Below are 117878 nucleotides of genomic sequence, written 5' to 3' on the forward strand. Positions count from 1 at the left end.
CATCTCCAGCCTTGACCCATTTTAAGACTCAAATTTAAAAATGGGGTAAAAACCAAAAAAATCTCTCTCAAATCTTTGACCCAAATCCTTCCCCATTTTGGATTTTACCCATTTTTTTGCCCGAATTTGAGACAACTTTTACCTTGACCCATTTCTCCAACGGCTAGTTAAAGAGAAAAAAAAAGAGATATGTATTAAATTTGGGTTTGATGGTTGGAGATGTGTCTACCCAAAATGAGTTTTTACCCAAAATTTGATTCAAATTTGAGGAAAAATATGGGCGAAGGCTGGAGATGCTCTAAATATAGAGGATGAAGGAAAAAATGGAGGATCTCCTCCAAATATGTGTTGGAGTTAAGAAATAGAATATTGAGTTGGAGTTGAGATAAATAATATAATCTTTTAAATTTACTTTTAAAATAAAATAGATTAATTTGATCTCTCAAATAGAGATTTAGAGGGTGTTGGATTGAAGATGCTCTCAGAACTTCTTTTTCTACACTTCACTGTCTCTGTAGGAGAACTCCAGTCACTCTCACTCTCTCTCTCTCTCTCTCTCTCCGTAACGGAAAGTGATAAATGAATCAGAATAAACAAGAGCGATTCACGTCCGACCCAGACAGAGCCAGTGGGGGATAGAAGCAAGACCACGACTCCACTCTACAGAAAAGCCGCTTAATCCGGCCCATATCCCGGCGCATTCCTCCTCTGACGTCACATTCCGGCGCCATTAACGTAGCCACGTCGCAAACCTCCGTCCTCCACCCGCATAAGGTCCTACTCTCTCTCTCTCTCTCTCTCTCTCTCTCTCTCACTAAAACTCTCCCATTCTCCCTCTAAAGTTATCCCGTGAAATCGTGTCAGAAATTTGCATCTTTTTTTGTCTGCAATCGCATAAGTCTTTGCAGTACTTTTTCCATCTCACCTTTTGCGCTCTTTTTCTCTGATCTCGCTTTTCGAAGGTAAAATCGAATCTGATTCTCTCTCTCTCTCTCTCTCTCTCTCTCTGGATTTGCTGCCCTGCTGCTGTAGTCTCAGGAATGCACCGCTCCCGCTCTCAATATTTGTACAGTGCTTGCGTTTTCAATTTTTGCTCCCGCGGATTTTAGTAACATGACATGTGATTCAAAGACACTTTCACGCTCGCGCTTCCGCTCACACGCTTGAATTATGTGACTTAGGTCTCAGCCTCTCAGCCTTCTGTAAAAAAAAAAATTAGAAAATTGAAGGTCGATTGTTCTTTTGTCTTAATCTCCAATGATTTACTTGGAATTAGCTTAGCTTAAAATTCTCTCTCTCGATTTCATTTACTTTAGTAGTAGTCATTTGTTCTTTAGTAATGTCTTGATTAACGTCTATTCAGCATTTTTCTCCTTTAGGTTTTGGGCTTCAATCTCATAGATTAGGGATTCGTGCGACCTGATTTCAACTCGCATTGATGTCAATTTGGTATTTTCTGTTCTGCTTTATTCAGGCATTTCTTTTTCTAAATCTGGAGCGTCGTGTGACCACTTGATGTGAACTTTCGAATGAATTTTCTGGATTTTCACTGCACAAAGTAGTCTTTTGCGTAAATCTAGGCATCCTCGCAAAGGCCTTTGGTTGGCCTGTTGAACAAATTTCCTCTCTCTCTCTCTCTCTCTCTCTCTCTCTCTCTCTCTCTCCATATATATGTATATATATACATATATACAGATATTTATATACCGCCTGGTAAATCCGTTGATTTGGTTTTTTTTTTTCATCTTTGTTGATTAGTCCTGTATTTGATGTTGAAGCCCGAAGCTTTTAGGTTGGTGAGCTGTAATCAATGGTATAATAAGGGATGAATCCTGAATTAATATTGTCCGTCTCTTGCCTGAGGGTGAATGCGGAGCACTTAATTAAAGAACTTACAGTTCAAAGATTCACGTTTGTTTCATTATGGTATCAGTGGAATCTTTTTCCCAGGGTATGTTAATCCCAATCCTTCCAGTTGTGTGTGCAGCAATTTTGTCTGAATCTACCATTCTTGTCTTGTTCTTCTTATCCCTAATTCGTCGTCGAACCATTATTTTTTGTTGCTTTACTTGAAATAAGATCACGTTTCCTCCACACGCGCAGAGAGAGAGAGAGAGAGAGAGAGAGAGAGAGAGAGAGAGAGAGAGAGAGAGAGAGAGAGAGAGAGAGAGAGAGAGAGAGAGAGAGAGTTTATGAACTGCTGGTGCTTTCAGTTGTTGATATTGAGTTTCCATATGAAGGAGAAAACGGGGCCTAATATTTGAAACATGTCATGACAGGTGCGGAAATGAGTGGGATTCAGAACAACAAAACTCGCAATCTTGAGAAACCTTTTCCAGGATGCTTGGGAAGGATGGTGAACCTCTTTGATTTGGGTACTGGTGTAGCAGCAAACAGGCTGCTCATGGACAAACCACATCGTGATGGTAACTTCCTTTGCTAGTTTTCTTCAAGCTCAATGTATTTCTTTCTTTGCATCTTACCGATTCAAGGATAAGTAACATATCAGTTATCATCTATCAAGCTAATCATCTGAAGATTGAGAGGACACTAGGGAACTATGAAGTCATTCATGTACTAGAAAGAATCTTTGCTTTGGCTATTTCCCCTGCTTGATGGTGAATTGATTGATAGCAATCTGGCTTTCACTACACACAGGACCATTCTTTGGCTGTTACAGCTGATCTTTTGAAGTTTGAGACTCCCAACAAGAAATTTATGGAAAATGTTGCTACAAGTTCCTTATTGTTTTTGATGTTGCGAGATCCTCCCTTTCCCTGAACATTGAAAAAGAAAAGAAAAAGAAAAGAAAAGATGCCCTGATATGGTGGGCAAATGGCGCACATGTTATGCACGCCAAGGTGCCATCAAGACAGCCTCAAAGGCAGGGGACCAGTCCTTACATTAAGAACAATGAAAGACATCAAATCCCAGTCATGAAGTTTTCTAGGCTTGTAAAAGTTAGGTCCAGTTTTGTTTTGGTGATCTCTGTTCTGCCATTTCGAGCTGATGTTGACCGCATTCTAGGCTAGGGAAAAAGTTCAGTTCAACTGTGGTGATTCGGGGTGTGCTTCGTCCATCTTGCAAGCTTCTCCTGACCTCCATTCCATCCCAAACTTCTTCAGGACCTTATCATTACTGATAGATCATTGGGAATGCAATCATTCCTTTTTCCTTTGAAAATGCCATTTATGTTTTCACGTGTTTTAACCTAGTTATAGTTCTTTTTCCACGACTGCTGCATTTGTAAATTGTAATGGCCCGTTTATTGACATGATAGATATGAACAGGTTCTCCAGTCCCAGGGAGCCAATCAGATGGAGCAAGGACGAGTTCTGTTGTTGATCCAGAAGAGGATAAAGTGGTAAGATTTGCTCATTGTAATCATGGTTCATAGCTGACCAAATTCCATGCAGAATGTATCGCCTATGCTGAGATCTTATCATGAAAGTATTGCATCATTTTAATGTGTGTTATGTATTTGGATTGCATGCAGATAGTGTCTGAGCTGAGGAGAAGTTTTTCGAAGAAAAAATCTAATGGAACACCTATGAAAATGCTCATAGACCAGGAAATGTCAAAAGAAGTGGAGTCCAAGCATAATTCCCCCAGTGTAGTTGCTAAGTTGATGGGGCTTGATGCCCTCCCACGACAACAGCTGAATATAGCTGCCCAAAGAAGTCATTCAAGAGACCATTCACGGTGTCATTCCGTCATCCCTTTGAGTTATTGGCAGCAAGAAGACGGATTGGATATGCAAATAAAACGTGAGATTCATCAGTGTCCAAGACAGAACGAGTGTAAAGATGTTTATGAAATATGGCAGCAGTCACAGAAAAGAAGTTGCGTAAGAGAAAAGTCACCACAGAAAGTAATACACAACGAGTATTCGAATGCGAAAAAGATGGCTCTTATTCGTCAAAAGTTCATCGAAGCAAAACGCCTATCAACAGATGAAAAACTTCGCCAGTCCAAACAATTCCACGATGCATTGGATGTTTTGAGTTCTAACAAGGATTTATTGGTCAAGTTTCTACAAGAACCAAATTCCATGTTCTCCCAACAGATGTGTGATTCGTATCCTGTTCCTCCTCCTCCTGAGAATAAGCGCATCACGGTTCTTAGACCTTCTAAAATGGTGGATAACGATAAATTTTCTGGACCGATGAAGAAGAATGAGAAACAGGTAAAGAAAGCATCCATCGTCGGTCAGGTTATTGGATTGGACAGAAGCAATACTGGATCTTCTCCTCCCAAATTGCGAGTTGATGATAATCCTACTCAGCCAACTCGAATTGTTGTATTAAAACCTAGCCCTGGCAAGCCACATGGCTTGAAGGCTGTTGTGCCTCCGTCTAATTTATATCCAAGAATATTACCCAGTGAAGATTTTCGTGGAGAACCAGAAGATGATGAAGCTCGAGAATCAAAAGAAGTTGCAGAGGAGATCACACGGCAGATGCGTGAAAACCTGGGTGTGCATCGGAGGAGCGAAACCTTTCTTTCTTCTGTGTTTTCTAATGGCTATATTGGTGATGAAAGTTCCTTTCACAAATCGGAAAATGATTATGAAATGGGGAACTGCAGCGACTCTGAAGTGATAACACCAACTTCTAGGCATTCGTGGGATTACATCAATAGGTACGATAGCCCTTTTTCTTCCTCCTTCAGCCGTGCTTCTTATTCTCCAGAGTCATCGGTATGTAGAGAAGCAAAGAAGCGACTTTCTGAAAGATGGACCATGATGGCTTCCAATGGAATTTGTCACGAACCAAGACATGTACGGAGGAGCTCTAGTACTTTGGGTGAGATGCTTGCCCTTTCTGATACTAAGAAGTCCTTAATATCTGAGGAAGAGGGACTTAATAAAGACCAAGAACCAAGTGTGTCAACTTCATGCTCCGCTAGCTATTTGAATAAGTATGACATTGGGGATGATTCTCCGAGGAATCTTTCGAGGTCAAAATCTCTTCCCGTCTCTTCTACTGCGTTTGGGGGCAGGCTACCTGTTGATGCTTCAGATCCGGTGGTTGGTAGAAGTGATATTTCCAAGGAGGTGGCAAAGGCAAAGAGTGGGAAATCATCGTTCAAGGGGAAAGTTTCAAGTTTATTTTTCCCAAAGAACAAAAATTCTAATAAAGAAAAATCTAGTGCTTCGCAAACGGAAGATACATTTCAAAAATGTGCTGTATCTGTAAAGTCTGCTGGAAAATTTATTGTTGGTCCTTCCCAATTTGCTGACGACTCTGGGATTAAAGAGTGTGCATTGCCTAAATTTCAAGGATCATCTAGCAAAACATTGTTGCCAGATTTCACAGAGCAGAGCATAATCTCCCGTGAGGTAAGTGAACATTCATCGAGCATGCAATGTCCTTTTGTTTCTGAATGGAAAAGGACGAGTATGGGTGATACGTGTTTAACTTGTTTCCTTTACCTGTGTTCCTTTCCTATATTCAGTGCAAGAAAATGTTAAGCATTTAACCTTCCTCCCATTTATGTGTTCAGTGGCTCCTTCGTTACCTATTCATCCTTTACGTTTACATTTTTGCAGTCTTGCTGAACTAAAAATACTGTTTTGCAACTAGATGGTAGAAAGATATGTAACTAATTTCTGGGACAGGGTTGGTTTGCATTTAATCGGTCAAAAGAATTTCTCAAAACTGAATTCATGGTGGACACGCATATAATGGCGAGCAAATAGTCCTGTTATTTTATCCTGTTGTATTTATCAATCAGATTATGGTCGGTACAATTTCTAGCATGATCTTATTCAAGTGACGTGTCTGTTGTTTCAAGCATGAAGGTATTTTTTAACCCTACCATGCAACTAGTAATGGAACACTGAAATGCTCACGCGATCATTTGTTTGTTAAATTTAGCTTCTATCTATCTATATCAACATTAGCACAAGAACAATTAGAAACTTATTGCTTATATAATAACTAGAATTATTACATTTTATGCAGGCAGGATTATCTGTTGCAAAACCTATGCTAACTGGAAACCCCAGTGAGAGCCAGGACCAGCCAAGCCCAATCTCAGTATTGGAACCACCATTTGAGGACGACAATCTATCAGCAGATTCCTTCAATGTAAAGCTAGACAGCCATGGTAAGTCCTACCAACATCGTTACAAAAATTTCTCGCTCCTTGTGACTTTTTCCACTAACGTTTTTCATTTGATTCTTTTCAAAACAGGAGCAAAGTTGTCTGCTCAGTCTTTTAAATCCAACCTCATTGACAAATCCCCTCCCATTGAATCAATTGCTCGGACTCTGTCGTGGGATGATTCCTATACTAAATATCGACAGAAACCTCACTCTGTCCCCCAAGGAATGGAGGTAGACGAAGGGGACTGGATCTTCTTTCTCCAATCCTTAATATCAGCCATTGACCTCGAGGGGGAGTTGCAGTCTGACTCTTTTCTTACAAGATGGCACTCACCAGAAAGCCCGTTGGACCCATTTTTAAGAGACAAATATATCGACTTGCACGGTAAGGAGATAATAATCCACGAGGCTAAGCGAAGGCTAAGGAGATCAACCCGGAAACTTGTATTCGACTGTGTCAATGCAGCGTTGGCTGACATCACGGGGTGCGGTGGGGTCCTCAACCGGAATTCAGAGGATGGACCACCTCCCGTATTGGCGGATGAGGTATGGTCCCGGATGAGGAAGTTGTTTTCCAACGAGGTGAGGTGTGTTACTGCGGGTGAGGACTGTGGGGACAGTAACAGCCTGGTGGTGGAGAGGGTGGTGAGGAAGGAGGTGGTGGGGAACAGTTGGGATGTGGATATGAGATCGGAAAGGGATAATGTGGGGAAAGAAATTCAAGGGAAGTTGCTGGATGAGCTCGTGCAAGAGGCTGTGGTTGAGTTGACAGGTAAGGTGTAATGGAGCATTTATTTTTATCTTGTAGTATAGTATGTTTCGATCTAAATATAACTCTATTATTTGTTGTACTCCATTAATATGTTTGCAACAATGATGGCCCTTTCCACCAAGGTTATTGATTTAGTGCTTTCAAAATTGTTGCAAAAAATGAGTATGTGTTTTATATGTATGAGTTTTTATAGTAGGATATTTATACGTTTTAGGTAAAAGTACATGGAGATTCCCTTAACTATTACTTTTTTTTCACGAAGACCCCTTAATCTTTAAAATCGCCCGAATAGACCTCCTCAACTATATGAAATAAAAAATTAGCCAACTCTGTTAACGGAATGAGAGGAAATGATGATTCTGCTCTTAAAAAATCGTCCACACGGAATTGGTTAACGATTATTATTGAGGGGGTATGTATGGGTGGTTTTAAACGTTAGGGGGTCTTCATGAGAAAAAGTGATAGTTGAGGGGGTCTTTGTGTACTTTCACCTACATTTTACTATAGAACAGTATGCACTAATACTTTTGTATATGCATCAATGTTTTAAAAGTCGCTAGGCGCTAGTCAGGCGGTCGGCCACCTTCGAGGTTCGAGGCCTAGTAATCGGCGCATAGCAATTAATCGGATAGATCTCGTTAGCTCGATTAATGGCCGATTAATTCCGATTTTTAGAACGCTGATATGCATAATATAATACTCGTATTATTAAGCACCGAACACTAAACTAAATTGACCTGTGGGTTAGTGGAGCCTTATTCTGCGGGGGTAGGTTTGGGCCCTTGTTTTCAACCTGTAGTTCTATGTCTTCTTTTGATCAGAAGTCAAGAAAATAGATTTGTAGTATCTAGTCTTTTGCCAGGATTTCATTGCTTTTTTGAAATTTCTTCATTGGAAAACTTAAGCTGTTTGTTCACATGTACTCTCCACTTTAATAATTGATCTACCGATTGCTCAGAATCCGTGCTTGCACGACCATGTGACCTATTATGAAGATGGGGGAAATAATTTACTTTTCCCTTGGGTGTCGCGTAGTTTTGACCCTATTATACGGTGGTTCTGAACCCCACCACGTAATGTCCTGACAACTTAGTCGGTCGTGGATTTTACATGAATGTATGATTATGGAGGCATTGCTTGACGGTGCCCCATAGGCATCCTATAATTTTCTTGGATGCATGCTTGTTGCCATCAACGGGTCTTGTTTATGAGTGAGGAATGCTACATTTCAATGTGGTTTGGATTTGTGTGGAGTTATTGGGTAGCAGGAAGAATTAGATTTAGAAAGGACAACTTTAATGGTAAAATAAGAGACATTAAAACAACGAAAATAGAGCTGCAACATAGCGATGAGAAACAAAAGCCGAAAACAAGGATATAACTAGGCCTAAACAAAAACAAACGACAATGCATAGCCCTAGGATATAACTAGGCCTAAACAAAAACAAACGACAATGCATAGCCCTTGCTCCGGTATTGTGCGCCTAGACGAAGACCGAGAAAAAGCCACTCAAAGGACGCTCAACGAACATCAAGCCGACGACCACTACGGCTCCCACTACAGCACGTTCACCACGATGAGAGGATAGGGAAAAAGCCGAAAATTTAGAAAAGAGTCGACGAACATTGTAATGGCTCTTGAGGTGGTATGTTTTATCATTTGCTTTGTGAAGAGAGAGGAGGAGGGAAATATTCTCCAGTCGCAAATCTGAAGTGAAACCTGATATCGTATGCCTTGAAAAATTACCCAGTTATTGCACAAGTCCGTGTGCAAAACTAAAGGTGATTTTTTTGGGGGGTGAACTATATGTAAGTGCAGGTTTGGTATCATGTCACCTCTGCCATAGAAGTATTATCAGAAAATTACCATTAAGGATAAAATGTGCAATGTAATTACCATTAAGGAGGAACACCTTTTTTATTTATGTGGAACTCTAGGTGGATAGGGCCTCAAGTTTTGAACCCAAAATGTTCGCCAGATCGGGCTAGACTTCTCCGTTTATAGCCCATGTTTTCTGGACCGGCCCATAATTTCCCACAATAACACTATTTGTGGGGATCTTATCGCACCTATGTCGGGCTAGAGCTAAAATCACTATCACTAATGGCGATGTCTCTTTGCTATAAGTTGTGATTTGTGAAACGACCCTAAAGAAAATGGTTGGCTGTATCATCTGTGGCCCATTTGTGAGTGTGTGGACCAATTGGAAAATTAGGGCATATGGGAACTCCACGGAATGGGAGGATAAATATGGCATGTGTGCGGCCCATCTGTGTAAATATGCCCCGGCCCCTTTGCCTGCCAAGGTTCATGCAAAATCATTTTTGCAAGTTTCGTGGATTTAGGAACATATCGTTTGTAAAACTATCGTCAATGAGAAACAAAAAAAAGAAAAGAAAAGAAAAGAAAAAGGAATTACGATAATTTTTGCTTGCTTTGCACAAGGGGGTATTTGCTGGATTTGTGTACTTTAATCTAGGGCCCTTTAATCTATGAGTCTTGCTATAGGGACCGACGGGTTCCTTATCAAAATCGTACCAACGGCTGCGCCGGGTCGTCTCCGGCCACCAGACGGCCGATTTGAGCCGTCCAAAAATTCTTAAAAAAAAAAACTTGGAGGCCGTCGCGGGAATCAACGACATCCGATGTATGTAAAGTGCTTGATCCAAACACCCTATTTTTCGTGTTTATCGGTCCCTATAGGTTTTCTGTTAATCTATGCATGCATGGATACCCGTTGTTTTTTAAAGAGTGATTCTATTTGAACTCCACATGACGAAAAGCTAATGAACAAATCAAACTGGAACAACATGAGAAAAAAAAGAGCTTTGGAGTTTCAGATTGAGCACGACTTTCTAGCCAATGAATATTTGTCGGTCTTCACCGCAAAAATTAATAACCGCGTTATTGATATTGTCAAGAGTTTTTATGAACTGTGATGCTGAGATATCTTGGGTACCTAGAGAGACTTGGACATGGTAGTTTCTTGATTTTTGTGGCAGCATAGACATGGCCTGTTGTAGGAGTTCATAAGATAGGTTGAAGATGGGGTATAAGATTAAGTATTTAAAATGAGTATAAAAAGAAAAAGAAATTGATACTATAAAGAAATTTTACTATGTTATTTAAATTAGTAGGAAAATTTTAAAATTACATGGCCTGTTGAACCTATATGAAAGTAATTGGTAAAATTACATATGGCGATGTAAAGTTATTTTAATTTTGACTATATTAATTCATAGGCTATTAAGATAATAATATTGTGATTAGATTTTATACTATGTTAGTATTAAAATTTAAAACTGTATATGTTGAGTGGATCCGAATCTCTGCTGGTAATTTTCTTGACAACTCATTTATGGCAAATAAAGGATGTTTTGCATTTAATGAATTATTCGAGTTTAATGGCGTATCAATCCTCAATTAATTAGAACAAAAACGATACAGATAGGAGTAATTACTGGTACTAGTAGTTGGCATCGACTGTGACTCTATTGTAGTATTTGAACATGAAGACCAGACAGTGGGTCATCTCATCTGAGAACATTTTTGTCTGAATGAAGTAAAGGTAGTTAATAACCCACGTTTTACAGCTTCTTCCGCACAGCAGAGAGAGATGAAAATCTCTAAAATTAGGGGTGCAAAAGAGCCGGCCCGAGTTTTAGCTTATTCGAGTTTGGCTTCTCGACTAGAGCTTGAACTGAGTAGTAAAAGAGCATTTACAAACGAGTCGAATGTATACATGACATGCATACGGCACGAGCTATGTCTATAACTCGAGCTCAACTTAGTGAGTTTACAAAATGAGTAAAAAAAAATTTATACGAACTCCGCTCAATTACGTACTAAACGAAGACAGCACTTAACAAGCCAAGCGTTGCTTGCGAACAGCTCACTTTGTTTGTCAAATGCACCAATTGATGTGAAAATTCACATGGGGTTTTGACTTTATCAAGAAACTTGCTCAGCCAGCCGTCATAAATATGCCTAACCTAATGCCTCCAACTATAAAATTTAAGTACTCCCAAATGGCAGAGGGAATGGTTGGAGGCCAGTCACCATCACAAGAAAATCCCTTATTAGTTCTTATGCAAATTAAGCAGTTTCGTTTATTGGTGGGCACTTTTTTTTTAATAATTGAATGACCGGGTCAGTATATGCGTACCTAGACTAATTTTGGATCCTGAAAGTTAACGACTGGACAAATCCTCCTGTAGCCCCAAGGTTCGAAATGTTTGACCTACGTGGGACCGGAACATGCAACATCTTGATATCCCCAAATGTCCAGTTTCAAACTTGGGAAAGAATTAGAATCCTCATATTTGGGGATATCAATGGACACTTTATAAACAAGCCCACATGTAAATCTCTCCTAACTTTTGTCCCCCTTTTCTTACTATATGCTAAATCATTCGTCCAGCTACAACTACTGTGCGCACAAGTTGACTTGAACATTCGATTATAAGAAAAACCTATTTGCTTTCTCTTGCAAAATTACGAAGCGGGATCCTAATGATCTTACTAGCAGAGTTTTATGGCTAAGGGTGAAAGAAAGTTAAAATCTCTTTGAAGTCTTGTTTGCATTTTTACTGCATCACTAGCATTTCTCAGGCCCCATTCTCCCTCTTCAACTTATTTTTCTGTATCGGTTTGCTTGTTTTCGTTTTTTCTGAATTTTTGTTTGATTCGCGTCATATTTTTTGGATTAATCACCCGTCACGATAAGTTGAGTCTAAAACGTAAAAAATTTATGATCAAAAGCAAAAAAAAAAAAAAAAATCACTGAAATCGAAAAAAATATCAAACAGTTTGTTTTTTTTATTATCTAAAGTGTCATCTTATATGAATTTTTTTCAACATTGGTTTTTTTTTTTATAATATTTTTCCGATTTCTCTCATTGAGATGAATGATTAATCCTAAAAATTACGACGAAAAGCTCAACAAAAAATTGTCAAAATTTTTTAAAAATACCAAAAAAAAAAATTTACACAAAAGATTTACAAGAACATAGCCTCAATTACTAGTTGCAACACAAGTGAAGATTTTGCATTAAAAAGCCGCCAGTGCTGGTGGAATGGCGATACCAAAGCAATTACTTCTTCGTTGCTGCTAAGTGGGGTTTGCCTCATTGTCCCTGTGTGCCGACTAATACAAGGGTTACTGCCATTGATATTTTTGGGACCTCAAAATTTTCACCCGTAGTCGTTTCTCTTGCTATTGCCATAATTAGGCATATATAGGACACAAATAATGGAATTGTTTTTTTCTCACACTTCATCTTGCTATTTGATTTGCATTGAAAAATGAGACGAGTGTTGAGCTTGTGAAGCCTGATTCGATTTGGGTCGTGTTTGGCTAACAGTTTGGGGTTCGGTTATAAATACTTGCTAAACACAACAACCGATGTATATTGCAGCCTCTTCAATCGGATTACATAGTGGAACTATTGTGAACCGTGGATATACTCAACTATACAGTTGGGGAGCCAAGTAAAAAACCTCTCCGTCTTGCTTTTTGTTTTTTGTTCTTGATTATCTTTGCTCGTTGTGTGTTTGTTGGTTTTGTTGCATGCAATGAGTTTAATCCAATGATGTGGATCATGTTAGATTGTGCCAAAATCGCACCGAATCAATGTTGTTTGACACCAACGAGTAGACTTACTCTCTTGAATATATCCCGTCTAACTCTATGCAGTTTTTTGTTTTTTTAGAATTCAGTCCCAGCTCCCGTTCACCTCGACTAATTCTTAAGGGACGACCAACCACCTTACCTTACGTAGTTCATATTGTTGTTTTTGAACCGGATTAATCAAGGGATTCTTGATTATTCCAAGAGAGTCATAATCCCATGACTAATACCGAGTTACGCTTGAGCTATGGAGTAATATTTAGACATGAGTTCCAATGCTAGTTGCTCAAGAAACTCGAACACGTTTTCTCCTCATCATTAACTGAAAGCAACCTGTTAAGTGTTAATTAATCACCAGAAATGCTGGTTGTTTAGGGCCAAATTAGTGATGGGAGATAAGATGGTTGGAACAGATACCAAATTAATAAGCTGAATCATTAATTACGCTTATTAATTAGGCATGCATTAATTACACCAAGCTGTTCATGGTTCTCATCATTAATTAAGTATTGATTTTGTTTACAAACTGATCATGTGGCTCTTTGCATTTAGTAGCTTCTAAGTGTCCCTATTTCAACTTTCCAGGATTCATTAGAACATCTCCAACTTTGGTTTCAAATTTGAGGATGCCAAATTTTTTTGAAGGCTTACGTGACAATTTGGCACGATAAAGTTAACATCTTCAAGATGTCCACTCCAACTATCATGTCAGATTTATTTTTTTAAGAAGTCTTGGAAAGTAAAGTAATGAAAAATAAATTTTGACATCAATATCGAATTTGACGTGAGGGAAGTGATGTCAAACGAGACATAAACATTTTTAAATTGTCTTTCATACTCATAGGCTGCTAACCAACCGAGCAACCTATACGTGAGCAACTTGAGTTTCGGGCCTTTCGGCTCGATAAGGGCTCGGCTTGACTCAACTCGTATAGTAATTGAGCCAAGTTTGAGCTCGAGTTTCCTCTCTGTACGTGTGGAAAACTGGAAAACCAAAATCCTTAAAACATAGACGCACCGACCAGACATAGATTTGTCCGGAGTTGATGCTTGTGCGTCTTAAGTGCACCAAGCGGGATCCACTTATATCGGACTGTTCTGGCGAATACATTTATATTTGTAAAAATCTTCTATTCGTAGAATTAATGCTGGAAGGGGAAATTGGAGTAGTGGACAATAAGCAAAAGGAATCATCCTTATCTACTGCTTTCTCAAACGTCTATACATCCAAAGTCCCAATCACAATATCCCACCAGCAGCAGAGGCCATTTATTAGGGCGCCCACTTTTTGAACAAATTTAATTATATTCGTAATCTGGGAGCACCGCTACGTGGTGCTCCGTCGACCATTTTAAAATCACATATTTTTATGTGGTTCATACACTTAATTCGTGAACCTCATGACGATGTGTCGTTGTGGAGTGGTCGGGAGTGCCGCTACAAAACTACTGAATAATTTCACCAAATTATGGGGCCTAGTGATGCTCTGATTCTGCAGTAAAAACATCTCATTAAGAGCAGAGTTTCTCGCTTATATAGACGTCCCATTCCTTCCTTCACATGCAACTCTAAAGTCTAGAGAGAGAGAGAGAGAGAGAGGTACTCAGCGTCTCAGCCACATTGGTCGCCATGTCTAGTCCAGCTTCTGTAATTATCTTGTTTTTTGCACTAGCAGTACTGGCAGCAATGAGCCCAAATACTGCACCACAAGCTGAGGCCGCTCGAGCATTCTTCGTGTTTGGCGACTCGCTCGTGGACAATGGCAACAACAACTACTTGGTCACCACCGCGCGAGCTGACTCTCCACCGTACGGCATCGACTATCCCACTCATCGCCCCACCGGCCGCTTCTCTAATGGCTTAAACATCGCTGATATCATCAGTACGTAATACATTGTCTCCCTCTCACACATTCTTCTTTTGAACTCTCTTTTTATATGTTCAAGTTCAACCCATACATTAGTCAACAAAATTTGTTTTGTTTGAATGCAACCCCGCCACGCCAATGTGTTCAAACTAGGCGAGCAGCTCGGATCCGAGTCTACATTGCCGTACTTGAGCACCGAGCTCACCGGACAAAAGCTGCTTGTGGGTGCAACCTTTGCTTCCGCCGGAATCGGAATCCTCAACGACACCGGAATTCAGTTTGTAAGTCCAAGTCAATGGTGAATTGTCAAATTTGTACTGGTATTCATTAGTTTTAAGGGGCTGTTTTTATCCTTCAGAGCAGCGCATTAAAGAGTTGCTCAAAATAGAAATACTATATCTCTGTCTCATGAAGTTTTGAAGAAGATGTGGGTCCAGGTGCTACGCCATGTCATAAAAATAAGGAGGTCCAATGTGATTTTGGAGAAGAGAGGGGCATACATCATGATTTGAGTGAAATCTAGGGGTGCTAGTGAAGTTTACCCTTAATTGGAGGGTTAATTACATACATATTTTTCCCTTAGACTATAATAACCCTTTCACATTACACCCTTCATATAAAACATCCTACACCTTGCCCCCTTAATCTACCATTTAGTATCACTTAGCCCCTTGTGATACTCTTCTGTCATAGTTGCGCGTTAGAGTCCAATATGGCATGCATATGTGAGTAATTTATAACCAAAATCTCTCTTTTTCAATGAGACATTGCTATCAATTTTTCTGGCTTATTCTTTGTATGTTTATAAATTTTCATTTACTTATTTTTTTTAAAATATACATCCTTTAATTCGAGAAATATGCTTCTCTCCGGCATTTATTTGATCTATGGGCCCCACTACGGCTCGAATAATTTTTATGTCAATTTGTAAACATGAGCCATAAAAATAATTTTAAACTTATATCTCGATAAAATGGAATATTTTTGTCACAAATTAGACACATATGAATGTTATATTGGAGTCTAACGCTCAATGAATGAAAGAGTAACAAAATGGGCTAAGTGATACTAAATGACAGATTAAGTGGAGAAAGGTATGGTTTTTTAGATAAGGGGTAAAATGAAAAATATTGATAGTCTAAGGGAATAATCTGTGATTAACCCTTAATCGGGACGTCTGGCCTTGAAACCCGCTTGAACTCGCGCTTTAAAACCTCCAGTTTAACGCTTTACCACGTCATTAGTCTTCTGGGATTCGTTTCAATGAAACATAACCCGTGATTATAAACACAAAAACTTGAATTTACTTCGAGATTAGATATCTATTCATATCTAATTAGCATGATTTTTATTAAGATTAGTGTTCTTGATGAGTTCTTCCATATGAACGATTACGATTTATGAGATAAACCTAATTTAAGTCCATATTCGATTATTATCATAAGATAGCATGAACTAGCTTACTTCTCATCTTGACCATGTGAAGTACAAACAGACCCATACTCGCAATTCTCAAACGCGAGTAACTTTGGACATATACGTACCTGTATCTCTGTATATATAGGATTGGTATATACGTATATATAATTCTCCAAAATTTCGAAATAACTTCATCCTCCGTACATCAACACCGATCGAAACCATGAATATCTTCGCTGAAAAGCCCAAAGCCAAAGGTTTGTGCCCTAATTTTGCTTTGTGATATTCACAAAATTTGGACTCTCCAAAATTAGTTATACTCCGTTCAATTGCTCATGTTTCTTGATTTTGTATTAAATTGATCATTTTAGTATCTTGAATTAACCTCATTGTAGTAGCATCTTGTTTCCTTCAAATAGCGATTGGACTTTTTTTCAGTTCTTAAATTGGAAGTGCACGAAAGTACAAGGAAGGGTTTATGGTAGAATGAGAGATCCTCCTCTTAGGGTTTATTCTTCCCCATATATATGGAAATTTATGTCATGCTCCCAAGTGGTATGGGAGCATAATGCTCCCACTGAATATGAACTCTTGGATTGAAAAATAAATAAATCACGGCCGTTATATCAAAATCACCCACCAAAAAGTGAGGTGATTTTTGCCAAAAAAGACATGGTTTCACTATTTTTCTGCCAAAAAAATTGCAATATTACTTACCACAAAAATAGGGTTTACATACAATTTACTAATTTACTAAGGTCACACATACTATGTTGTATGGTTACACTTATTACTGAGATGTTTTGATAATCAATGGTTGAGATGAACTTATACAATCCAATGGTTAGAAACAATTGGGAGCATAATGCTCCCAAACCGCTTGGAAGCATAATAGCCATTGCCTATACATTTCTCCAAACTTGTCCTCCAAGCATACGCGTGCTCGGGACGCACGATAACCGCTTTGGTTGACGTAACATATGAATACCGAGGGAGACGGTTATGTTCACGTGCACAAACTTCCATGAGTTACGCGGGTCATATCAGTCTGGTTTATCTGAAGCGCACAATTTGGACAAGGCAACAGAGCAGACCCAGGTGCTATAAGAGAATCCGGACCAGTGAGTTGGTCCGGCTCAATAGTTGGGCTAGGCCCAGTAGGTGTGCATCCCAGGCTCATCGGCACGCTGGGCCTATGTGGGTTATATCGTTCGGCTCATTAGGGAGGACATCTGTTCTGCCCACTACAGTGCACTTTTACATGCATCTATATTATGTAAGTAAACATTCAAATCAAATTAAGCCTCGTGTCCCAATTAACTTCTCTACATTCTTGGGTGAATACATATTTGCACATATACATGTATTCGTTTTGTGCATGGTCTCTTTGGGGGGTGTTTTGAGTATTATCAAGCTTTTAAAGTACACAACTCTGCCAAGGAAAATCGATTCAATAAGGTCGAAATGGATCGTGTTCAAAATACTATAACGAGGGACCATCTTTAGTATGAATCTTAAAAACTCCAACTTTTTCGACTCTTTCTGTTATTTTCGTTGTATCTAGCATTGCTCGAGCTTTGAGAGTATTTTATTTTGTGCCAACAAAGTATTGCTTGGTGCATTCAGAATCACCCCACTTTTATGGGGGTGTGAATTCTTGATAGCAGCTTTAACATGGATTATCCTGGAACTTTCAGACTCTTCACTTCTTTCAGTCTGATCTACGCATTTATATTTTCAAGTCAATTAACTTTCAAAAATTTTGGTATGTGTAGGCAAACATCATAAGAATCTCGCAGCAAATGGAGTTCTTCAAACAGTACCAGGATCGTGTTAGCGCTATGATTGGACCGGTGGAGACAAAGCGGCTTGTCAACGGAGCGCTTGTTCTGATAGTGCTAGGCGGCAACGACTTCGTTAACAACTACTTCTTCACTCCTTATTCTGCCAGAAGGCTCCAATACTCTCTGCCTGAATTCTCCAGCTTTCTCATCTCCGAGTACAGCAAAATTCTAATGGTAATTTGGATGTTCTCATTTTCTTGCCTTGAAAGCACGAAATTAATCCATCACGTGGACATAAATAATTTACTGCAAACAGTCATTTTCTTTGAGAGTTGGATTTTTAATATTTTGATAATCTGAAAACGATCCTGCCAACTGCAATCTTAGGTCGCATGGCTGCAGCTTAAATTGAAATATATCCTGCGCAGTTATTTTACTTAAGATTTTGCTTTCACGGTTAGACTATTTAAACAAGCATTGCAACATAATTCAGGCTTGGCTAGGGTAAAGTCATTATTTTCCTTGCAATTTTCGGTCTTCATTGAGTTTTCGAGAAAGGAAATTACTTTTCAAAATTGGAAATTACTTATTTTAGTTGTTAAAAATTGTAAAAACTTTCCTGTTGGAACTAAACATGCTAACTTGTAGATTTTTCTTCCTCATCTTTACTTTTTCTCTTCATAAAGCCTTTATTTTTGTTCGTCCTACTTGTGTATTAAACGCAGAGGCTATATGAACTGGGAGCCCGCAGGGTACTGGTGCCAGGAACTAGCCCATTGGGTTGTGTCCCGGCAGAACTAGCCACTCAAAGCACAGATGGTGAGTGCGCCGAGGAACCCCAACAGGCTGCCCAAATCTTCAACCCACAACTGATTCAGATGATCAAAGACCTCAATCAACAGCTGGGCTCAGACGTCTTCGTCGCTGCTAATTCGATGAGAATGCACAGTAACTTCATCAGCAACCCCCAATCTTTTGGTCAGTCTCTCTTCGGCCCTGCTGTCTGATTTTCAGATTCTAAATAATTTCCAAAATGTGTATGGATACAATCGACTGGGTAGACCGATAGTTGATTGTTTCGTGGCTCACTTGACACGGTTTAGATTGAGAATTACACTACTTATATGTAATGTGGACCTAAAAGATGTATGCGTAAATGAGTCGGGACTGAAAAGACAGACAACTTGTTAGTACTAGTATGTAACTAAGAAAAACATTTGAAGGTTTGCATGTATATTCACTTAATTTTGTGGTCCTGATTGCCAACAGGATCTTACGCACACCTAATCTCTAGGACTAATTTCACCGTTTACCAGCTTGCCGATAATGAACATGTATATACATAATCAGCAATGTTACACACAGAAAGTTGCCGTAAAAGTGAAATGTGTTTCGAGTGTGACTCCCGCCACAAGGAAGTTTGAGATTCTGACTATACAACAAATTTCACACGAACTTTTTGTACTACATTTTAACTTTTCCGTTCAGATTATCGAAAAATGTTACCCTTACCCTCTTGAGATATATGTGCTAAAAAAGTGATACGGTTTAGAAGTTAAAACTTAATCTGATCGGCTGGAAAACTAATCGGCAAAGAAAAGAGAGGCATTTTCGTGTGTTCCCGACCAAATCACACGAGCTTTAAAAAAAACACTGACACAGTATGACATTTTTGTTTGCCGGGTGCGACGCAACAGGTTTTGTTACATCGAAGATGGCTTGCTGCGGGCAAGGACCCTACAATGGTATTGGTGTTTGCAACCCTACATCAAATCTCTGTCCCAACAGGAAGCTCTATGCGTTTTGGGATCCATTCCATCCCACCGAAAAGGCAAATCGGATCATTGTCCAACAGATGATTACCGGGTCTAGCGAGTACATGCATCCCATGAACCTCAGCACCATCATGGCTATGGACTCCAGAAACTGAAGCTGAATTACTCCTAATTTTATGGAGAAGGACATACCAATATTTGTTTATCTGAGTAATCATTTTGCTTAATTATGTGCTGTTGTGTTTGAACTCTGTTCCGTTACGGGTAAAATGCACCTTTGTTGGTCCCTGGTTGAAATGTAAAGCGCCTGGAAGTATGCTTAGCAGCTTGATTTAATAATCGACATATTAGCTTAGAGAGATGTATGGAAATGCCATTCTATTGAATCATTGCTATTATTAATTCTTGCAATTTAGAACAAAATTACTTCGAGCTCACATGTGGGGTGCATACCTTATCCCGAATTTTTTTTCCGACTAAGATCTCGATAATTGATGTACTCTTATCTTATTCTCTTTTTTCTCAAGACATGCAGTCTTAACATGTAACTTATGCAGAAAATCAGGCATATAATAGAGTAAGAGAGGAGGCATGTATGGTCAATTCGTATGATATTTTCTCATCTAAATGGAAGGAGAGACTTTGTTGGAAACTAGTGAAATCACCTAGAGACACAATTTTGGAAAAAAAAACACAATAGAAATAGTAGTATGTTTTTGGTTCTCAGTTTTTTTCTTTAACAATAGTTTTTGTAATCGAAAAATAGAAAAGACAAACAATTCTTTTGTTAACACCTAGTTTTCCCCAAAAAAAAAAAAGACAAGTTGGTTTTTTTTTCCTTATTCGAAAAAAAAATTTCGCATTGGTATGCTTTGTGAAGTTTACCCTTAATTGGAGGGTTAATTGCATGTTTTCTTTTTCTTCTTTTCTTTTTTCCATATGACTCTCTCCAATCCTATGGAATTGGAGAGAAGCCGAACTCCTTAATGGATGCTTACCGCACATGTAAATCACAAGCTATATATGGCAACATACATTCCACCCCAACCGAGCGGAAACAAAGTCGAAAGCAAATAAAAATAAGTTACCAATTCACATAAAAACATATATTACGTGCTCAATTGCCAACTCGACATATTCCCTACTCAACGGTCGGTCATGTGTCAGCAAAATAGGGAAAATGGGTGGGCCACACGTAAGGACAATTTTTTTTTTCCTCCATACGTTTTTATGTGAGTTTTGCCCCGCGTCTTAAGTTACTAACCTAGAAATATGCCTATGCAATGGTTCGTGTGTGTGTTTACTAGATACGGGATAATGTAGTCAAGGCTAAGAACTTATCACTAGAATTTTTCAACACTAGCTGCATCCAGATCTCCTGGGCTTAATTACATATTTTCCCCTTAGACTATTACCCTTTCTCATTACACCCTTCATCTAAAACATCCTAGACCTTGCCCCCTTAATCTGCCATTTAGTACCACTTAACCCGTTGTGCTACTCTTCTGCCATAGATGCATGTTAGAGTCCAATATGGCATGCACATGTGACTATGTGGGTAATTTATAACCAATATCTCTATTTTTTAAGGAAAATTTGATATATTAATTTTGTGGCTTATTCTTTATATTTTTATAAATTTTCATTTACTTCTTTTTAAAAATGCATCCTTTAATTTGAGGAATATTCTTCTCTCTGTTATTTAGTTGCTCTATGGCCACCATTACAACTCAAATATTTATTTATCTTAACATTTGTAAACATTTTAGACATGAGTCATAAAAAAAATTTAAACGAATATCTTGGTAAAGAGAGATATTTTTGTCGCAAATTAGACACATATGAATGTTATATTGGAGCTCAAATCTGAACGGAAAGAGTAACTAAAGGGGCTAAGTGATACTAAATGATAGATTAAGTGGGGCAAGGTGTGATTTGTTAGATAAAGGGGGTAAAATGAAAAATAGTGATAGTCTAAGGGGATAATCCGTGATTAACCCTTAATTGAACGTCCGGCCTTGCTCCCCGTTTCGTGCTCCCTAGACGTCAGTCTTCTAGGATTTGTTTCAATGAAACATAACCCATGATTATAAACCTAAAAGCTTGATTTTACTTCGAGATTAGATATCTATTAGTATCTAATTAGTATGATATTTGTTAAGATTAGTGTTCTTGATAAGTTCTTCCATATGAACGTTTAAGATTTATGAGATAAATCTAATATAAGTACATATTCGATGATTAGCATAATATAGCATGGACTAACTTACTTCTCATCTTAAACCTGAGAAGTACAAATATACAAACTCGCAGTTCACAAGCGCGAGTATGGCAGTGTTTCGGAGTAAAAGCGTAGTCTGGTAGTGTTTGGCGGTTTGTCGCGGGGGTTTAGAGGTTTTGACGACTTCTTGCGGGTACCAATCTAGGGTTTGCGGATAAAAAAAATCTAGGGCTTTCTTGCCAAGCGACCTAAAACCGATTCATGGCTTGAAAGGTAACCCTAATTTGCACTTCAAACGTTCATTTTTTTTGTTAGTGTTCTCGATTGCTCAAAATTCAGACTGCTACGACTTGTTCTCTGCTTTGTTCAACTTTAGAAATTTGAGTTCAAATCCAAATTGTGGAAGAAAATTGATATGGTCCTTGTTTCTGGAAACTTCTGCAGCCACGCAGTTTCCTCTGTTCCCACTTCTCAAAGAATGGGTGAAGTTCCATCTCTTTTCACTCTATGTCTGAATGCAGTTAGGAACGAAATTCTACGCGGTAATGCGTTAGATGCTTTGTGTTTTTTATTTTTATTTTTATGTATCTGGAAGCGACACTGATGCTATAAGCAAAGAGACTTACATGTCATATTTGGTGAAATCTGGTTACAGGGGATGATTTTCCACGAGATGTTTACGAACTTCCGTCGGATTTGTTCGATAGCTTGCTGACATGCTTGCCTCCATTGGCATTGCACAAGTTGCAAGAGCAGATGTGAGCTCAACAATCTTAGACTTACTTGTTTACATAATGTAACTACATATGCATACCCTTTACGTAATTGCGTATGAAACAAAGAAAGCTATCACCTTTTTTTTTTGCTAAGTGAAGCTATCACTTCTTATGGAAATGAAAGTTGACTAGTTGCTCAATGGGTGTTCGTGCTGCGTCAATATTGGTATATGGGCTTTAGCTCTTGTATTTGGAAGTTTGTGAGGAGTTTTAGAGATGGCATCGATTATGTTTACTATGGTGTTACGACTTTGCACTGCTGACAATTAGTAGCTAAAGCTAGTGGGTTCTAGGAATTAATTTTCCGAGATGTTTGAACTATTAACTTCATATAGCTTTCTTAAGGAGACTCTAAGCTGTGGTGCCCATGACTATGTGTTCACTAAATCATCTGGATGACAATTTAGAAGTTGAATCGTGGGGTTGTTAGCGCTGGTGAGGTTGTTCGCATAGGGTATACTTATTGTGCTATGTGACAAATGATAATCTCTAACATTTGAACATGTTTTACTGTTTGAGCAAGTTGTTCATAAGTGGTGACTTGGTTAGTCTTGGATATAGAGAACGTGCATACGTATTTTAATGTACACGTAGTTCATTGTTAATACTTCTCTCTTTACTCTTAGAACTTGTGCTAGTTCAGAGTCTATGTGTTTTTCTAAATCATTTTTACTCTCTTGGTCTTTCTGGCTTAATGCATTCATCCTTTCATGCTCCAAAAGATCTAGGAAAAGGAAATTACGTGACTCGTTCTTATAGTTCTACCTAAATCTTCTTTCAGGCCATTTGAGAATTGGGATGATGGCATATCTGCAGATGGTTGCTTCAGAAATCAAAGGAAACGCAAAAGGTTTGAAAACAATAGAGTGTATCCAATCTCCAAAAGCACATTTGATTGGTCTAATTTTAAACTACCAAGTTAAGGTACTAGAAGGACTAGTACATTACGAGATGAATGTCTTTGCAGATATTCGAACTTCGATACCTTGTGGAGAACGTTTTATAAGTCACGTTGGCCTGGCCGTGTCAGTAAAAAACCACCAGTAAATTGGTTGGAAGGACAAAATGCAGATGGCCATAAATCAACAAATGACTGGCAACAGATCTACTGGGAGGCACACTTACAGAAGTATGCCTGCTTAATTTCTTCTTTTTTTGTTGGTAATCCAAAATTTTATTAGAAAGACTGCACAAATACAGAAACTAAGGTAGGCATACATACCTCCCTGCATGATAGAAAACTCCCAAACAGAGGTAGTACTAAACTGATACAGACATATAACCAAACATTCTAGGAGTTAGATGCCAAGAATGGCATAGGGCTAGATTAAGGGGGGTAGGCTTACCAGAGGAGAATTGGGATCCCCCTAATTCGAAGATCAAACTTATCTGCTGAAGGATTGAGGATGAAGGTTTTCCCACTAAGCAATTCTCCTCATGATACTAGAAGGTTTTCCCACTAAGCTTCCCAATGAGCCAGGAGATCTCATTGTTCCATAACGGTGGAACTTTTAAGATTCCACAATTTGAGCAAACTTGCTTTGAAATATTCTTAGAGAAGGTGCTGATGAAAAATTGGTGATTCGTGTCTTCATCTTGGAGATTGCACCAAGAGGGGATACTTGCATCTCCCAACTAATCAACCTGTTTTTGGTTCTGGGACAGTATGTAAGTGCCATCCATAGCATGAAACAATGCCTTGCAATGGAAATTGGATACCATATGCGATTATGCCAATGAATAATAGTGTAACGGCCTCTTAGAGTTTCTGTTTAATTTGGTTTGAAGTTATAGAGAATATTAGTACTTTCTACTATTCCCTCCTTGCTCAGCACATTTATTACTTTCACTTGAAAAACAGTTGCCTCGATGAAGCAGCAGAGATAGCTTTGCTCCCGTCTTTTGATGGATGTATTGGCGAAGTAAGAATTCCAGGTATCTATAGGAATATGATTATGTAGGATATTTCATATTGGTGAAGCAGAATCATATGAGTGATAACTATATTTGGCCAAGGGGGAAATTTTACAAGAGCTTTCCCCGCACGACACTTTTTTCTTTTTCGAAGGATACCTAGCAGTAAAAAAATGATTTTTCTCCTCTTCTATCTGAAAAACACATTAACAAAAAAAAAGGGTAGTGTCAAGCATTTCTTTGTATGTGCAGATGCCGTACTAAAAGCCATTGGTTATGAGGGGCACATGAATTGTTCAAGACCTGACTATGCAAAGTTGTCTCATCATTGCCAACACTTTTGTTACTTGGCCAGGTAACACCATTTCAGTTTTGTGGGTATTGACTTAGTGGCTATTTTAAATTACTGTAGTGAACCTAGTCATGGCTTCATGTACCAGCCATTTACCCTTGTTCACCTGCAAACCTTTTCTCTCCACACATTCTATGTAGTTGACCTCTCTTACAGTTGCAACAAGCATCTTAGCTCATACATTTTACCTTTCTTCCTGATCGTTCTATGTTCCAACTTCCTGATCTACCTGTTTTGTGTTTGACCACTTCTTGAGTTTCTGGGAGGGTTAGGTTATTGCATCATGTTTGTCTGTTGTGCAGATATCTGAGACTTCAAAATGTTCTTTGCGTTGCAGAAACTTGTGTAAGTTTTAAATCCTATGGATGGGAGATAATCTTGGTTAAATACTGTTTTCTTAGTTGGATCCCTTGTTTTTGTCCTTATAAATCATCTTGAAGTGCCATACAGTAGCAGAAAATGGTTTTTATGAGTCTGATGTTAACAATATGTTCTGGAGTAGTAGTTGTATCCAACGTAATTTAAGGCAGTCTGTAATTTCGTTTTTCCATATAGAGGGTCTTTTTTGACTTTTTTTTTTCCAGTTCATCTTTCTATAACTCAACTTTGATCAGCTCCCCTTTAGTTCCGTTGTGTTTACACATGCATCTTCTTTCTCTTATTGGCCAAAGGGTGACGACGAGAACATTAAACTAAGTTAAATGGGCAAACGTTTATCAGTACATGTAAATTCAAGGTTAGATTCCAATAGATGCTTCCAAAACGGCAATTGTTTGAAGGTGGTCAATTTGCTGCCGGATAATATGCGGCATATCATATATAACAATAGCGCACTTACCTTATGTTAGTGCGGTACTGCCTTTAGCTTACCACGAATTGTCTACAAAAGTTTTGTTATCTGGGAACGTTAACATTCAATTTTCTACCATCCCTTTATTTTCCAACTTGTTCAAAGTAACAATACTTATATACACTCACCAGCTTTGTAGCACGGATACGGGAGCGATAATTCTCAACAAGGGATACAAATTTTTTTTAAGAATATATTTGTAGTTATTTGTACCTACATGGTAACCTCTAATTATTTTGGTTAAAGCTTTTACTGAATGCATTATGACCGATGTCCGATGGTGTTTGCCTATATGCATGTTTTAACATATTACACTTTTGGCCCAATAGTTTTGAATTTATGAGCATATAGCCCAGGAAAAGCTTTTAAAATTTACCAATGTCAATCCGCTGTGTCGCCCCTTGTCCCCCATGTCTCAGGCATGTTCCACCATAAAATGTTATAACTTCTATGGAGAAATCATGTGGGGATCCCACACATATTTTTTGATGTCCCCAGCTTGCCTGACACGGGTACGGCTACCTCCTAGGTGTTGGTGCTTCATAGCTTACCAGAACATTGGGAGGGATCAGCTCTGAATATGTTTCTGTTATTAGCAAATAGGGTGGGCACTTCTCTAGTGCTTATTAACGAACTAAATTTCAATGTTGTATGCCTGAAGCACTTTGTTTTGGCATAACCATAGTGTACCCAGACCCAATTGTTTTGCTGCTTCTGATTCTCACTTTTGAATTTTCCTAATCTTTAAGTGGAGATGAAACTTGGTTAATTTCTGAAAATTAGCAAAATTTAAGAGCAAATGAATTTTTTGTTGGCTCAGGGTATGAATTGTCTTCAGGAGAGTCTCTTACAGGGTTTATATATAAATTTTCAGATAAGATGTGGAAAAGTGATATTTTCAATGACACTGAGTATGTCCCTGTTTCCAAATTACTATCGTTTTTGCAGAATTTATTAAGGACCAGTAAATTGCAATGCTTGGAACTACGGTGGATTAAGTCGCAAGAACACGTAAGCCTAATTCTTTTCTGTATGTGCATATATTTATTTTGCAGATATAAGAACTTCTTGCATTAATAAATAAATATCAACTGAAACAAGCACAAGTATACAGCTTCCACTCTGCTATGCTAACGCAAATAAAAAGAGCCATCCCATGCATGCTTGTGGCTAGTGGTCTCCAGAATTTGGCAAATTTTAAACTATCTCTAGGGTTTTCCATTTGGCAATTCCTCCACAAGTATAAGCATGTATGTCTCTTTGTTTTACCACCCCGCGTGGCAATAAATTGGGGGGCTTTTCAAATGGTGTGACGAATCACTCCATATCTTTTTTCTCTCCTTATACTTGTCAATTTAAAACACTGGTGGAATAAAGGGATTGTATGCGAGGATGAGTTTTTGGCATCCTTTTGTAATCTTTGCAGCTCGTAGTTGATTGTATCTGTATATGATGAAAGGAAAGAATCACCATTTTGTGATATTTTATAATTTATTGGCATGGTTATGTATATGTCTGATATGGCTGCTGAATAAATCTATATATTACGTTGTATAGAAAATGTAATTTACTAATTTACATGGACTTGAGCATGGGTGTCAGTTGCAGGTGTGACCTTAGAGGTCAGATCAAGCAAAGATGATTCATGTCTATGTAACGACCTGTTGTGGGTGATACAATGGCCTTTAATATAAGTTCATGCTGTGATAAAAGGCACTTTACTTCTTTTTTATCTGTATGCAACACATATAAATTTAATGGCAATGTTAAGTACAGTCATTGAACGTGTGTTCAATGTGAAGTATCAGATTTATATCGAACATCCTTGTCCAGGTGTCAAGTGGTGGGACACGCGTACACAGTCCATTTTAACATTGGTCTTATTGATGATGCTTACCAACACTAGTTGGAAATGGGTCATTTGACTCATTTACCATTGGTCTTAAACAGTGCTTACAAACACTAGTTGGAAATGGGTAACCCATTCTATCTATGTTGGCCATGGCAGTTGTATGTTCAAAAGCCATTTTCTTAGAGAATTAAGTGGTTCAGAGAAAATCAATTGCAAAATTTATGAGAACAATTTTTAAGCAAGTTATTTCTCAGTCTTCAAGGAAGATCTAATACTTTGAATGGGGGTAGATTATACTTTACGCATGAATTACCCAATTTTCCTTTTGCCCGTAAAGTTTTCCGATTTGGTCTTAATACTTTGGATTTTGTCAATGCTCCAAATGAAGAAGTGTCTTGCAATATGGGAGAAACACCATGTGGACATAGAAATTACCCGTTTTGGCCCTTTAAATATTACAGGTTTCCCTCTTTGCTTGTGTAAACATTACACTCTTTCCACTTTGGTCAGTTGTGATCACTGACATGTTGTGAGACGTGACACTGTCAATTGGGGCGCATTGAGGAAAATATATATAATTACCTACTTGGAATAATGTAAAGCTTAGTGGCCGAAGTGATAATCGGCTAATACTTTAGGTGTGCAAAGTTTACACAGTAATACAAATGGTGGCAAGCAAAACTCTATTGTCTGTCATGTTGGTCGAAGTACCTGCCAGTCATGCATTTTCAAATCCAAAACGAAACTTGGTTAGCTTTACTGTTCTTTTTTCACAGCTTGTTTCTTGCTCATAACATATAAATCTCACAGGTTGAAGGATTGTGCAAGCTTTTGAACCAGAACAGAGAAACACTAAAATCACTTGAATTTGTCCACTGCAAGCTTTCTTCAACTATTGTGGATACAATTTGTGATTCTCTGTACCTGAAGGATGTTCATACTCATACAGTGGAACACTTCTCAATCAAGACATCAAGCTTTCTTGAAACCAATCAGTTTCCATTGCCAGTTGGACTAGCATCTTTTTTATCATCAGCAAGGTATGTATCTTCTCATTTCAAGCTCCTGGCTATCTAGACTTAGGTCATATACTTGTATTCATGGTCAGGTTTGGAGTCATGCTCTAGCTAAATGATACTTCACATTCAAGTTGTTTGCTTCTCTTCCCATTGGAATAGTTCTCTTTTTTAGACAATAATTCAGGATAAAGTAGGGCCTAGTGGCTCTTTACATGCCATGGTGATAAAACAAGGTTCCATGATACCGTAGGCTATATAAAATGTTTGCTGATGTATTCCAATCAAGTTTCCTCTTATGTCATCTGAAATTCTAAGACCCTAAGCATGGCCCCAACTATTCCTGAATTTCCAGGAATCCAATTGAGCTGCTTCCAACTTGTTATAATATTGGTGAGATGCAATCATGTTGTTCTGATTTGTAAGGAAGATCTTGGAAATGGAGGGTATATGGACATAATGTGAAAAGGGTGGAATATCTACTGTTGGATATAGATAACTTGGAAGATGATTTATTAGATTACTTTGTATTGTGGCTTATTTTTTAGTAGTTCGTGTAATACTGCTGTTGTTTGAGAACTTGGCATAATGTGAAAAGGGTGGAATATCTACTGTTGGATATAGCTAACTTGGAGGATGATTTATTAGATTACTTTGTATTGCGGCTTATTTTTCAGTAGTTCGTGTAATACTGCTGTTGTTTGAGAACTTGGCTGGTCAGGGTCTGTAAGGATGTATATTTGGAGCTTTTAGGAGTTAGAATGTTAGATAGGTGTAACATGCATATTGCATAGCATAAAGCCAGTAAGTAGCAGGGCTTGTGGGCTTGAAGAACAAGTTGTAAGGGTGAAAGCTAAAATGGGGTTTCTGTAATTTTTGCTACTCGTGAGGTTTGAAGTTTGAATCTGACAATTAGAATATGTTTGCTTTACTTGACAATGAAGATCATCCTGACCATCTAGATTCCAGGAAGCATACCTTCTACTTTTCTTCATATTGCTGTCTACCTTTTCAAAGTGCCTTATTGAGTGCAGTTCTTCTTGGTTGAGCCCCTTGTCATGTATGCACTCTGACCAGAGTTTCAAATTACTGATAAAGACTCAATTTTTCCGGATATTGGAAGTTGCCTCTATAAATTTCACACTCTTGTTTAAATGGAGCTAGATGGATTGATGGTCAGAGCAGGAAAAAAAAGGTGGAGCTAGATTCCATCCTGTATGCATGAAAGTATGGCTCTCTGTCGCTATTCATTGGGTTTGTTTTTGTGGTGGACCAAGCTTTGTGCTGCCTTCATGTCTAGCACACTTGGAGTATACTAATTCATAGTCAAACGCAATTACTAGAATTTAACCTCTTTTATAGAGAGCGGAATTTATTCTTTTGGGTGTATATTATTCATTTCATTTCAAATATTTGATTTCTTCTGTTTCTTACTGAAAAACACCTTGGCCTGTTTTGTGAAAACTTGAAAATACCATCTGTGTGTATGCTTCTTTGACCGCGTCTCCTCGTGGACATCAGTTTGCATGCATTAAGTCCAAGAGATTGTCTTTTCAACACCAGATCTGACTAGTGAAGCTCCCTTCATTTTGCTGCCAGGTCCTTGTCTTCGCTAACACTCTCAGACAACCATCTGGGGCAGAATTTTGCGAAAATGGTTTTTAGTACTCTCATCGATGCTGCATCCTCCATATCTGTCCTCGACCTTTCAGAAAACAATGTGAGTGATGCAGTTTGTTTTATAATCTGATGACTATTGAGTTACTAAAATAAGCAAACATAAACTTCACTGCGAACTACAGATTTCTGGCTGGCTTTCTCATTTTAGATGGAGATCGTCAAGTTGCTCCCAGATGTCATCAGGAATAGGAAACTCATTGCAATCATTACACTTGCTGAATCTAAGGTATCCCAAATTGATGCATGATCTCTGTGTCTTATCGGACAATCATATGATGGAATTATTGTGAAGATGCGTATGAACCATTAATAAGCTTATATGACGGGAATAGCCTTCTTCTTGTGCTCCTGATTGATGCTCATCGTTCAGCTCTGAAATTTGTGCGATTATCGTTTTCTAGAGAAAGGAACTTCTTGTATGCAAATGTTCTATTGATTTCGGGATTTATTTCTTCTGTTACAAACAGTATGTTGGTGCATGACTTTGTTACTTATTTTATTACAGGGGAAATAATCTACGCAAAGATGATGCAGCCTGTCTTAAAAATGCTCTGGTTCATATGCCTAATTTGGAGATTCTTGATATAAGTGACAACCCTCTTGAGGATGATGGAATCATGTCAGTTTGATTTTCCACCACATTTATTTTGACGAAAATAGTGATATGTTCTTATCTGCTGCTGAGTTGGGGCAATGTTCTGCTCAGCTGGTCTTACAGTTCCTTGGACATTACAGGATTTTAATTCCATACTTTATTGAGATGTCTGAAAAGCACTCCCCTTTCAAGGATCTGAAAGTGGAAAGTTGCGAGCTTTCGTGTGGTGGAGTGAGTCAACTTCTGTCTGTTCTTTCAACCTTAACTGGGCCCCTGAATTCTCTTTCTATTGGAGGAAATGACCTTGGCAGGTTAGTCTGGCTTATGTAGTTACGGAGATTATTAGACTTTCCCTTTTGTTCTCATGTATAGCTTTTGATATGCCGTCCTTCAGCAAAGTTGGAGCACCTTTGGGGAAATTTCTAGGCACAGGTATACGAGCACTGGATATCGAAGATATTGAACTTGGTCCATCTGGCTTTCTGGAACTACAGGAAGAAATAATAGAGGATTTGAAGCTTGTCTATATCAACATAAGGTTCGACCATAGACTTTCTCAGAACCTCTGTAGTAGCGTATGCTTGAATCATGAACGTGTTTATTAATGTTGTATAGCAAAAACCGTGGAGGGAATGAAGCTGCAAAGTTCTTGACAACACTCATTCCACGGGCTCCCGAACTTGTTGCATTGAATGCTGGCTATAATTTTATGCCTTCCCAATCCTTGTTATCTATATGCTCTGTCCTGAAGGTTGCAAAAGGTACATGTTTCCAACTGCGGAATTTCTTTTACTTCTGGACATATGCTTAAATGTTTGGGCCCTCATAATTCTAGAGTGATGGTGATACCATTTGTTGTCCAGAAATCTTATAATTGGAGAGCATTAAAAAATTTTGGATTGCTCTTATTTTTCTACACATTGATAACCCTTACTTCTGTTCATACAGCCACCTTTTGTAACCGAATTCAAATGTAAACCATTGTTCTCGGCTCATTTTTATCTTTTACATTGTAACCATCCTTTACTATTGATTTGCAAAACTGAATCTTTCTTACAACTCAAAATTGTGATTCCCTTAACAGCAAAGAAAGAGACAAAAAATAGAATTGTTGGAATATCAAAAACGTGAAATTTTCTCTTAATGCCATTTACAATCTTGGAGTTTTGACTTTTGGATACTTGGTTTTATCCAGGGAAACTTGAGCATGTAGACTTGACTGGAAATAATTTGTGTGTTCAATCTGCTGATGCAACTATGCTGGCTGAATTTCAGAAAAATGGAAATCCCATTTTTTTACTTCCTACATTGCCTGCTTCAAATGCTCCTTATGACGACGATCCTTAGGTGTTGGCAAAGTCTCTTAATTTCTGGACCATGGTTATGCTGCAGAACTACATATTGTAGAAATAGAGAAACTTATGCTGCAGAGTACTATCTATAGAAGTTGCTGAAGCAGTCGTGAGTTAGTTAGCTATGATGCTTTCTGCTCATCCAAATTACTGATTTCTTAAACTTAGTGGGAGAGAATTTCCCTGCTACATTCTGTTTAAATGTTTATTGGTTTGCCCTCAATCACTGATTACTTGGGTGTAGCGTTGCTTCTCGGATTCACGCACTTGTGAACAACACACAGCAACTGTCAGTTCTTCTGGGTATGACGACGATCTTCTGGAATTTGGTTATGTTATGAGTCTACAGTTAGCCTGTTTACGCTGACAAGACAGAGGCCCTCAAGGTAGCTGCTACTAGCAATTGGAAATCAAGCACTATTCATCCCAATTTCATATTCAAGTTTGTTATTACTCTGGAACCCTTGTTGATCTGGGAATAACACGAGTTACTGAAGCCTTTGAGTCACTTCAAGACTTCTGATTTCTCCTTTGAACGATGCAGACATTTCTGTCCAAAATTCCTAGGTGCTACCTGCTTTTTATGGAATCATTTTCGGTGGCGTTTATTTCATATTGCAGCATGAAAGCTTGTTTTCAGCAGAGTCAGTACCACATTGGCACACTTGGCTCAAATATCTACTGGAACTCAACTTTCATTGGAAATAGTCTACCATTCTATGGTAAGAGTTGCTGCGTTTTGGCTTTTCATTCTTGTTTGCCCATGCTAGTTCAGGATGTATGTTTTTTTTTTTTTTTTTTTTTGGGGGGGGGGGGGGGGGTGTTTTTTCGCTGGGAGAATGTGACACTAGGATAAGCTTGGATTCGATCAATCCAATCATAACATATGCAGTAGATGTTTTTTGTTGTGCACTATGGCAACACAAGCCAATCTCTTTCGCTGGTCTTTACTTTTCTTATCAGCTAGTACTGCAACTTTGTGGTGCTCGTGGAACACTGTCCACAACATAACAACCTTTTTCTATTGATTTGAAAGGTTTAACTTTTTTCTCTTCTTTTTTGGTGTAGTTCTGCTTTACTTCCATGCTCCTCCGGTTTCGTTGTATAGTACTCTACCATTGAATTTACTTAAGCTCCTACTAATATGTGGAGTAATTCGCTTCTATCGGGCTCTGCCTTGCCTATTGTAGTTTGTGTGTGAGGAGAAGTAAGAGAGAGGAATGGGAGTAATCATTCAATGCTCTCGAGACACAACCGGCCTACTTCATAATCATTCATTGTTGCGGGTTCGAGGCCAAAATGTATAGATCTCACATTAATTGTAGTGTGTGGAGGGGTACGGGGTGGCGTAATTTCTTAGAGATAGGGGATAAGAATACCTGGTGGTCCAGGTTGAAGCTTTTTGAAAATGTCAACTGTTGGCAATTACGTCTTCTATTTTATGAATGGCTCTCGTTAATTGCATTGGCCCTACTGTCATCCGTCCAAATTCTTGATTCGGCCATTACAGAACGGAACATTCTATTAAAACTTTTACTACTTTTTTGAGTGGGACATATACAAGTGCCCTTGAGAATGAAGGTAAGTATAAATAAAGTTGAAAAACACAAACTAGTTTTTTGGGTTTGACTCCCACTCAGCTTGTTATTCATTATAGTATGTGTTGGGCAAATTCATACGGAGCTGGGATCCGTACAGAGCTAGGTTTGTCCCGGTTTTAATTGTGATTCCCGACGATGTGATTAGCCTTCCGAACTAATCTGTTCGTTGAATTGGATTCCGCGTTATTAAAAGCAATACAAAACTCTTTTCCAACAACCCTTATCAGCCAACCTAACGTCAATATTTGTTAACACTCCTACCTTGCAAATACACATTCAGTGATTGATATATTTAGGTTGGGGACATGATGAAACAAAAGCTGATTGGGGATACATTTTTTCCCTTAAATAATCCTTTATCGAAAAGGGGTTGGTGCAGGGCTGGCCAGGGGTAAGCCCCGCAAGCCGATTGGCTCGGGCAACCCCGGCAAGGGGCAACAAAAAAAAAAAAATTTGTATGTATACAAAAATAAGAAAAGAAAAGAAATCCAGCAAAAAAATATATTTATGGGCATCATCCAAAAAATTTTGTACAAATTTTTAAAAAAAAGTAAATATGTATGGTTTCCACCTACTTTAAAATATTATGATACTTAAGAAAATTTGGAGGGTAAAAAAGAGGTTTTTACATACCTGAGGTGAATAACAGATAAAAAAAATTAGGAGGACAAATTATTAAGAGAGAAAATTAGGAGAGCTATCAGATAAGAAGAAAAAAAGAAAAGGGACGCTATAGCCAAAACGAGAAGGAACGGATGATGTAATTCAAGTTAAATGGACAATATAATCTTGTTTTTGTCCTTTTTTTTTGTTGCTTGTATGTCTTTTTTTATACTTAAACACTAGTGGGCAACGAGCCCTGTTATTCGCAATAAAGATTTGCAGACAACCACATAAGGAAAAACTCGTTTGGGCCCATTCTAGGTCCCACAAAAATCTAGAAAAATATCCATAAATTTTTTAATATTATTTTATGGGGCCTTGTAAAAAATCAGCTCTAATGGACATCAGTAAGTGTTACTTTTGAATTCATATGGGCGAATTGAGCAATTTCGCCCCAACGAATCCAAAAGTAATACTTACCGATTGATATCCCTTGGAGCCGATTTTTTACAAAGCTCCATAAAATAATATTCAAAAAATTTTGGATATTTTTCTAGATTTTTGTGAGACCCGGAATGAGCCCAAACGCATTTTTCCTTGCGTGGTTCCCTGCAAATCTTCCTTGCGATTAGAATTTTTGAGGAGTCTTGCTACCGGTACAGATTTTTGTGCACAGATTGTGCACAGATTTTGTTATGGGGCCCACCACGGGTCCCACACAAATCATCCAAGCCGTTCATTAAATGTAAAACATTTTTTCAAGGGTCTCCGTAAAAAATAAGCTCAATCCAATACCTATAGGTGCTTCATCCAACCATCTAACTTTTCATTCAGATTTTCGGATAATGAAAAGTTATACGATTGGATCGAGCATCTATAGGTATCGGATTGAGATTATTTTTTACGGGGACCCTTGAAAAAATATTTTACATTTAATGAACGGCTCGGATGATTTGTGTAGGACCCGTGGTGGGCCCCATAACAAAATCTGTGCACAATCTGTGCACAGATTGTATGTGTGGGTAGACTTTCTGATTTTTGAGTGGGCAACCAAGCGGAAGGTCGGGCTTGGGCAATCCAAATATCGGGGCCGACACTGGGTTGGTGGCTTGGCTTTGTCATGAAGTTAGCTCTTTTTATTGTATGTGTGTGTGTCAATCATCCCCCTCTTGACCCTTATCCTAATCCCTCCCTAAACTTAATTAACAAAGGTCCTTTACCCAAAGCAAAATTAATTAACAAATGAGATGGTGTGTGTTGAAACTGATGGACGTTTCAACAAACCACTTTGTGTGTACCAAAAAAACAAACAAACAAATCACTCTCTGTAGTTTTCTTGGTGAAACGTTTTGTCAGTATAACAACTTGATTGTTCCCATCAATTCTTCCCAAGAGATTTTTTATTTTGATGTGAGGATGAAATATGCGAGTTCACGGGTTAAGTCTTCTACTGTTATGCTCTTACACAATTAATCTCCTAGGATTTTTTTTTTCCTTTTCCCCAATTGAAGTCGACTTGAAAGAATGACCATCTGTTCTCCGGAAAATCAAGGTTCACACACAACCTATCCTTTTTCATTTTTTATTAAAATATACCCAAAAGTAGCTACAACATATTAAATTGTAGATATTGTACAGAAATGTTGCACATGAATGGAGTATTATACTCCGTTGGGACCCCTCTAATAGACTATGAGATCGATTTTTAAGGATTACTCGAGAGACGCTGCATAATTTAGATTGAATGGTCTGAGTTATAAAAAGTACGAGAATTGTGTGAACCATTATATATTTTGATGGAAAGTAAAGTTGGTATTCCTATGCAATCCACAATTGGCAGTTGTTGTTTACTATGATATACTGTGCTAAAAATCACTATACACATGGTTTAGAGAGAGAAAATGAGCCTTCATTTCAAATGCATTCAAGTACAATAGGAATAACGGATTCTCTTTGTTTACGTACCTACTAATACTTTATGGCAGTAATTTACATATGCCATTGTTAATTAGGTTTGTCAGAGAGCAGTTTAGTTCGCATCACTGTAAAGTGAAGACACATGATCGCTCTGGTAAAAACATGTGACTTGCAAGCCCACTGTTTTGTTAGTATTTTTTTTTTCCAATATTTAGAGGGTACTTTTATTGATACAAAAATCATACACAGGGAACGGGCAGCCAATCTTAAGGAGGGAGGAAAGTAATTACAAAGCAAAAATGATACTCACACAACAATTCAAATACAACCTCTCACATATATGTGGACTCCACACACACACTACTATGTGTGGACTCCACATGTCTGTGAGAGATTGTGTAAGTTATTGTGTTTGGATCGTTGTGTAAGTAACATTGTTGATTACAAAGGAAGCCTAAACTTACAAAATAACATTCAGAATTTTACACAGACAAGACTCGTCTTCAATCTCGAAAAGCCATAAAAATGACGTAGAAAACCTACCATAACAACACCCATAAGAGGTGAAAAAGTTCCGCGTTGGGGAGAAAGACACACAAACACCAACAAAAACAACAAACAATTGCAAACCTACGAGCAACAACAGATCCACACACCTAAATCCAACTGCAGATTAAGACCGCAACCCTCACTGTTGCCACCACCGTTGCCACTGGGGCAGCCGAACACTGCAAAGACCATGGATTGGATCCCCGATCATCACAGCAGCCACACCCTACCATCCAGCAACACCAACTCCTACCTCTGTCCCAAGAACTACAAACTCGTCCGGAAGCGAACTTATGCGACACCCAGAACAACAAGGACGGAGTTGGCATGATACCGTCGATGGAGCTGCACATGGTGAGAAAGATCGGAAAGAAATTACAGAAGATTAGTAGAAATCAGGTCGCATAATCCTCCAATAATACTCTAAGTTCTCGCTCTACGCTTTTGTCCTCACTCCTCGCTCTCACAATTCTAATGGTTCAAAAAACGTTTCTACGCTCTCGTTTACAATTAAAAGTTGACTTCATTAAATACTCCATTTGAAGCTTTGATGGAAACTTTACATTTGGGTTCATGGGCAAACACAAACCCATGTCATGAGCATTATCAATTCTGATATCCTCAAATGTTTGTACCGTACAACTATGTTGCTAAAATTTATTACAGTACTTGTATGTTTTGTAGAGCGACACCATCCCCGGTCAAGACCAACCAGTCAACCACCGTTGCTTCCACCTTGAACCACCACCATTGCTGCCTCCGAATTTAGGCAACCAGCCACTATTAAGTGATCGGAAATCGGAATCATGGGTTTGAAGTTGTGGGGCGTGGGAACTAAGAAAGGAGGATGAGGCTATATTTGGAAATTAGAATTTAGGTATAATTGAATTTGGTGTAGGTATTAAGAAAAAGAGGAGGTGTGAATAGAACTTTCTCATTAAAATATGGAGTGCACATTATATTTTCCTCATCTAACTAGTACAATAAACAACAAAATTACGTCGCTCATCTCAAATTTAGCCCTTGATAGAATAAAAATATAAAAATGCTAATGATAGCCCAATAAACTGTCAATAAGATAAGAGAAGAAGAAAAAAAAATACAGTTTCCTACCCATTAAAGTTTCTTAAAAAGTGTTATTAGTGTATAATTTTTTTAAAAATATTTTTGTCTTATTTGATTGTCAATAGCATAAATAATAAAAAAAAGTAATGATTTTCACACTTTTTTTTATTTATAAGTGAACTCTTTTTTCTGTCTTTTATGAAAAAATAATACACAAAAATTTCATTAAATGACAAAAAAAATGAAGTGTCTCGTTTTCAAAAGAGAGAGAATGAAATTAATTTTCCTAAAAAAATCTCCAAACTTTGTTTTTATCAACAACCCAGCCTAGATTACCTGTATCCAAGTTTCTGTTTCCAGCCGTATGTTTACTCACTTCCCCCCCTCCGATCTAGAAAAACCATTCCCCTCCGTCTCTCTCTCTCTCCCTCCTCCACTGTCTCTCTCTCTCTCTCTCTGTCTCTCTCTCTCCACTACTCTCTCTCTCTCTCTCCACTCTCTCCGTCACTCCACCAACTCCCTCGAACCCCACCGTCTACTTCTCCTCAGATCTGAGCCACCCACCACTAGATCCACCCCTACCAAACCCTACATTCCCAACCCAATCCAATGGAGGAGGCGCTCGAAATGGCGCGCTCCAAGGACACCAAGGAGCGAATGGCCGGCGTGGAGCGCCTCTACCAACTCCTCGAAGCTTCCAGAAAGACCCTGTCCTCGTCCGAAGTCACCGCGCTCGTCGACTGCTCAATGGATCTCTTGAAAGACAACAACTTCAGGGTTTCCCAGGGGGCGCTGCTCGCCCTCGCCTCCGCAGCCGTTCTGTCCGGCGAGCACTTGAAGCTTCACTTCAATGCCCTGGTTCCAGCCGTCGTTGAGCGGCTGGGTGACGGGAAACAGCCCGTTCGCGATGCCGCCAGGCGCCTCTTGCTCACTCTCATGGAGGTATAATTGGATGCACTGGAGATATATATTTCATTCGAGTAAATGTTGCTAAGTGATTTGATTATGGTTGTTATGGCCAAATTGATTACTTTTACCCGAATTCGAGTGAAAATTTGGCTAAAGCTTTATTTGGTACGAAACACTCCAATGGGAAAACCCAAATCTAATCACAAATTTGAGCAAAAGCTTCATTAATGGCATGGTTTTAAATTTGGGAGGGAAAAATAGCCTTACAAATGAGTATTTCGTGTATGTTTGAGTCAACGAGTGGGGGTTGTAACTAACATCTTGTTTTTGAGTAAGGGCAAGGGATGGGGATGTTCTTATATGATGTTAATTTATTTAGGGAATATAGGAGAAGAGGAATTTGTGTTTAGCGGGGATGGGTTTTGCTCGTTTTGTTGTTGTATATCTTATGTTGCTAAGGCGGTGATTTAGTTCAAAGTGCGTGGAATGTGAAAATATTGACTTTTTAGAGCAACTCCAATGGGGGTTTGTCATAGTTATTTTCCAGCCCCAAATGGAAAATCTGGTCTCCAATGGGGGATGGAAGAGGGGATGGAAAATAGCTTTGATGGTTATGGGGATGGATATATCCATTATATCCATCCCTATATGCAAAGATGCATCCCTAGCCAGCTCAGCAAATCAACCAATTTACCAGAAAAATGGACGGCTGGAGTATACCTGGGTCGCGGTGTTGTGTTATTATTGTTTTTTTCAATCTTTAATTAAGTTGAATTAATTTGGGGAAAATAAAATGGAAAAAAAGTTAGTTAATCAATTTTTCATCCCAAAATAACTATCCATCCCCCCATTGGAGAGGAGGGAGTCCTATTATCCATCTAACTAACTTTTAACCACTTTTTCACACTGAAATAACTATCCATCCCCTCATTTTCCATCCCCCCATTGGACTTGCTCTTAGATGGAGTTGAGGTTTAGGTTTGGTAGATACATGAGGGGTTTAGTTAATGGAGCCTTGTGGAACGAGGGTGGAAGATGGATTAGAAATAGAAGTGGTGTATTTTGTTACTTATATGAAATAGTATCCTATAACTATAGTACTTGACATGAAGGATTTCAAATTACTCATATTAACTAGTTTTCTTAAATCCGTCATCTTCCGGATAGAGTGCATTTTTACTTTGTCGTAAGAGTACAGAACCTACTTTTATTGTCCTTTGAGTAGATCATATTACCCGTGTGTAGATGGCATGTCATATCCTTGTACTTATTTCTTCATACCTGTGGAAGGAACAGGAAAAACAGACAGTTTCCATTTAGGTTGTGATTGTTTTTGTCAGGTTTCTTCACCAACTATCATTGTTGAGAGAGCAGGGTCTTATGCTTGGGCACACAAAAGTTGGAGAGTGCGAGAAGAGTTTGCTCGTACTGTCACATCAGCTATTGGTCTTTTTGCATCTACTGAGCTTCCGCTTCAACGAGCTATTCTTCCTCCTGTATGGTTATTGACTTTATTTTGAGAAGTTTTAAACTGATGTCTTTTGTAGGTAGTTATTTAACTTTGCTGGAAAAGAGAGAGCTAGAACTTACTAGTTTTTTGTTGGATGATCAGATTTTGCAGATGTTGAATGATCCAAATCATGCCGTGCGGGAAGCAGCTATATCATGCATTGAGGTTTGTAGAATTCATGGGGGAATTGTTCTTATAGCACTTACCCAACTGGAAAATTCCGATCTCAACTAGTCTTGGAGAATATCATTTTCTTTACGTTCTTTTGCCAAAGGGCTGTGACAACTTTGTGCTCTTTTCCTGAACTTAATTTTTTGGCAACTTAAGGTTTCACTCCAGAAAACAACAATAAAAATGGAAATCATATACGTGAGCTGTGTTTCTTCTAGATGGGAGGGGTATTAGTCTTCAGGTTTCTAAACATGGTGCACTTGAGGAAGTTATTCGAGTCTCTGCACGCAGCAGATGGGTTGAAGGAGAATCTAAGACCAGCCCCACATAATTTATTTCACCAAGAGGCTACTTGAAAAAGCAAATCTGAGATTGAAGCCGTGGCTCTTAAACATTGGGGACTTAGCTTAAAGTGTTCACTCTGTTGGAAATCTGTCTTGTTCTGATGGCCAAATGCAGCTTTTATGCATCCTGCTACTTCTGTGGTAGCTGATCCTGTACAGAGCTTATTGAACTGCTTCTATTCTGTGGGCCATCCTAGAACTGAATTAGGTACATGAGTAGGGAGGAAGGAGGATACAATGATACATATGAAGCTCAAACACTGTATTGGGCATAGGGAAGTTGCACATATAATGCATCAGTATGTCCTGCACATAGAGTACTGCTATAACTAATGTTCTTTGGGAAGTTGTTTGGAAGAATGAGGTGTAAGATAGTAGCAAGGAGAAGATCACATATTTGATATAGGTAGATGCTGTGGGCATGTGAGAAGCCATCATGCAGGAAGACATGACATGCATTGTGTGAAGTTGTTACAGGAAGTATGAATCATTGACCAAGACATCAGGAGTTGTTAGAGGGAGTTACTATAAAATTTATAAGCATTTAAGGAGTTTGTTTCAATTGACGTACCATTGTCAAGTGGTCTCTTCTTGTCCCCTAAAAGTCTAACATGGAATGCAGTTTCTAATTCTGAATATCTCTGCTCAACTATTCAGGTTTGTTTCGACAGGGAGTTCACATCTTTGGATGTTAACCTGATTCATGTTTCCTTCTCAGGAGATGTATACTCAGGTTGGGCCACAATTCCGCGACGAACTTCAGCGTCATAATCTTCCGACATCATTTGTGAGTCGCTTCAGTTTGCTCTCAGCTTGTCACAACTTTCAAGTTCCTGAACTACTGTCAATTCAGTTTTTAATATTTATGTTTCTGTCTGTTTCAGTTTATGTGGTTTTAGTGTAGAACAAAATGGAAGCTTTAGTGAGTTAATATTACATGTCAATTGTCTTTACTGACATGGTATCAAACTGCAGTTGAAAGACATTACTGCCAGGCTAGAGAGAATTCAACCAAAAGTCCACTCCTCGGATGGACTTCCAAATAATTACACTGCTGTTCCGATCAAGCCTGCTAACCTTAACCCAAAAAGGAGCAGTCCAAAAGCCGCCAAGAATTCCACTCGGGAGGTGTCTCTCTTCGGAGGTTTGTGTGCTTAACCCTAAATGAATACATAGAGTACAACTTGTGAATGAACCTAATGCGTACATCACTACATCGAGTAATTCATGTGAATGAACCTAATGCGTACATCGAATAATTCATGTGAATGAACCTAATGCGTACATCGAATAATTCATGTGAATGAACCTAGATATAAATGCATCCGGTGAATTAACATGTGTTTAATGTATCTAAATGATATTCATGCAATTACTAGATTCATGATGATCCTTGAGTGACCGATCTTTGAACGACCCATGCTGCCCCCGTTTAGGATATCTGCAATTACCAAAATACCCTTATTTAGCAATTTACTGGTTTTTGTTGAGCTCAACATATTCCCAACTTAAAACGAGTAAATCAATGATAAGCAGTTAAGATGTCTAGAAATGCATTTCTATGGATCTCTTGTATTATGCCTACAAACTCACATCCACTAGCTTGAACCAAGTATGTTCTTCTGATAACAGAATACTGTAAAGAATTTTGCTCCATAGGAGATTTCCTTACCAATATTCTAGACGCCTTATTCATAACCACAATGTTACCATGAGGTGGACTCCCTTATCCATTGTATGACAAACAACATCTGAACTGACCATGTTGTCTTTCACTTCCTGTGTGGTTGGAGCAAGGTTGAAGCAGCACTATTGCTGTTAACTTTATTTCACTTGATTTGTAGGAGATGGTGATGTTACAGAAAAACCAGTTGACCCAATTAAAGTTTACTCCGAGAAGGAGCTAACGAGGGAATTTGATAAAATTACTTCGACTCTCGTACCTGAGAAAGATTGGTCTGTCCGTATCGGAGCCATGCAGAGAGTTGAAGGTCTTGTTATTGGAGGTTTGTTGCCCATCCTTCCCTAAAATGTATATTTTACTTTTTTTAAGTGTGTATTTCTTTGGTAATATCTTGATGCACTGGTTTGTTCGCTGTGTTTTCTTCTTGGTTGAGGCAAGGAGATATAATGTTCCTTGGCATCTAATATGGCACAGCTGTGTTAACATAGTATGATTTTACTGGAAGATATGACATTGACTATCATTTGTCAACTATTTCCTTCTACCAGGAGCAACTGACTATCCATGTTTCCGTGGACTTCTGAAACAACTTGTTGCCCCCTTGAGCACTCAATTGTCTGATCGAAGGTCTACCATTGTAAAACAGGTAGATTTTTACTCTCTCTCTCTCTCTCTCTCTCTCTCTCTCTCTCTCTCTCTTTAAGTTTTAAAATGTTTTTTTTGTAATGTTTGAGATTGAGAGAGAGGGAGGGAGGATAAGTTATGTTTTAGTTAATGCCAAGTAAGCTTTGAATTGCTGTTATATGCTAGATATTTAAGAAAGCAATATGTTACTGTCTTTGGTCTTCTACATCTTTTCCCAAAGCAGCAATTTCATGCATAATTTAAGTTTTGTTGGGCCGTGCGGTTTCACCTGGTCTAATCAAAACTATTACCACGTATAGGATTTATCTTTTTTGGTGTCCATGCAGCTGGAGGAGCGTTTATCTTGTGTTTCAGTCCCCTCTGCTGAAACCTTAAGAGGGGAAGATATTTTTCAAATATCAATCGTCCCTATTTTTGTATGGGGAAAAGATTCAAGCTGTTGGGGTTTGTCCCACATCGGTTAATTATTTCCTCCAAAATTAGTATATGAGCCTGGGCGGCCTCCCCACTCATTGCCAATTGATTTTGTTTTGGATGCTTTAACATGGTATCAGAGCTAGGGTTTCAGAGAATTTGTTTCCCCTTGTTTGTGCCGTAAGTGCACCGTTGTTTGTTGTGATTCATGTGTTATGGATCGTTTGTTTACCTTTCTATGTGTGAGTCGGGGATCGCATGTGAAGGGGAGTGTTGGAGTTTGACCCACATCCGTTAATTATTTCCTCCAAAATTAGTATATGAGCCTGGGCGTCCTCTCCACTCATTGCTACTCGGTTTTGAGTTGGATGCTTTAGCACAAGCATTCTGAGGCCATCATGGCTTCTTTTAGCATTCGGAATTTTATATTTAGCGAAATTTGGTTTTTAGCCTTGCAATATTTAACACCTGTATAGGTTGTATATGCGATATTCCTGTTGTTTGAACCCTGCTTAAAGCTAAAGCATATTATGTAGATGAAGGTCCAGCAGGTAGTTTGTGCTATTTATATTGTGGTGCCTAATCCCTTGGAATGAATCGAGCTTGAATTTTAGATCAAATCCAGTGGTGGATAAGTCCTTGATGCTTCTTTGTTGTTCCTGATCTCTGAAAGCTCTTTTAAACTTTTCTCTTCTATTTTTGCTAGGCTTGTCACCTATTGAGCTTTCTGTCTAAAGAGCTCTTGGGAGATTTTGAAGCGTGTGCGGAAACATTCATTCCGGTAAGTACACCGTTTTCGTTGCTGATAATTGGGTTATGCTCAAACATTTTCCTGACAGTGATCTGACCTGCAGGTCCTTTTCAAGCTTGTTGTGATAACTGTCCTTGTAATTGCAGAGTCTGCCGATAATTGCATTAAAACGGTATTGTTTAGCTCATCAGAGTTTATCAGGTGTATTCCGTCATGGAAATTCTTCCTTTGTTAATTGTAATATGGTTGATTTTCTAGATGTTGCGAAACTGCAAAGTGGCTCGTGTTATTCCTCGTATAGCTGATTGTGCTAAGAATGACCGTAATGCAGTACTTCGTGCTAGGTATGATTCTGCTTCTTATGCAGCTTCTACCAGCTTTTGTCATTGTTTCAGTCAACCTTTTCTTTTCCTCTTATAATTGCAGGTGCTGTGAGTATGCCCTTTTAGTTCTAGAATACTGGGCTGATGCACCTGAAATACAACGGGCAGCTGACCTTTATGAAGACCTTATAAGGTGTTGTGTTGCAGATGCAATGAGTGAGGTATTTGATGTCAGGGATTCTTCCCTTTTCCCCCATGATGTGTAGACAAAACATGTTTGTTTCATTTTGGTTCTGAGTCTTCCGATGTGGATATCGGTTAATATTACTCCCTCCGTCCGTGTTTGTTAGTCCATTTTAGGGAACATCATGATTGCTTTGTACAATTCTTGTCTTTCCAAGTTTACCCTTCAATCAATTAATTCAATATTTGAATACAAGGGTAAAAGAGTACAATTGACACAATTTGCTCATTGACTTTCAAACATGGACAAACATTGAGGGACGGAAAAAAGTATGTTTGTGGACTAACAAACACAGACGGAGGAAGTATCATACTTGCACACTGGGTGCCAAATATGCACACTTTTGTTTGTTTATTTTGGCTACAAAGATGTGGATCTCCTTATGATCTGCACCACCTGCTGCTCCGAATGTGCCCAATTTGAGATTAAAATTATGTGGCGCACCACGAGCTCTGCACACTGAAAAGATGTGCACACTTTGTCTGACCTCAAAATATTGGTGGGCGTTCCCCATGAAGGAGATCTAGTCTCAAATTTTTGTTGGACAATGAGACGTTTTAACTCAAATTCTAAAGTTACTTTCTTTCCCCTTTTTCCTTGGTTGGGAATAAACTTCTGTTAATACTTATACAGCAACACGGTGAATGAACAATTCTTATGAGACCTGGTCATGGCCACAAAAGAGGAACCTGAACTCCTCTAGGCCACTTGTGCTCTGTCCTGAGGAACTACCTGCCTAGAAGCTCCTCGGTTTATGACTTCTTAATTCACCCCTACACACAACCAAAACCCCCAACTTTCAGCAAGTTGTTTAAGTTATTGATTCCTTCAGAAATGAATGAGTGTGTTTGGTTGTTAAATCGTTATGGTAACTATGCGACCAGAGGAATGGGTGTAGGTGTGCGGGTTCAAACTGTTGGTTTACCTTGTGTTACAAGTTGAATCATTTCTTCTCCCGTACAAAAGTGGGTGGAATTTCACAAGATATTGTATGATCCTTTACCTAGTTCTGCTCTGGACAATCGAGTAGCCCAACATGAAAGTAGAGTCAATAGACAAACTAACAGGATATGAAACTGTCCAAAGTGATTCTTCATCCACGTGATTTCATGCATTTATAGAATATGCCTTTTCCCTCTTGGATTATTGCCATCTATCTTTTCTTTCTTTCTTTGTTTGGGCGTCCTAAGGGTACCCCGGTTTTACTACATTCCTGAACTTGTCAGTAAAGTAATATTTTTGTGGTATTAGTCATTTCTTTTTCATGTGCTTTTGAGAAGCATGTCCTTTCTTGGTGGGAATGTCTCGAGGGTTCACCAATCTACTTGACACATTAAATTCGACAGGTTCGAGCAACTGCAAGAACATGCTATAGGCTGTTTGCAAAAACATGGCCTGAGCGTTCTCGGAGACTATTTTCAACATTTGATCCTGTTATTCAAAGGGTAATTTATGTTTCTCTTTCTTCCCATCTTTTACCTTCTGCATCCCATTGCAAAATTAGATTATCGCATTGCGATTCGTGAAATAAGTGACATGGTCATGCTCTTGCAGGTAATAAATGACGAGGATGGGGGAATGCATAGACGACATGCTTCTCCTTCCGTGCGTGAGAGAAGTTCACAAATGTCTTTTACCCCACAAACACACGCCCCTTCTAATCTTGCTGGATATGGAACTTCAGCTATTGTTGCAATGGACAGAAATTCAAGTCTGACCGCTGGTACATCCCTCTCTTCTGGGCTACTGTTCTCCCAGGCAAAACCGGTAGGTAAAGGAACAGAAAGAAGCCTGGAAAGTGTGCTGCACGCAAGCCAACAGAAGGTGACTGCTATTGAAAGCTTGCTTAGAGGTTTACATGCATCTGACAAGTATAATCCTTCTCTCAGATCATCCAGTTTGGACCTAGGTATTGTACTAACTTTTCCAAGTGAATGTTGTTTCCATAACATAATTAACATATATTTGTCTTCTATACCTGTTGAATGGCTAAATTTCTTGCTTTTCTTCCCCTAGTGCAGGAGTTGACCCTCCATCATCCCGTGATCCACCGTTCCCTCTTGCTGTTCCTGCTTCAAAAAATATTGCAACCTCTCTAGGGCTTGATACAACTGTAACTGGCGTGCCTAAAGCCAGTAATCGCAATGGTGGCTTGGCTTTGTCTGATATCATCACTCAGATTCAGGCTTCCAAAGAAGCTGCTAAATTTTCATATCATAGTACTGAGGGAGCTGAGCCTTTGTCTAGCCTGTCATCCTACTCTGCTAAGAGAGCTTCTGAAAAGCTTCAAGAAAGAGGTTCTGTTGAAGCAAACGCTGATGCTAGAGAAGCCAGGCGATTTATGAACTTGCAAGTTGAGAGGCAATACTCAGACACCTCATACAGAGATGCAAATTTCAGGGATTCACATAACAGTTATGTTCCCAATTTCCAGAGGCCACTTTTGAGAAAGAATGCTTCCGCAAGAGTGTCTGCTACCAGAAGGAGTTTTGATGATAGCCAGCTGTCATTTGGGGAAATGTCAAGCTATGTGGATGGTCCAGCTTCTCTCAATGAAGCTCTGAGTGAGGGACTCAGTCCGAGTTCGGACTGGAATGCTAGGGTTGCTGCATTTAATTATCTCCATTCTTTGCTGCAGCAAGGTCCGAGAGGTATTCAAGAAGTTACACAAAATTTTGAGAAGGTGATGAAGTTGTTTTTCCAGCACTTGGATGATCCCCACCATAAAGTTGCCCAAGCATCTCTTTCAACACTGGCAGATATTATTCCCACTTGCAAAAAGCCCTTTGAAAGTTATATGGAGAGGATCATGCCTCATGTTTTCTCAAGGTTAATTGATCCAAAGGAATTAGTAAGGCAACCTTGCTCAACGACATTGGAAATTGTCAGCAAGACTTATGGCATTGATTCTCTTTTACCAGCATTGCTTCGGTCACTGGATGAGCAACGGTCGCCGAAGGCAAAACTGGCTGTCATTGAATTTGCCATTAGTTCCTTCAACAAGCATGCAATGAATTCTGAAGGCTCTGGAAATGGTGGCATTTTGAAGTTGTGGCTTGCTAAATTGACACCATTAGTCTATGACAAGAATACGAAACTGAAGGATGCAGCTGTTAAGTGCATTATATCAGTTTACTCCCACTTTGACTCAGTGGCGGTCTTGAATTACATTCTTAGTCTATCAGTTGAAGAACAAAATTCCTTGAGACGATCCCTTAAGCAGAAAACGCCTCGTATAGAAGTGGACTTGATGAATTTTGTGCAGAACAAGAAAGAGCGACAGCGTCCCAAGTCGTCTTATGATCCATCTGACGTTGTTGGAACATCTTCTGAAGAAGGATACATTGGAATTTCAAGGCAAAACCACTTATTTGGAAGGTACTCTGGTGGTTCTATTGACAGTGATGGTGGCAGGAAGTGGAGTTCCGCACAAGAGTCAACGCCCGTCACAGGTTCAATTGGTCAAGATGTGTCTGATCAAACCCAAGAGCACTTGTATTTGGGTCTTGGGGCTGGTGTCAACAGTGAGGTTCTCAGTACCAAAACCAAGGACCTCAAGTATACTGCCAGCAGCATGGACAGCAGCGTAAATCTGGAGGCATCTTCCACTCCGCGATTGGATGTTAATGGACTAATGAGGTATGACAACCAATCGGTCACTGTTGGCATCAAGCATGATAATGATGCTCCAACTGAGTTGGACCTTAATCATTCAAAACTTGAGGCTTTGAAAATTAACTCTACTCCAGACATAGGTCTAAGCATTCCTCAACTTCTTCACCTGGTAAGTTCTTTGTTGTGAAAGTTTACCATCACATCTTTTGCTATATATGCTGTATTGACTTACTGTTTTACAACTGGAAATGAGATAAAACATTGCTGCACCCTTTCTTTTTTGGTAGATTTGCAATGGGAACGATGAAAGCCCTTCTGCTAGCAAGCGCAGTGCTCTTCAGCAGTTGATTGAAACTTCTATTGCCAATGATCCATCCATTTGGTCTAAGGTAGGATGAGTTTCTACATCCAAATCCTCTGTTCCCATGTGTCGACCAAGAAGCACAAAAAATATGTTGCATGCGTTCTGGTTGAAGAAAATTGGACATCTGTTTGTTTCCATTTTCTTCTATTATTTCAGCTGTGATTCTTAAAGTGTTTAACTAGTTTATTCGCTAGTGGTTTGCGTGTAGTGTATGTTGGATGATACTCTTTGGAACTACATTGCTTCATTTATGTATGGAGTTGAGTATCAAACTGTGGTTACTTGGATTATATTTTATCTCAAAATTGACATGATTCTTATTTCTTTGCAGTACTTCAATCAGATTTTGACAGTTGTTCTTGAGGTTTTGGATGATTCTGAATCATCAATCCGTGAACTTGCTCTTTTGCTAATAAGTGAAATGCTCAAAAATCAGGTTTGCTTGATATCTTTCTTGTGGTCCATTTTGTGGATGACTTTCTGATTGTTTTCGTCTGATTGGTGTTATCATCTTCAACCCAACAGAAACGGTGAAAACGAAAGGGAAAGTAGTGTACCTTTCAGCATTACACGTGTTTGTTGTCGTTATTTTCATGTCTATTCTTTACATAGTTTGTGTTGTGATATTTTAGTAACATGTTTCCAGGGAGATGCCATGGAGGATTCTGTGGAGATTGTAATTGAAAAACTGCTTCATGTTGCAAAAGACATTGTTCCAAAAGTAACCTTCTTTAGCTGAGCTACTTCATTTCCGGTTATCACTTTCTTTCTCAATGTCTCATGGTAGGGAATTTCCAATTCAGGTGGCAAATGAAGCAGAACATTGTTTGGCAATTGTGTTGTCTCAGTATGAGCCATTCAGATGTCTAACTGTAAGTGGTCCTTAATTCCAATTTACTGTCCGAAGGCCCGAATGCGGTGTAATCTCGTTTCAGTGGGCATTTATGTTCACCCTCATTACTCCTGTTTACTTCAATTGCAGGTTATTGTCCCTTTATTGGTTACTGAAGATGAGAAAACTCTTGTTAGTTGCGTAAATTGTTTAACAAAGGTACTTCTTTTGGAATTTTTTTTTTGTGGCAATATGATACTTGGATGTTCTGTATTCTCTTTTTCTGGTTTGCTGATGACAATAAAAATCCTCTTTCTTATAGATATCACCTGCTTGTTAAAAGTTTTATTGGTGTGGCTGAGCAGTTATTTGTAACTAGTACTAACCGGCTGATGCCGTACTTAACAGTGGTTTATCATAAACAACTCCAATGTTTTCTGAGATTCTCCCTACTCGAGGTGGTTAGTGTCTGCTGCAATACTTTTGTTGATGTTTGCAATTGATAATAACCATTACAGTGTAGATGTGGCACACAATTTGTTAATAGTTGCAGTGTTCTAAATGGCGGCCGCCTAGGCGCTTGGAGGTGCCCTGCCGCCACGCCAATACCCCTTGGCATTTGATTTGGCGCCCAGGGAGGTTTGGCGGTGTTTGGCGGCCGGGCGGCCTTGGCGGCGTCATCGGCGTCTTTGGAGGCCTTTGGCGGCCTAAAATGTATAGTATTAAACTAGGGGAATGCTAGGTACAAAGAAAACTTACCTCGAAAGTACCCCGAAAACAGCAATCAATGGTTGAGAATCACTTTGATGATTATGTCACACACATCAAAGTGAATCTCAACCACTAATTGATCTTTTCGGGGTACTTTCGGGGTAAATTTTCTTTATCCCTAGTATTTCTGATTAAACTAATGGAGATCAAGTTTTGGAAGGGTATGGAGGAGAAGAGTTAAAGGACGGAGATGAACTTTGAACTTGGCATTAGGGATCTCTGATCTCGTTTATTTCTACTTATTGTCTTATTCAACTTATTTGCTAGTTGCTACTACTTAATTTCATTTGGGTTTGTACATTAAACTTTGCATTATGGTTATGTAGAACTTTGAACTTGCATTATGGATACATAGAATATAGTTTGATTGGATAATGGTTTGTTAAAAAAAAAAAAAAAAAAAAAACGCCGAATTGCTTGGCGCTGCCTAGGCGGCTTGGCGCTTGGAGGTGGGTCTCCGCTCTACTAGCGCCAAGCGCCATTTAGAACATTGAATAGTTGACAGCCTGATTATGTGAATATATAAATGCTCATTTATGGGATCACTTTAAAGGTGCACTTATAGAAATGGTGATCCAGGGCGAGATTGAAATAAGGCTAAGTATAATCAAACACAAGAGAAAGGGGCTGTTTTTTTGGGCTGTGAACAGTAGACGTGAACAGTAATTTGTAAGAAGAAGGAGACGAACGGTTAGAGAAGGATAGGTCTAGGCATCACACCTAGAAAACCCAAGGCATCACACCTAGGGGCTCTTTAGCATCACACCAAAGAGATGATTGCATTGCACAATCAAAGAGCTTGAAAGCTACTCAATTTTTCGTTCATTCAATCATGATTTGTCACAAGGCTTACAATATTATTTATATCAATTTCAACTTGACTCTAGAACTTCCCAAAATTAATAACCTTTAACCAACTTTAGACTCCCAAAGAAACATTGAATATAGACTCTTTGACTGCGTTAATGACATGGAAAAACCAAGAGCCCATTCGTTTTGAGATTTTGGATTTGGATTTATAGGTAATGAGTGTAGAGAGAAATAGAGTAATGATTGAAAATAGAGGCAATGATTGGGGAGAGAGAGAGAGAAAAATGAGAGTAATAATTGAAGAGAAATAGGGCAATGATTAGAAGCCTAAACCCTTAAATGGATGGGGTCCAAATGACTCATTGATCAACTAATTGGCTCTTCGATTACATTTAACATTAATGACATGGAAAAACCAAATGACTCTTTGATCAATTAATTGACTGTAAAGACTTTGAGTAGAATTTAAAGAGACATTTTGACTTGACTAGAACCCAAAAGACACTTCTAAAATCCAACCCATGTCTGGCCAATGTCCCAAGTTGGCCCTATTCATCCTACATGTGCCAGATTAAGGCTTGGGCATTAGAGCCATCTAGTCCATAAGGCCATAACTTCCAACTATGTGAAATTACCAAATTCCCGTGACCTCTTTGTATGGACCGGATCAAATGGAATCTGTAGGAAGTTATTGGCGTGTTCACAAATGTTGGGGTTGTTACTCCGCGAGTTAAGTAACTGGAGTTGCTTGTAATTAGAAGTTTATTTCCTCGTTTTTGTACTGATTTGCTTTTTTTCCCCCTTATTTTTCATAAGTTAAAAAATGAATGATATTAGCTTTTCTATTCATTTACATTTGGTTCAATGACCTTTCTTATGAAACTGTTTGTATAATCTACCAGTCCTGCTTGATATTGGCTGCCATCATTGTTCCTGGGCATCATTTCACCATGTAATCTCTTGGGAATCTTTTGGTGCTGCATAATATTGTGTCTCCGACTCTCCGGTTACTCCTACTATTTCATTTTGTTTTACCGTTGAAATGCAATGACAAACTATCATCAGATGGAAAACTGGGTGACGGCTGAGGGATACCCCGAAGACAAGAAGCTTTTAGAAAAAGAAGAATAGGAAAAAGTAGAATAGAGACGTCAAAATGAGATTGTTACCACCAACAAGAAGATTCCTTTGTATTGTGTTCTATCCAAAAAGTGGAGTTTACGTTAGCTGAGAATTGAGTGGTTTTTTAAGCGAAATTTTTGTGTCAGAATTCTCATTCCGCCTTTCCTTTTGGAAAAACCTTAAAACTTTCACTGTTTGTGTAATAGTCCTCCCTATCTTTGTTTTCAGCTCGTTGGCAGGCTCTCCCAAGAGGAACTGATGGCTCAGTTACCATCATTTTTGCCGGCCCTTTTTGAGGCATTTGGAAACCAGAGTGCTGATGTTCGCAAGGTAAATAGCACTCCACTACTACCTTTTGAAAGTTATTTCAAGATTTAATGGCCAGATTATTGTCGAGGTTGAAGTTTTGTCGCATGCTTGGATTGTATTGAAAAAAACCATGTTTAGGAATATGGCATCAGAAACTAAGATGGCTCCTCATGAGAAGTTTTATGCCTGATGTTCACCTACATGCGTGAAGATTGCAATTTTTTATTTTTATTTTGGAATAGTAACTTTATTAAGAAACCAACCAAAGGATCAAGAAGATAGCCTTGAGAGTACAACCAAGATGCCCAAAACTAACTGGGCAAAACAGACCTTACAGAAACAAAAACATTACATCCACAAACTACATAGTCCAAAAGACTGTCAAGAAACAAGAGCCCTAACATTGCATCGCAACTTCTACCTACTGATGCTTTGTGTGTTGCTTCAATGGGGAAACGTAGCCCTTATAACTGGCACACAGTTTAGCAGCTTTAGCCTCATGTGTTGACAACCACTTAAGAGTTTTGTTTTTCTGGTTCTCCTCGATTTGCGATCCAAACTGGCTAATCCCTTGTGCCCTTAATGTAGATTTACTGAAGATGCATTAATGTTTTATACTAACTTGCATATGTTTTAAGTATTGCCTTATATCTAGTGTTCTGTTAACCATCTCTTGCTTCTCTATTTTGACTTGATTTCCTGGCTTTACAGACTGTTGTTTTCTGTCTGGTGGACATCTATATCATGCTTGGTAAATCATTCCTGCCGTACTTGGAGGGGCTTAATAGTACTCAACTGCGGTTAGTGACCATCTATGCTAACCGGATCTCACAGGCCAGGTCAGGTACTGCAATAGATGTTAACCATGATTAAAAAAAAATTGGGTCTAGGGAACTCGATACAGTAACCATGATTAGATGGTTCAGTTGGGGGAAAATTGTGGGTGTCGGGAGTTGGTCTGGTAATTCATTGCTGTGTATTTGTATAGTGTGGAATGTGAGTTTGAAGGGTTGGTGTTCATTTTTGGCTGTTATTATTATTTTGTTGTATTCATTTTCATTTGTTTGGTTTGGAGTGAAGGGGGAGGCTTTTTGGTGGGAAGATATTATGTTGAACGATACTGTGCCCATAATGAAATTAAAACTTTAAAATCACTTCTCTTTCTCTTATGCCGAAAAGGAAACAACTGTGGTTATAGAATCTGATCCATGTAGACAACGAATTTTGTATTGCACTCATTGTGGGTTGTTCAACAGCCCTTGTCACTGTGAGATACTCTATTTGTGTAGCTTGTTATGTTGTGAATTTAGCAATTTTCTCTGTTAGTGACAGCCCCTCTCTCTCTCTTTCCGGGCAATTTGTTGGAATCTCTCCCTGTTAGTACTTTATTTTGGAATGATATTGGTTTGGTTCGGAATCAATATCTGATGAACTCTCTTCAGGAAAAATATGGTATATACCTGATGAACTGCAAAGGGTTACAAAACTATCAGATTACAACCAAAGTTCATCCCAGAATCTCTGGAATCGGCTACCCTTGAGGTACTCAAAAAGCCCGAACAGCTGGGCTCGTCTGGCCCATAAAGAGTCCATTCCCTAATACTTGTCCCTCTTAAATCTGACCAGTGCGCCAGTAATTGGATGTAAGGTAAACAAGTCATGAAACTATGAAAGTAATTAAGGAACTCGAGCATGTCAAGTACAAAGTCGTCATAATTTGAAGTATCAACTACTCCACAATTTGATTTGCAATGAACTTTCAACGAGCCAAACAGAGGTAAAATTTGAATGAAATTTCAATTTACAAGTCGATTTTGAATGAACTTCCGACAAGCCAAACATGTGTTTAATTTGTGATTGTTGGATGGGATTGTATGTTCGTTATTACGCAAACCCTACCGAGGATTTGAAACTATGGCTCTTTTTTGCCTTCCTAGCCCAACCAAGGATTCGAAACTCTTACGATTACGCCCAGAAGAGGGTTGCTATGCCTGGTCACTCCCTCCTCCGCTCTTTATACATTACAAGGAAAAAAGATTGAAACCAAAGAGAAACAAAACTGAAGACAAAATGGTAAAGCCCTTGTGCATACCACGGTATGTACTTTAAGGCACACACTTAGAGAGGGCAACAAAGTGAAGGATAGACTTGCAAACATGGGAGTTGACCAAGAAGCTCTGAAGTTAGCCGTTACGACGCCAGACATTTTTCTTGTCTTTCTTCTATTTCCCACATCGTCTCATCTGACGATATAATCCTACTCCCGGGGGCGGACACGCGAGGAGTGGCTTTCGAGAGAGTTTACTCATTTTTTCCTTTTCTGGTGTCACAAAAAAAAAAAAAAAAAAGGAAACAAAACTGAAGCCCAATGGACCACACCCGATTAGGCCCAGTGCTCAGCCCAACCGGTCCAGCTTAGTAGATTTACCGAAACACGAGTGCGTGTCGTTCGTCAATTGTACGTGGGAGTCACTCCAGCCGCCAAAACCCTAAACCCTGCAATCCCCTCTCCCCTTCTTCTAGACCCTTCTCTCTCTCCCCCGCTCCTCACTCTATTTATACTCTCTCTCTTCCCCCCTCCCCCAAGGGCCAAGGCATCCTCTTCCGTTTCACATTCCCCTAAGATCATCACAAAACTCTCTCTCTCTCTCTCTCTCTCTCTCTCTCTCTAGATTACCCTGCTTTACCAACTTCAGCACCATCACCATGTATCGCTTCGCAGCTAATCTCGCTTCCAAAGCTCGGTGAGTAACAAATCACTTCATTCTACATGAATCTGTCTCGTTTTTAAGTTAAACTGATCACTCTCTGTATTGATTTTGCAGGATCGCTAGGAACGGTACTCAGCAGGTACGGTTTGAGTGTTCGTTTGTTAGGTGTGAAAGATTCGATCTTTCTTCTAGTTAATGGTGTTTAATGTTACTTCGTTTGTGTGTGTGTGTGTGTAGATTGGTACTAGATTGGCTTGGAGCAGAAACTATGCGGCGAAAGACATTAAATTCGGAGTCGAAGCGCGGGCTTTGATGCTCAGGGGTGTTGAGGAGCTTGCCGATGCCGTCAAAGTAACAATGGGGCCGAAAGTGAGTGATCAGTAAACTAGATTTTGTTATTGTTTGATTGCCCTTGTTGTAAGATGATTCATATGCTGAAAGTGAGTGTTCGCTAAACTAGAGTGTGTTACTGTTTGATTGCAATTGTTGTAAGATGATTCATATGTGGTTCTGATCCTTACAATTTTTGCTAGTAAATGGGCTTGTGTAAGTTTTGTGCATAAAGTGGCTACTTAGTTATTTGTACTGTATGATAGGGTATTGGCGTCCACCCTTGGACAAATGCAACATGGTCAACTTGACTCCCGACCATGGTTGATATTTGGTGTCTCTAAACTACCATTTCTAGATAGGTTTTATGCTGGCCGATTTTTAGGAATTGTCATATGTTAAGCCACATGTGACAAGAGTATGGTTAATGTGTCCGTGTCCAACTTCTCTATTTCAGGCTTTGGTGCACACTTGTAAATACAAAGCTGTATGCATGTAGCATGGGAGCCCCTATTTTCAGAGGGTTTGAAGTTGTATCATGCAAGTTTACTCTATTTCATATGTTGTTTCTTGAAGTGGGGTCATTAGATTCATGCTTATTCTTATACTTGGCACCTTGATATTTGACATGGCTCTAGATTACTTTGCTTCTTACTTGGTGGCTTAAATTTTCTCCGACTTGATAGTCTTAACAGATCTAAGTTTACTGAACTACGTAATCTTGTATGATGTGATAGAATTTGGTTTCTCTCTCTCGATGATTGTAAATGATTGCAAGAAAGTTAAGTTGGTGCCTACCGTTGTTCATAGTTTTGCCTTTATGTTGTATTGTGGTGGGCTTTGTAATATTCAATTTTGTGGCTTTTCAATCTCCAAGTGTAACAAATAGTATTAATTACTGTCTTTGTTGGTGTTTTGGTGTTCGAAAGGGTCGGAATGTTGTTTTGGAGCAAAGCTATGGTGCCCCAAAAGTGACGAAAGACGGTGTTACTGTGGCAAAGAGCATTGAGTTCAAAGACAGAGTCAAGAATATAGGTGCAAGCCTTGTTAAGCAGGTTGCAAATGCTACGAATGATGTTGCTGGTGATGGTGAGGTTTCTTGCTTTATGATTCATGCTGCTTTACGAGTATAATGTCCCGTTGAATATAGGTCTCTTTATAGTATAGCTTGGAGTTCTTTACTGTTAATATGTTCTTGTGAGTACTGGATATGACCAAAAGGGTAATATCTCCTTAAAGATGACAAGAATGTGATGGAGCTTGGTTTACATATCTTCAGGTACCACCTGTGCTACAGTCCTAACCCGTGCTATATATGCTGAGGGATGCAAATCAGTGGCAGCTGGAATGAATGCCATGGACCTTAGACGTGGGATCACAATGGCAGTTGATGCAGTGGTGACAAACTTGAAGAGCAGAGCACGGATGATCAGCACATCTGAAGAAATAGCGCAGGTTTGCTTTATGATGGATGGCTTCTGTGACTTGAGAATCAGATATTTAGTAATTACTTCATTACTGATGTAACTTTATTCCATAAAGGTTGGCACAATATCAGCAAATGGAGAGAGAGAGATTGGGGAGCTTATTGCCAAGGCTATGGAGAAAGTTGGCAAAGAGGGTGTGATCACCATTTCTGTAAGTTGTCACTTCATTTATTCACCCAGTTTTCTTGTGTTACTGACATTCCATGTTTTAGTTCCTCTATTTGTTTGCTTGACTATGGGCTAAGCATTCTGTTGAAGGGCTTTAAACTCTTTACAATCACGTCATCTTTCTACGTTTGAAAGTCAGTTTTTTCCCGTGCTGAAGTTTATTGCTGTAGTGCTTCTTCATGTTGCTAATTTCATTACTTTGTTTCTTTTGACTGCCATTGCTTTGAAGTGAGCGATGCAGTTCAGAGCTATGTTGATCCGTCTGTTTGTCTATGTGTGTGTGTGTGTGTGTGTATCTTTGCCGGTGGGAGGACCGGAATATTTTCCTTCTCTGGATGAAGGAGCTCTGGAGCTGTTATTACCCTTCTTGTTAAGAAAATAGTTTGTGTGAAGTTTCTGAATTAAATGGATTTGGTCTCTCTTTCTCAAATTGTTTCAGGATGGGAAAACATTGTACAATGAATTGGAAGTGGTTGAAGGAATGAAGCTGGATAGGGGCTATATATCTCCGTATTTCATTACCAACACGAAGAACCAAAAATGTGTATGGAGTCTCATTTCCTTTAAAGCAACTTTACTCTATTCGTATCCATGAATTCCCTTTGCGGAATACAAGTATTTGTTTTTGATATGTCATGGTGGTTACAGATCTTTTCTGTTCTCAGTTCTCAGTTCTTCTTTTTTCTATTTCATATTATCTTTTTTTCCCCTCTTCCTATCAGGAATTGGAAGATCCACTGATATTGATTCATGAGAAAAAGATCTCAAGCTTGAATGCTGTGGTGAAAGTATTGGAGTTGGCCCTGAAGGTAACAGTTGTTTTGGGATGCTACTGACAAGGAATGTAAATGTGAATTCGATCATGCAATAATCCCATGTCTTTCTCAGGAGCGAAGACCTTTGCTGATTGTTGCCGAAGATGTAGAAAGTGAAGCATTGGCAACTCTCATTCTAAACAAGCTTCGTGCTGGAATTAAGGTTTTTCTTTAAATTCTGTTAGCAATATGTTTTTTAAACCCTTTTATTGAAGCAACTTGTAGTTTTGATTGGATTGTGAATGTGGTAAAGGTTTGTGCTATTAAAGCTCCTGGATTTGGAGAAAACAGGAAGGCCAATCTGCAGGACCTTGCCACTCTTACAGGAGGAGAGGTACTTCTGCTTTATCATTGTTCATGTTGCACGACTGTGATTACTTTAACTAGATTCTATTTTTCCATCTTATTCAGTACCTACTTACTCATTATTCAAGGACTACTATTTGATGAAGTTCTTTGGTTGTTTTTAACAATTGTAGGTCATCACTGATGAGCTAGGTATGAACCTTGAGAATGTGGGACCAGCAACCTTTGGTACATGCAAAAAGGTTGGTCATGACAGTGTCAACAGTTTATAGATGTATAGTGCTGTACTCCACTCTATGATTGCTGTTGTGGATAAGTAAAAGGTTGCACTTTTGGCTTTGTTATTGCCCTATTAGTTACTTCTGGTGTGGTTTTGTAGGTCACCATTTCGAAAGATGATACTGTTATTCTTGATGGCAATGGTGACAAGAAAGCCATCGAAGAAAGATGTGAACAGGTTTGTAAAAAGATGTGAACGTTTGGTTTGTTTTGTTGGATTAAAATTCGTTCAGCCTTTTGTTGCTTTTGTAGCTGATTTGACTTTTGGTCTATCATTGTGCAATAACAGCTGAGAACTTCAATTGAATTAAGTACCTCTGATTATGACAAGGAGAAGCTACAAGAGAGACTTGCAAAGCTTTCTGGTGGCGTTGCGGTGCTGAAGGTAGTCTGCCTTTGAAGATAACATTTCCATTTGTATTCAAACTTTGACATACCTCTGACTCTTAGATCAATCAAACAAAATAGGCTCACGAGAAGAACCTGTTTTATTCTTCTTATATATCCCATAGTATACATCATAATGTGACCCTATTTTCAAATCAGAAAGTACCCCATCTATTCTTAAGTGGGCCTGCACCTTTTAGGTTATCCGGAAGGAATGGAATGACTAATGTGATGTGAAACCTCCACAAATATAGAAATGGCCCAAGCGTATCTGTTCACAACTTTTCCCGAATCCGATTTTCTTATATGATACATTTTTGGAAAGAAATGGAGTTGAAAATAAAGTTTGTTTGCCAGATTGGAGGGGCGAGCGAAACTGAGGTTAGTGAGAAGAAAGATAGAGTTACAGATGCTTTGAATGCAACAAAGGCAGCTGTGGAGGAGGGGATTGTACCTGGTAAGCTTGCCATTTAATGAAAGCCTTTCCCCCTTCTAATGAGTTGGGGCTTTTCTTAAGCATGAGATAAGGCTTTCAAAGACTAAAGTTGGAGCTTTATTGTTGCAGGTGGCGGTGTTGCTCTTCTTTATGCCTCAAAGGAGCTGGAAAAGCTGCATACTGCAAATTTTGATCAAAAGATTGGTGTTCAGATTATCCAGAATGCTCTAAAGGTTTCTTTTTCTCGTTGATATGATTATTTGTTTTATGTACCTCCTTAAGTGTTTGGGATTTTGTTCGGTTCTTTTTCCAAAGAGAAGACCTGGTGCTTAGTGCTTTAGTTGAATTAACACCTGCAAAGCCTTTTCGTCAACATGAGCTTGATGCTGTAAAATATTAGGTTTTAGTGGATAAGCAAATAAAATTGGAAATTGTTGTGTTTGAATTATAATTTTGAGCAGAATATTCTCTCTTTTTGCCTTCTATTGCTATTAGTTTTGGCATGAAATAACAGAATTCTGCTGTAGTTCTAACTTCTATCATTCTATGTTCACTAAGAATCCTTACCAACTGAAAACTTTTTTTGCGCGCATGTTACTGTTTATACTTTATTGTTTGCTTACCAATAATAATTAATCACAGACTGCCAACCGTATCCAAGTTAATTTCTGTCAAGCCCCAGTCAGTACTATAGTGAAATTTGTAGTTATTAGGGGATCTGTGATTTTATTATTAACATCTTGGCTTGAGTGCGCTATGTGCATGATTTCTAAGACTCATATCTGGACGTCACTTTTGGAAAGTGAATTATAAGCCTGAAAAGCACCAGGTCCTCAACATTTAAGTTTGTTTGTTGCAGGCACCAGTGTACACAATCGCATCAAATGCTGGAGTTGAGGGGGCAGTAGTTGTTGGTAAGCTATTGGAACAAGACGATCCTGACCTTGGATATGATGCTGCTAAAGGTTTGTTATCTACAAACGTCTTCTCCATCTTTTTGCCATCTAAAATATGAAAGAATTACTGGTATGTTAACACCCTTGGTAACTTTTGCCTTTTCCCCCTTTCCTCTTGTTTGAGCAGGTGAATATGTGGACATGGTAAAGGCAGGAATTATTGATCCATTGAAGGTCATTAGAACAGCTTTGGTGGATGCTGCTAGGTAGTTTTCTGGGTTTTGATAACATTTTATTTGTCTTTTGCAAAACCTGTTTTTTTTTTTTTCGTTTTCTTTTGTTCGTTCCCTGCAATTTGCTTGGTAAGTACTTATTACTGATCTTTTTGTTCTGCAGTGTCTCCTCTTTGTTGACGACGACAGAGGCTGTTGTTGTCGAGCTTCCCAAGGAAGAGAAAGAAGCTCCAGGGATGGGCGGAGGCATGGGTGGCATGGACTATTGAGAGGAGTAAGCGGCGGTGGCGGTTGCATCAAGAACGCAGTCTCAATTTTTCGGAACACATTATTTTTCGCGAGGAAAATTTGAAACTTTCTATGATTCAAGTTAGGATAGAAATTGGGTTAGTTACGATATTGAAGGGGAATTTTCTTCCCTCTCATAAATGCAAGCACCGGTGTAATCATAAACAGATTTTTGAAGAGTAGGAAGTTTCTTTGAATTAGCGGCTTGTTTGCTCTCTTATTCCTCGACCACCATACTAATATTTTTGATAGGTACTAATAATTCGAAAGCGTGTTTGCATTCTCCTATCCTCCGTACTCCTCCAAACTCAATTCCTCTATGGTAACCATCCCGAGCCCACTCCGGAAATCTGAACCTTTACTTTTGTAAATTACCAGTAGCTTGTACCTTGCTTACGGTAATTTTTATGCTTCAAAAGTTGAGCCGTCAATTTTGGGAAAAACAAAGCGGTCTTCCCGTATCAATTGATATTAAATTAAATTGATTTTTTACATAGATAATTTTTAGTATTTAATACAAAAGGTACACAATTAACGGTTTTTTAAAATATAAGTTTGGGCCCGAGATGGGATATACAAAGGAGAGTTTGAATTATAAGTGTAGGCTCTTGTCGCTTTATTTTACTACTTTGCTTATCTGATCAATGAATGTTTCTTTCTTGGGAAAATGATAGCCCAGGATGTATTTTGATAATTAATACATGCCAAGGGCATGTTAAGAACATTTGTTAATATTGAAAATATCCTTGACGAGTATTAATTATCAAAACACGTCATTAACTGTCGTTTTCCCATGTTTTTTTTCCTCTAAAAATTCGACATGCGCTCATATATGTCATATGGGGTCCTCTCTGGGTCTCCCAAAGGAAGTGGCGGATATTGTTCAGTGCAATTGTGGCCTTTTTTTTGGATTCACTTTGATGTCAAAATTGTTCTTATTTTAAAACTTATGGCGATGGTTAAGCATGCCAAAAGTCATATATATATTGGGTTAATGTGTTATTAACTTATACGGGATGAACATGATTCGTAGCATTGTTGACATTCTTGATGAACGATTCTGATCATCTCAAGTTTGTCGGGACAAAGTCCACGGAAATGGACTGAACAAGAGACTGTGTAGTCTTTTGGGAAATTAGGAAGGGATCCTATCCTATTCCAAACGAGAAAAGTACTGGACAAAACAGGAGCAATTGCAAAAAGTTCCCCTTTTTTCCTCTCCTTTATTCGGCCCAACTATCCTCTTTACCTGGTGAACGAAGTGGACAGCCAAAAGCGCCATGATTTCAGGTACAGGGGACTTACGATCCAAAAAAAAAGGAAAGAAAGAGGGAACATTTTTTTGTTTTCTTTTGACAATAGAGAGGGAACATTAAGAAAATTGATTTTTGCACCAAGCTTTTTTCTTCTTTATACTATGTACACGAACTTTCGTCTGTATTTGATGTGAATATACAATATTGCCATTCGTGGGTGAAAGAGTGAACTTGTAAAAAAGTAATAGTGTAAATTCGCATAAATAAGGACAAGAAATGGAGTATAGATGTTAAAAAAAGAACGCTAAACTCATTGGTCAAGCGAGCCAACTCAAAAACGACAACTCAGCCTCCATTTGATGTCGTCATCCAATACCTATCCAACTTATAAACAATGCAACTAGTACTTGAAGTTTGTTATTCTTCTTATGCTACTATATCCGAGTTGATGTTATAATATTTAATTCACATTGCTTATGTTAGTTACTAGTTTAATGCAAAATGAGTCATTTTCAACTATTCATTCCTTTCTACTTTTAGGCATTATGAGGTGAAAGCCTAATTAAGCATAGTTTGGTGGTCTACCTTGCATTAGTGAAGATAATCAATTTACTCTACCATGCCCTTTTTCACTACAATAATTCTCTAGAGTCGACGTTGTTTGATGAATGAGAACATATGATGTCATGTGGTGTTATAGACGAGGATGTCCAAGGTGGGGGTAACAGAAAATCATCTTTCGGACTTACTTTGTTGCGATCCCAAAAGTTTATGCACGTTCGAATCTGAATCCACTTTCGAGTCGATGAGGCCATCCAAACTGTTGCCCTACGTGCGTTACAGACAATAGTATATTGAACCCGACTGTATAGTATGGAATGATGATTATGACGTGGTGGCAACAAGTACATTCGAGTTTTCCTCGTCCTAAAACATCGCAAGCTCTGCCATTGCAACGTTGCATGCTTATTTATGTACCGTATCCCATTTATAGATTCCATAATGTCTATTTTGGGGCGCACTATTGGGGAGTCGGTGGTGCGCGATTTAAGCATGGACGGCTAAAATTCGAATCTTAGCTTCGATCATATTAGTTCTAATCTGAATCGTCCATTGCTACAATGGACGAGCCGGATCACGCACAACTCGCCAGTAATGCACGGCTGCAGTACTCCAAAGTACAAACTACAAAGACCATGTTTCCTCGAGATTTACCCATGTTTCCTCGACATTTACCTAACCAACTGCAATTGGGACCCTACATTTTTCCATGATGGGCAGTTGGACCGCACCAGCTTGCTCCAATTATTGACTCAAAAATATTCAATTTCACAACTGGAACTGGGAGTGGGGAGTGGGGATATCTGAGGACCAGGTGAGGCGACCATAACTTCTGATCAACCTTTTTTCTGTTGCCTTTTTAAATCTACTTTTGGTTCTTCACTACACATAATTTCCTGATTGAATTTATAGTGTGTACTTAGTTCATGAGCTAATGAGGGAGAAATCGCATGCGTGGATCCATTAAAGAATACAGCATACGAGAAATTTTTCGGTGTCGGGTGTGTATCATGTCACCTGGCTGACGTGATACTTGAGCGGGCACATCCGAGCCATCCAAAAATGTATCGGACGGTTCAGATTTAAACACTCTCTCTTCTCTCATCCCCATAGTCTCTCTCCTCTTTCTCTCTCCAAAACTGAAATAGACGGCCTGAACGCACCCTGTAGACACCACGTGGTATCCACTCAGCACTGAAAAATTTCTCGCAGCATAGGCATGGGTAGGTCACACAAATTATGGCATATCCCCCAAGGGATTTGCGTGGGGTCTGGGCCGCCTAAGACTTAGGGATTTACTTCCTTCTATGGTATCATGTTCGATTATTTTTACTAGCAAATCTTGAAAGCACTTCACGTGTAAGCGTACGTGGCTGTGAGAGGTGACTTTAGGTAAGGGTTTAAAAGAACCAAGTTGCTCGAGGCTCGGCTCGTCTAGTAATCGAACCGAGCTCGACACTCTAAAGCCCGTTTGCACCTTTAGTTATAGAGATGAGTCTAAGGTGCGTGTAAGCTGGCCTCAGACATCTTGGATTTAAAAAAAAAGAAGCCATGACAGCCTAACCAAATGACCTTTAATGTGTAGCTAGTATTCCCTTTCAATTTCTTCTTATTATTTTTTTAATAATTGAGTGTTTGGTTCAATTTACACGCACATGATAAACCTTTAGTTGACAGAGTAGACAAATTTTCAATGGCCCACAAAGATTTGTTTTTGCTAGTGGTAGAATTGAACGTGCTAACTCAGGATTTAGTAGTACGGAGCATTATTTTACACTGGCCGCATGTTGTCTTTTTGTACTTTTAACTTCTTTACTTACTTAACAAGGCAAACGGTAATTTGTTGAGAGCTGTAAAAAGTAATCCCACTTTTCTTACCCTCGATTAAAAATTTCAGGGACAAGACAATCAAGTCATGTACAACTAGTTTTCTATTTCAAGTAATCCCCTTTCGTACACAAAAGGCCATGATATACTATAGACAAATTTTTTTTTTCTCCCGACGGTCGAGTTGTTCTGACTAGCTTGATGCACGTCAATTAATTTTCTCTCCGGTCTTATCAAAAGCATGCTATGTACGCCGGAACTATGAATTAATTCATCAAAAAATCACTTTCTTTCGGTTTAACCTCATCGAGCAAACCCACTAATTAAATGGACTAACCTTCCGGTTATAATATAGACAAACTTAAAATTGTCAATTTAGACTCAAGTTAAAACAATGGGAGTGATTTTCACACTCCTTCTTTTGATATCTATATATTCTCGACGAGTTCTACACTCCTTGTTTTGTTTTTTTTAGTGTCGATAATGCATGTAATTTTTTTGGTTTTTTTGTTAAAAGACCAAAACGAGAGTGTGAATATAAGAGAAAGAGTGTGAAAATCATTCCTCTAAAACAATTTACCATATACCAAACCACTACATTCCTTCTTATAGAAAAACTTATTTACGGATCTTTCCGTGTATTCGGGTTCACTGAGCCAAATCGCCTATGTCTAAAGTATATTGGACGGTCCAGATTCAAAAAAAACTATTCGTGCGAGGAGTTAAACATTTCAGCGAATAATTTTTTTAAAATTCGAACCGTCCCATGCCAAAACGAATGGCTGTGATTGTTCACGAAGTTTCCGTGTAAAAGTTTCTCTCTCCTTCTTAATCAGTAAATACTTGTCGTACTTGCCAAATTCGTCTGAACGTACTGTGTCTGTGATTAGGGGCAGGGTTCCAATAAAAATGGCGGTGTGGCCACTGTGTTTGTGTACTTTGATGAAATTAGTTGGAACTGTAACTAACTGGGGACAAATAAAACTCATTTCGAAATGGTTGAAATTCATTTTAATATGTGTGACTCAATTATCAAAATAATTTTTAAATAATAATAATTATTTTTAAAATGCTTTCGAGATAAATTTTCTTTCTATCTAACATTTCTCTCCACATTTGCATCTGCTGCGTACCTTCAATTTTCATTTCGTCTTTTTGCTGTAACATCCCCCTCATTCACACTCCAGTCCAGAGAGGAGAGAGAGAGGGAGAGAGATATGACCTTATCCTACCACGAAAGACAAACGACGAGCAAATACAAAAACCTCAACCGCAATTCCTCATAAACAAATTTCCATTTGCCATCATCTCCTGTCAACAGTAACACAGACGAGCGAGACTCGACTTACCAGAGAGAGAGAGAGAGAGTGAGTGAGAGCAGCAGTAGCAGAAAGAGGAGAAGCAGCAGCTCTAGCTCCCATTTTTGGAATTAAAGCTATAAAATCACCTGAAATTCATAATCGTGTAAGCTTGAGCCCTAAAAAACGTCTTTTATTGTGATTTGATAGTTCATTGAGTTTTTCTTTTGGTAAGTTAAGGTTGGAAAATTTTGGAACATTTCTCGATTTGTGCATGTGTTATCCTTGCACGCACGGGGTCATACTAATCTTCTCCGTATCGTTCCAATTTTATCGAATCATCGAATGTCCCCACCGGGACGTCCTCGAGTTATATTGACAATCAAATATTCCTTTCTCTCTATTGCAGAGAGACAATGAATTACTGCGTTCCAGATTTCGACATGGACGAAGAGTACTACTCCATCCCGATTTCAACTTCAACCAGGCCAAAGAAGTTGCCAGTGTAAACCACCTATCCACTCTTCTCTTCTCTTCCCCTCCACGCACTCTTTCATTTCTATCTACAGACTTTTGTGTTTCTCGTGAACAGAGTTGATCAGGATGAGATCATGGAGCTACTTTGGGAAAACGGTCAAATAGTTATGCAAAGCCAAAGCCAAAGATCTTTCCCCAAGAGGCCTCTAATCGAAAACGGCGCCGTTATGTCACTCGACCGGAGAGAGATCCGATCATCGCACCCTATCGAATCAGGATTAAATAACGATCAGCTCTTTGCGCAAGAGGATGAGATGGCTTTCTGGTTACACCACTACCCTCCCATCGAGGCTGCCGACTTGTATTCCGACGTGATCGATCCTGCTCCCCCTCGCACCGCCCCAAATCAAGACGTGCGAATCCCGCCGCCTTCTACGGCGGCGCCGATGTCTCAGCCGAGGCGTAGCGATGCGGAGGAATCGGAGGCGGTTCAGAGTTCCGTTCACTTCTCGACGGCTAAGGCGAGGGCGGTAGAGCAAGGGCCGTCGGGTTCGAACGAGGCAGTGAGGGAGTCGACGGTGGTGGACTCATGCGAGACGCCGCGTGCGGCGCCGGAATCTGTGGCTTCGCGTGTCGCCGGGAGTACGTTCGAAGTCTCAGGAGGATTCGCGGGTTTGTGTGTGGCTGCTGAAGGTGGAAGCAGAGATACGGGGACGTACGAGCTGACGTCGTCTTCCGGCGGCAGTGCAAGCTTGGAACTGGTGCAGAAGCCGCCAGTGACGGCGGGGGACCAGAAGCGAAAGGAACGGGAAGCCGACGACGACATTGAGTCTCCGGGCGAGGTGAGTAAAATTGTTTGTTCCGTTCTATCGTGCGCGGGTGTTTTTTTTACGTCGTCTATTGGTGCATGTTAGCTCCCCTTCTTTTTTGCCGTACACGTGGCATTGGATGGCGACTGTTGTAATTGTTGTTATCGTGCCACGTGTATGGATGGCATGCCACATGTAACATGTTCCTACCTAGATAAGTGCATCTCTATTGGAGTATGGACCAGTGGCCGACCTTACCAGTTACTCTCCGTCTCAATTTGTTTCGCCTATTTTGACTTTTACATAATTTAATAAAAGATCATAATTGCATTGATTTTGTATTAATTTTACTATTTTATCCCTTTGTAATTTATGATTTTTTGTCAACTTTCTTGTCATGTTATTAATTTGCTCTACTTTTCTTTTAAATCAAGTTCAAAATTTGAATTTGGAAGGGTAGTACGGTAATATAGACATCCAAAATTAGAAAGTTTTGAAACAAGTACTTCCTCCGTCCCAAATTGTTTGTCCGGTCCGCAGAACGGGGACTAAAAAATAATGCATTTCTCTCAAGAAAAAATTCAAATTTTTTTCATAAATTAAAAGAACTCATCGATATCTAGTAAATTGTTAAAAAAACTTTTAATTTTTCTTGCAAAAATTGTATTATTTTTACGTTCTTGTTTTGCGGACCGGACAAACATTATGGGACGTATGGGACGGAGGGAGTACATCATTTTGGGACATCCAAAAAGGAATAAGGGCATAACAAAGTGGGATGAAGGGAGCACCACATATGGAGTTTGAGTACATGAGAAATTTTGGGTGCCGTGTGGTACCCGTAAGCGATCCGGACCGTCTAAACATTGTGGTACACATTTTAGAGAGAGAAAAAGGGTAGAGAGGGGGAATAAATCTGGACCGTTCGATCACTGCTTGGACGGTCCGGGTTGCCGATAGGTACCGCCACGTAGTACTCACCCGGCACCCAAAAACTTCTTGGAGTACGGAGTACCAACCCCAAATCTATGGAGTAATTATTCAGTGTTTTTGTGGCGGGTCCAGCTCCTCTCCAATCACTGAAGAAAACAATCTAATTCCGGCGATCCCACTTCAATGGTCGTTGTTCGAGACCGTTCATGTGTTAATGCTCGTTGAGAATGTCAAGTATACCAAAACCGTTCTGGATTTGGGGTTGGTACATCCATAGTTATTTAGTAATTTTGTGGCACCGTCACATGGTTTCCCAATACCGTTCTGAATTTGGGGTCGGTATTCCATACTTCGCCACTGTTAACGCACATCCTAACATGCCTATAGAAGATGCTGGCTGTAAAATGCTTCCGAACTCCATACTTGAATTGATAATAGCATTTAACAACTGAAGGAATTCTTGTGGTCAACTGTCATTTTCCACTGCATCCATCTGTTTGAACTGCCACTCTGGATGATATCTGTGCATTTTACAAGTCTTGGTTGATTCGAGGTGTTAGTGTTGACAAGCATGATTCCATAATTAATCAAGTAGCCTCTCCTATAAGGGATGCGAATTCATATTGATTTGAGAGAGTGGTTTGAACCTGAGAAAACAATGGACATTAATCTTTGGGGAGGGATAATCATGTTGCCTTCTCGTTGATGTTAGGCTGTGTTTGATCTGTGGTGTTATAAATTGGAGAAGGCACTAGGCATAAACTGCCACAAAGAAGAGAAATCTCAACTAGAAGCTTACGAAAAAATAGTGTAACGCTGAAGTACCTTTTCCCCCTTGAGAATAAATGCTTGCCCGTTAACCACGACTAACTATTCATTATCGATTTGTTTTTTAAATATCATTCATTGTGCTGCTTATCTTTTGAGTTGACATATCCAGTACCTTCTTTGTGTCCTCTTAATCTGATTTGGCTCATTCTGAAGTTCTGGTGCTCTTCTACCACTGCAGGATGTGGAGTTTGAGTCTCCTGATGCAAAGAAACAAATTCGTGGATCAACACCTGCAAAAAAGTCTCGTGCTGCTGAGGTCCACAATCTCTCAGAGAGGGTGGGTATGCTCGTATACAGATGTGGTTGCCGCCATTCTGTTTCTATGTGGTTCTTTCTTCCTGATGGGTCTAATGTTGAATGTGATGCAGAGGCGTCGAGATAGGATAAATGAAAAAATGAGGGCTTTACAGGAACTCATACCTCGTTGCAACAAGGTTGTCATATTGCATCTTATTGAATCCAAGTGACGCTTATAATTATGGCGGGACTAATTCCTTAGTTAGAGGCACCTTGACTATTTCTGACATTGTTTCCACGTGCAAATGGCAGTCAGACAAAGCTTCTATGTTGGATGAGGCTATTGAGTACTTGAAATCACTCCAACTGCAAGTGCAGGTATTTGCTACATTTTGTTCTTATCTGTCTCATGATTCGATACTACTTTTTACTTGTTCCTCTACAATTTAAATCTTAAAGAAGGCTGGTACAAAAACTATATTGTTGATACGATGGTGGCAGTATCTACTCACACAAGGTAGGCAGAGATACACTCGTTTTCGATGGGGTTTTACATGTTCAGGTGCTCTCATTCTTCAACTAGAACAGAAAGTCAGAAACGAATAAACTAATTTTAATCCGCTTAATGTACATTGAAGTTTCCATAAGTAACCAGCTTCTCTGTTGATTGAACCATTACAATTTGTGCAGTCACAAGATACTCCTCTGGGTCAAATGCAAGATTGAAATGTTAAGTTATACCATTTGTTTTGATAGCGTATTTCAAATTGGCAATCTTATATTCTGGTGGTGATTTAACTGGCCCAAAAAGGCACCTGCCTACGATTCAAGTCCCAGAGCTGTATTTTGGTTGGTAGAGAAACAATAATTTTCTACAACATCATTAGGACAATGCCAAGTCCATTTTTTGGCCTTCTGACCATCAATCGTTGGTTATATCACGAATACGTATGTACAATATACTATGAATGTATATACTGTGTAAATGAGCCAGGAGTGTGCATCATGTTTGCCAGGGGGAAGTTTTCGGAGGTTTCATAGGAAAATGACTTTTAGCTGCCCAAAGGACTCATCTGGAATCATGCAACTGGCTATTTGAGAAAGCTTTTGTTTGCAATGTAGTGTGTAGATCAGTCGCATTCTACTAGTAGACTCCCTTCCAGGTTATATTAGAATTCGTACATGCATATTGGCAAGCATTTTTGGATTTCATGCTTGTATTTGTGCATTTGCATTTCTAACTCTGGTCTAATAGGATTGTTGCACGCCTCCTACCCCATTATATTAAAATAGTAAACTTTTCAGCTCATATTAATTGTGAAGAAACCTAGTTTGTCATCAATTTTTGCAGATGATGTCAATGGGTTGCAGCATGGTTCCCATGATGTTTCCCGGCGTTCAGCAATACATGCCGCCAATGGGTATGGCAATGGGGATGGGAATGGGAATGGAGATGGGCATGAGCCGACCGATGTTGCCGTTTCCATCTGTTTTGGCCGGTTCAGCCTTGCCCACCCCAGCTGCAGCAGCTCTTACGGGTCCCAAGTTTCCTGTGCCTGCGTTTCACATGCCTTCTGTTCCTTTACCCAGTCCATCTAACCAGTCAGATCCCGTTCTAAAGTCACTCAGTCCCCAGAATCGTAACCAGCCACAAATGATGAACTTTCCTGGTTCTTATCATCAATATCTTGGTCTCCACCACACACAACTGCCACTGCCCCAGGTTCGTTTGAAATCAACTTTCCTGTCAAGTGTCAATTGGAACTGGAATATGCTGATACCAGATCTAAAGTTCAACCTTTCAAAGGAAAATTTCTTCTGTTATTCCCAGTTGTTGCCAAGGCTATTAAATTCATGGTGCAGCTTCATTACAGTTGTACTTATTATCTTTTTTGCATATACGTCGTCCGATCCCGGGGAATTTCAACTATCGTTGGTTAGATGGTAGCACTATTTAGGGGAAAAACTTTGATTTTGCCAGCTTGATTGAAAGTCCAACCTCGCTTTGCATTTGGAACATCGCCGGCAACCTAAATTTTTTATCAACTGACTTTGTTGTATAATGTTCTACAGAATCAAGCAATGATGCAGCCAAGTACCACTAAGCCGAGTACCAGCAGGGGAGGTTGAGAATCACGAGAACCTCCAACTTGGTATGTTGGTAACCCGTGTTCTATTTGATAGACATTGATTACATATGCAAGTCGCATATTGTTGGCTACCGCCTACCGGAAAATTCTCTCTCTCTCTCTCTCTCTCTCTCTCTCTGATGTTAAATGAAGGACAATGGCACAAGCCGGGTTACCCATTTCAGGACTTGTTTTGAATGTCTTCAACTTGTGTGGATATTGCCTGAAAAGCAACGTATTTAGTTTATATAATCATTAGGATCCCTGCACAGCCAAAGAGTCCCAAGGTTCTACATCCCGTGCAATTGTTCGTTTTACAAACTTCTACTAACTTAGAACAGAGTAATAATCTTGAAATTATTTTTCTATTGCAGGGTGATTCACGAGCAGATGGATTGTGAAAGGCTGTTTGCCTGCGGAGTTTTGTACTACTAAGAGAGAAAAAACACCAACAGTACTAGTACAGTCTATACTGGCTGTATAACACGGCTAGTACGTATTTATTTAATTTTTTTTTACCCTTTTCCAGTTGTATATATTTTTTGATCCGTGTTGGGTATGATTCAAAGGTGAGAATTATATTTTCCGCTTGACCAAAAAAAAAAAGGTATGCAAGACGATATTTTGATTATTTTAGAAATATAGGAATCTTAATTTATTATTTTGAGTTTAGCATTTTAGTAGGAATGTTTTATTTTAGTCAAGATAGTTTAAAAGTATTTAGTTTTCCTAGTTTTCCTATTTTGAATAGATTTCTTGGTCAAGAAAAATTAGGATTGATTTTATTTCCTTATGTTTACTTTAGATTTTTAGATTTTAAGAATGCTAGGTATAAGAATTCTATTAGTATAAATAAGATTGTAAGTCTTAGGCTTGAGGGAGTTGTTTTATGATTAATGAAAATTGAGAGTTTTCTCATTATTGTGTGTTCGTAGATGGAGTACCTCTAGTTCATACTTATTCGTGATTGTCTTTGTTGCGCATTCTTCTTTTTCGCATTCTTCTTTTTCGACACGCCTCCCTGCATCACAAAGCTTGGACGAGCTGTTGCGGATCGCTGAAGCATGGGGGAATGGTACAAGGATTAAGTTTGAAAAATGAGTGTTTAGAAGCCGTCTTTCCGTCAACTGGGGGAATTATAGTGCAAGAAATCTGCTGACCTTGAAATTCAGACAGAAACACCCACTGATTATGTTCAACCCAGGGCACAAAATAGTTATCACCTCTCTCTCCCACTCTCCCCTGTATCCTGTGGCAGTGGAATTCAGGGAAAAGAGGGGCGATCTTGACAGCGAAATCAATAATCTGCAGCCTTGTGGGCAAAAGTTTACAAATGACGGATGACACAAGGAAAATGAGAAGAAATAGGTTCTTACACACTTTTCCTCCTCCATCATAATCCATTCTGCTGATGATTTTTGTAAGAAAGAGATCCAAAAGAACAGTGGACAACAACTTATTTCGGATCCTTTATATTTTTCCTCACCAAATCCATAAACGATCCATTGAACACGACTTTTTCCATTCTACATGATGTCTATTGGTTTTGGAACATGAGAGGGGGCAATGCATATTGCGTAATGGAGCTATCCCAACACCCCGCTCAGCAGTTCGCACAGGTATAAAAAATTCCCGTCCCCGTACATACCCGTTCTTCTCTCATGAACGAAACAGATATAGTCATGTCCTAACCTCAAAAGATATCTCACATGGCATTACGCAAGGGCATGGAAGAAACATATAACTGAAGGCATCTGTCGTAAGCTGAACATAGCTTGAACAATCGTAAGATTTTTGGCGTTTTTTCCCACATTTCAAACAAATAAGCCCAAGCTGCCCTAAGACGAAACCATAACACAGAAACTACGCATTCAGCGGGGCATTACAGAGAATGTGATTTACCAACATTCCGACCTTGCGCTTTTTACATAATTTGGGTCTTTCACCAAACATTCATGACAAAATTTCTATCAACATCCAACAGAGGGCCGCAACACACAACCGGGCTTGGGAAAGTGGTGTTTCGCCAGAAAGGCAACGAAAGCCCAACTTTACACCGCTGCTTTAAAGAACAATGGAGGTTCTTGCATTGTCCTCATCTAGCTACAACAGCTCACTGATGTGGACTAATGGTGGATAAAATCTGAGGAAAAGAAGCCATGCTAACAGCTCAAATGATCCTTGTCTAGTTCGACTAAAATCAAATAGTTCAAAGGTGAAAACATGGTGGGCACACAGAAATGTTGAGAACTATAGGCAATAACAAGTGATACCTTGTCGGTAAATATCCGGAATACGTCAAGTTCCATGGCTTTGTCGATTTCCTGAAAACATTAACACAACCTATTTGAGTTTCTTCAATAATCTATGCTTATTCGGCACAAAGTAATATCTCCTGTGATAAGTTCCCCAGCACTTACATTCACGGCATCTGGGGAGCTATCGATGTTGCAGATTAGTTTTTGAAGCTCTTCATCCTTTAAAGCATCACGAATCTCACTTGAAGAAGCTGCATGGAAAAACATGAGTTCTCTATTGGTTTTTGGAGGTTCTCACACCGATGGAGCTACTGCACTAAACCTTTTTCTCCTTCCAAAGTAGAAAACTTAAGACGGATCCATCGGATCCTCAACCATAGTAACTATCTTAGGTTCCAATCAGTTGTGCCCAAAATGCTGTTCGAACACATCAAGTAATAGACATATACTCTATCAACCTGTTCATCTAATCACTGACCCATGTGACAAAGCTAAAGCTATATACAACGAACAGGATAGGCCATCGCCATCCAATCAAGACAGAAAGCATATCTGTTGAGATATAATCTCTGATACATCCAAGCACAATCATTCATATCAAGTCCTGTAAAATACATAGATATACAGATTCTTCCGGACATGTACATGTGAAACTTCTTAACTTAGCTCAGAGGAGGAGCAAATCACTACTACAGAGGCACAGAGCATCTCAATCTGCGAATAGGGTTGTCAATCTTTCAAAACATGGTCCATTCTTATTGGTCAGATATTTCCGGTTTCCAGTATACAGAAACATAAGCAAGTTTCCTCCGGCCGCAGAGACTATTGGTCGCGATATCATTATTACTGTAGCTGTCAACGTTTCATAGGTGCCAGATGGTTGTTAAAATCTTACGATACGGGATACGTATTCTACGATTCGTATCATCTCCTTCCAAAAACGATACGTATCCCACCCCATATCCTTTTTGTATAGAAATCCTACAATACGATGACGTATCTTATGATATAATAGCGTATCCCGATTCGAAACATATCTTACAATTTCTTGTTGAGAAGAAATCATACCATATTTTAAGAATTGGAACACAAACGCATTCTAAAGCGTTTGATCTAATTATGATGGTATCCAAACCATTTAGAGAGAACCAAAATTCGAAGTTCGAATAGAAGAAAGAACATATTTCGATCATGTATTGCATGACTCAGGCACATGAAAGCCTCATTATGATAGACCCTACTTGGGAGACTTGAAATTTTCCATCCTAAAAGCCTACTTTTCATACATTAAACACTTACTTTCATATATCCAACAGATTTTTAGATTATAATTAAGTATAAATATTATTTTATATTATATTCGTTTTCGTTATCATATCTTACGATACACGATATGTAACCGATACAATACATGAAATGAAATAAACGATACACGATACGTATCCCGATTTGAAAACATTTGCCAAGGAGAAAGGTTCCTGGTTTTGACAGACACTCGCATTGAATTTGCAAATTATGATTCACTATCTCAGACAAGCAGAACTGCAACTAGTTACTACCATAAGAAATACCAATACGCATAACCACCATTATAGTTCGAAAAAAGTACCAATAGACTGCAATTGCAATTGTTGCAGCACCTCACCCGGTTCATCAACATGGTATGGTCTTTCAGCATGTACTACCACACCTGAAGCTGACATACAGAAGATGAAGAACAAAAGCGTAAAAGATGTTTAAAACATTTTAAAAAAATTGGTGTCAAGTAGCTATAGAGGAGGGCATGGGGACCTGATCTCCAAAGAGATTACCACAAAGTGTACTAACTGAATTCTTAGCTCTACTCTTTCTAGTTTTAAATCATTAAGATCGTATCAAAACATGGTGAATTTCTCATTACATTCTCCCAGAAGGTCCAAATTGCTGCGAACTAGTCAAAGTTTGATGCTTCATCACGAGCCAATTTTTCAAAAGTCGAGAAAATCAAACATTCATACACAATATGGATGCCAACTTGATCCAAGTTCCACTAGAACCCCTACATAATTATGCTACTATTATCCCCTTATAATGTACAGAATATGCTATTATGAAAGCAGAATTCATATGCTGAAGATCTGCTATTTACAACGCTGCCCGTATATAGATACAGAGTAGTGAGAAATACTTACTCAATTTAACTTCAGCAGCAGAGGATTCTGGCTTAACGCATGGAACTTCTGCAAAATCCAAAAAAAACACCAACATTAGTTTCCTCGGTCATATTAAAATAAAGGGGGGGGCTTCGTAATCATTCCAGTTAGAGAAAGAAGAAGAGAGAAGAGCTATTTTACCTTTGTGTTTCTTGAAACAGACCAATGAACAACTGCGAGTGCAAAAAGAAATCAGTTTTTATATATAAACAGAACCTCCATGAAAAAAAAATGAAAAATTACAGAGTTGACATGAAACCCTAGGGATCCGAGAGAGAGAGAGAGAGAGAGAGAGAGAGAGAGAGAGAGAAGAGGGTGTGGGGGTGCTTACTAGGGTACGAGACAGTTGGGACACTTGTACTTGGATTCTGCTTCGTCGCACACTCCACACTTCTTTCTTGGTCCCATCTCTCTCTCTCTCTCTCTCTCTCTCTCTCTCCACAGGAAGCTCCGCCTCCCCTCCTGGTGCGAGGTCGTCTATTGGAACAACAGACAACACAGCAACGCGCGCGCGCGCAGATTCACATGAGTCTCAAGTCGTGAAAGTTTCGGCCGAGTCTGTCTCAATTGGCATTTCTGGGTCATACCCATGTGGGACGCAGAGTTTGAGACCCGGCGTGCGTGTTTGGAATTTAGAATCATGGATACGAAATTTATTGTGGAATGTAATCTACTAACCTATTAATTCATCGCTAATCTCCACTAATATATATAACAATAGAAAAAAACAAGTTTTAGATTTCGATCGAGTTAATGGGCTCTATCCTAATTGACATCTCCAAATTCTCTCCAAATGAAAGATAGGGCAGACCCGCTGTGAATCTGAAATCTACCGTGGACTAACCTATTAGTCTCCGCAAAATGTTTCAGTCGAAGCCTCTGGGTTCGATTTGGGTTCAGAGTCCAATGGAATTTCTTCAGCACAAGGGGAAGTGGGCCTTTGTATTTGGGCTTTTTAGCCCAGTATGAGGCAAGCCAATACATGGGCAGAATTAAATTCTCAAGAAAATATTACTCCCTCTGTCCCTAAATAAGTGTCTGGCGCGCAAAACTAGACTTTACAAAACATGCATATTTTTTATTAAAAAATTTAAATTTTTTTCACAATCTAATAGAGCTCATTGTTATCTATTGATTTGTAAAAAAAATTGATTTTTTTAACGAAACAAATGCATATTTTTGAAGGCCTAGTTTTGCGAGCCGGACACTTATTTAAGGACGGAAGGAGTACTTTTTTCTGGGTAAATAAGAAAAGAGATTCTTCGAACAAAAATGAATTTTTTTTTACCGATCTGACTACCCCAATCATTTTTCCCACTTATTACGGAGTATTAGTTGGTTGAAGAAATAAAATACGGAGAAAAATGTTTCCTTTATAACTCAGTATCTTAGGGTGTAAGGAGTTCGGACTTATCTTACGCCCACCTCGACTAGATCTTCGAAATCAACCCCATCGTCCACTAATACCGGATTCATCGTAAACACTTCACGATCTTTTACTGAAACACTGCATCCTAACATCGACCCATTATCCCTTCGTAATGAAAGACCGAGCATAAACATTGATACACAGGTTTAAATCTCCTCAGAAAAAATAAAAATCACACCGAGAGCAAACAACTATTGAACATTTTCTTTCAACTTCTAAACATTAGGTGTAAAAACAAAAACCAAATAGATGCCCCAACAGAACTTCAAACAAAATCAGAAACTGCAGTTTTTCCTACGTCAACTCATATGGAAATATGTCTATTAAGGGAAACAAATTCAATGCCCCAACAGCACTTCAATTCTCTTACGTATGGCAATCTATTTGCATGGCTCACAGCCAAATATTCAACTAGAAAATACACAGAAAACTGAGTCGTACTCGAAAACAAGTACTACAACGAAATGGGGCAATATCGGAAGAGAACAGGAAGGATGTCTTCACATATAGAGCCCTTCTGGCACTCCCTCTTTCTTCTTGAACATGACCTTATCTTTGGCCTTTTTGAAATCTGCATGCATAACCTGAGGCAAATACAACGCTTCTATTCAAAATCTGAGAGCCAAACAAAACATCCGATATTTTCAACAAATGGAAATCACGGGACGAAGGTAAGGACCTCCGCATGGAGGTATGAATTGAATGGACCAAAGGTATTTTCCCCCATGAAAGGAAAAAACTCAAGATACCATGATTTGAGTTAACAAGATAATCTATAAGAACTCCATATCAAGTTAGGAACTCCCCGTCAACATACCTAAGGTGTGAGCGGTACCATACCATCACAGTAGCAGGTACAATACTTTCGAATTAGGGATTTCATACAAACAGAACCATAATTTTTTGGCCAGGGATTTGCAACATCACAAAACAACATCACAGAGTGTCGTCCGCCTCTTATTTTAACTTTCTTCCTTTGTTTAAGATTTTTCCCGGGTTCTCCCGTCACAAACTCCAATCCTTTGTTCTTTCCACGATAAAAGTTTTCCAACAGTCAATGGGATTTCAAAATAACCAACATGGAGGTAAACCATAACCATAGCTGTTTGTTTGACCTAAATCACTGAGGTGAAAAATTGAATACCATCCAATGTCTTAAACAAACACTTCGTTATTCCTATACCCACTGAGCAAGCCAAAATACCTAGCGGACAACTAGAATGTTATGAGATTAATTTTAACACAAATGCAAAACAAATGATGCATGTATATAATTTCACCTTCATACGGCGCTCTCTTAAAGCCAGCAAACCAGCTTCGGTGCATATTGCCTTTATATCAGCTCCAGAAAACTCATCCTTGGTCATAACGAACTCTTCTAAGTTGACATCATCGGCCAATGTCATCCTTGATGTGTGTATCTGTATTTCACAAAGGGGTTGCTTGGTTACTTCTCACAAACATAGGACTGATGGGATCTTTTACAGTAGCTAATCCTGTATTTGTGTAACAATGTCATCCTTACCGTGAAAATGCGCCTCCTAGTTTTAATATCAGGAAGTGGGAATTCTATCTTCCTATCTATTCTACCCGGCCGAAGCAGCGCTGGATCAAGGGTTTCAATTTTGTTTGTTGCGAGAATCACCTTGACATCTCCTCTGGAATCAAAACCATCTAGCTGGTTCAGCAGTTCCAACATAGTCCTCTGGATTTCGCGTTCGCCGCCTGAGTGGGCATCGTACCTGCGGCGCATAAATCATTAAATTACACACACTAATCTTTCACTTTTTTATGGACAGGCCCAACAATTTTTCTTTCATAAAGTAGAGTTCTTGGACTTGCCTTTTCGTACCAATTGCGTCAATTTCATCAATGAATACAATTGCAGGTGAAAGGTCATCAGCAACCCTGAAAAGTTCCCTCACTAACTTCGGACCATCACCCAGGTATTTTTGAATTAATTCGCTTCCAACAACACGTAGGAAGGTTGCAGATGTAGAGTTTGCCACTGCCTGAAAAAGGGAAAAAAAAGAAAAGAAAAGAAAAGAAGAAAAAACACACACACACTGAATGCTATTTGGACATAGAAATTCTTACAACCAAACCAAAAGCTGGTAATAATAAGACATATATCAGAAAGATGCTCAATTATCAGAAGAGAGATAAAGGAACCAAGTGCATAAATAACGGGATTAGTCAAGGGATGCTCAGGAACTCCTCAACTCAGCCTATTGCAACCTGATTGTGAATAAAGAAAAAGTTTAAAGCAGATAAAGCAATTTTCCAATCGATTTGTGCAGATGCTTCTTGAGTCTGGATAAGAGGTCCAGTTGGCAGCAACTCGTATGGAAACAAGAAGCTTCTAACTAAGCAAACCAAACGTTACCTGACTTGTACGATACCAAGGTAACTCGGAATGTGTTAAAACTCCTTGTTAATGTAAACATTAGCATTTTCACAATTGTACATTGAAATGGAAAACCCATGAATTCACAAAGTAGATTTGCTTCGTCAAACCAAACATTACCGCACGAGTCACATGACTCGTCACTTGTATCACACCTAGATCTTCCTAATGGTGTTTGCCCAAAAAATAAAAAAAGATCTTCCTGATAGAGTAACTATTTGTTCATGCAAAGACCAGCATTTTCGCGAAGCGAAATGACTTCTAAATAAACCTATTCCTTCATTGTTCTATGTTTAATCTGAGACATGTCTGGTATCAAAATCTTTATTGGGATATAAAGTCATCGCCAGTCATGATGCCTTGAAGCACAAATTCCAAACTTGAGGCTTTACCAGGTTTACCCCACACTTAGTAAATGCTCCTCCCCACGTATGTGATCTTTTAACTAGCAGACTAAAATAATTTAACATGAACGTTAGACTAAGCCCGTAAACCAAACAAAATATGACGTGTTCGTAAAATAAGCTGTTAGTTAGATACACCAGTATATTGAATCAAGGATGCAGCTACAGCACCACCAACTCATAGGGATTCGTTTCTCTATTGTTCAAGCGAGGAGGGACAATATCAGGTATACAGAAAGGAAAAACTTGCGAACTTGCACAGCTGGAAGAAAAAAAAAGCCAGAGGGTGAAGTTGATAATTTAACTTTCACGCGGCTTAACTTTGAGTAGGCAGGCATGACAAAAGCAAAACAACAATTACATATCATCTGTAGAAATATGCACCCAAGAGGCAAAATATCTAAAACATATAATAATTGGACCAGCAGCAACCCAATACTGAGTAACAGTAAGTACATACCTTTGCAAGCAATGTCTTGCCTGTTCCCGGCTCTCCATACAGTATGACCCCCTTGGGAGGTTTGATTCCAATGTCTTCATATAATTCTGGGTGTGTCAAAGGAAGTTCGACTGCTTCTTTAATTTCCTGTATTTGTGCATCCAACCCGCCTATGTCAGCATAGGATTCCAAAGGAGCCTTCTCAACTTTCATGACAGACACCATAGGATCAACTTCATCTTGCAGAAGCCCAACAACAGAAAGCACCTGAGGAAGAAGCATAAAATTTTTTAGGGTAATTTTTTGCATAACTTTTGGCTAATTTTAGTCTGCGTGAAGAAAATACCAATCACTAAACAACACCACAAATGGTCTGAAATCCGTGGTCCATTACACGATGATTACTTGCAGAACAACACAGGGCAAGTATTAGGCTGAGTGCACAAGTTTGAAACCACAATCAATTCTCAAAAGTGAGTTGGCAATCAAAATTTCCATGATCATGCTGCAAACATGTGTTTCACTCGGTTCCACATTTCTGGTATAACAAGGGTAGCAAAACAAGGAGTACAAATCGAAATCAAGATTCTCACCATGTTACCTTGTCTACAATTGTGCTTTCCCTTAGACAATAATAAGTACTATTGCTACAACATAAAGCTGAGATTATCCCAAGCTGAGATAAATCCACCTGGTACAGTGACGGCATGTACCTTGGGAGAGATTTCTTGCCTCAAATTAATTAAGGGTGATACTCAATGAGTCACTTCTCCAACAAGTCTTTGATCCTGTAGGCTTAGTCTGACTAGGAGAACACAACTCTATGGAGCCTAGGATGAATAAATGTTATAGTAGAAAGTCGTGAATCTCCTTCATGAGTTTCTCTAGCCATAAAGATTGGTTACCTCCCTAGGCAAACTCCCTAGGGTCTTAAGCTCATCCCCATCGGCATAACTTGGATCTAGCCAACACGCTACTCCATCCCCAAAACTTCACTTCTAGTATGGATCTAGCCTCAACTTAGTCCAGGGGCAATCGCTGTTGTGTATAATTTAGGGTCCTTGCTTCCTTTTTTTTCTTCATAAAACATGATAAATTTCTTTTTAGGGTCTTTCATGGCCACACTTCTCCAGAGGGACTTATTGAAACCTTGTTCCTAGAACCTATCCAGCACCATGGTCCGTTTGCCAATGGACTAATCGAGGCAACTGCAATTTCGGGTCTATTTTGTAGAGTTGATCCAACTTTCAACTGAGGCTCACAAATCCAAGACATCGTAAGTTGGATCTTGTAAATACCGTCAAACACAGTTTAACTTTGCATCCAATAGGCTTACTACAAGGAGTCACAAATTAGTGACCAGTAGTCTATTTATCTACTAGGAATCACTTCTTTGAATTGGACAAACTTCCACACAAATAACACGATCAGCTGTATATTATGCAGCCAATAACTTTACAACTAGGAGTCACAAATTAGTGAACAGTAGTCTACTATGAGAAATCTCAATTAGTGACCAGTAACAAAAGTTGGAACTTGGAACTAGTGCTTTGATGAGGGTCTTTTTCCTGTTGTGGTCAGTGGTGGGAAACCACTACAAACAGCTGATTTCATCCGTGTGGCCGGTAACCTGTCAATCTAATAGGAGCCACAATTTTCACATTCTTTCCCATATTTTTTGTTTCGGAAGGTCAGTACTCTTTTCACAACTAAGATCACCCATAAAAGATGGGTCTTTCCTCGAAAATCTTTAAGCCTGCGCACATAACAAATATGTTCCCCTTGCAAACAATTTTGAAACTCAAGTTTCCAAAATGTCCAACAAACTCCAAAACTCTTTTTCATGTAATTACAAAAGTTAATTATAGCTTATTAATGGAAATACTATCTGTTAATTCCCAATAATCAGATAAAAATGTACATCAACTAGAACATTTTCCTTCCACAAAAGGAAGGTTGAATCAAAGAACAAGGCCAACATAAAAAACAGAACACAAGCTTCATATGATCATATCCATCTTACACAGATGCCAATATGCCATCACTCATCATTGCTACAGGTAAATCATATTGCCACTTTTGATATATATTTCCTACACTATTCCAGCAGAAATCATAAATAGCCAGGTTTAAATTGTCTTTTCGAAAAGTGCCCCAAAACTAGGGCTCATAAACGAACCAAGTTACTCGACTTTGAGCTCGTGTGCATTCTTCAAAAACTCGTTCAAGATCGGTTTGTTTATGTAACAAACCGAGCTTGAACATTTGTTTGAAACTAGTTAAATTTTTAAACAAAGCTCGCACAACTTACTACTCAGCTCGTTCGGCTCATCACGTATAATAAATTCAACCTACTTGAGATCAGAGGTCAGCTCGATCAAAGTTCGTTCGAGATAGGCTCAATTAAAGTTCGTTTGAGATAGACTTGTCTCATAAACCAAGCTTAGCTGAATATACAGGCATACAGCTCATTTAAGTTTTCAAACTAAGTTTGAACAACCAACAGCTCGGTTCATTCGGCTCGTTTGTCACCCCTTCCCAAAACCAGACCTAAAACACACAATTGAAAACAAAAACGCTCTAACCCTAACCCTAGCTCAACCATCCAAAACCCTAATTCCCTCACATCTAAGTCAAAATCACAAATTCAAAAAGAATTAACAATACCTTATTATGCATAAGGATCGCGCAACCAGGCTCAAGCTGATCCTTATCCACAAACGACAAGATCCCGACATAGTACTCCGGGCCCACCGACGACGAAACAATCGCGTGATTCTCGTCTATCAGCTCCTCTAAATTCCCCACACTCATCGGCGACCCCCGCAGATCGTCGACCTTGGATCGGTCCTCTTCGGTCTTCTCCTCCTGCGGCTTCAACCGCTCCTGGTTGGTGACGAACTCCTCTTCCATCAGGAGGTAGTCCTTGATCCTCTCCAGCTTCAAGAGACGGAGCTTGCACTTGGTCACGGGAGTCACCGTCGGGAGCCGGGCCGCGGCCTCGGGGCCCTTCTGTTTGCGTTGTTTACGGCCGACTCGGGCCGGCGGGGCCGGTTGCTCGAATTTCTTCTCTTTCTTGTCGCCTTCGTTCTTTCTGTCGCCGCCTTGGCCTTGCCTGTTCAGACCGCCGGGTGTTCCCTGACCCATTGTTATTCGCAGTGGAAGAGAAGAGAGAGAGAGAGAGAGAGAGAGAGAGAGAGACTTGTGAACTGGGATTAGGATTTTTGTCTTTCTTTTCAAGTAAACCGAGGATATTTATTTGATTTGTGGGTACTGGGCCTGAAATAGGGCTCTCGTATGTATGATGAAGAAGTGTTTTGAAGCCCAAAGTTTATATGGGCCACTGTTTAGGCCTTCACGTCCGTCCCACTGAGCTCAGAATATTACGGCCTCTAGTTGGGTCTTTAGGCTTTAGTTTCTCGTATTCTCAACGGACTGTCCAAATACATCTGGACGATCAGAATTACACGCATAAATATTTCAATATTATCACATACATAAATTAAAAATTCCAAATAGCAAAAATAACTTGTTTAAAGATCATAAGCTATAGACGGGTTTCTTATGGAAAACTCACCATTAACATTTCCCATCGTCTACAGCCTCCTTTCGGCCTAATTTTGGCGACTTCTTGGCACGGTTTTTTTTTTTGTTAATTTTTTTTATATTAGATTTGGATCAAATTTTGACATCATATTGTTCGGAAAAGATTGTTTTCGGTCTTTTTCGTCGTCTTATTTGAGTTTTTTTAATTTGGTCCTTAATTTTATACTTTTTTAATTTATCTTTTTGGATAATTCCTTTTCAATTTATCTTGTTGAACCAAACAATAATTTTTAATTGGCTCTCAAACACACATAATTAAAAAAAAATAACAATGCATAGTAAAAAAAAAAAATGAGGCTCCAAAACACCCACTGTAATCCACTTTCATTTTTATTTGTTACAATCCAATGCACTATTTTACCGTTATTAACTTTTTTTCACCAACAATTGTGCATTGCAATGTCTGCAGAAGGTGAAAGGCCTTTACTATTGACGCTGAAGTTTCATGATTGTCCTTTTCAATTGCATTCAATTCAGCCACCTGCATCCATCTGGTACTGATAAATTAATAAGCATTTCCATCCACCGCTCTGTTTCATCGCTATCATCCACCGCTCTGTTTCATCGCTATTCCCACTCTGTTTCACCACCCAGAACCTTTTCTTACCTCTAGGCAACAACGAGGTTACCTAGTATTCATTCGTTCAACCCAGTACTGGTGATCAGAGATTTGGCCAAACGGGTATCAGAAAACAAATATTCAATGAGGACACATGCATGTTGAAATTTCACGAAAGTCAAAATATTTCAAATTTTAGGATCATTGCAGGGTTTTGCACGGTTTTTAATGTCAGGGCTATCAGGAAAAAAAAACAAAATTCAGATATCAGTCAAAGCCATTTGAATCTCTCACTTTCACTTAAGTACTTGTGTGTCATACCAATCTGTATCACTTCCCATTGGGCATGAACTCTATCTGATCTACAAGTGCCTCTTAGTTCATACATGTACAAGTGTGCAATATCATCAAATTCATACTAAACGAGCATGTGGTAAACTCATTGAATTTTTTTTTTTAATTTTCTTTTTCTTTTTCCTTTAAATAAGTAGAAAGAGAGAAGAGGAGAATTTCTATTTTATTTAGTATTTTCATTCCACTTGACTTAGTTCCTGATCCAATTTATGGATTACCCTTTTATAACTTGTCTAAGGAATTAAGCATATACTCCAAATTAATGGGGCAGGTGGAACTAGAAAATATATATAACAAATTCGAGGGTACATGTTTGGTTAAGGTTCTAGATGGACCCATTATTATTCAATGTATGATTATAGATGTGTCGCATCACGCAATAAACAAAGAACACTACGCCAAATTTTGGCTTTACCGGTGATAGTATTACCGGCATTAATTTAATGCCGTTAAAAGACACTTTTAGCAGCATTAATAAGACCGCCGGTAATAATTACCCTAAAACGGCAGTAATCCAAAGACTGCCGTTTTTAGTGACTTTTACCGGCAGTTTTTTAATTACCGTCGGAAAAGTAGAATGTACGGTTATTTTTATTGCGGCGGTTTATTACCGCCGTTTATAATAAAACCGACCCGTATAATATAAATAATATTATTTATCCTAGTTGAACCATAATGCGGGTTAGCCGAGTTGGTCGCACGCGCGTTCAAAGATCCGGAGGTTCTGGGTTCGAGTCATAGGGAAAGCAAAAAAATTTAACCACCGATTTTATTGCCGATGGTATTATTACCGGCGGTTCTTTACCGCCATTTTTAGTATTACCGGCGGTTTTCTAATGCTGCTTTTGTTTTTCCGACAATTGTTTTCCCGACAGTTTATTTCCGGCAGTTTTTGAACTATTACCGGCGGTTTTGGGACTATTAACGGCAGTTTTCTCATGCCGCTAATGCTAAAATTTGGCGTAGTGGAATAGTAGAAAGAAAATGTGACGACCCTATATGTTGCACTCGAAAACGTAGCGGACCTTGGCGACAGAGAACGCTAGAAGATGTGGTGATGCGGGCGTGCGAAGACCGTGTCGTGGTCTAAACGGATAGGGGATTGTAGTACCCTAATTGGACTTCTGAAAGGACTGCGTCACAACCCTTTGGGAAAGACCGTGAAAGTTGGTTCGAGGTTGCCTTAACTCGTGAAGGACGTAACAATTCAATGAATAACAAATATGAAACAAGAAACAAACTAAAGCCACTTGTATTGTCATGAATAAAGTAACAAAGTATACATGAAAAATGAAGAAAAAGAACGAGGACTTGCTAATATCGGAATTAGAAGTCTTTCGTGAAAAAGAAAATAAATTGAGGTTGCAAAAGCTGAAAAGATAAGTGCTGAAAGGCTAAAGATAATCACTGGAATTTGAAATGATGAGGCGAGAGCCCGGTTTTCCACTATTTGTAGCAGCTGGACTCCCTGAAAAAATAGCTCCAATGACCCTGATGATGCTCCACATTCTTAGGAGAGAAAATCCTAGTTGTAAGTTATTTATAATTTCTCTCAAATTGAAGTTTGAGGTGTTAGGGTACACGAATCAATTATTCAATTTTGCCTTGTGAGAAGCATCGCAGTTTCTAAACCCATTCCAATGTTTAGACCAATTTGATAACCCTTAGGCTCCGTTTCGGAACAAAAAAAAAATACTTATTTTGTAAGAAGGCAATTTTAAGCTCAAAAATTATAGGCTTATTGAAATATAAAAATATGCGGTATGGATCTTGTTTGAAAGATTTCGATGCAAAAAAAATTAAAAAATTATTTTTCATTTACTTTATTTTTGAGTTTGAAAATGTAAAATAAATTGCTTATTTTTTAAAAAGGTTTTTGGAACGGAGCCTTAGGGCCCGTTTGGATGGCTCCTTGTGAAGGGGATAAGTTAACATCCCCTCCAAGGCTGTGGGGCCAGGCCTTATACCTGGTTTGGGACGCTAAAATGGGGAGGGTTTTAGTTTATCCCCTTGTGTAAAACCCACAAATACCCTTGCGGGGTATTATTTATGAGTGGATTTTGGGGTGCATGTTATTAGTTAATATCCCTGGATAAGGCCGAAATAATACACTCTCCTCTTCCATTTCAACTACAAAATAACCTTATTCCCCCATTTTATTCTTCATCCAAACCAAATACTATTTTATCCCCCCAATTTTAATACCTCATCCAAATCAACTACTATTTAATCTCTTTTTCATAAACATCACATCAATGTGGATCATCCTTTATTAACCAATACCCCATATTATCTTATCTCCCTTCATAAATAATACCCACAATCCTTATTCTGCATCCAAACGAGCCCTTACTTTATTGGAAACTCAATTCGTAAGCTATTTGATTAATGCATGCTTCCAAACGTACCAAAATATTTTGAATGCGAAACATATTAGAAAGGAATTTTATTCATTAGGAGTACCGAGTACGTACCCCAACATCCGAAAAGAAAACAAACACGTTAACACAGCACAAAGCAACAGACTTTTACGATAGTTCTATCGTAATAGATTGAAACTTAAAGAGATGAGGAAATAATATTACAAACTAAGCAAATACCTAAAAGGATCGAAAACATAAGTCACAAAGACAGACAAATACCCTATATATATAGCTAGCTAAGCTACCTCACACAAAACAAACTTTATAGTGATCACCAAACACTACAACTTAGAATATCGTCGTTAATCACTAGATAGTAGTAAAACTAGCAGTACTACAAGTACGACAACTTCAAGGAAACGGAACAATGCCGGTGCCGACACCGGTTCCACTACCAACGCCGCCACCGATCCCGCCAAGACCACCCAAAGGTCCCAAGCCACCATCAGCGCCGCCACCTAGGCCACCTCCCAACCCAACACCTCCACCTACACCTGCAATACCGCCGACTCCACCAATGCCTGCACCAACACCTGCTCCGCCACCAATCCCACCTATCGGCAGCCCGTTGCTGCCGATCCCGCCGTAGCCGCCGAGTCCACCGAACGTGACCACATTCTTTTGGTCATCCAAACCCGCGTCACTTGGCACGGTTCTGGCAGTGACTTGAGCGACTGCCAGAGCGATTACAAGCAATGTAACAAACCACCTTGCCATTCTCTCTCTCTCTCTCTCTCTCTCTCTCTCTCTCTCTCTCTCTCTCTCTCTCTCTGTATTGCCCTTTGTATTGTTTTCAGGTTTGCGATAGATGATGAGTTGTGTGATGTATAGTTATATAGGCAGAAATGTGGGTTGGGAGCAGTTGAGGACATTAAATGGAGATAAATGCATGTCATGAGTACACATGAGTGTGTAAACCCTAAATTTTGTGAATCACAAAAGAGGGGCTTTCATTTGGTCGTAGGGTACGGTGGAAAAGCCTTGAACCAGTAGATTAAAATAGAGAAGTCGTCAAACATACCGAGGAATTTTCGTGTGCTTGGGAATACAATACGATACCCACGTAGAGAAATTTTTCGGTGCCGGGTGGGTATATCCCACGTGATATCCGTTCGGTACATTCAGACCGTCTAATATACTTTTGAACAGCTCAGATTAAAACCCTCTCTCTCCTCTCATCCCAACACTTTCTCTCTCCGAATCCAAGTCGTCCAAAAACGCAATGGACGACTTAGATGCGCTGAGCGGGCACTATGTGGTAGCCACCTACACTGAAAAAATTTCCGTGCATATACCAGAAATAGAGATCATGTGATCGATTAGAATATGGAATAGTTTGATGCAATTGTGAAATAGTAATATACTCTCTCTATCTCCCATTTTGTTGGTTAATTATTTATTTAATCTCTTTTGTGTGTATTATGTATATCTTTTGATCTATAATATTTCTTATGATTTCAACAACTTTGTATTATACAACAAATTGAAATTTATCAAATAAGAAGAGCTCGTCTGGGCTGAAACTTAAAATCAAGCTAGCTTGACTAGAAATTCAAGACCAAGGAATTATAAAAAAGAGTTTCTCTATATATGGCCTCCTCATTTTGAGATATTATGGTTTTGCGATTGACCCTTTCAAAATGCAAGTAGAATTGGCCCACATCAGAATGTCTTAAGTTAGAACAAATTGAAATCTTTCAAATAAAATCTATATTTTATATTTTGAATGTCATATATAGGATTGAATGTCCCAAAAATAATTATCCTTATCCCTACTTACGCCACCAATTTTAGTTTTTCTTTACTACGGAGTATGTGGAAAACCTTTTCCCTTTTCTTATAAGTAAGAGGCTAAGAGTCGAAGACATGATTCCATGCTTAAAATACGAGATTATTTCCATTTTGATTCACATGTACAATTATATGGGTCAACGAGTTGTTTGTTTCTTTTACTATACTAGCTAGTCACCCTAGAGGCCGGATGAGCTCCACAATATCCCTTCTTTAGCTTTTCACAAAACAAAAGCAACGCAAGGTCACTTCACCACCAGAAAATTCTGAATTACTATTTTCAAACGACAATTTAAGCTGGATCAAGGGAGACCAAATATTGATGATCATACTTGAGTATATTGGTAGCGAGGTCATTACTCCATTTACTGCGCGGTGCAGCAGCCCTAAACTAGGGTGGTGAAGGGCTGAAGGCAATGGATGGAGAGAGAGAGAGAGAGAGAGAGAGAGAGAGAGATTGCCGTTGAAAGGAGGGAGGCGGAGTCATTGATTCATGACAGCTTGCCCTGCCCTGGCTTTATCCAGCAGCTGGTCTGGGGGTCCTTCAGAATTGGTACGGTATATAGTTGGGGGGAGAGTAAATGCCATGTCAGTAGTAAGGTCTGAAAAAATTGATAGTTCTATATTCTATCCTTTAATTTGGGAAAATATTACTGTACAAGATACACACCGATCAACCCCATTTCTCTCATATAAAAGTGATTCCAACGATGTGATCCACATATATGATATATGGGGCCTTTTTATAAGTGCGAGGGATGTGGTTGAATTTATGGCCGCTAAATGTGTACGTGCGTAGCATTACTGTTTAATTACCAACCATGTAATAACACTATCATATTATTGTGGCCTTACTACTACTACTCCTCATTTTACGGAAATGCTATAATATACAAATGTTATGATTTATAAAGAAAATATTATGAATGATATTGCTAAAAAGTTACGATTTTAGTATAAAAGTTACGAATGCACCAAAATGTTATGAATCACAATGAAAATGTTACGAATCGTATTGTCGAAAAGTTATGAGTTCTAGAACAAAAGTTACGAAATACACTAAAATGTTATGAATAAACCATACAGTAGATGCATATGGTACACACTTTTAAGAGATATGTATTAATAGTAGATTTTCCCTTCATTTTATGAGCTGGGGATGTTCGAGTGCCAATATTTTAAGTTTTTTCTTGCTTGTTTCTAATTTGATTAATAGGTTAGATTTTAAAAGAAGGTAACGTTGGACCCAATCAAATCGTGAATCCAAAGTGACACAACTTTTTTTTTTTTTCCTTAACTTGGAAAATGGCCAAAAAGGCTTCACAGAAACCAGAGAAACAGCATAAACATCTCAGATTTTTTTTAAAAAAAAGATAAAAGATAACAATCTCTGAAATAGATGAAAATTCCATGGGTTGGACTGGAACCCAATTAGGAGGTGGACTGAAACCCGAAGTGACACAAAAAAAAATAAAAATTCATGTGATATTTTGCGCTATCAAGTCTCACATGGTGCCAGCTAAATGAGTGTAGTGGGGCTGGGCCGGATCATGTCAAATCCAGCTCATAACCGCATGACTGCAATACACGGTTGCAGCCGTGCAGCTAGACTTGCGTTCCTTCGGCCTGGTCTTGCTTGTGGTTTTTGTCAAGTCCCGTCGGTTCAGCAGGTTCGGCCCATTGACATCGCCTATAGCAACATGGGCCTGTAACAATATGGGCCTGGTCTTCCATTCGGCCCAGCTGGCGTCATTTGCAGGTCCACCGCAGTTTGCATGCCTACAATCACCTCATTTCATTAATCCTTATTTATGTTCTTTCCATATAGTACTAAAACTTTCTGTATTATCTTCACTGCTGGATTATGGCAAGATTTATTGCCAAATCAAAAGAATCCATCTATAAATATGGATTTCTTGGGTTATAAACCCATTCTTTCTTGCTTTCGTACAAAGAAAAAACAACATAGTCCACCGAAACTATTAGAAGAATGGTTGCTGGGAAAGTCTCTTTCATCCCCATTGTCCTCTTCATTGGGTTCCTTTTCGTTGCCCTGCACGTCGATATCGGTTAGGAATTTATACATCCTTCTTCAACCCTAAACTTGTGTTTATATTCTGATTTGTGGAGATATTTACCGAGGCAAAAACAAGAAAAAAAGAAAGAGAAAAGATAGGAAAACAAAACAAATGTAACTATTTTCCCTTCTTTTTAATTAAATAGGTACTTAACTTCTCCCCTTTCCTGAAATAGGCTTGGTTAAATAGCTTTAATTTTTCTTTTACAGGGCCGGAAATATCCAGAAGTATTTAATTTCTATTTTTCCTTTTCTTCTTGACAAATTTAAGATCCAACCGTCACATAGTCCCACACGTACCTTTCGTTTATAGATATGTATGAGCTTAAAGAAACCATTAAAGCATCATTAATTTTGTCTTTCCAAATCTCGCAGCCAATGGGGGTAATTTGTCCAGTATTAATTCAATCGTAAACTTCATAGCCCATAATTAGTCAAAGTGCAGAAAAGCATTATTAATTTTGTATAGCTTCTATTTTTTTTATTTTTTATTTTCTCAGTGGAAGGTGAAGCAGGAAGACTTATTCATCATGCGGCGGAAGGTGAAGCAGAAAGGCTTATTTATCAGGGACCATGTTCGCATTTCCCGGACTGCAACAAAACTTGCCTTGGCGAAAAATTCCCAGAGGGTGGGAAATGCATTGTACCGGCTCCCGGGAAACCCCTTGTTTGCTGCTGTATTGGCTGATTGGAACTTTTCATCACCCCTTGTAATGAAAAATTTCTCTTCCCTATGCGAGCTTATTTGTAACCATGCATGCACCTTTCATTTAAACATGGCCGGACTCAATAAAATTCCTCAAGGTTGAATGTTATAAAAGCCTTATCATAAATCATTTATTGTCTCTCTCACTCTCTCTCGATCCATTACCACGATCGCTCGTGTTTCTATACTTGCTCGATATGCATCCTATAAAGATCAAACAACTCCGAAGATCATCGGCGAACCGAGGACTGCGTAGGGGTGCAAACCCCTGTAAAATGTGACTCGCCCTTCGTAAAATAGCATTCTAAATTTATGTTTTTGAGTGAAACCATATCTGCTAGTTGTCCTCTAAATGTTAGTATTTGGTGTGGAGGTTTAACTCTAATCAATGGTCCCCGCAACTTGCATGAGACACTTTTTGAGAGAATGGAGTATTTTTAAAAGAGAGAGAGAGAGAGAGAGAGAGAGAGAGAGAGAGAGAGAGAGAGAGAGAGAGAGAGAGAGAGAGATTTTTTTTATCCTCTCTCCCTCTTCCATGCGGAATTCCACATACAATAATTTTCTGACTCTTTCATTCTCCCTGCATCCCATTGTTGAAAAAAGTCTCTCTTTTTTTTCATTATTATTATTATTTTTTCAATTTTGGCCTATTTTTTTTGAAAGGTAAAGTTCATTGCCAATATCAAAAAGGATCCAGATGATCGATTTACAGAGAGAATCGCACAAGCGGGGAACAAACCCCGACTACAAGCAACAAATCTCCAAAAATCAAAACCCTAGAATACAATAAGCGAAAGAACATGATAGAGGCCCGAGCGGCTAACCCGCGAGACGGAGACTTCTGCCAATCCGAGAAAGGGACGTTGCCATTGCTGAGTCATTACGATCCCTATAGATCCAGACGAGGGGGAAATCACCGAGGAGCGGCCACTCATGAACACCTCTGGCGACACCCCACTGCCGGAGCAACCCAAACAGCCGATGGGGCCAAACCAGACTAGAACAAGAACAAAAACAAAGGAATTATTTACCCACCACCACAACCTCACCAGATCCGGGGAGACCCGAAACGGTACAAAATCGGACTGGGAGACCCAGCCGGTAGAAGAGATAGAGGACCGCCGGAAAAGAAAAAAGCAAACCCTAACTCCACAAACCTCACCTTATTGAACCCATCCACCGACCATTCACTGCCAGATCTGAGCTTCCACCGCGAGGACGGAACAACAAGACCCACAAGCCCATGGCCGGAGTCCAAGCGCCGGACTCAACAACTGGAAAAACTTAGACCGGAGTAGAGGAAACAGAGGAAAGGGGAGGAAGGAGGTGGGGAGATTAGGGGGGGAAAAGGGGGGAGGGAGGAGGGGGGCGGCATATTTATATGCTTTTTCGATTCTTTTCTTGAGACTAAAACTACCACGTAAAAATTTAACCTGAAATTTGCAAAAAATCAGAGATACAACAAAAGACACCGTGCAGAAAAGTCACAAGTCCAAACTCACCCTTACTTTTACCTTCTCCTTTACTTCTAGAAACATCTCCAGTATTCATAATCATATTTCAACCTGAAACAAAAGAAAGAAACTGGTCCCAGGATGTATTACGGTGATCTGCATCATGGACTTTCAATTTTTTCGATTCCTCTCGTCGAAGTGAACTAAGAACACATAAAAATTTAACGCAAAACTAATAAATGTGAAAAAATTTAAATAAGTACAATACAAAAAAAATTGTAGTGTACAACTTGTAGTTTAGCGTAAACGCGGCTAATTCCACAACTATTTTCTTTTCGGGTACACCGGTGAATTGAAAAAGAGATCATCGGAAAACGTGGAAGCAGAACAAATAAAATTTGAGAGATGCTAAGAGCACATCAATTTGTCACACATCAACCACACTTCTCTTAATTACATACATGTGGGTTGAGAAAATCTCCCCCATAAGTTTCCTTTTTGGCCGATTTTTTTAAAAAAGTTTCCTTTGTGTTTTGCCCTCTATTTTAGGCATTAACGTTAACTATGGTTAAATTGATGGAACCGAACAATTAGAGACAACCAATAAGTGTTAGGCTCGCTCTCATTAAAAGGTCCGGATGATATGCAGAGAGAGAACAGCGAGAGAAGATCCCCAATCCAAATACTCCAAATACACGTAAAGAGAAATAGGAAAATTATCCGTCCTACGTTAAACTATGGAAATTTGTGCATTTCCGAACCCAAAAAATATATACTATTTATTTTCTATATATTATTTTTTAAATATCTTTTACACCAAATTATTAAAAAGTAAGTGGGACGGAGATAAGATTTCACTCAGTAATTAAGTTCATCACCTCAATTTTAAAATTTTCCTTTTTTTGTCAGATTCACCACATCTGTTTTCTTACTCGGGTCAATGGAGAATTTAATGCCAAATCCCAAAAATTCTACTATAAATTGGTTTAGGAAAACGAATAGGTCCCAAATCTCATACACAAAGAAAACAATTACTCTAATATATAGAATCTCAAAAATTTAACCTTTGGCCACATAATGTCTTGGGGGAAACTTTCTTCCATCCCCATTTGCCTTTTCATTGGAGTTCTTTGCCTTGCCTTGCCTTCGAACACTGGTATGAAATTTCTCCTCTTTCAACCCCAAAACTGTGTTTAAATTATGGTTAATTTTATTGATTAAAAAAGAAAGAAAGGAAAATTTAGACATAGAAAAAGAATTACATCCTATTTTTCCTCCCGTTTCTAAATACTTGCCCGAATTTCTATTTTTTGCGCAATTTCAATTTCTGTAATTTTTTTTTAGCTTCTGGTCTTTTTTTTTTTTTTTTGGGATTTCCTTTCATTGAGATGAATCAGAAAAGCAAAAATAAAAATAAAAATTCAACCTTGTCCAAATCTAATACATATTTGGTTCCAAAATTTTCAGTGACAGGGGAAATATACTGGCAGCAGGTTTACATGAGCATGACCAAGCCACCGTGCTCAAACGTTGGACACTGCACATATATAACATGCGAAACGGGTCCTCCTCAAGGGAAATGCGCTGCGCTTGGCCCTGGGACACCTCTTTCTTGCCGCTGCATAAATTAGTTAATCGAAGTTTGCACTTGTTTTGGTCTAGCCCAACTTATGCTGTATTGGGGTGTATCATCTAATAATCACATTGGCTTTGAATTTCCGTAACTCCCTTTATTGACAAATTGAAAATAGCATTTATGTACTGCAATTCCCCACATCACAGCCTATGGGTGGTCATTGATCTTTCTCTCCCTCTAGGTAAGACACCATGCGATCTATGGCCGCTCATCTCGGCAATCGACAGCTCGATTCTTTTCTTAACCGAGCAATTGACGGTTCAAATTTGTATGTGATATGTATATGCTCAGATTCTGTCATCTGAACCGAAATAAACGTCCTCTGAGCCGAAATAAACGACCTAATCGACTACTTGGCAGCACCCCGGGTTTGTGATGATTCTCTACCCTCTTTACCATGTTGTGAATTGTGATTTCCTAGTTAGGCTTCAATCTCAACCCAAAAGAAAAAAGTACTGGCCGAAAAATATTATGTACTGCAATTCCCCACATTCACAGCCTATGGGTGGTCATTGATCCTCTTAGCTCCCGTTTGTTAATCTTCTTAGCCCTTAGGATTGGACTACCAAGTGCCCAATCTGTTTTAATACAACTGATCATACTTGGACAGAAACACGTCTAAGCTAGTGCCCAATCTGTTTTTTTATTCAGAAAATATCATGAATGCCCGACAACTAATTAAATAGATGGATTAATTATATTGATATGAAATGCTATCAAATTGCTTTCACTGTAATGGATCAACAAGTATAAAACCAAAATCCAAATCACAACATGATAGGCTGATAATCATATTCACAAGCTAAATGGTATTGATCCACGACAAAACAGCAGAGATAACAAGCAAAAAGGAAAAACCATGAGATGTGCTGATTGAAGAATTTTGTCCTTTGTGCATGTACAGTTTGTGACCGAGATCAAGATCACGATTAGGACCTGTCAATATAATCAGATCGAGCTCGGTAATATTACTTACGAATTATACAATCTGTATACTAAACAACATGAACTAGAGATCGGCTCTGATACCACATGTAATGAATAAATAATACACGTATCGGTATACGTAGCGAAAATAGGATCGAACTATCCTCTAGTCATTGTTGTTCAAGTTTGAACACCGAACACACATGCACTAGATTTAGGTGTCTTCCAACCTATACATGACTTGAGATGCCTTGATTGATGGATACCATAGGCTACATATCCATGCTAGGTTAGGGACTCTATATCTCCCTACAAAGACCTTCTAGTTTTCTTCAATCAAAAAAACCAATTAAACTTGTATAATGATGTAGGTGGGAAAGCCAAACGCTTCTTAAAACCACCACTTCATCATCAATGGAAGGTGGACACTTTCATTAATCACAATGTGACTAAGTGGACCCTATTTCTTACAGATCAAGGCCGGCCCTAATCCGAGCCTTTTCTCTCTTCCCCTCCAAGTCCTTGATCTCATTCTCCAGCCTCTCCATTTTCTTCCTCCCTCCCAACATACTTTGGGCCGTCATCAATGGCGGACTCCTCCGACTCATCCCAACTTCTTTCTCAAAATCATACCACAAGTTGTCGGATTTTTAGAAAAATGTGTTTTGTTGTTCTATTATTGATATCTGATCAGTACTTAATTTTTTTCCTGTGCAACAAACTGGAAGAGCCGAACAAAATAAACCAACTCAAATCATTGTTGGGCTTGTGCCTCCCGGTCACCTCATTTCACCCATTTAACGGTGTGTACTAGTTGGCTATTGTGATCGGAAATTGTTAGATCCTAACAACGTTATCCCAAAATACTCCGAACCACAGATGGTATCACGAAAATCTTGATAGACAACTTCTAAGGCATGACCTAGCGGCAAGAAATGCACAGCTAGGTGGCAGGGGTTTCGGTGGTGGTGGCGGTAGGTGGCAGGGATGGTGTGGCTATAATTAGGATAGGGTTTTGGGCTGGGCCCTTTTTGTTTGGGCTGTGTTTGTGTGCGGATTGTTTTATCTGGGTTTTTTAAACCCTTAGAGTGTTCGGGTTTCGGCCTTTTAGGTGGGTTTCGGCCCAATTGGTGTCCTTATTTTGGCTTCTTGTCTAAACGTAAGGATTGAGTTTCGGATTGGACAGATGAATACTCTTGAGCATGATGTCTTTTTTCTTGTTCCTATTAGTCTTATAACAATTTTAAGATTGTGGCAGGGAAATTTGCATTTGCATGCTTAAACGTAGGGTGTGTTCCCATTTGCATGCTTAAGTGACCGAATTCATGTCATCACTGTGGCAGGGAAATTTGGGTTGGGCCTATATGCAAAAGATGAGTTACATTGCAGCCGAGGTAGTATACAAGAAAGCCCAGATGATTGATCCCGACACGACGATGGCCTGCAACTTGGCCGTCTGCCTGATCAAGCAGGCCCAAGATGACGAGGCCCGTTTGGTTATTGTGGAGGTGTTACGGGGAAGGCTTCCAGGTTCTTGTAATACCAAGTCCAGAGCTCGGGCTCAAGAATTGCTATTGGACTTGGAGCCACGGCCTCCGCCTCCGCCTCCGCCTCCGCCACCGTTGTCGTCTGAAGTGATGGGCCCTAACTTGGATCCGTCATCGTCGTCTGAAGCGATAGGCCTTAACTTGGATCAAGATTTCGTTGACAGGCTTGAGAGATTGATGCATGCATGGGCCCCTTCGAGATCAAAAAGACTTCCCATCTTTGAAGAGATATTGTCGTTTAGATATCAGCTGGCTTGTTAATTTCAAATTTTTATCTATCCATATTTTTCTTTATTCGAATTTGTCGAGTTAGAAGTGTTAGGTGGTCAAAATAAATGGTATTTGTAGGCAAATGTAAATATATATGTACATGGAGTTGAGGACGTGGATTTTAGTTTCTCTTTGGCTGCATATTTGCTTTTGATTAGTTTCTTGCCATAAGAGCAGCTAGATGAATGGACCTAAGCACACCTACATTTCTACTCTAATTGATTATTGATAAAACGAGAATTTATCAAAATAGTAACTCTTTACATCATGTGTAATTCACTAAAACTCTCAGGGACGTTGGTTGGTGCCTTTAGCATTTTTGCACATAATTCAATGTACATTGATGTACATCATTTTGTGTACGGATGTTTTTTTTTTTTTTTTGGTGGTTGTTGGATAAACCTCATTTTTTTCAATAAAACTATGCGTACACCATTTGGTGTACACCATGTTTTGGAGGATCCATCTCAGAATCTTACATAAATGATCGGAGCCACTCAATATGTTTAAAATGTTGTTTTTAGGATCCCATTTGGGAAATTAGCTCAATTGGATATCGGTAAGAGCTTGATCTATTTTTTACTCAATTTGCTGATAGGAATTTGAGCGAAAAATCGATCAAGCTATTACCGATATCTGGCTAAGCTGATTTTTTATTATAATCCATAAAAAAATATTTTAAACATATTGAGCTCATCTGATTATTTGTGTGGAATCCTGATCCCGATATGTGTGTCTCACAATACGGTGTGCATATAGTGTGCGAGAAAAACTTCTTTACGAAAGTGAATCGCTGCCGTTCAAAAATGTTTTGAACGGTCCAGATTTTAATGAAACTTTTCCGGGAGAAAATTAACTGTGAACGGTTATAATTAAAAATAAATCTCAGCCATTAATTGCGGACGACTGAGATTGCGCCGCTCCATAAACAACCTGTTCACTGAGCGGCCGTGAAAAAGTTTATCTCGTAGTGTACACCAACTCACCAAGTGCTCTACGACCTGTATTTTTTTTCGACTTTTTGACTTTTTTGGTCCCCAAAGTATTTCTGTCATGCCATTTTGGTTCCCAATATTCCAATTGCTAACGTTGCATCTCCAAAGTATCAATTTTGTGTTTAAATGGTCCCTGCGGCTCACGTCGTTCCTTCCCTTTGTCAAAACCAAGGGCAAGCTCGGTATTTCACCTCTCCCATCACGCCAAACCCCCTCTCTCCCTCAAAACGGTGTCGTTTGGTTGGAAATATAAATTTTTCTCTTTCATGGTTCTTTTAGGGTTCTCACTAAAAGTCTTAAAGTCAAAAAAATAATTATGACTCTTTAGGATAAAATGATCAAAAAATTAAAATCTTCGCACAAATTGCAAATTTGAACACTTAAGATCTTCCAACCAAACGACACCATTTTGAGGGAGAGAGGGGGTTTGGCGTGATGGTAGAGGTGAAATGCCAAGCTTGCCCTTAGTTTTGGCCAAGGGAAGGAATGACATGAGCCACAGGAACCATTTAAATACAAAATTGATACTTTGAAAATACAATATTAGCAATTGAAATATTCGGGACCAAAATAGTTCGGAAATCGTTTGGGGACCAAAAAAAAAAAAAGAAGTCAAAAAGCCAATCTGTTTTCCCAAAACGAAGATGGGTTGGTGAGCATCCAAGCCGCCACGGCCCCATGCCTCCGTCATTTCACAGAATCCACGAAACAAATCAGGAAAAACTCTTCCGCTCCCTTTGTCCCTTGACCAAACCTTCCCCTTTTCACAATTTCCCTTTCGGTTTCAATTTTCAAAACAAACTAGGATCCTGAAATAGCTGCACACGACACGACCCATTGCGATTTTACCAGTCCTCATCTCGACTACAAAACGCACAAAGAGTCGTCTGAGATTGAAGTTGAAAAAGAGCCGCTGATAATCACAGACAAGAACGAGATGAGGCAGTGGTCAAGGACGATGAGAGCCCAGGGCAAGACCATAGGCTTGGTCCCCACCATGGGTTACCTCCACGATGGCCACATCTCACTCATCAGAGAATCCCACACCCACACCCACCTCGCGGTTGTCTCAATCTACGCCAACCCAGGTCAGTTCTCTCCCTCCGAAGACCTCTCCACGTACCCATCTGATTTCAAGGGCGATATCGACAAGCTCAAGTCTGTTCCTGGTGGGGTTGATATTGTTTTCCACCCCTACAATTTGTATGACTATGGTGGGGGTGGTGTGGAGAGAGAAGTGAGGAGAGAGAAAGAGGTGGGAGAAGGAGGAGGAGGGGGAGGGGTGGTGGTGTCCTGTGTGGAGGAGAGGGGAGTGGGGCATGAGACATGGGTTAGGGTTGAGAGGTTGGAAAAGGGTATGTGTGGGAAGAGCAGGCCTGTGTTCTTTAGAGGGGTGGCTACTGTTGTGGCTAAGCTGTTTAATGTTGTTGAGCCTGATGTTGCTGTTTTTGGGAAGAAGGATTACCAGCAGTGGCGGATTATAAGGCGAATGGTGAGTTTTTCTTTTTTCTTTTTTTTATTTATTGAAAAGGTGTAATTTTTTTTCAGTTTGTTAGATTATTGATTTGCTTGATTCTCTACTAATTCCATCTGTTTACTTATTCTTGGATTGGTAACCGTAATGTCCATGAATTCTCGAATTGGCAATCCTAATGCCCATCCATAAGCATTGAGATTTCACTCAACATACCAAATTACCGATTTCAATTGCTTTGAACCATGTTCTATTTGGGTTATCTGTTAGATACAAAGCATATCAGGAATTGATCATACCCGAGTTTCACAGTGATGACAGATGAGTCCTGGGGGGGGGGGGGGGGGGGGGGGGGGGGGGGGGTGGTGTTGTTGGGGAAAGGCTGATGAAACCTGGAAAATGTTTTTCATTTGCTTTATTTTGGTGGGATTATGAATGTAGTTATTATCACTGTACTAAGATTGATTACATGTGAAGTAGACAGTGGAGGATGGTTCACCATTCTTCTTCTTTTTGCTTTTAAGATAAGATTGTTCTTCCTTTCTCCATTTTCTTGTGTGGTTTTTATTTGAGCCACCCTAACTTAAGCCTATAGATGCTGAACATAGCTTACTGGTTTGACTGGAAGCCTTACTACAATACAAACTCAGAACCTCATATCATGTCCTTCGAGAAACCAACCGAAATCCCAAAAATTCAGGGTAAAAGAAAGAACATGGTGGTTCGGGGTTTACTCAAACGGTACTTAAAAAGATGGAAACTTAACCATCTGTAAAACAATTGGTGCCATCTTTTATTTTTCATTTTAGTTGAGTTTGATGTTGATTGGTACAGTTGAAATGCTTATGTTTGGTTACAAACAATAAGATGATGACCTTTTCTTCAACGAAGAAGGCAATGTTCACCTTTTGATTCTCTTTCAGGTTCGGGATCTTGAATTTTCCATTGAAGTTATCGGTTCTGAGATAGTACGAGATGATGATGGCCTTGCACAACAATGAGCTCGCGCAATGTGCACCTCTCACCTGAAGAAAGGGAAAAGGTTCTTCCAATGCTACTCCACATCGATCATACTTTTTTTTCTATCGGAACACATATAGTACTTAAATGTTGTGCCACCGAAGCCAATTGATGTTCTATAGTTTATCCTTTTTTTTATTGGTCGTCGATGAGGATCTCAAATTTTTTACTTTGATGCTCAAACCTTAATGCTTATTAGCTTTTTTCTCATATCTACTTCTCTGAAGTAGCTTGTTCAAATATTGATCACTTTTATCTACATTTGTTGTTGCCAAACTTTTTTTTTTGGCGGCAAACTCCTTTAGAAAAACTTGTTGAGGTGAACGTTTTTTGCAATATCCTGCAGGCCTTGTCAATAACTCGATCACTGTCAAAAGCTAAATTGGCTGCAGAAAAGGGCCTAGTTAATTGCAGAGAGTTGAAGGATTCAGTCATCCAAGCAGTACGTGAAGCTGGTGGACGAATTGATTATGCAGAGGTGAGATGTAAGACTTGTTTTTTTCTTTTGTGAAGGTATTGACCTGATTTCCATATATGAACTTTGAAGTTGTATATTTTATTTCCAAACACACACCTGCGCATATTTTCCAAACGCTTAACGCAACCTGATTTACAGTCTTAAGTCTGAACATAGTAAGAATCTGTCATCTTCTTGTTCCAATAGCGAAATCTTTGCCATCATGCTTGCATTCAAGTCATTCATCTTATACCTGAAAATAGGAACGTGATTTGGTCAATCTCCTCACTTTGAAGTTCTTTGGGACCAATCCATTAATTTTCAAAAATTTCTTGCTATCATTGTTGTGCAACTATGAATTGACAAAATTGCGTGGAGATATCCTTGGAACCAACATAATAATCATTTCATCCTGTGTTTGTCCCCGGGTTATCAAAGGTGTATATGCCTTTCTGATCCGATACATAATTGTTGGCTGTAGCCTCTATTATGGCCATAATAATAGATATATGAATACACCATCTAATCGGATTTGCATTTACCTAGAGTTTTCTCGTATATTTTGGTTCCAATAACTACGCTTTAGTTGATGAAGTTCGTTAAAAAGTTGATGTGTATTGTGGTTTTTAATGTGTTTCTCTTGCAAACAGATTGTCGACCAAGAAAGTTTGGAAGCAGTGGAAGTGATTAAAGGTCCTGTAGTGTTTTGCGTTGCTGCCTGGTTTGGAAAGGTCAGGCTAATTGACAAGGAAATCTACATCTGAGGTGCTTCGTTTTGTACACCTACCTAACGTAATAGTTAATGCGGAGCCAAATGAATGTGTCGTGTCTCGTTCTTGGTTGTTTATGTTGGCGTTTTCACAGATCAAATGACATTTCACAGACATCTTCATTGATTCTTGAATGGCGGAGGATGTATTGAACTTCTGCACAAAGAAGGCAGTAAACACTGCTTTTTTGCTTCTGTTGTATAAGTGGAGTTAGTCAACAATTTGGGTTATAAAAGAGTTCCTTCCAACAAGAGCTGAATATTTTGCGGTAGATACAAGCAGCTATTGAAATTCGTCTCAAAAAATTTCCTTTTGTTCTTCTGGTTCCCACAGCCCAAAATCTTCAGAACTTGTCCCGAACCGATGGCGGCGTCAAAATGGCCGTGAAACAGTTATTCAGGAAACCCAGTTCCTGTGGGATAAAAATGGGAGAAGTTGGGAGTGTTTCTTGAAAGCTAAATTGGCGTGAGATAGGAAACTCAACTTCAAACTAAATTAGACGAACAAGAATTAAAGAACGAAAATTATTGTGCTCTCTCTGATGGGTGAATTGGGTTAGATTCGTTAGAATGTAAAACAATAATGACGTTCTTTTGGACATCATGCTTGAATGTGCAAGAGAACAAAGCATGAGAGATACGTTAATTTCAGGAGACATCCGATAAAATCGAAACAATAAAAAGATATTTAAATGAATATTACTCCTATTAATAGTTTGCCGGCCAATCTCTTATTACTAAAAATGCGCCGCTTACGAATTAGATTGGGAACTAAACCGCGATCAAAACTGATCGACAAGCAATCCTAGTAAATATAATGTGGTCTCCTCACAAAATAAAAATAAAAAAGGGTAAAATATAGTTAATCCCCTCTAACTATGCCTTGCGTATACTTTGCCCCTTCTAACTTTTTTTTGGCACTTAACCTCCTCTAACTAACTGAAATGCTGATTCCGTTTGGAAATGGATGGAAAAGGTCACATGCCCTCTTTTCTGAAATTTTTAGACGTAATTGCCCTTATATGTGGTCTACATCTATATATACATACATATATCATCAACAATGGTCATCTTCTCTCTCTCTCTCTCTCCCACTTCCTCATGCAATTCAACCCAGATATGTGGTGAGGAATCAAACGATGTGCTGCCACTGTGGAGTAATAGCACCGTTGGACGGGAAACACAGCAAAAAAGCTTTTACCATTTATTTGGTTCCATGGTTCTTTTAGGGCTCTCATTGAAAGCCTTAGAGCCAAATATTAAATATAAACATTTAGAATACAGTGATTAGAAAAATAAGATCTTCGCATTGGTTTAAATGAATTGAAATTGGAGCACTTAATTTTTTTAAGACTATTTAAATATTAATAATATAGTTTAAAAATTAAGTACTCAAAATTTTAATCCGTTTTAACTGGTACAAAGATCTTATTTTTCTAATTATTTTATTCTAAAGAGTCATATTTAATATTTGGCTTTATGGCTTTTAATGAGAGCCCTGAGAGAACAACAAAACCAAATAAATGATAAAAAAAATTGTTGCTATGTTTCTTTTGGATGTCATGAGGGGGTCGGATAGACGACTCGAACAGGCGAAGTGAGACAGAGGATCCGTTGCTGTTCCATTTGGCCCCACTCTCGATGGATCGTTTTTTGTCAAAGGGCTGGGTTTCCGTTTCATCAGTTTCCCTGTTTTTCAATAGAGGGAAAAAGTTTAATTCCATCCTCTCTGTTACGGTAGACAGACAAATCAACATTTCATTTAGCTAGAGAGGGTTAAGTGCAAAAAAGCACGCGATGCATAGTTAGAGAGGGTTAACTATATTTTACCCTAAAAAAAAGAAAAGGAAAATAAAAAAATGTGTTTTTTGTTTTCGTTTGTTGGCCGTCACGCTCTTGTGTACAGGGAAAGCGACGAGAGGCGATACAGTATTGGACGGGGACGGGGAAAACCAGGTTCGCACATACCCAATCCTCATCGTCGCCACACTCTCGCCTCATCTCAAAACCCTAACCCTAATCTTCTCTCCCACCGTCTCCTTCGCGCACGTCCAGGGGTTTCCATCTTCTTCGACCACATTGCCGCTCCAGATGGTAAGCGTAATCCGACTAGCTCTCAGTTGACTCTTTTTGTTTTTGTTCTTTCTCAATTTGAATCATGTTACTTAAGCAGGGCCGGCCGGGGGTAAGCCCCGCAAGCCCGCCGGCTCGGGCAACCCCCCGGCAAGGGGCAACCAAAAAAAAAAAAAATTGTATATATATATATATATAATTGAAATCCAACGGAAAAAAATTTAGGGGCATAATCCAAAAAAAATTTACAAATTCAAAAAAAATTTGTAAAGATGTATAGTTTCCACCCACTTCAAAAAAATTATGATACTTGGGAAAATTATGAGGGCAAACAAAAGGTTTTCTATGCCTGGGGTAAATAGGAGATAAAAAAAAATTAGGAGGACAAAAATTAATAAGTCAAATTAGAAGGGCATATAACAGATAAAAGAAAAAAAAGAGAAGGAAACGGAATAGGAATAGAAGGGCATTTGCCCCCAAATTTTCCATACGCGTCTAAACCTAACTTTGAAGAAAAAAGAAAACCTAACTTTGAAGAAGAAAGAAATACCCTGAAAAGATCAAATAAGTCTTCCATTGAATCTATTGTCCTTCAATTCCTGATCTTCTCCAACAGTTCAACGCCGAGTTGCCGACGCTGATCGAAGTCTTCGTTTGCAAATTGCAAGAGGCAAGAACAGATGCAAGGGACTGGGATTTTTGTTTCTCTTTCTCGCATTGGTAGTAACGACAATAGACAATAGTAATTAGTAAGTGCACTTCTTTCTTCTGTTCTTCATTTGAATCTTTTCTTTATTCGATTGAATTGGTTAGTGGAGGAGGAGTAGAGCATAAATGCATAATAAATTAATATAAAAGTGGTAGTGGAGCATAAATGTATAATAAATTCATAGGGGATTGTGACTTTTTTTTTTGTCATACCTATTTATGCATAATAAATTTAGAGTATAAATATGAAATGTGACTGCTTTTTTTTTATTTTATCTCATAGTTGATTGATTTAGTAATTAGTAGGATTTGTAAATATAGATTACTTGTGTTGGGTTTTTATTGGTGACGTGTACTAATATAGGTAGTAGGTACTATGACGAAGATTGAGAATGACAAGAATAGAGTAAGAGTGCGCAAACAAAAATCCGGGTCTCAAAATAGAAAAGTGAGGCAGCGAAAAGATGTAATGGAAAAATCACTAGTGGGTTGAATAACTAGCCTATTTAATGCAAAAAAACAAAAATCTCTTCTTTCAAGTCAAGTTGAAGAAGAAAGTGATGAAGAATTTGGGGAGGATGATGTGAATGATAATCTTAGAGATAAAGGTGTTAATGAAGAAGCTAGTGGCGCAAATACAGGTGACGTTCATGAGGAACCTATGAGTGAAGATGTTGATGTACCACATGAAGAATCTAGAGAGGGGCATAATGAAGGCTCTACTTCTATGAATGAAAATGTAGAGAATGAAGAACATGAAAGTATGCTTGACCTTGAAAAAGATGTTGATGTGAACTATGATCCGGTATGTACACCCGTGCTTAATTCGTCTTTTTAGCCCAACGAATCATTTGTAATGTGTTCATTCACTTGAATAGATTTCGGAGTGATTGTAAATGTTGTTTGCTTGCACTTGGTTACGTGATGCAACCCAATCACAACTTAGACTATTGGGTGGGGGAGGAGGCGACCGGACATAGCAACCCTCTCAAATTTGGGAAAAGAAATAGGTAAAACCCAAAATGGGGAAGAGTTTGAGTCGAATATTGGAGAGGGTTTTTTGCTGGTTTTGCCCAAATTTTAAAAAATTTGGATCTTAAAATGGGTCAAGGTCGGAGATGCTCTAACTAGAACCAAAAAACCAAAACCAACAAATAAGCCTGCCAACAGGATTGCCAAAACAACTTAATGCACTTACTGACTTAAACATCGCCCATTCTAGCACCGCAAAAGATCCATTAGAGAATAAAAAGGCAACTAAGGGCTAGCGGAGCACATAACACTGTGGTGCTCGGAAACATGAGGATCATGAGAATCGTTGCCCTTGCATAATCTTTTTTTTTTATCAGCAAGAAGTTTTTTAAGGAACATTAGCTCCACAACATCCATGCAAGTATATACCAAACAAAGATGACACATACCCCTAAACAAAATGAGAAGAGCGAAAAACCGATAATGGAAAGTTCGCAAGATGCCAACGACAAAAACCAACAAGCAAAATATCCACCAAGCAAAGATAACCCAAAAGCCGCGCTCCTCCCTGAGAAGGATGAGATTAGATCTAATCTTTACGAAGGGCATCATATTCTGCTCTCTCCTTGACAATCATTTTTGCGAACCTCTTCACCCAGAAATCCTCCTGCCCAAGCATGTCCACCCCCAGAGTTTTGCCTACATTCACTGTTGCTTTTGCTTCATCTATCGGGTCAGGCCTGAGTAGTTGAGTCTTGGTTTTCGCCTTGGAGTACCTCTCCTTGGAATTAAAATGAAGTTGCGAAGACCGGACATCTTGAAGTCCAGTATTGTTATCCATCACCATTCCCTCATCATGCTCCACAACAGGAATAAAACCAGCCCCCATCATACCCAACTCACCTCGTAAAGAGTCCTTTCCCGATGACCCACTTGACTTCACTTTAGTATGCGAGTGTGCATCCACGGATTTAGTCTCCTCAGCGTCATACTTCGATTGTAGATAGCATAGCATTTCAAGTCTGCGCCCATCATCTTCATTACCATCTTCCACGACGTCTAAAAACTGCTGCTTGAAATCATCCGTATCAATCCAATTTTTACCCAGCGTAGAGTTAAAAATCTCTACATCTAAAAGGTCCAAGCCATTCTTACTTTTCTCTGCAATTGCCTTCTCAATATCCCGCTTGAAATTCCTATCAAATTCCCTACCAATCGTATCCTTCGTATACGGACTCAACTCACCTCCCACAGAACCAAACTCGGACTCATCATAGGACGGTTCCAGGAACAATGCCCTATAAATATCATTAATCTCAGACTCATCTAATGATTCGAGGTACAATGCCCTCTCACTAGCATCCAAATGACAAAAATTCTCTAACGATTCAAAGACCATTGCCCTCTCAAAAGGATCCATTCTGGCATTCAATTCCCGAAGCGACCAAGATCTAGGGTTTCCTTTCAATTTCCCCTTGCCCGCAGTATGTGCCAAATCTTTTTCTTTTTTCTTCTTAGAAACAGGTTGATTTCCCTGTTTAGAACTAGAACCTTTACCCTTTTCTTTCTTAGAAAGAGGTTAATTTCCTAGACAATGCCCTCTCAATAAAATCCAAACTACAAAAGTCATCCCAGGGTGAATCATCATCGAACGATTCCAGCATCATTGCCCTCTTACTAGAAAAATCATCCCAAGGTGGATCATCATCTAACGATTCCAGGATCATTGCCCTCTCAAAAGGATCCATTCTAGAAAGCTCATCCCAAGGTGACCGAGATGAAGGGTTTCCAAACATAGTCTAATGATTTTGTCTAAGAGAGAGAGAGAGGGAACCTGATGGGTGTCGTGAGGCGGCGAAATGGCGTTGGAGGGGGAACAGAGTGGCGGCGGCGAAGTTGAGCGGCGACGGCGGAACGGTGATGCGGTGCTGGACCACCGGTAATGCAGCCCTACGGCAGTACGAAAGAGCACCTTACCAGAATCTTCTGCCCTTCATCTCGCTCTCTCTCCGAAAGAGCACCTTACCAGAATCTTCCGCCCTTCATCTCTCTCTCTCTCTCTCTCTCTCTTGCTCTCTCTCAAGCTCTCAAGCGCTCTTTCTCTCTCTCTATTCTGTCACTCTTTCTCTCTCTCTCACTCTCTCTCTTCTGTTACTGTATTCAGGCTCTCGGCACCCTCTCCCCATTATAAAAGCTGTTATTCCCACCCCACGACACCGCCTCTCACCAACAAGACCAAAATGCCCCTAACTTCCACTTTCTTTTAACTAAATTCTTTTTGTTTAATTCCTTAATTCTATTATCTTGTTTATTTAATTCATTTTTTATTTATTTAATTACTTATTTAATTTTAATTTGGTTAACTCAAATAATATTTTTAACTAAAATATGTTTTTTACATTTAAATTTGACTTTATATTTAAGGCTCCATTCCCTTGAACTTAATTTAAATTTGGAAATTTTGTCTTTATTTGAATTTTTTTCAAATTTATTAGTTTTGCGTTATTGATTCGTCTCGATGAGAAGAATTGAAGAAATATTTTTTTTCACTTTTATCCAAACATTTTGAGAAATAATCACTTTTTAGCAAAATACTTGGATAAAAGTAAAAAAAATTACCATCGGATCTGGGCTCTCTTCAATGCGATTGACCATTTACAAGGTTGGTAATTAAGGTTGTGGGCCCAATTTACTTTCTGGTCGTATAATAAGACGTGTAAGACAACCCAATTAAGCTCAAAGATGGTATATGACGTCTAATGCTATCGGATCCGGATCCTCTTCAATGCGATCGACCATTTACAAGAAACTATAGCAGTTAAGCGGGCTCTTAAACCCATCTTGTTGTACTCCTTTTACTTTCAAAAGAGAGGTTTGGCGTTCGTGTGGAGAGACGTTGAACCCTTTTTAATTTGTTAACTCACTAATTTTTTGCTAATCCCGACCACATTACACTTTTTAATTACTTGGTGTTCCTTGCAATTTCTCAAATTTAGAAACACTACTTGATAGAACGTGTGAGGGCTAGACAAGTTTATGTCTCCCTTAATTAGCGTTAGATTACGCTACTTTCCGTTAATTAGAAACAATATCATTTCAGTTGTCTTATGTTTTAAATAAATTTTCCTGTGATAAAGTAAGCCATTTCCAAAGACATTTTGCCTAGCCATTTCCAAAGAGGTTGACACGTCGTAATAGTAATATATGTAATAAAAACATGAGACATAAGTTGGTTAATAACGTGCGTAGTAAGCTGTAACAACTCTAGCAGAGTCCTTGTCAAGTAGCTTTATTCTCATATGAAAGAAGCCAGATCCATAGCTTTGTTTGGAGGCAAATCCAGCCCCTATATATACATGTCCAGGCCACATGCAAGTACGAAGGAAACATTAGGAGACAGATCAATAAAACAAAACGGAGCTAGAATAGAATTAAATACAATCTCAAACATGTTCCAGCAAGCTTTCAAGGGTTCCCAAATTCTTGAACATAAAGGTTTAAGAAACGAGCTAGATTGCATCCGCCCGTCTCTGAAAAGTATTCTTGATACAACAACCAAACACGATATCTAGAACTATATACAAATCGCAATTGATCAATATACAAACATGTTTTTTATATGATTGATCCGTTGTATCTTCTTTTTTTCCTTTTTTGCTAAGCTCATAAGATAACGAGGTGTTTGGGCCAGCTATTGATCCATTGTGTGTGTGTGTATATATATTAATCCATTGTATATATATATCTTGTGACTTACAAATATGATAGCAGTGTTGCTATATAACTAGAATGTTGACATATAGAAGATGGAAATTAACACTAAAATCTACAAAACTCAAATTTGTCTAGCATCGTTATCGCAATAAAAGAACGCAAAATGAAAACTAAAAAAACATGCTAAGCCAAGAAGAAGAGAGAGAAAATCAACTGGACGATTTATCCATAGAAAGCTGAATTTATCCTCCTTCATTTAGAGACAAAACATTACTACTTCCCCATGTGACATAGTAATTCACATTGAAGCTCGAATCGCTACTATCTCCACCAACCAATATTACTTCCCCAAGCATCCCAAATAAGAGAAATAATACACCAAAGAAACTGAACTGAGATATAGTAGTACCCATTTCAAACAAAAACCCTAGCTGGCTTCTCACTACCCTTCTTGGGTTATAGAAAATTAGATGCAGAGTTGGTGGGTATTTATATGCGCAGATGGGTTTGGACGTCATGACCTAATACCCATTATGAAAAAGCAAAGAGTGCAACCCATGAGCTAGCCAGGCCAGTATGATCATATATAGATACCATGCCACCTTCTACTTCCCCACACGACATGCATTGACTCCCATAACTAACCACATCACCATAGGATTTGCTTGGGGAATGATCTTGAGAAAATTAATGTTTTACACTTAATGCAAGTCATGTTTTGCAAGCTAATTAATACTCCGTAATAGGATTGGATTGCCCAAGTGAAGTAAAGGAATTAAAACCCCAATATTTTCTTGTGGATGCCGGTGGGTATTTTGCTTGGCTGGGCTAATCATGGATTTAATTCGTTTGTAGATTGGGTACGTGATCGTTTGTTATCGAATACCTACTTATTGATAGATTGGATTGCCCAGTTGGCATCTCCTGGTCCTCCCCGTGTGGGAGGCCAGGGTTTGCGCCCTGTCATAGGCATTTGGGATTTAGGGCCATGGATAACCTTTGAAATACTTACCCATTATGGACTAACCTACTAACTCTCCACTAACCCTAGCTGATGTATACAATATTGACAAAAACAAAAAAAAAGGTGGTTGATTTTCACATTCTTTTTTTTGACAAAAGCACTCCCTTTTTGGTTATCCTCTTGTAATGTAAATTTACGATCCTGTCTTTCTGAATGTGAAAGGGTAGGTTAATCTCGTAAATGAACACATAAAATGAACCCACGTACCCCAATCTCGTAAATGAACACATAAAATGAACCCTCGTAAACCCCCCCCCCCCCCCCCCCCCCCCCCAACAACAACAAAAAAGAAAAAAAAAGAAAAAAAAAAAGGAGGTTGATTGTAAGAGAAAGAGAGTGTAAAAATCACTACCTTTATTGAAACAGTCTGAGGCTCCGTTCCGGAAATCTTCTTAAAAAATAAGTACTTATTTTGTCACTTCTCATTCAAAAATAAGAAGGGTTATTCCACAAAACCCAAATAAAAAGTTCCTTTCACATTTTCAAACTCAAAAATAATGTAAATGAAAAAAAAATTCAATTTTTTTTCACCGTATTAAAGATCTCAATGAGATCTATCAAACAAGATCCATAGTGATAGGAAAATTATTTGCGTAACCACATAGTTTTTGAGCTTGAAGTTGCCTTATACAAAAAATAAGACTGTTGCTATGATAATGGGCGCTGGCAGAGGGAAATCGTACCGTCGGCCGTGCTGGGCCGTCTCCGGCCACCGGACAGCCGATCCGAGCCGTCCAAAAATTCTAAAAAAAAAACTGAGGGGGCCACAAGAGAATCAACGGCATCCGAGGTGTGTATGGTGCTTGATCCGAGCACCTCTTTTCCGTGGCGCGGCCGACGGTACGATTTCCCTCCGCAGCGCCTATTGGTACCTATATAAATTCTTCAAAAATAAGCACCTCCTTCTTATCTTTGTGGAACAATTGAACAAAAAATAAGTTCTTATTCCATTTCTGGAACGGAGCCTGATTTGAGAAATGAAGGAAGCGTGCTACGACATTGACTTTCAAATGGAATTAGAAAAATTTTTGTGCAACATTTTCTGGGGAAGTTTCGTGCTTGTAAACTTAAGAAAATACCAAACTATCTTTCTAATACCTCCTATACTAAGTGCACATTTACGTACGGAAAATGATGGAAGCATATTAATTTTATTTGAGATTTTAAAAAGGCAGCAGTGTTTGTAAAAATTATTGGCAATTTTTTTTTAAAAGCAAGAGATTAATCTGTAAGCTGAAAATAAGAATAGAATCTGATTTAATAAAAAGCTGAATTTGATGCGCTTTTGGGATTAGATTATGACACAAATTATCAAGTAAGGGATCCCTCACTTTGTTAAATGCGGGACTTTCATTTCCCGATCAAATTTTGAAAATCCGAACCGTTCAATATGTGCAGAACGTGATTTTAAGGGTCCCGCGAGAAATCAGGGAAAAAAATGACCGGGAAGGGCTTCATCCGAGCAGTTTTTTTTGAACCGTTCAATGAAAACTGCTCGGATGAAGCCCTTCCCGGTCATTTTTTTTGCTGATTTCTCGCGGGGACCCTTAAAATCATGTTCTGATCACTTTGAGCGGCTCGGATCATCGAAATTCAATCGGGAAGGGGAGTCCCGCATTTTAATAAAATGAGGATCCCTCACCGGAACCTAACTCTAGATTATGAATCTAATTTAAGCAATATAAAAATTATGTTTTAGATTTTCCTGCAGCTTCGTCATAAAGTTATAAGAATCGCGTTCATATCCGCTTTTACTACAATTTATAAAGTCTCAATCTACAACATGCAAAATCAGTCTAAAAGTATAATGAAATAAGATACTCCAGCCGTGAATAGTTTTTTACGGAAGAAATAATTAAATCGCGACCGTCCAAAACACTTTTGGACAACACTTTTGGACGGTCGTGATGCACCTCCTTAAACAGTTATTCACGAAAAGCGCTATGAGGAAGATATTGTCACGCCCTCGATTTTCAACATAATTAAGTAATACATTTCAATAAAAGAGAAACCTCGCATATCATATACGTTACCCAAATGAGTTTCCCACCTGTTTAATTTACAAACAAGTCCTTAAGTTTAGATAATTACAACTTTAGTCAAAAGAAAATTCAGTAATAATTAGTTACAAAACCACCTTTAACAAAATGAGATCTTCACAAAGATGACGAAATAACCAGTGATGTCAGCTTCCAAAAGTCTTTTACTGTCAAGCACATAATGCATGCAATCTATTGCCCGGCATCAGAACCTGAAAAGAAAGATTTGGTTGAGCTACACTAGCCCAGTAGAAAATTCTAAACTCAAGCTATATGCAATTTGAATGAACCATGCACCGAGAATGAATGAGTACTGACAGATACGCCTATACCACAAATGACTACCAACAAGCTGCGAATTATCGCCTAAGAGTCCTAGACTTCACATCAATGTCACTAGCCGTTTACTTCTTTAACTAGTTACATTATTAAACTCACGTCATCTCACACTTGTCTATAATCAAATCAAAACATCTTATTATTCTCCGTATGATAGTACAATCTTTCTCGTGTCCACATTGATCTTCATTAAATCCCTTAATTGCAAAACCTTTCTTTTTCTTTAATCCAGTATTTTTCATCAATAATCACTAGGGTCACCTCGGGTCTAGTTCCCTCGAGCGCAGGGTCACCCCGAGTCTTTTCCCTCAACAATAATAATCAGGTGGGGTCACCTTGGGTCTAGTTCCCTCGAGCGCAGGGTCACCCCAAGTCTTTTCCTCCAATAATATGAATCAGTTGGGTCACCTCGGGTCTAGTTCCCTCGAGCGCAGGGTCACCCCGAGTCTTTTCCCTCAATAACGACCGCTTTGGGTCACCTTTCACACTTTTCACAATCGACATCATTTCATAATCAATTTCATCATCCCTTTGATGGTTATACCACTGAATTTTAATTAATCATTACGTGACTCCACAAATATACGTGTTCATGCCTTTTCATTAATTTAGCCACTCACGTTTGACATAGCATACTAAGCCCGTACATATAATCCTACCATACTTTATCCGTTAGTTTCTACACTTGAGCCTCATAGAGAGAGTGTCAAAGGATTAAAAGGCTTGACGAGTCGAGAGGACACTAGTTATTTCATCATTTCAAACAATTCTTTCTCACATCAATTTTCACTTCAAGCATTCCAAACAATCTACCAATCTACCACGTTGATTACATCTCAAACCGTTCCTAACTGTCATCCATATCAAGACTCGGACTAATTTATTATTACACGCCTATTCCTTTAAGTACACCATAATCTCACGCGTCCTCACCGTACCTCTAAGTACATTTCCCGTACCTTCACACGCCACATATTAACCCACGACTAAACTTTACGACGCCTGATCATCTAGTTTCTATACTCGGAGTCCGTAAAAGCATGTACTAAACGAATCTAATAATTTTACGAGTCGAGAGAGAGAACGGATTGCAATACTACTCGTCGAATCCCTAGACATGTCCACTCTAGTCCATTGGATGCCACTCTCAGTGAGAAATGAGTAATACTCACCAAAACACTTGGAAGAATACACAAACAAGCTCATTAGAGTCGATGAGAGGCTTCGACATGTAAGTTAAAAGATATAAGAAAGCAGCTGAAAGATACTGCAGCAGCTCAAGAAAGCAGCTGAAAGCAGCTCAAACTCCTAATCTCCTACCGGTAGGCAGGCAAGTCCTACCGGTAGAACTTGAAAACAAAAGGGCCAACATCTGAACAAAGCCGCTTGACCTACCGGTAGGTAAAAAGTTCCTACCGGTAGAAGCACTTGACCTACCGGTAGGTGAGAAGTTCCTACCGGTAGAAATTGGGAACAGAAAGGTCAACAGTTGAACGAAATAATTTTTGTACTTGACCTACCGGTAGGTAATGAATTCCTACCGGTAGGAATCGAATTCGTTGAGCAGCTTTTGAGCTGCTGCTGTACGTTTGAGCTGGTTACGAAGGAATTTCTCAATCGTTCTACCGGTAGGTGAAGAGTTCCTACCGGTAGGGAATCGATTTTCTGGTAAATTAACAACGTTCTACCGGTAGAAAGGACGGGCCTACCGGTAGGAATCCAGGAAAAATAGACAATTCTGACAGCGACTACGAATTTTCAATCCAAACTTAAACACGACATTATAAGCACGATTCATGCACCAAATCACTCATAAAACATATAAAGAGAGGTAGAATTCCCTACCTCAAGTCGGGAAGCGAAACCCACGCAATTTGAGTAAGCCCTAGCTTCCGGAACCTCAAAATCAGTTGAATACTCCTCTCCGAGCTAGACCCAACTGAATACACGCTCAAGACCACGTACGGAGGGTGGAATGGAGGTCAATCTTCATGAGTTTTGAGAGTGGAGGTTGATTGGAGTTGATTTTGAGTGGGAGTGGAGGAGAGCCGAGAGAGAGATATGTGAGAGTTAGAGAGAGAGCCGAGAGATAGAAATGAGAAAGAGGAAAGCATTCCTCTGGGAATAATAGAGGTGGGGGAAATAATCCCATGCCCTCACACCACACACTCACACATGCACCTCTCATCTATTTACCTTTATATCCTTCCACAAATGCGTCAATCCATATATCCATACCGTTTATCTCGACAAGCCGTACAGTTATATAAAAAAAAAATATAGGCCTAAAATACGGGTCTCTACACCCTACCCTCCTTAAAAAAAAATTTCGTCCTCGAAATTAGATAAGGCAAGCCTAATCATGCCAAGCATCACATCAACATACTCCAACTGTAACACTATCCATTATACAACAATTCAATTACCATCAAAGTCTATGTCTAGATTCACATCAAGCAAACCACAACAAACACGCGTATATCTTTCGAACTTCGTACCCCCATTTCCACGTAACCATGCACTAACAACATCGGCTTACCTTTCAACAATGGACTACGCGAGTCTAAGGTACGCATCGGTTTCTCATCATAGGACACTTGAGCTCCTAATTCAATTTCGGACCTTTCTAACACATGCAATGGATTTATTTCATACCTCCTCAATCTCCGTATACATAATGCGTCATATATTTTGAAAAATTTAGGCAGCAACGTCAAACGGTTTACAGTTTCCAAACTTTTCTTTATTATACAAATCCCATACACAATTATCTATCTCACCATTGAGATCTTACCTCCTAAGTATAACCAGATAATCCAATTGACTTCCCGAGACTTCCATCTAGAATGGGCGGTGATCAAGCGCCTCTTCCAAGTGGATTTCACCGGTTGTCGCCTGGGTATCCCAAAACACGCACATAGTGTCCGACACTTAAACTATCTTTTTGGTGAACGCTTCCTTTCTGCCCAAAACGAGACAAACCCCAACGCAACTATGCTTTACGAAGTTCATGATTCTCCTTCTTCAAATAACATTAGGTGACGTCGACGGTCAACACAATCCTTTGGTCGGCCCTGCGCAGTTAGCAATCTTTGATGATCTTTACCTTTCTCTTTTCGGTCATTCTCCCTCGAGCTTCCAAATATCGTTGGCGAATCGAATTAATTGTTTTAGCGGGTCCATAACACAAGCCAGTTCTTCTAAAAGTCACACAAAATTTTCATTCTAGGTTGGGTCATTCTATATTACAAGAAGGATTCGATTTGTTATCTCAAACAAAACGAATAAGCTACAAAACTCAAGCAGCGTTAATCAAGAATTGGAAGAATGGAAACGAGGCATCTGAAATTTAGAGAGCACCTGGAATCTTTATGGCGGTTCGGCAACAAACTCGAAGTACCTATTTATGCTAACCTAAGAGATTTGAAGTGACAGATCATAACTCTCTTATTGCTCTACAAGTCAGAGGAGTCAACGGATAACATTTTTCAAACGAAAGATTTCGATAGTAAGAATAAGTACCAGGTAATGAGACTGATCTCTCGCAAACCAATTGATCCAAAATAGGAAATTTCCCATACTAGAAATGAGTAGAACTTTCAACAATTTGAGACTAAGCATTACAAGATGAATCATGTGCCTCCAGAATTGAGGAACCACGACAGAGTAAAATACCATTGAAAGTAATTTCCACAATTGAATTTGTATCGAACGGTGTCAATGAATCAACATCAATAGATATGTCACCACAAGATTTGACTCCAACAATGGAAATTCGAACCAACCAAATAGGCAAGGGCAAACAAATAGATACAAAGCGGATGTGAGTTCAAATCATATGACTTCTTAGTCATGGGACCAAAATGGATGATGGCCCAAGCAGGCAATAATGGGAACAAGGTCTAAATTTTGATAATGCTAACAAATTTGTATTTCATACGGTACATAGCCAAAGGTTGGGTTCAATAGATTGATGTTGCAAATTAAATACTCATATGGAACAACGATTACAAGCAAACGACGAAAATGATAATCGCATCAAGGAAATCCAAACTGACCAATGAAAATTTATCTCAAGCAGGGTAATGTCAAAATAAGACCTTGAATAGGGAACGAGAAACACTTGTCGAATTTGATAGCAACAGTGTCATAAGATTCTTCGCTACAAGAATTTTAAATATGCCCAAGAAAAGCTAGGAAGGGATCGCATGACAATTGACTCAAATACTAAGAATTACAACAGGTCATCTACACACTGAATTTTACGGAAGAATAAATTACGATACAATTCTAACAATGTTCAGCTTGGCCAATGAAAGATGGTAATAAAAGAAACAACTCTTCTAAAATCACATTTGAGATATCACCAATCATCATGGATACAACCAATCCCTGTCCAAATCAAATCAAATCTCGATATAAGCAATTTAAAGAGGTTGAAGGCAACACTTCAATATGGAATGATTAACCTCTAATCTGGGCAAATATGATCTATCGATATTTCTCAACACGCGTGGACTAAGATTTCTTATTTTCTATTCCAAACATGGACAAGAATAGGATTCTCAATGAGTGAAATGCTTCCAAATCAAAAGTATTGTAA

At 39.0% G+C, this 117878-nt stretch overlaps 11 protein-coding genes, 1 long non-coding RNA gene, 1 other non-coding gene and 1 pseudogene across 19 annotated transcripts; 10 read left to right on the forward strand and 4 right to left on the reverse strand.

The window, feature by feature from the left end:
- The first annotated feature begins 1379 nt into the window (after positions 1–1379).
- Positions 1380–7028, forward strand: LOC131313187 (uncharacterized). Of its 2 annotated transcripts, none has more exons than XM_058341354.1 (6): positions 1380–1951; positions 2280–2426; positions 3291–3364; positions 3497–5341; positions 5967–6111; positions 6199–7028. In XM_058341354.1, the coding sequence occupies exons 1-6, from the start codon at positions 1924–1926 to the stop codon at positions 6891–6893; spliced, it is 2934 nt and encodes a 977-aa protein (XP_058197337.1). In that variant the 5' UTR covers positions 1380–1923; the 3' UTR covers positions 6894–7028. The 2 variants fall into 2 exon arrangements, with proteins under 2 accessions (XP_058197337.1, XP_058197338.1); XM_058341355.1 differs by having other exon boundaries at positions 1404–1449.
- Positions 7029–14027: 6999 nt separating this feature from the next.
- LOC131314474 (GDSL esterase/lipase At4g28780-like) lies at positions 14028–19759 on the forward strand. Its single transcript, XM_058343114.1, has 5 exons — positions 14028–14394; positions 14533–14660; positions 17574–17816; positions 18308–18560; positions 19280–19759. Exons 1-5 carry the CDS (start codon positions 14142–14144, stop codon positions 19510–19512), a joined length of 1110 nt encoding a protein of 369 aa, XP_058199097.1. The 5' UTR covers positions 14028–14141; the 3' UTR covers positions 19513–19759.
- A 1954-nt stretch (positions 19760–21713) lies between these two features.
- On the forward strand, positions 21714–33020 carry LOC131313357 (uncharacterized). 4 transcript variants are annotated; one of them, XR_009196179.1, is made up of 18 exons: positions 21714–21851; positions 22023–22120; positions 22234–22336; positions 23136–23204; positions 23322–23483; positions 24216–24289; positions 24521–24623; positions 24923–24965; positions 26419–26481; positions 28133–28362; positions 29938–30058; positions 30141–30244; positions 30524–30637; positions 30754–30924; positions 31008–31151; positions 31229–31374; positions 31809–32074; positions 32210–33020. XR_009196179.1 is itself a non-coding variant. In XM_058341633.1 (17 exons), the coding sequence occupies exons 2-17, from the start codon at positions 22057–22059 to the stop codon at positions 31958–31960; spliced, it is 1863 nt and encodes a 620-aa protein (XP_058197616.1). In that variant the 5' UTR covers positions 21714–21851; positions 22023–22056; the 3' UTR covers positions 31961–33020. The 4 variants fall into 4 exon arrangements, 3 of the variants coding, with proteins under 3 accessions (XP_058197616.1, XP_058197617.1, XP_058197618.1); XM_058341633.1 differs by having other exon boundaries at positions 31809–33020; XM_058341634.1 differs by lacking the exon at positions 30524–30637 and having other exon boundaries at positions 31809–33020.
- Positions 33021–38161: 5141 nt separating this feature from the next.
- On the forward strand, positions 38162–53672 carry LOC131312329 (CLIP-associated protein). The gene is made up of 21 exons (XM_058340009.1): positions 38162–38642; positions 39950–40105; positions 40222–40284; positions 41353–41421; positions 41610–41778; positions 42479–42640; positions 42867–42964; positions 44084–44158; positions 44232–44300; positions 44387–44472; positions 44555–44672; positions 46042–46140; positions 46250–46604; positions 46717–48479; positions 48598–48699; positions 49006–49110; positions 49321–49395; positions 49478–49546; positions 49657–49725; positions 52438–52539; positions 53230–53672. Exons 1-21 carry the CDS (start codon positions 38310–38312, stop codon positions 53389–53391), a joined length of 4299 nt encoding a protein of 1432 aa, XP_058195992.1. The 5' UTR covers positions 38162–38309; the 3' UTR covers positions 53392–53672.
- Positions 53673–54974: 1302 nt separating this feature from the next.
- On the forward strand, positions 54975–61054 carry LOC131313400 (chaperonin CPN60-2, mitochondrial). The gene is made up of 18 exons (XM_058341688.1): positions 54975–55262; positions 55344–55368; positions 55467–55598; positions 56489–56648; positions 56839–57014; positions 57102–57197; positions 57654–57758; positions 57937–58023; positions 58103–58192; positions 58283–58363; positions 58509–58577; positions 58715–58792; positions 58904–58999; positions 59359–59458; positions 59567–59670; positions 60297–60402; positions 60521–60599; positions 60730–61054. Exons 1-18 carry the CDS (start codon positions 55225–55227, stop codon positions 60833–60835), a joined length of 1728 nt encoding a protein of 575 aa, XP_058197671.1. The 5' UTR covers positions 54975–55224; the 3' UTR covers positions 60836–61054.
- Positions 61055–65698: 4644 nt separating this feature from the next.
- Positions 65699–72140, forward strand: LOC131313401 (transcription factor PIF1). Its single transcript, XM_058341689.1, is given in 10 exon segments — positions 65699–65962; positions 66206–66301; positions 66389–67115; positions 69025–69123; positions 69215–69280; positions 69396–69461; positions 70435–70806; positions 71157–71204; positions 71206–71236; positions 71587–72140. Coding segments are annotated over 9 exon segments (1503 nt in total). The 5' UTR covers positions 65699–65962; positions 66206–66212; the 3' UTR covers positions 71592–72140.
- Positions 66042–66144, reverse strand: LOC131315428 (U6 spliceosomal RNA). Its single transcript, XR_009196755.1, has one exon. It is a non-coding gene; the product is annotated as a U6 spliceosomal RNA (small nuclear RNA).
- Positions 72141–72953: 813 nt separating the features above from the next.
- LOC131313403 (uncharacterized) lies at positions 72954–76315 on the reverse strand. Of its 2 annotated transcripts, none has more exons than XM_058341691.1 (7): positions 75994–76315; positions 75804–75835; positions 75642–75689; positions 75080–75166; positions 73633–73721; positions 73486–73536; positions 72954–73355 (listed from the first exon to the last, which is right to left on the reverse strand). In XM_058341691.1, exons 1-7 carry the CDS (start codon positions 76068–76070, stop codon positions 73326–73328), a joined length of 414 nt encoding a protein of 137 aa, XP_058197674.1. In that variant the 5' UTR covers positions 76071–76315; the 3' UTR covers positions 72954–73325. The 2 variants fall into 2 exon arrangements, with proteins under 2 accessions (XP_058197674.1, XP_058197675.1); XM_058341692.1 differs by having other exon boundaries at positions 75080–75160; positions 75994–76223.
- Positions 76316–77283: 968 nt separating this feature from the next.
- On the reverse strand, positions 77284–83572 carry LOC131313402 (26S proteasome regulatory subunit 4 homolog A-like). The gene is made up of 6 exons (XM_058341690.1): positions 83009–83572; positions 80363–80608; positions 78934–79103; positions 78617–78833; positions 78372–78512; positions 77284–77675 (listed from the first exon to the last, which is right to left on the reverse strand). The coding sequence occupies exons 1-6, from the start codon at positions 83486–83488 to the stop codon at positions 77592–77594; spliced, it is 1338 nt and encodes a 445-aa protein (XP_058197673.1). The 5' UTR covers positions 83489–83572; the 3' UTR covers positions 77284–77591.
- A 3719-nt stretch (positions 83573–87291) lies between these two features.
- On the reverse strand, positions 87292–88102 carry LOC131313404 (glycine-rich protein 5). The gene has a single exon (XM_058341694.1). It carries the CDS (start codon positions 87998–88000, stop codon positions 87635–87637), a length of 366 nt encoding a protein of 121 aa, XP_058197677.1. The 5' UTR covers positions 88001–88102; the 3' UTR covers positions 87292–87634.
- A 2871-nt stretch (positions 88103–90973) lies between these two features.
- On the forward strand, positions 90974–91971 carry LOC131313406 (uncharacterized). Its single transcript, XM_058341695.1, has 2 exons — positions 90974–91143; positions 91652–91971. The coding sequence occupies exons 1-2, from the start codon at positions 91065–91067 to the stop codon at positions 91837–91839; spliced, it is 267 nt and encodes an 88-aa protein (XP_058197678.1). The 5' UTR covers positions 90974–91064; the 3' UTR covers positions 91840–91971.
- Positions 91972–94318: 2347 nt separating this feature from the next.
- LOC131313407 (uncharacterized) lies at positions 94319–95035 on the forward strand. The gene is made up of 2 exons (XR_009196188.1): positions 94319–94467; positions 94779–95035. It is a non-coding gene; the product is annotated as an uncharacterized LOC131313407 (long non-coding RNA).
- Positions 95036–97199: 2164 nt separating this feature from the next.
- Positions 97200–102658, forward strand: LOC131313799 (pantoate--beta-alanine ligase-like; annotated as a pseudogene).
- A 1599-nt stretch (positions 102659–104257) lies between these two features.
- Positions 104258–106084, forward strand: LOC131313408 (uncharacterized). 2 transcript variants are annotated; one of them, XM_058341696.1, is made up of 3 exons: positions 104258–104500; positions 105096–105228; positions 105552–106084. In XM_058341696.1, coding segments are annotated over exons 1-3 (369 nt in total). In that variant the 5' UTR covers positions 104258–104265; the 3' UTR covers positions 105553–106084. The 2 variants fall into 2 exon arrangements, with proteins under 2 accessions (XP_058197679.1, XP_058197681.1); XM_058341698.1 differs by having other exon boundaries at positions 105829–106084.
- The last annotated feature ends 11794 nt before the right edge of the window (positions 106085–117878 follow it).

This window comes from Rhododendron vialii, chromosome 13a (assembly GCF_030253575.1).
Source record: "Rhododendron vialii isolate Sample 1 chromosome 13a, ASM3025357v1".
Classification (NCBI taxonomy): Eukaryota; Viridiplantae; Streptophyta; class Magnoliopsida; order Ericales; family Ericaceae; genus Rhododendron; species Rhododendron vialii.

Coding starts and splice junctions, on each gene's coding strand:
- LOC131312329 (XM_058340009.1), top strand. CDS start 38,310: ATGGAGGAGGCGCTCGAAATGGCGCGCTCCAAGGACACCAAGGAGCGA. Junction 42,965..44,083: donor GGTCTACCATTGTAAAACAG/GTAGATTTTTAC, acceptor TATTTTTGCTAG/GCTTGTCACCTATTGAGCTT. Junction 49,726..52,437: donor GCGTAAATTGTTTAACAAAG/GTACTTCTTTTG, acceptor CTTTGTTTTCAG/CTCGTTGGCAGGCTCTCCCA.
- LOC131313400 (XM_058341688.1), top strand. CDS start 55,225: ATGTATCGCTTCGCAGCTAATCTCGCTTCCAAAGCTCG. Junction 55,369..55,466: donor CTAGGAACGGTACTCAGCAG/GTACGGTTTGAG, acceptor GTGTGTGTGTAG/ATTGGTACTAGATTGGCTTG. Junction 58,364..58,508: donor CCACTCTTACAGGAGGAGAG/GTACTTCTGCTT, acceptor TAACAATTGTAG/GTCATCACTGATGAGCTAGG.
- LOC131313402 (XM_058341690.1), bottom strand. CDS start 83,488: ATGGGTCAGGGAACACCCGGCGGTCTGAACAGGCAAGGCCAAGGCGGC. Junction 78,834..78,933: donor GACGCAATTGGTACGAAAAG/GCAAGTCCAAGA, acceptor TATGCGCCGCAG/GTACGATGCCCACTCAGGCG. Junction 77,676..78,371: donor TAAGAGAGCGCCGTATGAAG/GTGAAATTATAT, acceptor TATTTGCCTCAG/GTTATGCATGCAGATTTCAA.
- LOC131313404 (XM_058341694.1), bottom strand. CDS start 88,000: ATGGCAAGGTGGTTTGTTACATTGCTTGTAATCGCTCTGGCAGTCGCT.
- LOC131313408 (XM_058341696.1), top strand. CDS start 104,266: ATGTGTTTTTTGTTTTCGTTTGTTGGCCGTCACGCTCTTGTGTACAGG. Junction 104,501..105,095: donor CCACATTGCCGCTCCAGATG/GTAAGCGTAATC, acceptor CTTCTCCAACAG/TTCAACGCCGAGTTGCCGAC.
- LOC131313406 (XM_058341695.1), top strand. CDS start 91,065: ATGGTTGCTGGGAAAGTCTCTTTCATCCCCATTGTCCTCTTCATTGGG. Junction 91,144..91,651: donor TGCCCTGCACGTCGATATCG/GTTAGGAATTTA, acceptor TTATTTTCTCAG/TGGAAGGTGAAGCAGGAAGA.
- LOC131313357 (XM_058341633.1), top strand. CDS start 22,057: ATGGGTGAAGTTCCATCTCTTTTCACTCTATGTCTGAATGCAGTTAGG. Junction 24,624..24,922: donor CACTTTTGTTACTTGGCCAG/GTAACACCATTT, acceptor TCTGTTGTGCAG/ATATCTGAGACTTCAAAATG. Junction 30,245..30,523: donor TTACACTTGCTGAATCTAAG/GTATCCCAAATT, acceptor ATTTTATTACAG/GGGAAATAATCTACGCAAAG.
- LOC131314474 (XM_058343114.1), top strand. CDS start 14,142: ATGTCTAGTCCAGCTTCTGTAATTATCTTGTTTTTTGCACTAGCAGTA. Junction 14,395..14,532: donor AAACATCGCTGATATCATCA/GTACGTAATACA, acceptor TGTTCAAACTAG/GCGAGCAGCTCGGATCCGAG. Junction 18,561..19,279: donor CAGCAACCCCCAATCTTTTG/GTCAGTCTCTCT, acceptor GCGACGCAACAG/GTTTTGTTACATCGAAGATG.
- LOC131313403 (XM_058341691.1), bottom strand. CDS start 76,070: ATGGGACCAAGAAAGAAGTGTGGAGTGTGCGACGAAGCAGAATCCAAG. Junction 75,690..75,803: donor CTGTTTCAAGAAACACAAAG/GTAAAATAGCTC, acceptor TGGATTTTGCAG/AAGTTCCATGCGTTAAGCCA. Junction 75,167..75,641: donor TGCTGCTGAAGTTAAATTGA/GTAAGTATTTCT, acceptor TCTGTATGTCAG/CTTCAGGTGTGGTAGTACAT.
- LOC131313187 (XM_058341354.1), top strand. CDS start 1,924: ATGGTATCAGTGGAATCTTTTTCCCAGG. Junction 2,427..3,290: donor GGACAAACCACATCGTGATG/GTAACTTCCTTT, acceptor AGATATGAACAG/GTTCTCCAGTCCCAGGGAGC. Junction 5,342..5,966: donor AGAGCATAATCTCCCGTGAG/GTAAGTGAACAT, acceptor CATTTTATGCAG/GCAGGATTATCTGTTGCAAA.